General features: G+C 36.8%; 8 protein-coding genes across 13 annotated transcripts; 4 read left to right on the top strand and 4 right to left on the bottom strand.

Annotated features, from left to right (window-relative positions):
* Positions 1 to 1,304: 1,304 nt before the first annotated feature.
* LOC117316087 (ankycorbin-like) lies at positions 1,305 to 18,322 on the top strand. 2 transcript variants are annotated; one of them, XM_033870578.1, is made up of 5 exons: positions 1,305 to 1,432; positions 11,227 to 11,755; positions 12,561 to 12,891; positions 16,782 to 16,880; positions 17,830 to 18,322. In XM_033870578.1, the coding sequence occupies exons 3-5, from the start codon at positions 12,576 to 12,578 to the stop codon at positions 18,207 to 18,209; spliced, it is 795 nt and encodes a 264-aa protein (XP_033726469.1). In that variant the 5' UTR covers positions 1,305 to 1,432; positions 11,227 to 11,755; positions 12,561 to 12,575; the 3' UTR covers positions 18,210 to 18,322. The 2 variants fall into 2 exon arrangements, with proteins under 2 accessions (XP_033726469.1, XP_033726470.1); XM_033870579.1 differs by lacking the exon at positions 1,305 to 1,432 and having other exon boundaries at positions 10,573 to 11,755.
* A 1,242-nt stretch (positions 18,323 to 19,564) lies between these two features.
* LOC117316086 lies at positions 19,565 to 36,266 on the bottom strand. Of its 2 annotated transcripts, none has more exons than XM_033870576.1 (5): positions 36,009 to 36,266; positions 33,196 to 33,350; positions 29,213 to 29,591; positions 22,375 to 22,541; positions 19,565 to 21,889 (listed from the first exon to the last, which is right to left on the bottom strand). In XM_033870576.1, exons 3-5 carry the CDS (start codon positions 29,455 to 29,457, stop codon positions 21,768 to 21,770), a joined length of 534 nt encoding a protein of 177 aa, XP_033726467.1. In that variant the 5' UTR covers positions 29,458 to 29,591; positions 33,196 to 33,350; positions 36,009 to 36,266; the 3' UTR covers positions 19,565 to 21,767. The 2 variants fall into 2 exon arrangements, with proteins under 2 accessions (XP_033726467.1, XP_033726468.1); XM_033870577.1 differs by having other exon boundaries at positions 36,057 to 36,266.
* Positions 36,267 to 44,623: 8,357 nt separating this feature from the next.
* On the bottom strand, positions 44,624 to 66,610 carry LOC117316085 (hydroxymethylglutaryl-CoA lyase, mitochondrial-like). 2 transcript variants are annotated; one of them, XR_004529817.1, is made up of 11 exons: positions 66,506 to 66,610; positions 63,508 to 63,576; positions 60,091 to 60,198; positions 58,990 to 59,085; positions 58,481 to 58,539; positions 53,875 to 53,964; positions 53,612 to 53,675; positions 51,662 to 51,850; positions 50,569 to 50,694; positions 46,637 to 47,536; positions 44,624 to 46,504 (listed from the first exon to the last, which is right to left on the bottom strand). XR_004529817.1 is itself a non-coding variant. In XM_033870575.1 (10 exons), the coding sequence occupies exons 1-10, from the start codon at positions 66,596 to 66,598 to the stop codon at positions 47,432 to 47,434; spliced, it is 999 nt and encodes a 332-aa protein (XP_033726466.1). In that variant the 5' UTR covers positions 66,599 to 66,610; the 3' UTR covers positions 44,624 to 47,431. The 2 variants fall into 2 exon arrangements, 1 of the variants encoding a protein (XP_033726466.1); XM_033870575.1 differs by having other exon boundaries at positions 44,624 to 47,536.
* Positions 66,611 to 66,769: 159 nt separating this feature from the next.
* Positions 66,770 to 76,850, top strand: LOC117316084 (methenyltetrahydrofolate synthase domain-containing protein-like). 2 transcript variants are annotated; one of them, XM_033870572.1, is made up of 7 exons: positions 66,770 to 66,905; positions 69,371 to 69,432; positions 70,832 to 70,935; positions 71,391 to 71,504; positions 71,673 to 71,786; positions 72,182 to 72,272; positions 72,664 to 76,850. In XM_033870572.1, the coding sequence occupies exons 2-7, from the start codon at positions 69,381 to 69,383 to the stop codon at positions 73,764 to 73,766; spliced, it is 1,578 nt and encodes a 525-aa protein (XP_033726463.1). In that variant the 5' UTR covers positions 66,770 to 66,905; positions 69,371 to 69,380; the 3' UTR covers positions 73,767 to 76,850. The 2 variants fall into 2 exon arrangements, with proteins under 2 accessions (XP_033726463.1, XP_033726464.1); XM_033870573.1 differs by lacking the exon at positions 66,770 to 66,905 and adding an exon at positions 67,238 to 67,297.
* A 2,874-nt stretch (positions 76,851 to 79,724) lies between these two features.
* LOC117316083 (33 kDa inner dynein arm light chain, axonemal-like) lies at positions 79,725 to 83,873 on the bottom strand. The gene is made up of 6 exons (XM_033870571.1): positions 83,703 to 83,873; positions 82,779 to 82,921; positions 82,295 to 82,464; positions 81,706 to 81,884; positions 81,083 to 81,247; positions 79,725 to 80,035 (listed from the first exon to the last, which is right to left on the bottom strand). Exons 1-6 carry the CDS (start codon positions 83,781 to 83,783, stop codon positions 80,000 to 80,002), a joined length of 774 nt encoding a protein of 257 aa, XP_033726462.1. The 5' UTR covers positions 83,784 to 83,873; the 3' UTR covers positions 79,725 to 79,999.
* An 8-nt stretch (positions 83,874 to 83,881) lies between these two features.
* On the top strand, positions 83,882 to 104,488 carry LOC117316081 (ER membrane protein complex subunit 2-like). Its single transcript, XM_033870569.1, has 10 exons — positions 83,882 to 83,947; positions 89,853 to 89,966; positions 90,303 to 90,367; positions 90,592 to 90,677; positions 91,075 to 91,132; positions 91,261 to 91,346; positions 96,755 to 96,896; positions 100,201 to 100,302; positions 100,694 to 100,792; positions 101,895 to 104,488. The coding sequence occupies exons 1-10, from the start codon at positions 83,923 to 83,925 to the stop codon at positions 101,985 to 101,987; spliced, it is 870 nt and encodes a 289-aa protein (XP_033726460.1). The 5' UTR covers positions 83,882 to 83,922; the 3' UTR covers positions 101,988 to 104,488.
* A 937-nt stretch (positions 104,489 to 105,425) lies between these two features.
* Positions 105,426 to 130,081, bottom strand: LOC117316080 (tRNA (guanine(10)-N2)-methyltransferase homolog). Of its 2 annotated transcripts, none has more exons than XM_033870568.1 (14): positions 130,012 to 130,081; positions 128,944 to 129,012; positions 128,386 to 128,459; positions 127,322 to 127,403; positions 127,041 to 127,133; positions 126,399 to 126,539; positions 125,341 to 125,401; positions 123,068 to 123,163; positions 122,501 to 122,581; positions 118,319 to 118,486; positions 112,308 to 112,380; positions 107,155 to 107,286; positions 106,539 to 106,659; positions 105,426 to 105,904 (listed from the first exon to the last, which is right to left on the bottom strand). In XM_033870568.1, the coding sequence occupies exons 3-14, from the start codon at positions 128,445 to 128,447 to the stop codon at positions 105,713 to 105,715; spliced, it is 1,302 nt and encodes a 433-aa protein (XP_033726459.1). In that variant the 5' UTR covers positions 128,448 to 128,459; positions 128,944 to 129,012; positions 130,012 to 130,081; the 3' UTR covers positions 105,426 to 105,712. The 2 variants fall into 2 exon arrangements, with proteins under 2 accessions (XP_033726459.1, XP_033726458.1); XM_033870567.1 differs by lacking the exon at positions 130,012 to 130,081 and adding an exon at positions 129,621 to 129,725.
* LOC117316082 (proteasome inhibitor PI31 subunit-like) lies at positions 129,756 to 140,997 on the top strand. The gene is made up of 7 exons (XM_033870570.1): positions 129,756 to 130,069; positions 131,641 to 131,796; positions 132,794 to 132,873; positions 135,509 to 135,724; positions 136,007 to 136,153; positions 139,568 to 139,636; positions 140,426 to 140,997. The coding sequence occupies exons 1-7, from the start codon at positions 129,935 to 129,937 to the stop codon at positions 140,475 to 140,477; spliced, it is 855 nt and encodes a 284-aa protein (XP_033726461.1). The 5' UTR covers positions 129,756 to 129,934; the 3' UTR covers positions 140,478 to 140,997.
* The last annotated feature ends 3,182 nt before the right edge of the window (positions 140,998 to 144,179 follow it).

Below are 144,179 nucleotides of genomic sequence, written 5' to 3'. Positions count from 1 at the left end.
GTGATGCAAGGGACATCATACAGTTGTTTGTCGTTCTAGGACCTGTCGGAGATACTAGGGACATCATACAGCTGTTTGTCGTTCTAGGCATTGTCAGTGATTCAAGGGACATCATACAACTGTTTGTCCTTCTAGGACTCGTCAGTGATTCAAGGGACATCATACAACTGTTTGTCCTTCTAGAACTCGTCAGATATGTTTGGGACATCATACAGCTGTTTGTCCTTCTAGGACTCGTCAGTGATTCAAGGGACATCATACAACTGTTTGTCCTTCTAGGACCTGTCAGTGATATCGATACTAGGGACATCATACAGCTGTTTCGTCCTTCTTGGACACGTCAGTATTAGGGACATCATACAACTGTTTGTTCTTCTAGGACCTGCCAGTGATGCTAGGGACATCATACAGTTGTTCAGTCATTCAGGGACTTGTCAATGATGCTAGGGACATCATACAGCTGTTCAGTGCTTCTACGACTTGTCGGTTATGCTGGGGACATCATACAGCTATTAAGTCCTTCAGGGACTTTTCAGTGATTACAGGAGGTGACTACTTTTGAAACAGATAAATAAATATCACAATCTGGATGGGAAGACCCGCAATTTCAATAAATTCCACAATTTTCAATATTGGATTCCAAAAAAGGCATAATTATACATGTAGTACATGTTAATATATTCTGAACCATGCCGCTATCCAAATGAATTAAAAAGCGGAAAGCAGAGGAAATGGGGGAAACCCCAGAGGGAAACGAGGTCAACAAACATATTGACGGGTATTGCTAATTAAAGCAATGTCCCCTGCCGGCGCCCGCTAGAAATATCAACAATGACCTTGGCCTGGAATGACTGAACCAAAACCCCTAATACTCAAACTTGTCCGATATATTATAGTTCTTTATTATTGTGTGAAGTTGGATCAAAATTCCGAAAGGGATTAATCCGCTAGATTATTCTGGCAAACTTTGACGTTACGTACGTACAAGACGGATGGAGAGGAAACCCCCAGTTTCACCGGTAGGGGACTAATGAAAAAGAACTATACTTCGAAGAGAGCACCATGGTTAAGGATGACTAATCGTAACAAAAAGAAATTGTAAACACTTAGAGATATGATAAATACCGAACAATACCGACATAAACTCCTCAAAATTGTCATCCACGGCCATTTTAGGTATTATAACCATATAACTAGAACACCAGTTTGTGGCCATACACTATATCTCTGACAGGTGACATACGGAGGTAGGACTGTCCTTTATTATGGACAGGTATCGTGTGTGACAGGTGACAGAGGTAAATGGACACCTAACGCCTGTGACAAGCGAATGTACTAAAACACGTGTCCTATACACAACAGTACAGATCGTCCAGAGTGAATGTGCGGGAAACATCAGTAATTATACAGGGACTTTCAATCCATTGTACTGGTAAGTATACTTGACGCTATCTATTTTATAAAAATAGCGAAACAAATTATATCAGGCTTTATTAATCACTCTTGTTGGCCCGGAAGTGCGCGAGGGGTCTTAGTGTTAGGAAACCGGAGTACCCGCAGAAAACCCACGTGGTCGCGCAGGTGACCCAATATCTTTTTACGTCCGATCGGGGAATCGAACCCTGGCCGCCTAGGTGAAAGGCAATTGTGTTACCGCTGTGCTACGCCTACCATCCGACCTGGGCTGTCGTGGTTGTGTCCTTGGGACGACACTCTACCCCCATAGCTTTGGATGGCAGCAACGGGTCACCCATATGTTGTTCAGTTAGGTAGTCACCAACTACTACAAGGGGTCCGCCTCGTAATGACATTGGGCTGTTCACGGGGCGAGCAACCCAGCAAACAAACAAACTGTATGTATTACCAAGTTCATATTCAAAGGTGCCATCCATTTGTGTGTTTTACAGTTGTGCAAAATTTCATTTTTTAACTAAATATTTTAATAAGTAGCAACTGTATCAACCGGGGTAAGATAAAGAAACATTCAATTGGCAGATTTCCATAGGATACCAATGTATGCATGTATTCTGGACAATTTTGACTGATAATCTGTTTTAGATGTGAATGTTCCATGCATATGCATTATACACGCCGTTTCAGTATCAGAAATTACCATATTTACGGACATTTACTGTCTATGGCACTAATAGATTGTATATTATATTTTGGGAATAATTTACAACAAGATATAATTAAAAATGCTGAATTTTTAATCTCCTTACTTTTATATACAAATGTATATACATATATGTACAGAGGTTACACAACGAGTTGTATATTATATGGTATTTCTATCACTCGAGTTAGTTATCTTTTCAAAAGTTGCAAAAAACTTAAAGCTCGTGTTTTGTTTTTTGTTGTTGTTTTTTGTTGTAACTTTTGAAAAATAACTAACCCAAATGAAATGAGTACCATATTCAACAACCACGAGTTTGTGTGAGCTGTTTCTACCACAATAGTAAAGGCTATTCTGAGGATGAATTGACCATTTTTGTGTTAAGCGTGTGTTCTTTACACACTATCGGATGGTGTGTGGAAGGTACATGTAGGGAGGATGTAAGGATATGATCTAAAGTTAAATGCCGCTTATCAATATGCAAAACTAACAACTTCGGAAATATTACAATTATTATTACGAATCATAACAAATAATAAACAACTTTATTATTTTCAAAGCAATAAAGTGATGTATATAGAGAGAGTAAAACTTGTAGATACTTTGTTAATCGATTAAATAGTGTTTCAACACGACAACCATTCAATCGATTACAAAAAATATATTTAAAAATATGGCAAAAACAACTCCGAACTATTTCTTGTGTGTTATCATTTCTGGGATCTCGTGAAGCTGCCTTCAAGTGTTCCAATCAAAACGCATTGAACCACGTGATTCAAAAATAGTTCCGGTCAAACATTCAGAGTTTATTCAACGTGTGGTACCAACGGGTGTAATTATTATTTCATGTATTGGGATGTGAATAATACCCACTTATTGTAGAAGAAAACAAATCACTGTAAATTGTGAAATACCATAATATTTATAACTTAATGTGAGATCTACGATATATACCACCATTTGTATACCCAAACTGTGATATCTACCATATATACCACAATTTGTATATACCACAATTTGTATACCCTTACTGTGAGATCTACCATATATACCACAATTTGTTTACCCTTACTGTGAGATCTACCATATATACCACAATTTGTATACCCTTACTGCGACATCTACCATATATACCACAATTCGTATACCCTTACTATGAGATCTACCATATATACCACAATTTGTATACCCTTACTGTGATATCTACCATATATACCACAATTTGTATACCTTTACTATGAGATCTACCATATATACCACAATTTGTATACCCTAACTGTGAGATCTACCATATATACCACAATTTGTATACCTTTACTGTGAGATCTACCATATATACCACAATTTGTATACCTTACTGTGAAATCTACCATATATACCACAATTTGTATACTTTACTTTGACATCTACCATATATACCACAATTTGTATACCCTTACTGTGAGATCTACCATATATAACACAATTTGTATACCTTTTACTGTGAAATCTACCATATATATCACAATTTGTATACCTTTACCTGTAAGATCTACCATATATACCACAATTTGTATACCCTAACTGTGAGATCTACCATATATACCACAATTTGTATACCCTTACTGTAAGATCTACCATATATACCACAATTTGTATACCTTACTGTGAAATCTACCATATATACCACAATTTGTATACCTTTACTTTGACACCTACCATATATACCACAATTTGTATACCCTTACTGTGAGATCTACCATATATACCACAATTTGTATACCTTTACTGTGAAATCTACCATATATATCACAATTTGTATATCTTTACTTTGACATCTACCATATATACCACAATTTGTATACCCTAACTGTGAGATCTACCATATATACCACAATTTGTATACCTTTATTGTGATATCTACCATATATACCACAATTTGTATACCTTACTCCGAGATCTACCATATATACCACAATGTGTATACCATAACTGTGAGATCTACCATATATACCACAATTTGTATACCCTACTGTGAGATCTACCATATATACCACAATTTGTATACCTTTACTGTGAGATCTACCATATATACCACAATTTGTATACCTTTACTGTGAGATCTACCATATATACCACAATTTGTATACCCTTTACTGTGAGATCTACCATATATACCACAATGTGTATACCATAACTGTGAGATCTACCGTATATACCACAATTTGTATACCCTTACTGTAAGATCTACCATATATACCACAATTTGTATACCTTTACTGTGAGATCTACCATATATACCACAATTTGTATACCTTTACTGTGAGATCTACCATATATACCACAATTTGTATACCTTTACTTTGACATCTACCATATATACCACAATTTGTATACCCTTACTGTGAGATCTACCATGTATACCACAATTTCTATACCTTTACTGTGAGATCTACCATGTATACCACAATTTGTATACCTTTACTGTAAGATCTACCATATATACCACAATTTGTATACCTTTACTGTGAGATCTACCATATATACCACAATTTGTATACCTTTACTTTGACATCTACCATATATACCACAATTTGTATACCCTTACTGTGAGATCTACCATGTATACCACAATTTCTATACCTTTACTGTGAGATCTACCATGTATACCACAATTTCTATACCTTTACTATGAGATCTACCATATATACCACAATTTGTATACCCTAACTGTGAGATCTACAATATATATCACAATTTGTATACCTTTACTGTGAGATCTACCATATATACCACAATTTGTATACCATTACTGTGAGATCTACCATATATACCACAATTTGTATACCTTTACTATGAGATCTACCATATATACCACAATTTGTATACCCATACTGTAAGATCTACCATATATACCACAATTTGTATACCTTTACTATGAGATCTACCATATATACCACAATTTGTATACCCTTACTGTGAGATCTACCGTATATACCACAATTTGTATACCTTTACTGTGAGATCTACCATATATACCACAATTTGTATACGCTTACTGTAAGATCTACCGTATATACCACAATTTGTATACCTTCACTGTGAGATCTACCATATATACCACAATTTGTATACCCATACTGTAAGATCTACCGTATACACCACAATTTGTATACATCTACCATATGTACCACAATTTGTATACCCATACTGTAAGATCTACCATATATACCACAATTTGTATACCCTTACTGTGAAATCTACCGTATATACCACAATTTGTATACCTTTACTGTGAAATCTACCATATATACCACAATTTGTATACCCTTACTGTGAGATCTACCATATATACCACAATTTGTATACCTTTACTGTGAGATCTACCATATATACCACAATTTGTATACCTTTACTGTGAGATCTACCATATATACCACAATTTGTATACCTTTACTGTGAAATCTACCGTATATACCACAATTTGTATACCTTTACTGTGAGATCTGCCATATATACCACAATTTGTATACCCTTACTGTGAGATCTACCATATATACCACAATTTGTATACCCTTACTGTGAGATCTACCATATATACCACAATTTGTATACCCTTACTGTAAGATCTACCATATATATCACAATTTGTATACCCATACTGTAAGATCTACCATATATACCACAATTAGTATACCTTTACTGTAAGATCTACCATATATACCACAATTAGTATACCTTTACTGTAAGATCTACCATATATATCACAATTTGTATACCCTTACTGTGAGATCTACCATATATATCACAATTTGTATACCCTTACTGTGAGATCTACCATATATACCACAATTTGTATACCCTTACTGTGAGATCTACCATATATACAACAATTTGTATACCCTTACTGTGAGATCTACCATATATACAACAATTTGTATACCTTTACTGTGAGATCTACCATATATACCACAATTAGTATACCTTTACTGTGAGATCTACCATATATACCACAATTTGTATACCCTTACTGTGAGATCTACCATATATACCACAATTTGTATACCCTTACTGTGAGATCTACCATATATACAACAATTTGTATACCTTTACTGTGAGATCTACCATATATACCACAATTTGTATACGCTTACTGTAAGATCTACCGTATATACCACAATTTGTATACCTTTACTGTGAGATCTACCATATATACCACAATTTGTATACCCTTACTGTGAGATCTACCATATATACCACAATTTGTATACCCTTACTGTGAAATCTACCGTATATACCACAATTTGTATACCCATACTGTAAGATCTACCATATATACCACAATTAGTATACCTTTACTGTAAGATCTACCATATATACAACAATTTGTATACGCTTACTGTGAGATCTACCATATATACCACAATTTGTATACCCTTACTGTGATATCTGCCATATATACCACAATTTGTATACCCTTACTGTGATATCTACCATATATACCACAATTTGTATACCTTTACTGTGAAATCTACCATATATACCACAATTTGTATACCCTTAATGTGATATCTACCATATATACCACAATTTGTATACCCTTACTGTGAGATCTACCATACATACCACAATTTGTATACGCTTACTGTGAGATCTACCATATATACCACAATTTGTATACACTTATTGTGATCTCTACCATATATACCACAATTTGTATACCCTTACTGTGAGATCTACCATATATACTACAATTTGTATATACCACAATTTGTAAACCATAACTTTGAGATATACCGTATATACCACAATTTGTATACCCTTACTGTGAGATCTACCATATATACCACAATTTGTATACCCTTACTGTGAGATCTACCATATATACCACAATTTGTATACCCTTACTGTGACATCTACCATATATACCACAATTTGTATACACTTATTGTGAGATATACCATATATACCACAATTTGTATACCTTTACTGTGAGATCTACCATATATACCACAATTTGTATACCCTTACTGTGAGATCTACCATATATACCACAATTTGTATACCTTTACTGTGAGATCTACCATATATACCACAATTTGTTTACCCTTACTGTGAGATCTACCATATATACCACAATTTGTATACCCTTACTGTGAGATCTACCATATATACCACAATTTGTATACCCTTACTGTGACATCTACCATATATACCACAATTTGTATACACTTATTGTGAGATATACCATATATACCACAATTTGTATACCTTTACTGTGAGATCTACCATATATACCACAATTTGTATACCCTTACTGTGAGATCTACCATATATACCACAATTTGTATACCTTTACTGTGAGATCTACCATATATACCACAATTTGTTTACCCTTACTGTGAGATCTACCATATATACCACAATTTGTATACCCTTACTGCGAGATCTACCATATATACCACAATTTGTATACCTTTACTGTGAGATCTACCATATATATCACAATTTGTATACCTTTATTGTGAAATCTACCATATATACCACAATTTGTATACCTTTACTGTAAGATCTACCATATATACCACAATTTGTATACCTTTACTGTGAAATCTACCATATATGCCACAATTTGTATACCTTTACTGTGCGATCTACTATATATACCACAATTTGTATACCCTTACTGTGAGATCTACCATATATACCACAATTTGTATACCCTTACTGTGATATCTACCATATATACCACAATTTGTATACCCTTACTGTGAGATCTACCATATATACCACAATTTGTATACCCTTACTGCGAGATCTACCATATATACCACAATTTGTATACCCTTACTGTGAGATCTACCATATATACCACAATTTGTATACCTTTACTGTGAAATCTACCATATATACCACAATTTGTATACCCTTACTGCGAGATCTACCATATATACCACAATTTGTATATCCCTTACTGTGAGATCTACCATATATACCACAATTTGTATACCCTTACTGTGAGATCTACCATATATACCACAATTTGTATACCCTTACTGTGAGATCTACCATATATACCACAATTTGTATACCTTTACTGTGAGATCTACCATATATACCACAATTTGTATACCCTTACTGTGAGATCTACCATATATACCACAATTTGTATACCTTTACTGTGAGATCTACCGTATATACCACAATTTGTATACCCTCACTGTGATATCTACCATATATACCACAATTTGTATACCCTTACTGCGAGATCTACCATATATACCACAATTTGTATACCCTTACTGTGAGATCTACCATATATACCACAATTTGTATACCTTTACTTTGACATCTACCATATATACCACAATTTGTAAACCTTTACTTTGACATCTACCATATATACTTGTCAATAAAGTTATTTTGAACCTAAAAAAAGGTTGGCAAATACACTACAGATGGTATTAAAATGTCTTGGTGGTACATTGTGGTCTTACCTACCCCCGGATAGCCTGGTTTATTTATAGAATTGGTGTATTTAGTGAAATGAGTTACATTTGTCCTGCTATATAATGACAGTATCTATAATGATGTGAACAGTGGGTCATACTTACCTGTAGGACACAAGATCAATCACTAGTGTTTATGCCCTCGGTATGTTTTATATGACATATACTCCTAAGTAGGATATTAATCATTAACATGTTATATGTACATTTATTTATATCTATCATAGGGTTGCCTTATATAAATCATATCACTCGATAAAATATTCTAAAATTGATCAGAAAGTACATCCTTGATCTTCAGGGTCCCATTGTCTGTCGTAGCTATCGTATATATTCTGATAATCATGTGTTTCATGAAATTCCTATTTCTACTCTGTACTACTACTGTGTTCTACTTAGATTTCGCGTGGGATTTATTTTCGCGTTAATACTCGAGTCAATCGCGATTTCAAATCCTTGGAGATTGTTTGTGCAATAATAACACCTTGGGATGGCGACCAAGATATCTCTTACCGATATACGAATCATTCGATAATTAAAAGTCATTTCTAGATCAGTGTTCGAGGTAAATTTGCGAAATAAAGTATTTGCAAGATCTAAGTGATTTACAATTCTGTGGTTATATCCCTGTCGTGAAATTGCTATTTCAATAGTTACACAACTGCTTCCCAAACCCGTAAACGTTCCTCCTTACGAGGAAGGCTTCGGGTTCTATCGCCTGACCGAGTCTATAAAAATGGTATTTGCTACTCCTTCTTGATTATAACGCTCAGTATTTTTACGAAGTAGGACGACTGGTTTGCCCGTTGTCAGTATAATGTGACCGAGTGGGGTGTCCTGCTGGATGTCTTCGGCAGCATGCTTCAGTTGGTTTCCCCAATATAACGATTGCTGTCATAGGTGTTTACTGCTGTCGGGAAAACTTACAGTACAAATGAATTAGGTGACGTATGATGATTGAGACAACGGGGAAGTTTTATGGCATCTTTTTAATCTCATCGATAAATGCACATATTCTCTTTCCTTGTGATGACTTGTTCGATGCTGACAGTATTAATCTGATTACATGTCTCATGGATATCATTTAGGCAAAGTTGTAACGACCTTGGTCATGACTTGACAAGACAGTTGTCGTTGAGACAGGAGAACCTCATACATATGTATTAGCTTCCATATGTAACCTTGTTGTCTATAGAAACCAAAATTATAGAAATGATAGAAAACAAACTACAGCTCACTTAATACCTTTCATGACCCAGAAATTTGGTAGAAGTGTGAGAAAACTTAGAAAATGTATGTATAATATCAACCCACCATGACCGAGATTAAAAGTGCCTGGGATTGTTAATCAACCCTCGGCCATGCTAAGGTGACTGTGGATATAACTATGTTTGTTTTGTTTACGGCGGATTGTGGTGGAGACACATTCCACGTTCATCATCAGTCGGCCAATTGTGCATGGCATTGTCAGCTTAATATCAATATTAGACATATATGTACTGAAATAGATACAAATTAATTCTGCGTTCACGATTCATAAATTGCTTACAATCAGATCAATGTCATATGTCGATTTATTATTATTTTATTGCTACAAACTCGTGTTATGAAATTACAAAGAACTTACCGTGATTAACACACATTCACAGAGAGAAGGGGGGAGGCGGGTGGAAGGAGTTCTGATAGATCCCAGCAGGTAAATAAGAACCCATAGATATTTACTCATCATAACTCTAGGTTAAATCGAATAAAATTAATCATTAGTTTACTACAGGTATAAATACATTCCAAATTTTTGTTAATATCAATACACTTGTTATATGTCCGCACGTTATTAAGAATATAGATAAAAATACAAAATGTAATTAACATTTTTTTAATTTTTAAATGCATTGTAATTGGTAAGGTGCTTTATAAGGATCCATCAGAAGATACGTAAATTAAATCTTTATTGAAAAAATATATATTTAATACTGGACACGTCACATGTCGAATGCTAAATAGTACGAAATATATTTCGTTTCTATAACATCCTTCAGTTATGCTAGAGGTCAAAATAGTGGAAAGCTAGGCTAAATGTTGGGAATTTATAACTACTCTCACGTGATAAGACGATTGACGTCAATTTCTAGCGACGACATTCATAGTTCACCAGACCCCTGTTTGTATTAATTGTAGAAATGTGAAATCAGGGGAAATATGACGTCATCACAGATGCGTTTTAAACTGAAATAACAGAATGTTTCATTTCAATCCACAATGACCTTTAACCTTGATAACGTTAAACGGCATAACCTGAGCTCATCATAGCCATTAGTTTACATGCCTTTCTTTTGACTATTAATTGCAGGATGTCTTGACTATAATTAGCTATGTTTCACAAGTGTTAAAACACATATAAACAAGTGCGTATTTATACATATATTTTTCGCAGTTAACATTATACGCGTTTTTGAAAAAATGAATAAACTATCTTTGAATAATAGCTTTATATCTAATTTACATTATATATGCCCATTTTTGTTAAACATGTATCTTAATGTCAACTAAATCATTTTGTATGCAAATTATTCTATATCTATCTTACTGCCATCACATTTATTATTTCATTTGGTGTTGCAGGAGACAGATGCCGGAGTGGGCAGACGATATACGAGGAAAATTGTATCATTATACAGTAAAACATTTGAGGACTGTCTAACAAATACGTTCTGTGAAACAGGTGTAGCAGCTCAAACAGTAAAATCGTGGATTGTAGTATAAAAACGTGAATGTCATTCATGCTGATGTGTGTGGATATCAGCCATCCTCCATCAAATAAAACTGACAACATTTCCTTATTCGTGATCTGATTGAAAAATATTGACAAAAACTTCATACGGGATTGTCCATTGTTCTGTACGAATGATGTGTGCTTCACACGCGGCTTAAGACATCAATCATATCCAAGTTGGTTACTTGTAAATACACAGTAACACTGGTTTGTTCAGCCAATACTTGGCATCGTTCATTGGAATTTGTATGGACCAATATTTACCTGGAAGTTCCACCAAGGTGTTATTGTTTCCAGCATGTTGTGCGCCTGCTGAGGATATAAAGAAACCAACATTTGCTGGTGAAGAAGTACAATTTAGAGTGTTGTGTTGACAAGGTATTTATCTCTTATTATTACACTTGTAGTTTTAATATCTTCTGTTGTTGGTAAAGATATTTCCACCGGACACCATGCTGCGCATCCTGAATACGACAACATCGTCACGTTATCAAAAAGATTTCCAAAAGGCAAAAATACATGTATATAGTTAAGGATAATTTTCTCATGTTAACTATTGGTTTGGTTTGGTTAACGTCCTATAAACAACCAGGGTCATTTAAGGACGTGCCATGTTTTAGAAGAAGTGGGGGAGTACCCGGAGAAAAACCACAAGGCTAACGTAACGTGATATCGTATGTTAAATAAAGACCACCTAATAAATACACACTTTTGAACATTCTAGTGACTATATTGTTTCTTTAATATCTGTTTCTATGTCCCCATCGTCTTTTGATACTGTAAGCAAAAACATTTTGGCGATGATTCTTTTTTGTGTACTAAAACATTTCTCAACATAACGATTATATTCGTAGTAACTTTGTTCTCTACACCAAATATTGTGAATGCGCAAATTCATCATCGCGCCAATCGGTTAATGTGGAACACAACAATACTTCAAATGCAGCCGATTGTTGTACAGCAATTTAAACAATGAATCATTATATTGTATTTAGATAAGAAAACAGTTTTTGATAATAAATTTACAGACATAAAAATATGAAAAGCAGTATTTAGCTACCCAAGGAGAGCAATGTAGGTCTCGCTGCAACAATTGTTAAGGATCTCCACGTTTCATATTGTCGTCAGAAATCTTTACCGACCTAAATGAATTATTTAACATGTCCTCATTTTCTTCCATTAGAAACTCCAGACAGTGATGGAGAAGTCCAGTAACTCAAGCAACGGATCCTCCTGGAGTCTGACCTCGGTCTCACCTCTGTTACATAGGCAGAAACAAATGTCTGGGTCAACGTCATCCCTTCCTTCCGAGAGTAAGGTCGACATCAACACTAGAGACAAAAAAGGCAGAAACTCATTGTTCTATGCAGCACGAAACGGTGATGTTCAAGTCGCGAAGAAATTTCTGGAATCGGGGGGAGACATCAACAGGGCCGACAACTTTGGTGTGACCCCCCTGCACGAAGCCACGGAGAGGTCACAGATCGATATCATAGATATTCTCATCCAGTTTGGTTTGTATATACCAACTGTCTAGTTATCATATCTTGTACAGTTATTTTATATAGTTATTATCAATTTTGTCTTTTTGCCTCTGAATGAAACGAGATATATAAAAATCTATAGATGAATTGCCATATCCTTTGGTTAGCATTTCCCTGGTATCACTTTCTCTTAGCGGTTTATTTATCAAATATAAATGTATCTTGTCATTTCATCAGACTTGTTTATGATAGATATGTTACCCCGGGGAGCTTACTTGGCCTAGCCAATGCCTAATTCTGTTAAATTTTTGTTTAAAAGATGAATTCTTGGAATCATAAAGGCACATCCTGAACCCATTTTTCTCAGCTGAATTTTTTCAAGTCTCGGATGATTCCGATTTTTATGTCAAGAGTATTTATTAAATGTTAGAGAGTAAGTGGCTGAGGAGACCTGTGGCTTTTTGTTCAGCTCTAGATATCCATCACTTTTCACTGTGTGTTATCTGGTCATGATATGGGAATTATCTATTTATGAAATCTTAACACAATTATCTTGCATTGGTCTTCACTTTTATGATCTGCCAACTTTAACATTTGCCTTGAGGCAGTTCTTTATCAGACGATTGTCACGAGTTTTACTGTCAGCGTTTGTCAAAACTTACTTATGACGTTTTTATAATGGCGCATGTTTTATTGAACTTGACTAGCTGCTAAAAAGACATCAATTGTTCGGTAATTAACGCGTTGTATGGCGAGGATATGGACGAAGGTCGTTATGTCAGACGAATCATATCTACGTTTGTCTAGTTAGCACCACGTACGGCTGACGTTTATAGGCGTACATATATTATCAATATGACACAACTTTCATTTCAGACCTTGTAACATGGTCTTATGCATATATATACATATTAATTAACAGATACTAAAGGAGAAAAATCGTGCCGTGTCGTGTAGTCAATTATTTTTTTCTCGGGTCATTTATAACATCATGAACGACATATCCTATAGTTATCACTGACATGTACAATTTTCTCTCAAGGAATGCTAAAGCAGAGTCTTGTGTTCTACGAGTTTTATAATTATTGAATCATTATGCAAGTATTGGATTTGAAAGTACTTCCTCTTCTATAATTAAAAACAAAATCTACAAATTTGATTTCAATGATTTCCCAAGAGTTCTACAATTCCGACTCCAGCATGACTAGTCTGTAGTATTCTAAGTGACGTTTTATCGACATTTTCGGTTAATCGACGCCAGACCGATATACATGTATAGAAGTCAGTAAAACATCCATAGAAGCTATATGATAGTTTTATTCGTGACACAAAATATTATAACTTTAACTTATCTCATAGTTCAATGTATATTATAGTTGTGGACAATTAAAATACAAAAGAATTACTTTATACTTTTTAGTTGCATGATGTAGTCTTTTTTTGTATTTTGTATACAATGTATCGTTATTCAATTAATATTTTAAAGATGTTAACGCTATGTTTGTTGAGTTACTATTATAATTATTATTGTTTTGTACTATCCTTTAAAGAAAATTACATCCCATACTCTACAAATATTAAAGAAAATGTGATAGCTTGAAATGTAACACCAGATTAGCCTTGATCTCCTAACTGTCGTCTTCAATCTTCAAAGCTATATTTATCACTAATACTTAACAATCAAACCATCACGCACTTTTAATTTTCGGTGATGCAATGCTTTCTCTGTCACATTAAAATGAAACAATCTCATTTTATTGTACCAACCATAATAAAAAAAGTCATTATCTTTTGACTTCTGTTTGAACCAAATAATGAGTTCTTCCTGAATTAAGTTTGGTTATGTTAATACAGCCATTTATCAACTTAATTTGTATAATGAGCTGTGATAAAGATACTTCAGATCGTTAATGAGATTATAAACGTGATTCTACAGCGAACTATAATTTACACTATAAGAACGTGTATAGTTGAGATATACAGGGAAGCCAGTCGACCATGTCGAGTCATTAAAAGCATCAGGTACAGTTATATGAACCTGTAATGTATGGGTATTTTCATCATTCATGTCACAAGTAGAAATATAAGGAAACAATTAAACGGTGATAAATTGCTTTTACAAAATGGCTTTCAGGAGAGATTTATTGAAGATATTCCTTACTTGATATATCAAATCAGGGAGGGAAGACAAGGAACAAGAGATAAGCAAACTAAAAAGTTTTTCAAATATGAAAAAGATTTTATAACATGGATGCATGTGAAACTTCTAAGTGGCCATTATAAACTTTCTTTTGGGTATTGGATACCTTAACGTATACATGTGCTGAACAAGACAATATATACGCCAAACCAACGAGGAATAATTCATCTGCGTTAATGAATTAATGCATTTTTCATTTTTTGCAAAATTTACATTTTCTTTTTACTTTACCCCGACGTAATCCATATATGTCTAATTAAGCTGCATTACTCATTACCAAAATATATTAAAATTCATAAATGCTCATGTCAGTATGAGGTGCACATATCTTAGAAGACGATTTATGGTGCCGGCGTTCCTCCTTAACGTAAGGTAGGCGGTATGATTCATGACTCGTTCTGCACTTTAAATATCATATTGAAATATTGGTATGTAGATTAGAAGAGTTTAGCAAACTTCAAGGATCAGAAAGGTGCAACGCCTTACTTTTGACACATTACCGACTCATCGAGGGAAATATTTAATTAGTTATTTTTTCATTAAAAAGCAAACGTATTCGAACAGGGTAGCAGTAAAGCATGATCTCATTTCCATTCTATTTCCTGGTGAGAAGTAAGACGTATTGTGTGCTCGTTGATATACTTCTATTTTCACCTTGGTTGACATTTTGAGGATGTAACATCACCCAGTTTAACATAGATTTATAAATGGCTTTTACCGTCGTTAAATTAGAAGCAAAAAGTACGGAGATCCAGAAGGAAAATCGAAAAATTAAAACAAAGAGATTGAAGTATAGGTAGAGGATACTTTCACAATATAATGATATATACATGTTATCCTGCATCGAGGTCACTAGAATTTAGACGTGGCGTACATGGTAGCGGCAAACCTCGGGGACTTTAATCTACCAGCAGGGCTTAGCACTCAATTATCTTTATCCAATAGACAAGTAGCAGAAATTTCTTGTCATATTTACAGATTTTATAAAGTTCATGGATGTATTTTTCAAGGTGGCCGAGTGGTTAAGGTGTCTTGACACTTTATCACTAGGCCCTCCACCTCTTGGTTGCGAGTTCGAAACCTACGTGAGGCAGTTGCCAGGTACTGACGTAAGTTGGTGGTTTTTCTCCGGATACTCCGGCTTTCCTCCACCTCCAAAACCTGGCATGTCCTTAAATGACCCTGGCTGTTAATAGGACGTTAACAAAATAAAACCAAACCAAATACAACATATAGACAAACTGAATTAAAAAATAAATCGTAAATAAGTCATATTCATTCTAGTTCTGCCTTCATACACACTTAGTCTGTCTGACATTCTTAATTGCCTAAACTTCCAGGCACTCTTTCCATGTAAGGGGGTGATCGAATATGTTTATTAATCAATTCTGGAAACATTTCAAAACTTGTATAACAACTATCACTCTGTGATCAAATAAAAGGATAAACATTAATATAGATAAGTCTACAAAGATGACATCTTAAACTAGCGATAGCTGTATTAGTTTGGCTTCCATACACACGTTCTATATTCTAACATTACCAGGAATCCTTAGTTAGAATAGGTGTATATATCAGTTTGGAGACACACTGAAGCCTATGTGACAAACTGTCCCTCTGTGAGTGTACTTTATATACGTAGTGCTGTTTTCGATACATTGCCTAAAGCTCTACTATTTACCACAATATGAATGTTAACGTCTGTTGTCACTGTTGACAGATTGTAACCTGAACGTGAAGAACATTCTAGGACAGACGCCATTAATGAGGGCGGTGTTGTATGATGACCTGGACGTAGTAAAAATCCTCAACAAGGCAGGTACGTATGAACCGGATGTGGTACCCAAGGTCATTTTATTTCAGCATATTTTATTGTCTTAAATATTAGAATAAACATCATGCTTTCATCACAATTCCCTCCACAACATAATGTAATTACAACAAATCATATCCCGCAATAATGAGCAATGAAAAATCCTCAACAAGGCAGGTACGTATGAACCGGATGTGGTACCTAAGGTCATTTCAGCATATTTTATTGTCTCAAAAATTGGAATAAACATCATGCTTACATCAAAATTCCCTTCACAACATTATATAATTATTACAAATCATATCCTGTAATACTGAGCAATGGAAAATTGTATACATGTACATATATTTTTTAATTAAGACAGGTAAAAACAATATGTTAAATCTTACAATGCTATAATCTTACTTTGGTATCGAAACAAGAAAATATCAACGCCTTATTTACAATGTATATACAGAAGATTGGGCATATTCAATACCAGAATATCTGAATTACCAAAAGGAACCTCTAAATATCTTAAAAGTAATATTGCTTCATGGCATAAGGGCGACTGTATGACGCTAAGAACAAGAAAATCAACGAAGCCATTGTTACAAGATATAGTTTAACACCCTGGAGAAGTTATCGTTACGCCCTGATATGTCTTGATTTCAACAATGTATGTGATCCATTAGAGAACTTAATCTATACTATTTTATCAATAAATGGTTTACCACCTTGGGGGTGGGATATCGGATTTAGCTAAATAATTATAATTCAAATTTGGTCAGTTCTCGATAAGCAGTGGTCGGATGAGGTAGTGGATATCGATCTTACCTTTCACCTTGGCGACCGGAATAGTGTAATCGGACATGAAATGGTATGAAATCACCATATCCGAGAATCCGTATAATGTATCGTCTAGTTTTATAAAATCTGGAAATTTAAACCTTTTAAACTTACTTTTACTTCCTAGGTGCAGATTTGAATGAAAGAGACTGTACGGGGAAAACCGCACTAATGATTGGCTTACAAGAGAGCCGCGAGGATGTGATTACGTATCTGTTACATTCTGGATGTAACGTCCATCTCCAAGACAAGCTAGGACAAACGGCGCTATATATAACCATGAAGGAAGCCAAGCGAGTATGCAGTGAAATTATCCGTAAGCTATTAAAGGCGGGCTATGATTACAACAGAGATTCCCATTGGCTCAAACCCTCGGAAATAGAAGATTTACAGAAACTTGAAATGGAATCACATCATCACTCTGGCATCCTACACAAGATAGCATCAAAAGTAAAGGGGAAACACCACACTCACCAAAACAAAACGGAGCCGTCGGAAAAAGATTAATTAGAATTGTGGCTTTGCTTCGCCAATGATACATTCTACAAACTTGTCAAATATAACTTGTTAAATAATGTGTAAAAATGTTATATAAATACTCATCGTGATCATAAAACGTGTCGCAATTTTTTGTTATTATTATTAACGCATTACTTTTAGAGAAGCTATATCGCATAAAATGGCACCCAGAGTAAAAAAATAGCAAACAAAAATAGGGTCATAAAAACCAAGACCAAAATTTACCTACCAAATATAGTGACGGGGAATTCATTCGGAACTCTAATAAGTTCTGATTCTCTTTCAATTTATTAGATAAAAAGAGAAGCGAGACGTAATAGTGTCAAGCCAGTAACCGTAACGTTTTTGTATTGTGTAAAGATATAATCCATCTAAATTGTCTAGATATTTGGATTCCCGGTTATTTTTTATGGTAACTGTTATCGCATTTCAGGTGCTTGACCCTTTCTAACATACAGAAGACAAAATACCAATTACCACGCTTATCTTTCCTGGGGTTTTTTGTATGGAACATTTCATCGACAGGGCCTGTAACTGTTCGATAATATCTTATTTTATTTTTAAACAAGAAATATCTTTAAAAAAGATAAACGGCATAGTTTTAATGCTGGTGGTTATAATCTAAAACTGCTGGTGAAATAAATTAACGAACTAATGCGTTTCAGTACGGATAACAAAATTATATCAGTTTGAATCATTTTTGGTGATCATAAGTCTGCATTTGAATCGGGAATATAATTTTATTAATGTGTCATTTGAAAAGATTCATTAACTTTGTTTCGTTTTTGATTGCACATCTGTATTTTGCATTTACCGCTACATTGACCAATCACATACTTCATCTTGACCAGTAACGCCACCTGTCGCGTCATATCTGGGGCAAAAAGCAAATTATACGGCTATGCCGAAAAAAATTAGCTTCAAATTTCTGTATGTTAGACTTCAAGCGATTTGATCTATTTACAGTATACTTATCACACGACAAGAGATGAAAGTGAGAATTATTTTTAAAGCAATAAGATAATTAATATGGCTATATTAAGATTAATTACATTACGAGGGATGATTGATAGTTGTGAGCCTCGTATTGAAGGCGGTACTCAAGGATGTTATTTTTAAGTCCTATTATCTGACTATATAGGGCCGTGTACCCAAGGATTGGTCTCATTTGGTTAGTTTATATCGACAAGGTAGCGTAAACAAAACAAGCGGCTTTTGCAAAATAGACAAAATCGGTGAAAGAGCAGTGATCCAATATTTGCATAAAAAGGGTTTAACACCTAATGATATCAACAATGATATGGTAGCAACACTAGTGAAAGATGCCCCTTCTTATGCTACAGTAAAAAGGTGGGTGGCGGAATTTAAGCGCGACCGATAGAGCGTTGAGGATGATCCCCGTCCTGGAAGGCCTGTTAATGTTGCAACCCCAGAAATGGTCAATAAAGTTCATGGCATTGTTATCACTGAGAGACGAGTCACAGAAAGATAAATAGCCAGTAGAGTTGGTATTTCACAGGAAAGAGTATATTCCATTCTGACCGAGGACCTTGCAATGAGAAAGCTTTCGGCCCGATGGGTACCAGGACTTCTGAAAGTTGATCAGACGCATAGCAGGCGCACATTATCACGTGCTAATCTTAACCTTTTTGAGGAAGATCCTGCCAATTTTCTTCAGAGATTTGTAACTATAGATGAAACATGGGTACATCATTTTACCCCAGAGGCAAAACAACAATTGAAAAAATGGCAGCACCCTGGCTCTCCTCCGCCAAAGAAGGCAAAGACTGTTCCATCAGCTGGGAAGGTTTTCTTTGATGCAGAAAAATGTATATCTCCAAAAGGGACAAACAATCAATGACACATATTATGTTTCACTTCTGAGGCAGTTAAGGGAAAATTTTAAACTTAAGCGCCGTGGAAAGCTCACTAAAGGTGTGTTATTCCATCTGGACAATGCTCCTGTTCACAAGTCTATTAATGCAATGGATGCCATTGACGATTGGGGCTTTAAATTGATTGATCATCCGCCTTATTCACCTGATCTCACTCCATCAGACTTACATCTATTTCAGGCACCCACTTTCAGTCCGATGATGACGTCATTCTTGCAGTGGAACTGACTTTCTGAACAGCCAAGAAAAGGAGTTCTATAAAAGTGGCATATTGAAGCCCTTAACACCGCTGTCAAAAGTGTATAGATACTGAAGGGGGTTATGTTGAAAAATAATACAATATGTTCGGCAAAATTCAAATCCTTCAATATGAGGCTCACAACATATCAATCACTCCTCGTATTATATATATATATATATTATCAACTACTGAATACAAGATTAACCCAGAATATATATTTGTAGCTATAATCGACGCTCCCTATCCATGTAAGTTTGTGTTTCTATGGAAGCTGAGAGAACGGACCGGTCTGTGCTGTCATGGTTGTACCCTTGGGTTTATAGCCTTATTGCTCTGGAGTTCTGCTGTTCACCATTTGATACAAGGAGAACTCGTCTCAAATTGACCCTGGCTGTTCAGTGTGTGACAAACAACTATAAACAAACGCAAAACACGAAACAATCTTTAAAAATCACTTTATTTTCAAAACAACAGCTGTAATTGTGTACAGGATAATAACATTGAAAAGGTAGTTTGTTTATAGTATCAAAATGAAATATTGGTAGATACTTTTTGTGGGTCCAATCATACCAATGAATAAATTGTACGGTGAGTCTTCAAATTCAGGTAGATTCGTTGCATGTATTTTCGGGGTTATTAACAATCTCGAAAATCGGAAATTATACATTTCAAGTGATAGAGTACAGACTTGTATTATCCGTAACCTATCCGCGGAAACACATTAATATCAATTACAAACTATACCACAAGATAAACAGAACAGGACACGATTAAACTAATATCACATAGGGAGTCATCAACAATGTGAAATCTTTGGGGAAAAGTTCAACCGTCACATTCGGACGCATCTTGCTGGAAGTGTTATTACCATAAACCGTAGCTACTTTATTGTAAGCTGTTTCTCAGTCTAGTGAAAACGGCACAGACGATATTAAACATGATACAAAAACCATTGTGTGAACGTTTCTTTGTCTAGTTGGGATTACTTTAAAGACGTGTTTGTTGTTAATCCCGTTATTACTATCCTAGCTCTCATTTTGAGAGCGTGACATTGCCTGTATTAAACCTGTACAATTACCCTTTCAATCGTCTATTATCCCTGTAAGTTTTAAGTCTTCTTGTAAACATATGTTTTGTTCATATTTTGCTGTCCATCAATTAATTTTGAGTAAGAATTGCGGTTAGTTTACACATTCCTTATTTCTTGTTGCTTGCCATGAGTAAGCAGGATTATCGGAAGAGGAATGTAAACATAACCTTTCATAAACAAATGACGTCACCTATTTTAACATTTCTTTTTATTCTACCCGTCTTTATTGAAGTCGATCACCCTTACGGGATATTTTTCTACTTATGCATATTTCCAATTACTCATTCGTCTCGGCGTCCTGGAGCTTTCTTTCCCCGTTGCTAGACCAGGAGTTTAGACATAGCCATGGTGACGATAAGCAAAGTCGACAGCGACAATGGCGTCATAGATCTAGCATCATCACAGCTACACAAGTAACCTCTCCATTTTGCGAAAGCATCACCTGCAACAAATTGTATATGAATATATGTAAAAAATGTATATGAATATGTATCAAATATTATATGTTACGCCATTTTCGGTTAATTACATAACGCCATTTCTCATATTACGTCACAGTCGAGTTCAAAGGGGCAAAGCCAATGATAAACGCCCCGGCATATAATACTCTAGTGACATTCACCTGACAAGAAGTCGATTGTGTTATCAATTTAAAATATCCAACTTTCATTAATCACTTCGCCATCAACCATTCTTTAATTTTCAACGACTATAGAACAAGATTATTACGACGCTCCAGGGAAACAAAAAAGTCTGAACAGGCTTTTCAAAAAAGATATACACAGAGTCAATACATAGATGAACACGAGTGTTTAATTCATTTGTGTTGACCAAAAAAAAAAAACCAAACAAACAAAATCTCAGTCCGCAATGATTAAGTAAAACAATGATTTGGTAACGCAGTTCTATTTATTGGATTGTACTTACTCGAATTTGCCCCACAAACTGCTGAAGTACGAATTTCGGTGTCGATCACGTTACCATGGAAACACCCGAGAAGGTAAGGGAAGTCCTCAGTGGCAATATACCGGTAGTTCCCTCCCACTGTCTTTCCGTGACAATTGTCCAGGTCACTGGTGGTCAGCCATGTAGCGCTTGAAATATAAGAATGAATAATTCACCTTCTTCAGAATTGTATGAAAGCCTCTCTATGTTTTCGTAACATACGTATTATGACAAAATTACAAAAATATGTTGAATGATAAATTATATATTCTAATAATGATATGATGTGAGAATCAATACCGTAGTTCTTCATAATTGAAATTAAAACCGGGAAACTACCCACTGAATACGGCGAATGTCGAGGCTCCACTCTATATATGTAAATGAGCCGTGAAAAACATTCCGTACACGCATGCACAAACTGGTTTGTTTTGAAGAATGGGGACTGGCGATCAATTCCACACGCATCAGAAGCCCAAAATCGATAAGACGGGCGGGTTGCCGCCGCGAAGGCAAAGAGGGAAATTGGATAAAACCACATAATCTACGACTTACAGAGTCCACGTGATAGTGTTAGACAAAAACTAAAGATTGGGTAAAAGTGAGAGCCACAATGAACTGACAGTGAATCTTCTCGGCAACAAACTCATACTTACATCATCCGGAGATGCAGCTGGGCTTGTGTAGGTTCACGGTCTATTTTTAGATGTTTATTGCATAGTACTTAACTTATGAATTGTTAAGGTAACTGAACAGATTTGACGGAAATCAAATTAAGAAAAATCAATAAACGATTATGTATTTTAACTTGATAAATTTTCTTAACTATAAACAAAAACAAAGAGATGCTTTACTTTAGTTTCATACACAGGACGGGTTCTTTAAATGGGCGATGAAAAAAAGTGCTACGATTGTGTAAAGCAACCTTAGTATGAATTGTGTAATGCGTTATATACTGAATTGAATAATAATAATTTATGGACCTGTTTCGTCCATCAATGGTCACCAGTTTTTCCTTGTGACATGCATTTTTTTTTTTATAAAGCATACATGTAAAAACAGAAACAATATATGTTTTGAACTACAACTATAATCAGGTGATAATACCGACGAGTACGTAAAACAGTGATCTTACCACTACGCATACCAACAGTAATGGAAGATAAGCAGATATGAATCAAACCAGGCGTCCAGGAAGGATGTGAACCTCTTGTGTCATCGACAACATCCTATCTAGTTTGTGCTTTGAGAGAGCACTTCAAGTCTAGAATAGTTATATAGCTTACCTGTTTTATTGGCCTTTAGCATTTCAGGAAATTAACATGAACATACACAACACACATTTAACTATAAACTGAGTATACGATTCAGGTAATACTAGCATATCATGGAATATAGAAATATGACAATTCGACGAAAGCTTAGTAGCAGCAATAAGAAATTTTGACAGACTATTATACACATGATGCATACAACAAGCCCTAAGCATCGACGCTGTATGAAAGACTAATTTTGGATCTGAAGCCGCGTCACCTTCCAGACCACAACGTCTTAGGGGGTCTCCATGGACACATAAACTGTGCATTGGTAAAATCAAATTAGGAGAGACTGAACCAAATAATATCTGTAGCGTAGAATTATCCACATAGTACAACCAATGTTGCAATATAGCAAACACTGCTCTTAATTCATGGAGTGGACATGCAAGGGATGATTCAAATCAAAATCTCCCATTTCTACAATGAAGATGTCAGATATTACGATGTACATTCTACATTGTTAGATTGTATGGATAATACCCTGACAATACCATGTGTTGGCCTACATTATTAGATTGTATGGATAATACCCTGACAATACCATGTGTTGGTCTACATTGTTAGATTGTATGGATAATACCCTGACAATACCATGTGTTGGTCTACATTGTTAGATTGTATGGATAATACCCTGACAATACCATGTGTTGACCTACATTGTCAGATTGTATGGATAATACCCTGACAATACCATGTGTTGACCAACATGTGTACATTGTTAGATTGTATGGATAATACCCTGACAATACCATATGTTGACCTACATTGTTAGATTGTATGGATAATACCCTGACAATACCATATGTTGACCTACATTGTTAGATTGTATGGATAATACCCTGACAATACCATATGTTGACCTACATTGTTAGATTGTATGGCCTACATTGTTAGATTGTATGGATAATACCCTGACAATACCATGTGTTGGCCTACATTGTTACATTGTATGGATAATACCCTGACAATACCATGTGTTGGCCTACATTGTTAGATTGTATGGACAATACCCTGACAATACCATGTGTTGGTCTACATTGTTAGATTGTATGGACAATACCCTGACAATACCATGTGTTGGTCTACATTGTTAGATTGTATGGATAATACCCTGACAATACCATGTGTTGGTCTACATTGTTAGATTGTATGGATAATACCCTGACAATACCATGTGTTGGCCCACATTGTTAGATTGTAAGGATAATACCCTGACAATACCATGTGTTGGCACACATGTGTACATTGTTAGATTGTATGGACAATACCCTGACAATACCATGTGTTGGCCTACATTGTTAGATTGTATGGATAATACCCTGACAAAACCATGTGTTGGCCCACATTGTTAGATTGTATGGATAATACCCTGACAATACCATATGTTGACCTACATTGTTAGATTGTATGGATAATACCCTGACAATACCATATGTTGACCTACATTGTTAGATTGTATGGATAATACCCTGACAATACCATATGTTGACCTACATTGTTAGATTGTATGGATAATACCCTGACAATACCATGTTTTGGTCTACATTGTTAGATTGTATGGATAATACCCTGACAATACCATGTTTTGGCCTACATTGTTAGATTGTATGGATAATACCCTGACAATACCATGTTTTGGCCTACATTATTAGATTGTATGGATAATACCCTGACAATACCATGTGTTGACCTACATGTGTACATTGTTAGATTGTATGGATAATACCCTGACAATACCATGTGTTGGCCTACATTGTTAGATTGTATGGATAATACCCTGACAATACCATGTGTTGGCCCACATTGTTAGATTGTATGGATAATACCCTGACAATACCATGTGTTGACCTACATTGTTAGATTGTATGGATAATACCCTGACAATACCATATGTTGACCTACATTGTTAGATTGTATGGATAATACCCTGACAATACCATATGTTGACCTACATTGTTAGATTGTATGGCCTACATTGTTAGATTGTATGGATAATACCCTGACAATACCATGTGTTGGCCTACATTGTTACATTGTATGGATAATACCCTGACAATACCATGTGTTGGCCTACATTGTTAGATTGTATGGACAATACCCTGACAATACCATGTGTTGGTCTACATTGTTAGATTGTATGGACAATACCCTGACAATACCATGTGTTGGTCTACATTGTTAGATTGTATGGATAATACCCTGACAATACCATGTGTTGGTCTACATTGTTAGATTTTATGGATAATACCCTGACAATACCATGTGTTGGCCCACATTGTTAGATTGTAAGGATAATACCCTGACAATACCATGTGTTGGCACGCATGTGTACATTGTTAGATTGTATGGACAATACCCTGACAATACCATGTGTTGGCCTACATTGTTAGATTGTATGGATAATACCCTGACAAAACCATGTGTTGGCCCACATTGTTAGATTGTATGGATAATACCCTGACAATACCATGTGTTGGCCTACATTGTTAGATTGTATGGATAATACCCTGACAATACCATGTGTTGGTCTACATTGTTAGATTGTATGGATAATACCCTGACAATACCATGTGTTGGCCTACATTGTTAGATTGTATGGATAATACCCTGACAATACCATGTGTTGGCCTACATTGTTAGATTGTATGGATAATACCCTGACAATACCATGTGTTGGTCTACATTGTTAAATTGTTAGATTGTATGGATAATACCCTGACAATACCATGTGTTGGCCTACATTGTTAGATTGTATGGATAATACCCGGACAATACCATGTTTTGGCCTACATTGTTAGATTGTATGGATAATACCCTGACAAAACCATGTGTTGGCCCACATTGTTAGATTGTATGGATAATACCCTGACAATACCATATGTTGACCTACATTGTTAGATTGTATGGATAATACCCTGACAATACCATATGTTGACCTACATTGTTAGATTGTATGGATAATACCCTGACAATACCATGTGTTGACCTACATTGTTAGATTGTATGGATAATACCCTGACAATACCATATGTTGACCTACATTGTTAGATTGTATGGATAATACCCTGACAATACCATATGTTGACCTACATTGTTAGATTGTATGGATAATACCCTGACAATACCATATGTTGACCTACATTGTTAGATTGTATGGATAATACCCTGACAATACCATATGTTGACCTACATTGTTAGATTGTATGGCCTACATTGTTAGATTGTATGGATAATACCCTGACAATACCATGTGTTGGCCTACATTGTTACATTGTATGGATAATACCCTGACAATACCATGTGTTGGCCTACATTGTTAGATTGTATGGACAATACCCTGACAATACCATGTGTTGGTCTACATTGTTAGATTGTATGGACAATACCCTGACAATACCATGTGTTGGTCTACATTGTTAGATTGTATGGATAATACCCTGACAATACCATGTGTTGGTCTACATTGTTAGATTGTATGGATAATACCCTGACAATACCATGTGTTGGCCCACATTGTTAGATTGTAAGGATAATACCCTGACAATACCATGTGTTGGCACACATGTGTACATTGTTAGATTGTATGGACAATACCCTGACAATACCATGTGTTGGCCTACATTGTTAGATTGTATGGATAATACCCTGACAAAACCATGTGTTGGCCCACATTGTTAGATTGTATGGATAATACCCTGACAATACCATGTGTTGGCCTACATTGTTAGATTGTATGGATAATACCCTGACAATACCATGTGTTGGCCTACATTGTTAGATTGTATGGATAATACCCTGACAATACCATGTGTTGGCCTACATTGTTAGATTGTATGGATAATACCCTGACAATACCATGTGTTGGTCTACATTGTTAAATTGTTAGATTGTATGGATAATACCCTGACAATACCATGTGTTGGCCTACATTGTTAGATTGTATGGATAATACCCGGACAATACCATGTTTTGGCCTACATTGTTAGATTGTATGGATAATACCCAGACAATACCATGTGTTGGCCTACATTGTTAGATTGTATGGATAATACCCTGACAATACCATGTGTTGGTCTACATTGTTAGATTGTATGGATAATACCCTGACAATACCATGTGTTGACCTACATTGTTAGATTGTATGGATAATACCCAGACAATACCATGTGTTGGCCTACATTGTTAGATTGTATGGATAATACCCTGACAATACCATGTGTTGGTCTACATTGTTAGATTGTATGGATAATACCCTGACAATACCATGTGTTGGCCTACATTGTTAGATTGTATGGCCTACATTATTAGATTGTAAGGATAATACCCTGACAATACCATGTGTTGGCCTACATTGTTAGATTGTATGGATAATACCCTGACAATACCATGTGTTGGCCTACATTGTTAGATTGTATGGATAATACCCTGACAATACCATGTGTTGGCCCACATTGTTAGATTGTAAGGATAATACCCTGACAATACCATGTGTTGACCTACATGTGTACATTGTTAGATTGTATGGATAATACCCTGACAATACCATGTGTTGGCCTACATTGTTAGATTGTATGGACAATACCCTGACAATACCATGTGTTGGCCTACATTGTTAGATTGTATGGATAATACCCTGACAATACCATGTGTTGGCCTACATTGTTAGATTGTATGGCCTACATTATTAGATTGTAAGGATAATACCCTGACAATACCATGTGTTGGCCTACATTGTTAGATTGTATGGATAATACCCTGACAATACCATGTGTTGACCTACATTGTTAGATTGTATGGATAATACCCTGAAAATACCATGTGTTGGCCTACATTGTTAGATTGTATGGATAATACCCTGACAATACCATGTGTTGACCTACATTGTTAGATTGTATGAATAATACCCAGACAATACCATGTTTTGGTCTACATTGTTAGATTGTATGGATAATACCCAGACAATACCATGTGTTGACCTACATGTGTACATTGTTAGATTGTATGGATAATACCCTGACAATACCATGTGTTGACCTACATTGTTAGATTGTATGGATAATACCCTGACAATACCATGTTTTGGTCTACATTGTTAGATTGTATGGATAATACCCAGACAATACCATGTTTTGGTCTACATTGTTACATTGTATGGATAATACCCTGACAATACCATGTGTTGGCCTACATGTGTACATTGTTAGATTGTATGGATAATACCCTGACAATACCATGTGTTGGCTTACATTGTTAGATTGTATGGATAATACCCTGACAATACCATGTGTTGACCTACATTGAATATCGAAATGAAGCGGAAGACGCTTTCACTCCCGAAACATCTGGTCGTATTCTCGTTTTTAAGGTGTCTACCGACATGTGAATCTAGATTTATTTCATAAATTGCCATCGTTTACACTATTCTGATTACAATTATTCCGTTCAAATGTCGTCATTCTTTTGTTGCTGTAGTAGAGAGTTTTGTTTGATAATATACTTACAATCCTGTTGTATTTGGGCCATATATGGGATATCCATCCATAGCAACGCCAATAAGGTAGTCTACCTCGTTTCGCCAAAGACATGACGAGGGCAGTTTGTGATAGTGATAGTCTCCATGTTTGTTTGCATGTCCATCGCAATTGTCAAACGTCTCAGCATACGGACCCTCAACTGCATTTTTGCTGTCTCTGGCAAGAGGGTTATATAACGATACCCCAGTCCTGGTGAGACCTATCTTCCCCATGGGGAGACAACTCTTCGTTACGGATACTATTGGATTAATTGGGATCTTGATTTGGTGGTTCTGTGGCCGTGGTGCATTAAGGGTTCACTGTCTGCCAGTGATGGTCCGGTAAACCATTGGATGTTATGATGTACCTTTAACACAAACAAACATCTAGTAAAGAATCAAAGAACACGGGTAGACAACTAGCGAATCAAGTGGAACCCTCGTCATTTTCTACGAAACTAGACGTAGGCAGACGCAAGTGCAATCGGAACCCCTCGTCATTTTCTTACGTTCGAAGACGGAGGCGAGGTGTTCCGATTGACGCAAGCGCAGTGTTCCGATTGCTAGGGAATGTCTGCTACTGGTACACACAAACAGCGACATCTGGCGGAGAAAAGTAAAACAATGATGACTGGTGTAAAGAAGTGTTTTGTTTTATTACATAATGTAGGATTTATTAGGATAATTAATGGATGCAGGCTGGAAGCCTCTATATCCATATCAACAATATATGTACATAAAATAAATAAATGATTGATTTCCAGTATATCAATTGCTATGTTTCCTCAATATATCCAGAGACCTATATACGTATATAGGTCTCTGATATATCTAAAATGTTAAACTTTAAAATGAATATTTTTCCAGTGTTTATCTAGCATTACTTCAAAGTTGTATACAGTATCTGCATCTATAATATGTTGCGGCAAATTATTCCATACATCTATTATTCTGTTACTGAAGAAATTCTTTTTTAATTCTAGATTACAACGTTTCTTAAAAATTTTCTCAGAGTGACCTCTCGTCCTACTAGAACTGTCCATTTGGAAAAAGTTCTCAGTTACTCTATAATCATAAAGTTTTTTAACTATTTTAAAAACATTGATAATGTCCCCTCTAGTTCTCTGATGTTGTAAAGTTGGAAGATTTAGTCTCTCTAGACGTTCCTCATATGTAAGGTTTTTGAGTCCCGGAATAAGTTTTGATGCCCTTCTTTGAACGTTCTCGATCAGGTCGATATCTGCTACTCGATATGGGTTCCATACACTTGCCGCGTATTCCAGGTGTGGTCTGGCGAGAGCTTTAAATAATAACTTGAACATTGACTCATCAAGATATACAAACGATCTTCGTATTAGTCCAACTATGCTGTTCGCTTTGTTTACAATGTTATGCAGGAGAGTTTTGAAATTCAGGTCCTCATCGATGGTAACCCCAATGTCCTTTTCGTGTGTGATGTTTTCCAGCTGAATCCTCTCTCCTTCCTGTCCATTCATATAGTAATGTCTTTTCTTGGAAGCTTTTATTGATATTACTTTACATTTGTTGGGGTGGAATTTGAGTAACCATTTGTTCGACCAAATTTGGAGTTTATCCAGGTCCTCCTAGAGGATTCTCACATCTTCCTCGTTCCTAATCCGTCTGTATAACTTTGTGTCATCTGCAAATAGCGGCGACGAAGATGTTGGTATTTCAGGAAGATCGTTTATATATACTACAAATAAGATTGGGCCCAGTTCACTGCCTTGCGGGATGCCGCTGATTACGGGGTATGTTTCTGACATCTCACCATTAACAATAACACGCTGACATCTATTACTCAGGAAATCCTCTATCCAATTTACTACTTTTTGGCTTACGCCATATCCTATCAATTTCTTTAAGAGGCGTTTATGCGGGACTTTATCAAATGCCTTCATAAAAGCCATATAAATTACATCTATTTCTCCTCCATTATCTATAATTGCAGTCCAATCTTCTAAAACATTCAGCAACTGAAGTTGGGTTGATCGTCCCGAATTGAATCAATTTTGAATCAATTTTATTGCAGAAAAAAGCAAATGGACTTGACAACATTTAAACAGCTTACTTACGTCCTTTTTCCGTAACAAGGGTGCATACACAAAGTCACGTTACATATTTACACTACTGTTGTAAAGGAGAAGCATTGATAAGGAACACCAACAAAAAAAAGGATGTAAAGTTGTAAAGAGTTTTGTACAATGAAGAACATATACGTGGTTTATCTGGTCTTGACCACAGGGACTTGAGAATTTGTTACAGTCTACATGTATTTGGACCTTCCCTAGTGTGTATAGCACATTTTGAGACGTTTTGGGAGTCTAGATTAAAATTCGGTAAAAATGACACCCCCGGTGTTCATATATGAAGGTCCAAATACATATAGACTGTAACAAATTATCAAGTCCCTGTGGTCTTGGCGTAAGTAGACTGCTTTTCCAACACGCGCATCCTTCTACTTTCTAATGTTCGTCCTGTGCTCAGTATCATATTCAGTATATTTTAGTACAGTAAGAAATGCAACCAAAACCCAACAAACATTGTTAAGATCTTCTAGTGTTGTCATCCGCTTGTCATCAATTAAGGAGACTGATTAACATAAGTATACATGTACTTTTTTCTGAATCCTGTTAATATTCCTGTATATAATGTATGAAATGTAAAGAAATGTAATAAAATATGGTTTAAACTAAAACCAACATATCTGGTGGCCAGATATGATTCCAGCTTATTTCTTATTTCGGTTGTATACTCTAAATCTGAAATATGTAAAGAACGGTCGAGAGAAATAATACTTTCGAGAGTTGATAAATCATTGTATTTACCGAGAAAACAGGTTGATAAATGTTTTATTATACATGTATGATCATGACATACTAGAATAACAGGCTCTATCTTGTTGGTGAAATAGTAGGCGTTCATTGAAGGTTTTCTTTTACAGAGATATCGCTTGAGCTGTCGAATAAAAACAGAAAATAATGCGACTTCAGAAATAAAACCTGAAAATCTAGTCAAGTGTTTTTTTTGTTAAAAACTTAAGTTTTAAACAAAGTCTTTTGACAAGGAACTGCAATAAAACGTATCGGTCATGTTTGGGAAAAGTCTTTTTTCCTGTCATGGTCGTCAGATGAGCACGCGCTGCGCATCCGCGTGAAAGGGATAGCTAAGCGGTCATAGTGATAATTTGTTGTATTACATTAGCTACTGCCAGTTACTGAACCGGGAGTGAAAAACACTTAACATCCGGTAATCTCCCCCACAAACACAGCATTCCATCAAAACAGTGAAGACGATTTTTAGCTGTAAAGGTAAGCTTTGTTTTGTTCTTTTTTCGGAGGTTGCACCCCCGAATCCCGCCTACATAGCGAAGTCAAAATACAATATGATGTTATTCATTATTTGCATATTCATTTAGTTGAGTTTAAAAAAATGTAAAATTGCAAATGGATTTTTAATTTGTTACCGAGTTTGTTTTTATTCTGAGCATTCTCACGTTCTACTTTTAATCATCCAAGTTCTTTCGGAGGTCCATTTATAGTTTTCATATTTTTAAACTCAACTGAATGAATATTTAAAAATAATGAATAACAGGGTTTCAAATGAAGTACATTTTGAGACATGACGCTGTAAAAATCTTTGTCGCAGCTTGAAAAGCGTTTTTTAGCTTTTGAACTTCGTACCTTGAATGATATCCATGTCAAAAAGGATAGTAAAGGACCGATTGATCAGGAAAAGACAAAATACTGATTATTCAAAGAATAAGTCTACATAATTATACAGCATTGTATTTTGGACAACCACGTTTGTACAGGTGCGTATTGTTTTCGTTTTTCGCATTCCTGTATAAGAAGGTTGCGCTAATTCACGTTCTGTATAATATTGTCATCCTTTTAAAAATCTCACATTACAATGACGGGGGGACCAAGGGGAGGTAACCCGGATCGTACATACATGGTCATTCCTGTTGCAATGGACACAGCCGCTGAATGTTCACCGGAAACACCAAACATCTGTACTTCCGCTTCTGTCATTCCAAAAACTTTGTTTTCCGATATCGACCCCATCACCAATAGTGTCAATACTAGGAACAACATTTGGTTCGTCATCTGAGGAGAAAATAACAAATCACTTACTGTCAAAAACTGTCCTCAACATCATTTATACGTTTAAGGGGCATCTAAACAGCAAATCCAGCCAAAACAGTTGATATTTTACAAGGCTATAAATCCCTACTAGGGTGCAATTTAATAGAAGTAACTCATTTGTATCGCATTTATTGCGCAAAACAGCTATGTCGTTTTGTTCACAAGAGTCTAAAGCACAAAACAGGAGCATTGGTTTGACTAGATTTGGCTTTATATGTATTAACACAGATTTTATTTTGACCTTGAAATGCAAATGGCGGTTGTGAATAATATCACACAATTATGGCATATAAGAAGGTATTTCAAACGTCAAAAATGCACTTATTAGATACTATCAAGAACTCTAGACATGGTAGGAAGACCGTTTTTAGGAAAAATTGTTCATCCGTTGAGTTTGAGGTAAAAGCTATATATTTCCAAAAAAGGTCCAAAACTCACCAGTTTGACAATTTGTCTTAAAAAGGTCATTCTTATTATAATCAGATGTCTTAAAAGTATGATATAGGAGCATTTTTAATGGCTGAAATGCCTCCCTTTATGCCATATTTGTTTAATATCATCCACAGCCGCCATTTGCACTTCAAGGTCAAAACAAAATATGTGTTTATACCTACATAAAGTCAAATCCAGTCAAACAAAGGCTCCTACCCTGTGCTATAGACACTTGTGAGTATGACAGCTGGGCTATTTTTCAGTTTTAGTTATTTTTGTGACTTAGAATTATTCCATGCTACAACTTACCACAAAGTAGCTTCATAGAAGAAATTGTTAGCATCTACATCAAATTATTTGTGATTTTAAGACACTACATGTCCAAACAAACATTTTGGTATATAACATGACTATTTTTGTGCAAATTTTAAGATATTTATTCGTGTTTGAAATTCAACATTATTCTGCTATATAGATGACCCTTAAAACAGCGTCAGAAATGATTAATCTTGTTTTTAAAATGTTTAGCTTGAGTGTTAGATTATTTCAGTATTACAATATATATCAGACACAACCAAACACTCAAAATCGATCAAACAAGGGCCGTGAACTACGATCGACTACACACTTCACGTGGGAGGCACGTGACAGGGGGACCACTAGGGTAGTGACAGGGGAACCACAAGGATGGTGACAGGGGGACCACTAGGATGGTGACAGGGGGACCACTAGGGTGGTGGTGGTGACGGGGGGGGGGGGGGGGGGGGGGGACCACTAGGGTGGTGACGGGGGGGACCACTAGGGTGGTGACAGGGGGACCACTAGGGTGGTGACAGGTGATAACTAGGGTGGTGACAGGGGGACCACAAGGGTGGTGACGGGGGACAACTAGGGTGGTGACAGGGGGGACCACTAGGGCAGTGACAGGGGGGACCACTAGGGTGGTGACAGGGGCACCACAAGGGTGGTGACAGGGGCACCACTAGGGTGGTGACAGGGGCACCACAAGGGTAGTGACAGGGGGGACCACTAGGGTGGTGACAGGGGGACCACTAGGGTGGTGACGGGGGACCACTAGGGTGGTGACGGGGGGACCACTAGGGTGGTGACAGGGGGGACCACTAGGGTGGTGACAGGGGGAACCACTAGGGTGGTGACAGGGGGGACCACTAGGGTGGTGACAGGGGGACTAGTAGGGTGGTGACCGGTGACAACTAGGGTGGTGACAGGGGGACCACAAGGGTGGTGACGGGGGACAATTAGGGTGGTGACAGGGGGGACCACTAGGGCAGTGACATGGGGGACCACTAGGGCAGTGACATGGGGGACCACTAGGGCAGTGACATGGGGGACCACTAGGGTGGTGACAGGGGGACCACTAGGGTGGTGACAGGGGGGACCACTAGGGTGGTGACAGGGGCACCACAAGGGTGGTGACAGGGGGACCACTAGGGTGGTGACAGGGGGACCACAAGGGTGGTGACAGGGGGGACCACTAGGGTGATGACAGGGGGACCACTAGGGTGGTGACAGGGGGGACCACTTGAGTGATGACAGCGAGACCACTAGGGTAGTGACAGGGGGGACCACTAGGGTGGTGACAGGGGCACCACAAGGGTGGTGACAGGGGGACCACTAGGGTGGTGACAGGGGGGACCACTTGAGTGATGACAGCGAGACCACTAGGGTAGTGACAGGGGCACCACTAGGGTGGTATATATGATATAAGTAAGTGGTGTTGAGTTCAATGCCGTGCGATATCGTTAATGAGATCCCCTGAAACAAATACCAATAAACTGATAGATTAAATACTAATGAAATTTGACTACATACCCGATGATATAAAACCATGTCATCACAGCCGTGAACAAAAGAATCTGTTTTATAAGGCACTTGAATCCTTTGTAATTCTATAAATTGTATATCTATTCACGTTCAATAATTTGACGTTTTTTGAAGAAAACATTGACACATCGAACCTAATAAGGTTATCAAATATTTGTTATCTGAGAATCATTGTTTAAATTTCACATCGAACATTTTTGTACAGCCATATCCAACTTAGGCACGTTTCTCCTAGTATCTTAAGGGAATCTATTTCGTTCTTATTATCTGTATTTCAAAGGGACTACGTTTTTATCTGTTTATATTTTTCTGATACCTAATGGACTAGCGTGTAAAACTTACATGAGATTGTCGTAGATGGAATCTGTGGGTAGGCACACGAGGTGGTACCTGAGATTGTCGTAGATGGAATCTGTGGGTAGGCACACGAAGTGGTACCTGAGATTGTCGTAGATGGAATCTGTGGGTAGGCACACGAAGTGGTACCTGAGATTGTCGTAGATGGAATCTGTGGGTAGGCACACGAAGTGGTACTGTCCTCTGATACCAGTAATTAAACTCTTACAATACAGCAGGAGATATTTATATATCAATAATCTGTCACAAATTGCTAAAGACCAGGTGACGCATGTAGAATCCTGATGACGCGTTACGTGTGGTAGGTAGGTAAGGTTATTGATTATTTATATATACTAACAGACAATACCGGCATTAAAACGATCCCGTTATTATAACTAAAAACTGAAGACCAGGCAAATTACGAACAAAAATATATATTTGTGTGGCGATACCAATGAAAACGTACAACACTCATTATACCAGGTGTTTAAGAAGGGTCAGAGGCAAAAGTAAGAACAAAACCATGGATTTGTAGGGAGACGCTTGAAACAGAAAGACAATAAGGCCAGACGTTGCGGAAGGCTAAGCGTGATATACTTTATCGACGACAAAGGAAAATAATAATAAAAAAATAAAAAAACAAACAACAACAACAAAGCAATACAAAGCCTAGTCACATTAACCTTCCGAGACGACATGATGTACCTGGATCCTACACCTTCTCCCAGTCTTTATCATATTGCAACAAACGATATTAACGTGATAGTTAGTTAAATTATCAAAACCAAACCATTTGGTAATAATCGAACTGATATAATACCTTTTTCACCTGTTTAATAGTAAATCACTTGAAAAAGGTCGTTTCGAAAAAAAATCGTTTTGGTTTTAATGATAAACAATACCTCGCGGTTTTGATATTTACTATCACGGAACATGATGATGAATATGTTTTATTTAAGAAATAATTAACGATGATTCGTGTATTGTTGCAGGATATACAACGAGGACGAGGATATTTTGCAATTAAATTAATAACGAAGGCCGCAGGCCTGAGTTATTAATTAAAATTGCAAAATATCCGAGTCCGAGTTGTATATCCTGCAACAATACACGAGTCAAAGTTGATTATTTCTATTCTATCATTACTATTGTACTGTTTAGTTCTGAGATCGACCTCTTTCTAATAGAAAAAAAGCAAAGAAACCCCGAGAAAACCTTGTAATTTATTTCTGGAGTATTGCATTATTTGTTGATGAAATATACAGGCAATACAGTACTACGATCAAGAGCATCTATCATATGGCATTGATTTTGAAAAAAAAGGATAACCAAAAATAAAAATAAAAAAATAAAAGAGGGAGGGGGAGGGGGGGGGGGGGGGGGGGGGGGGGGCCTCCGTAGGATTCGAACTCACATCGCGATAAACAATTATTGAAAGACTAACCCATTAGCCCACTCGGCTATAGTAACCTTTTATAAATTGTGTGAATATTAGATATATAAAATTGTAACAGCCGTGACTCACTACCGTGTATTATTGGCACGAGCGTGGGTTATTTGAAAATAATACATGGTTTTAAACCAATCAAAACTGGCGTTACATAGCAAACATGGTAGAATTATGTTTAGATGTGATCAGGTTGATAAGTAATTGATTTTTCTGGTTGCTAAGACTACATGACTACGAGGTACAGTAGTGCCTTGACAACGGTATTCAGTAGTCGCCTGTGGCTTTAGTATTAACCTTCAGTAAGATAAATACCGTGTGTTATCTACACGATAAAAAGACACACAGGATATTAACCTTCAGTAAGATAAATACCGTGTGTTATCTACACGATATAGAGACACACAGGATATTAACCTTCAGTAAGATAAATACCGTGTGTTATCTACACGATATAGAGACACACAGGGTATTACAGTATTAGCTGGATACACTAGAGACAAACCTGAATTAAACTCTTCATAATTAAACTGTTCATGATTAAACTGTTCATATATCAACTGTTCATGATTAAACTGTTCATATTTTAACTGTTCATGATTAAACTGTTCATATTTAAACTGTTCATGATTAAACTGTTCGTATTTAAACTGTTTGTATTTTAACTGTACATGATTAGACTTCATATTTTAACTGTTCATGATTAAACTGTTTATATTTAAGCTGTTCATATTTAAACTGTTCATGATTAAACTGTTCATATTCTAACTGTTCTTGACTAAACTTCATAATTTAAATGTTCATAATTACATGTAAACTGTTCATGATTAAACTGTTCATAATAAAACTGTTCATGTTTAAACTGTTCATGATTAGACTGTTCATATTTTAACTGTTCATGCTTAAACTGTTCATGATAAAACTGTTCATGATTAAACTGTTCATAATTAAACTCTTCATATTTAAACTGTTCATGATTAAACTGTTCATGATTAAATTGCTCAATACAGCTATTTCATCTTTCTAGGACTGTCAGTGATGCTAGAGTTGAGCAGAGGAGACAACCAAAAAATTCGAAATAGGTCGAAAGTAATATCAAATGAGTCTGGGGGAGTAGCTACGCGCCCTGTAATTTATCGTAATGTTCGCTGTTAGGTTTCAAAAAAAGGCGAGACACTGGTCAATACTGATTAAATTGTCATGAACATCTACCCCGTGGCCTTCCTTTCTGCCAATTTTCATCAAAATTTAACGAGAAATGAAGGAGTTGCATTCACAAAGCATAACAGACAGACCAGAAGACATTCCACATCAGGTTGGACAGACATTATCACTATATTTGAAAATTGATATCGCTACCCCTTCCTTGAACTTTGAAGAACTTGTTCCGTTGTGATTATGATATTAAGAATGATGAACAGTTATTTGACAAGGCGTCTTCCGTCATATTGCAAATGCCAATCATAGTTTCAATGGCATATTCCAACGACCGGTTTTTTCCGTATTTGAAATTGAAGCTCACTTTCTGATATGTCTACTTTTTACCATACGGTACATGTATATGTAAAAGTTTTTGAATGATCACGTCAACCTTGGCTTTATACTCGGGGAGATATCAAATCCTCGAGGTAAGCGTCTTGTGGCGTTGTTTCCTGACTTTTGAAGAACTCATGTATATCCATCTTTGCATATTCAGCAGGCAGCTCATACTTTCCCATGTCATTATTTGTTACAAAATCACACCGAGTCTGGCTTGTCCCCTGAATCTGTTCTGTTCCACTAGGAATATTCCCTTCAGGTGCCGCCTTCATGTTTGATATATTACACATCCCCGCTGTCCTGAATACAGACCAAGTTATGTTTTATACAATGTGATTGTGCTGGTAGTAACTGGTAATTAATATATTCTCATCACCATCACTACGGTCCTAAACTACCAGTTATTACCACAATGGTGGTAGTAACTGGTAGTTTAGTTACCATAGTGATGGTGGTGGTAGTAACTGGTAGTTTAGTTACCATAGTGATGGTGGTGGTAATAACTGGTAGTTTAGTTACCATAGTGATGGTTGTGGTAGTGATGGTAATAACTGGTAGTTTAGTTACCATAGTGATGGTGGTGGTAATAACTGGTAGTTTAGTTACCATAGTGATGGTGGTGGTAATAACTGGTAGTTTAGTTACCATAGTGATGGTGGTGGTAGTAACTGGTAGTTTAGTTACCATAGTGATTTTGATGGTTAATAACTGGTAGTTTAGTTACCATAGTGATGGTGGTGGTAATAACTGGTAGTTTAGTTACCATAGTGATGGTGGTGGTAATAACTGGTAGTTTAGTTACCATAGTGATGGTTGTGGTAGTGATGGTAATAACTGGTAGTTTAGTTACCATAGTGATGGTAAATAACTGGTAGTTTAGTTACCATAGTGATGGTGGTGGTAATAACTGGTAGTTTAGTTACCATAGTGATGGTGGTGGTAATAACTGGTAGTTTAGTTACCATAGTGATGGTGGTGGTAGTAACTGGTAGTTTAGTTACCATAGTGATGGTGGTGGTAGTAACTGGTAGTTTAGTTACCATAGTGATGGTGGTGGTAATAACTGGTAGTTTAGTTACCATAGTGATGGTTAATAACTGGTAGTTTAGTTACCATAGTGATGGTGGTGGTAATAACTGGTAGTTTAGTTACCATAGTGATGGTGGTGGTAATAACTGGTAGTTTAGTTACCATAGTGATGGTTAATAACTGGTAGTTTAGTTACCATAGTGATGGTGGTGGTAATAACTGGTAGTTTAGTTACCATAGTGATGGTGGTGGTAATAACTGGTAGTTTAGTTACCATAGTGATGGTTGTGGTAGTGATGGTAATAACTGGTAGTTTAGGATTCGAACTCACATCGCGATAAACAATTATTGAAAGACTAACCCATTAGCCCACTCGGCTATAGTAACCTTTTATAAATTGTGTGAATATTAGATATATAAAATTGTAACAGCCGTGACTCACTACCGTGTATTATTGGCACGAGCGTGGGTTATTTGAAAATAATACATGGTTTTAAACCAATCAAAACTGGCGTTACATAGCAAACATGGTAGAATTATGTTTAGATGTGATCAGGTTGATAAGTAATTGATTTTTCTGGTTGCTAAGACTACATGACTACGAGGTACAGTAGTGCCTTGACAACGGTATTCAGTAGTCGCCTGTGGCTTTAGTATTAACCTTCAGTAAGATAAATACCGTGTGTTATCTACACGATAAAAAGACACACAGGATATTAACCTTCAGTAAGATAAATACCGTGTGTTATCTACACGATATAGAGACACACAGGATATTAACCTTCAGTAAGATAAATACCGTGTGTTATCTACACGATATAGAGACACACAGGGTATTACAGTATTAGCTGGATACACTAGAGACAAACCTGAATTAAACTCTTCATAATTAAACTGTTCATGATTAAACTGTTCATATATCAACTGTTCATGATTAAACTGTTCATATTTTAACTGTTCATGATTAAACTGTTCATATTTAAACTGTTCATGATTAAACTGTTCGTATTTAAACTGTTTGTATTTTAACTGTACATGATTAGACTTCATATTTTAACTGTTCATGATTAAACTGTTTATATTTAAGCTGTTCATATTTAAACTGTTCATGATTAAACTGTTCATATTCTAACTGTTCTTGACTAAACTTCATAATTTAAATGTTCATAATTACATGTAAACTGTTCATGATTAAACTGTTCATAATAAAACTGTTCATGTTTAAACTGTTCATGATTAGACTGTTCATATTTTAACTGTTCATGCTTAAACTGTTCATGATTAAACTGTTCATATTTAAACTGTTCATAATTAAACTCTTCATATTTAAACTGTTCATGATTAAACTGTTCATGATTAAATTGCTCAATACAGCTATTTCATCTTTCTAGGACTGTCAGTGATGCTAGAGTTGAGCAGAGGAGACAACCAAAAAAAATCGAAATAGGTCGAAAGTAATATCAAATGAGTCTGGGGGAGTAGCTGAGCGCCCTGTAATTTATCGTAATGTTCACTGTTAGGTTTCAAAAAAAGACGAGACACTGGTCAATACTGATTAAATTGTCATGAACATCTACCCCGTGGCCTTCCTTTCTGCCAATTTTCATCAAAATTTAACGAGAAATGAAGGAGTTGCATTCACAAAGCATAACAGACAGACCAGAAGACATGATGACAATCCACATCAGGTTGGACAGATATTATCACTATACATGTATTTGAAAATTGATATCGCTACCCCTTCCTTGAACTTTGAAGAACTTGTTCCGTTGTGATTATGATATTAAGAATGATGAACAGTTATTTGACAAGGCGTCTTCCGTCATATTGCAAATGCCAATCATAGTTTCAATGGCATATTCCAACGACCGGTTTTTTCCGTATTTGAAATTGAAGCTCACTTTCTGATATGTCTACTTTTTACCATACGGTACATGTATATGTAAAAGTTTTTGAATGATCACGTCAACCTTGGCTTTATACACGGGGAGATATCAAATCCTCGAGGTAAGCGTCTTGTGGCGTTGTTTCCTGACTTTTGAAGAACTCATGTATATCCATCTTTGCATATTCAGCAGGCAGCTCATACTTTCCCATGTCATTATTTGTTACAAAATCACACCGAGTCTGGCTTGTCCCCTGAATCTGTTCTGTTCCACTAGGAATATTCCCTTCAGGTGCCGCCTTCATGTTTGATATATTACACATCCCCGCTGTCCTGAATACAGACCAAGTTATGTTTTATACAATGTGATTGTGCTGGTAGTAACTGGTAATTAATATATTCTCATCACCATCACTACGGTCCTAAACTACCAGTTATTACCACAATGGTGGTAGTAACTGGTAGTTTAGTTACCATAGTGATGGTGGTGGTAGTAACTGGTAGTTTAGTTACCATAGTGATGGTGGTGGTAATAACTGGTAGTTTAGTTACCATAGTGATGGTTGTGGTAGTGATGGTAATAACTGGTAGTTTAGTTACCATAGTGATGGTGGTGGTAATAACTGGTAGTTTAGTTACCATAGTGATGGTGGTGGTAATAACTGGTAGTTTAGTTACCATAGTGATGGTGGTGGTAGTAACTGGTAGTTTAGTTACCATAGTGATGGTTAATAACTGGTAGTTTAGTTACCATAGTGATGGTGGTGGTAATAACTGGTAGTTTAGTTACCATAGTGATGGTGGTGGTAATAACTGGTAGTTTAGTTACCATAGTGATGGTTGTGGTAGTGATGGTAATAACTGGTAGTTTAGTTACCATAGTGATGGTTAATAACTGGTAGTTTAGTTACCATAGTGATGGTGGTGGTAATAACTGGTAGTTTAGTTACCATAGTGATGGTGGTGGTAATAACTGGTAGTTTAGTTACCATAGTGATGGTGGTGGTAGTAACTGGTAGTTTAGTTACCATAGTGATGGTGGTGGTAGTAACTGGTAGTTTAGTTACCATAGTGATGGTGGTGGTAATAACTGGTAGTTTAGTTACCATAGTGATGGTTAATAACTGGTAGTTTAGTTACCATAGTGATGGTGGTGGTAATAACTGGTAGTTTAGTTACCATAGTGATGGTGGTGGTAATAACTGGTAGTTTAGTTACCATAGTGATGGTGGTGGTAATAACTGGTAGTTTAGTTACCATAGTGATGGTTAATAACTGGTAGTTTAGTTACCATAGTGATGGTGGTGGTAATAACTGGTAGTTTAGTTACCATAGTGATGGTGGTGGTAATAACTGGTAGTTTAGTTACCATAGTGATGGTTGTGGTAGTGATGGTAATAACTGGTAGTTTAGTTACCATAGTGATGGTTAATAACTGGTAGTTTAGTTACCATAGTGATGGTGGTGGTAATAACTGGTAGTTTAGTTACCATAGTGATGGTGGTGGTAATAACTGGTAGTTTAGTTACCATAGTGATGGTGGTGGTAGTAACTGGTAGTTTAGTTACCATAGTGATGGTTAATAACTGGTAGTTTAGTTACCATAGTGATGGTGGTGGTAATAACTGGTAGTTTAGTTACCATAGTGATGGTGGTGGTAATAACTGGTAGTTTAGTTACCATAGTGATGGTGGTGGTAGTAACTGGTAGTTTAGTTACCATAGTGATGGTGGTGGTAATAACTGGTAGTTTAGTTGCCATAGTGGTGGTGGTAATAACTGGTAGATTAGTTACCATAGTGATGGTGGTGGTAATAACTGGTAGTTTAGTTACCATAGTGATGGTGGTGGTAATAACTGGTAGTTTAGTTACCATAGTGATGGTTGTGGTAGTGATGGTAATAACTGGTAGTTTAGTTACCATAGTGATGGTTAATAACTGGTAGTTTAGTTACTATAGTGATGGTGGTGGTAATAACTGGTAGTTTAGTTACCATAGTGATGGTGGTGGTAATAACTGGTAGTTTAGTTACCATAGTGATGGTTGTGGTAGTGATGGTAATAACTGGTAGTTTAGTTACCATAGTGATGGTTAATAACTGGTAGTTTAGTTACTATAGTGATGGTGGTGGTAATAACTGGTAGTTTAGTTACCATAGTGATGGTGGTGGTAATAACTGGTAGTTTAGTTACCATAGTGATGGTGGTGGTGGTAACTGGTAGTTTAGTTACCATAGTAATGGTGGTGGTAATAACTGGTAGATTAGTTACCATAGTAATGGTGGTGGTAATAACTGGTAGTTTAGTTACCATAGTAATGGTGGTGGTAATAACTGGTAGTTTAGTTACCATAGTGATGCTGGTGGTAATAACTGGTAGATTAGTTACCATAGTGATGCTGGTGGTAATAACTGGTAGTTTAGTTACCATAGTGATGGTGGTGGTAGTAACTGGTAGTTTAGTTACCATAGTGATGGTGGTGGTAATAACTGGTAGTTTAGTTACCATAGTGATGGTGGTGGCAATAACTGGTAGTTTAGTTACCATAGTGATGGTGGTGGTAGTAACTGGTATTTTAGTTACCATATTAATAGCAGTGGTAATAACTGGTAGTTCAGTTACCATAGTGATAACAGAAATCATATATTCACATGGTATCAACACAAATAAAACCAAGCATAACTGGGACAATTCCAAATCCACAAAACAGAATACACAACACTTTTACTGTTTTTTTTTATTTTACCCACAAACATATTTGTAAATTTTACAAATACACTTAATATCACTAATCTCATTTTAAACCATATCAGTACAATATAAAGTATATTATAGCTAAACTATGTGTTTAATTTGTATATATTATACACAGTCTAGTCTTATTATCACAATCTACCTCAGATCTATATTTATATTGGCTGTTTTTCTACATAACAATACCTTAACTGTCACCAAAGTTCTGAAATATTTTAGATTATTTGATCATTTCTGGCCCACCCATCAGCCCCTGTGGGCCAGTCAGGGTCTATATGTGCATACTACTGTAAATCACTTGTACTTCGTGAGTACTTAATTTCGCAAAATCTCCTCATTCGACTTATTCGCGAATACATAATTTCGCGAATTCTGACCTCAAAATGACCTTAAATTCACGAATGACGTTAACAGGTCGTCGATATTCCCATGTACCTGTATACCCCTTCGGCTATATTAAAGTGTATTAAACAAAAGAAATATGTTGTTCCATGTATGTTTATATTTGGAGATTGAAGGGAGTTGTTTTCAAGTACGACGTCTTCCGGGTAACCATCCGTGATCCTCGGGACAGTACCTACTGCACTTAAATGAACTAAAACGTTGTCTAGAAGGTAAATCAGTCAGAGTTCAACTACAATATCAGTGTTCAGCATTTTTTTTTGTTTTTGTTTTTTTGTGTGTGTGAAATTTTTGTGTTTTGTGATATAAAATTACACTCTTAATAAAGTATATAATCTATCATTCTATTATTACTTCAACGGTAATATCTGTTCGCCAACTGAAGATTACGGTAGATTCAAAATGGACGTCACTATTCTTGTATTCTTATACAAATATTCGCGAGAGATTTGAATTCGCGTTTGACTCTCCTCGCGAATTAACGCGAAAATAAATCCCTCGTGAAATATAAGTGATTTACAGTATTAAAAAGCCATCTGACAATGATAATAATAACCAATTTTAAGTTAATTCCAATATAATTCAACAAATGACAGTCAAAAATGTGATTTCCCTATATAAACTATAGTAAAGTTTACCCCATCTCCAGGGGTCATGAAATTCACACTTTTCATAAAGCATCTTAAGATCTTTCCATCTATTAGGCGTATTTGATTCTACTTGCGTCTTAAAGATCGTTGCAATTTCAATCAATTTGACCCACTTTGCACTGCCTCTCAGTCCCCTGGGGATTGGGGACCATATAATAATAATACACAACAATTTCGGTTGACCTTTGGTCATGGAAGATTTCTGGAAAGATTTCAGTGAAATTAGTTCAGGGTTTCAGAAAATGTAAATTATTTATTGACAGACCACCTCCGACAGAAGATGGACAAAAGGTGAGTAGAATAGGTCATTTGACACTTCGTCTTAGATGACCTAAAAACAGTACACATATGTGACAAATAATACAAACATAACCTCCTAGGACATAGGTAAATAAATTGTGACAGTACCAAAGGACCAGTCAATGTCCGTCATACCTTATGTTTTAAAATAACACTTATTTTTCTATATACTTAAGATGAAGTTTCTTACCATATTTTATAATGTAACATTTTTCTAAGTCACATTCTACTATGGTGGTTGAAATTTAAAAGTACTCAAGCCATTATCATGATGGTCACAAACTCATGGCTTCGTTAATTGACTCATCAATTACAATGTAGAGTTTACACTAATATACTTCTACTATTCTCCATTTAATTACATTTGTGTGTCTGGACAATAAATGGCAATTTCAGTGACATCCTCAAAATTAAGATTCAAACTTCTTAAAATTTTATAAATTTGATGATATTCCAAGGCATAGACTCATGAGCACACAGTGAATTGTGATGAACTCTGACCCGTTATAACAGTGAAGTGTAATGACCTCTGACCTGTTATAATAGTGAGGTGTGATGACCTCTGACTTGTTATAACAGTGAGGTGTTGTGACCTCTGACCTGTTATAACAGTGAGGTGTAATGACCTCTGACCTGTTATAACAGTTAGGTGTAATGACCTCTGACCTGTTATAATAGTGAGGTGTGATGACCTCTGACTTGTTATAACAGTGAGGTGTAATGACCTCTGACCTGTTATAATAGTTAGGTATGATGATATCTTATCTTTTATAATGGAATGTTGTTTTAAACATTTGAACACTTTGACTCATTTGACCTTAGAAATCGCTTAACAACATAAAAACAGGATGAGCCAGACGCTCTTAAATTTTTTATAAATTTGATGGATGATATTCCAAGGCATAAACTCATGAGCACCAGATGAGCTAATAAAAGTAAAATAGCTAAAATAATACCTCACAATATTAAAACTAGACATTACCTAGACAAGTAGGTAAATAACACTTGTATCTGTCATTCATTTAACTTATCAGACGATTACCTTATTTATCCAGGGCTTAACTCTTGCCAAATATGGTACAATTTTAAAAACTTAAAATAAATTACGTATTTTATCAATAAATACTGTAAATATATCTGTAATACATATGGCATTATTGACATTACAAGACATCATTATTTGTGTTGTAATGTCATCAATGACATTCCCAGACATCATAATATATGATGTGATCATATCATTGACATTACGAGACATCATCATGGATGTAAAGTGACAACATCATTGACAAACTAGAAATCATCACTTATTCTGGACATTATCATCAATGACATTATTTGCGACATTACATTGACATTACTAGACGACATCATTGAGGTAATGAGATGTATTTCTAGGAGATAACAGTTTGGCGATGACATCATAAGCTTGATTTTTTTGCCTGGGCGACCTTTGAATGTGTGGGGCGATCTATTGCCGCAGAAATAAACTGTCCTGCTTCCAGTAGTTTCTGTATGTTGATACCCTGTGGAATATAAATTAATTCAGTCTAATAAACCGCTACATCACCACAACAAAGCTGTCTCAAAGTGGTTCACAAATCATCATGCATGGTTAGTGGGCCTTCAGCAACCAGCCAATGTCTTTTTCATCTCCCAGGGAAGCATACAGCCAGAGCTGCCATTTCACTTACACACAACGTTTCTTGCACTACCCTATCACATACTAATTTACAGCTGAGTCTACTGGAACACAACAGAGTAAAGTATCTTGTTCAAGGATACAACACAGTGCCTCAAAGCACCGACCCTTCGGTCCCGTACTCTTACCACTAGACCACCATGCCTGTGTTGATACTGCTAGAGTTATTACTACTGACAACTACCTGGTAATATTTTTGCTAATCAAGGTTTTCTTGATGATTTATATAAAACAGATATGTCAATTGTTTTGTTAACCAAAACTGCTCTAGAGATAGCAAAATTAAGAAATTTTCGCTATTTATTTTTTTCATGTAACATTTATCATATATATAACACAAAGCCTCTGATGTTGTTGTCTTAATTGATCAAACAAAAAGACAGACGGGAATCTTATATTCTGACAGAAAAAGTGGTTGGCACACACCATATCTATCCTATGGTAAGTCCTGGGCAAAAACACATCACCTCAATCAAATCAGGGGGTGGACAAAGTTAGGACTACTAGCATTGTACTGAACCACAATAGACACTGGTGGGCTTAAACAAATACAAATGTGTCAAAAAACATTAGTGAAATGTTACAATTGAAATGATGTAAAAGATGCTCAATGTTACTTGGACACACCATAGAGGAGGCCATCAGACAGGCCCCTATAGAGTAGGCCATCAGACAGGTCACTATAGAGGAGGCCATCAGACAGGCCCCTATAGAGGGGACCATCAGACAGGCCCCTATAGAGGAGACCATCAGACAGGTCTCTATAGAGGAGGCCATCCGACAGGCCCCTATAGAGGAGGCCATCAGACAGGCCCCTATAGAGGGGACCATCAGACAGGCCCCTATAGAGGAGACCATCAGACAGGCCCCTATAGAGGGGACCATCAGACAGGCCCCTATAGAGGGGACCATCAGACAGGTCCCTATAGAGGGGACCATCAGACAGGTCCCTATAGAGGAGACCATCAGACAGGCCCCTATAGAGGAGGCCATCAGACAGGCCCCTATAGAGGGGACCATCAGACAGGTCCCTATAGAGGGGATCATCAGACAGGCCCCTATAGAGGGGACCATCAGACAGGCCCCTATAGAGGAGACCATCAGACAGGTCCCTATAGAGGAGACCATCAGACAGGCCCCTATAGAGGGGACCATCAGACAGGTCCCTATAGAGGAGACCATCAGACAGGTCCCTATAGAGGAGACCATCAGACAGGCCCCTATAGAGGGGACCATCAGACAGGCCCGTATAGAGGAGACCATCAGACAGGCCCCTATAGATAAGACCATCAGACAGGCCCCTATAGAGGGGACCATCAGACAGGTCCCTATAGAGGAGACCATCAGACAGGCCCCCATAGAGGGGACCATCAGACAGGCCCCTATAGAGGGGACCATCAGACAGGTCCCTATAGAGGAGACCATCAGACAGGTCCCTATAGAGGAGACCATCAGACAGGCCCCTATAGAGGGGACCATCAGACAGGCCCGTATAGAGGAGACCATCAGACAGGCCCCTATAGATAAGACCATCAGACAGGCCCCTATAGAGGGGACCATCAGACAGGTCCCTATAGAGGAGACCATCAGACAGGCCCCCATAGAGGGGACCATCAGACAGGTCCCTATAGAGGAGACCATCAGACAGGTCCCTATAGAGGAGACCATCAGACAGGCCCCTATAGAGGGGACCATCAGACATGTCCCTATAGAGGGGACTACCAGACAGGCCCCTATAGAGGAGACCATCAGACAGGCCCCTATAGAGGAGACCATCAGACAGGCCCCTGTAGAGTGGACCTTCAGACAGGCCCCTATAGAGGGGACCATCAGACAGGCCCCTATAGAGGAGACCATCAGACAGGTCCCTATAGAGGAGACCATCAGACAGGCCCCTATAGAGGAGACCATCAGACAGGCCCCTATAGAGGAGACCATCAGACAGGTCCCTATAGAGGAGACCATCAGACAGGCCCCTATAGAGGGGACCATCAGACAGGTCCCTATAGTGGAGACCATCAGACAGGCCCCTATAGATGAGACCATCAGACAGGCCCCTATAGAGGGGACCATCAGACAGGCCCCTATAGAGGGGACCATCAGACAGGTCCCTAAAGAGGAGACCATCAGACAGGCCCCTATAGAGGGACCATCAGACAGGCCCCTATAGAGGAGACCATCAGATAAGTCCCTATAAAGAGGACCATCAGACAGGCCCCTATAGAGGGGACCATCAGACAGGCCCCTATAGAGGAGACCATCAGACAGGTCCCTATAGAGGGGACCATCAGATAAGTCCCTATAAAGAGGACCATCAGACAGGCCCCTATAGAGGAGACCATCAGACAGGCCCCTATAGAGGAGACCATCAGACAGGCCCCTATAGAGGGGACCATCAGACAGGCCCCTATAGAGGAGACCATCAGACAGGTCCCTATAGAGGAGGCCATCAGACAGGTCCCTATAGAGGGGACCATCAGACAGGTCCCTATAGAGGAGACCATCAGACAGGCCCCTATAGAGGAGACCATCAGACAGGTCCCTATAGAGGAGACCATCAGACAGGTCCCTATAGAGGAGACCATCAGACAGGTCCCTATAGAGGGGACCATCAGACAGGTCCCTATAGAGGAAACCATCCGACAGGCCCCTATAGAGGGGACCATCAGACAGGCCCCTATAGAGGAGACCATCAGGAAGGTCCCTATAGAGGAGACCATCAGACAGGTCCCTATAGAGGAGACCATCAGACAGGTCACTATAGAGGAGACCGGCCCCTAGAGATGAGACCATTGGACACTACACACAAATGACATTAATATTCTTATCTAGTCATCAAAAAGAGCATACACCTACCGTTTTGATATTCAGACCATTCAGCATGTAAACAACATCCTCAGTAGAGACATTACCGCTCGCCCCCTTGGCATACGGACAGCCACCAAGTCCTGCTACAGAACTGTCTACAACTGCAACCCCCATCTGTGTGGAGAAAACTTGACCATAAAATCGTTTAACGTTATCATGTTGATATCATGGTGGAACAGATTCTATCATTTCTTTGTTGTCTTAACAGTGAACTTTACACCTGAATTCTTTTGGTCCTGCACCTGTATCAGAGTTTCTGTTTAGCACCTGAAGGTTCATATATCAGAGTTTGCGTTTAGCACCTGAAGGTTCATGTATCAGAGTTTTTTTTCCGTTTAGCAACTGAAGGTTCATGTATCAGAGATCAGAGTTTTTCTGTTTAGCACTTGAAGGTATATTATTATATTGGGAGTTTTTCCGTTTAACACTTGAAGGTACATTACTATATTGGATTTTTTTCGTTTAGCAACGGAAGGTACATTACTATATTGGAGTTTTTCCGTTTAGCAACGGAAGGTACATGTATCAGAGATTTTCCGTTTAGCAACGGAAGGTTCATGTATCAGAGATTTTCCGTTTAGTACCTAAAAGTTTATGTATGGAGGGAGTTTTCCATTTAGTACCTGAAGTATAAGATTTTTGAAGATCGGCAGCTGTGGGTAAGATTTTTTAGGTGAAGCATCTGAATGTGTTTGTGGTTAAGCATCTTACTGGTAAGATCCTCGATGTGCAGCATATCAGGGAAATATTTCGGAGGTAGAGCTATCAGCATATGAAGGATAAGTTTTTTTGTTCAGCACTCCTGGTACTAACTATTCAGGCTTGAACATCTTACCCTCAGACTGAGATACACCGGGATTATTGTGTATACAGTGTCTACAGTACAGGAAAGTCTGTTTTCTATTTAGATATTAACTGCAAACTTCACTTATATATCCACCATGAAAAAAAATCTGTTTTCTCCCTCATTAGGGAAATTTGAGCATTTCAGAAAATGTGTGTTTTCAGTTAACAGTGGAGAATGACCATAGTGTATCTTGTATGGAAACCATTGTCACTATGATGGTATGTCCTGACCCACCTGTAAAGCAGCAAAGATATTGGCCAAAGCTTGACCGTAAGTATCATGGCAGTGGACAGCAAGTCTATTCACCGGTACACTCTTCATAACCTCAGCTAGCATCTTCTTCATACCTCCAGGCGTGCCAATCCCGATCGTGTCACCAAGGGAAATCTCATAGCAACCCATGTCATACATACTTTTGGATACCTACAACATCCAATCAGAACTGGTGTAACAACCATGTCATATATACTCTTCGATACATCCCGTGTCAAACATACTCTTGGATACATCCCGTGTCAAACATACTCCTGGATACCTACATCAGTCAATCGGAGTATAACAACCCGTGTCAAACATACTCTTGGATACATCCCGTGTCAAACATACTCTTGGATACCTACATCAGTCAATCCGAGTATAACAACCCGTGTCAAACATACTCTTGGATACATCCCGTGTCAAACATACTCTTGGATACCTACAACAGTCAATCCGAGTATAACAACCCGTGTCAAACATACTCTTGGATACCTACATCAGTCAATCCGAGTATAACAACCTGTGTCAAACATACTCTTGGATACATCCCGTGTCAAACATACTCTTGGATACCTACATCAGTCAATCAGAGTATAACAACCTGTGTCAAACATACTCTTGGATACCTACAACAGTCAATCCGAGTATAACAACCTGTGTCAAACATACTCTTGGATACATCCCGTGTCAAACATACTCTTGGATACCTACAACAGCCAATCAGAGTTGTTGTAACAACCATGTCATACATACTCTTGGATACAACCCGTGTCAAACATACTCTTGGATACATCCCGTGTCAAACATACTCCTGGATACCTACATCAGTCAATCGGAGTATAACAACCCGTGTCAAACATACTCTTGGATACCTACAACAGTCAATCCGAGTATAACAACCCGTGTCAAACATACTCTTGGATACCTACATCAGTCAATCCGAGTATAACAACCCGTGTCAAGCATACTCTTGGATACCTACATCAGTCAATCCGAGTATAACATCCCGTGTCAAACATACTCTTGGATACCTACAACAGTCAATCCGAGTATAACAACCTGTGTCAAACATACTCTTGGATACCTACATCAGTCAATCCGAGTATAACAACCCGTGTCAAACATACTCTTGGATACCTACATCAGTCAATCCGAGTATAACAACCTGTGTCAAACATACTCTTGGATACCTACATCAGTCAATCCGAGTATAACAACCTGTGTCAAACATACTCTTGGATACCTACATCAGTCAATCCGAGTATAACAACCTGTGTCAAACATACTCTTGGATACCTACACATCCAATCCAAGTATAACAACCCGTGTCAAACATACTCTTGGATACCTACATCAGTCAATCCGAGTATAACATCCCGTGTCAAACATACTCTTGGATACCTACATCAGTCAATCCGAGTATAACAACCTGTGTCAAACATACTCTTGGATACCTACATCAGTCAATCCGAGTATAACAACCTGTGTCAAACATACTCTTGGATACCTACATCAGTCAATCCGAGTATAACAACCCGTGTCAAACATACTCTTGGATACCTACAACAGCCAATCCGAGTATAACGACCCGTGTCAAACATACTCTTGGATACCTACATCAGTCAATCCGAGTATAACAACCCGTGTCAAACATACTCTTGGATACCTACATCAGTCAATCCGAGTATAACAACCCGTGTCAAACATACTCTTGGATACCTACATCAGTCAATCCGAGTATAACAACCCGTGTCAAACATACTCTTGGATATCTACAACAGCCAATCCGAGTATAACAACCCGTGTCAAACATACTCTTGGACACATACAACATCCAATCAGAATTGGTGTAACATGGTGTGTACATATTTAGTTTAATTCTGTAACCTAACGTTACTTTTAATTATGAGCGTAATGTTGATTTACCTGTGCTACTTTCTCCGGCGATACATCTCCCTCGTACGGACAACCCAGCACACAGGAAACATATCTACAACCAACAAAAGTTAATTCACCCTTAATAACTAATCCACTTAAAGTGATATAAAGAAATATTGAGGACATCAGGAGACGTGTTAAAAGTTTTCTCTTTTGACTTTGATTGGCTGTGATCAGATATTTGATAATTGAAGGTGACCTTTGCTCTGGACAGTTAAACATTAATGAAACACTTGACAAGTAATCCTCACCCTCGCACTGGTATCTTACATTCCTTCGCAGCTTTCATTACTTCTTCAAATCGTTTCAAGCTATCTGCTATGCTACAATTGATATTTTTTCTGTAAAAAAAAAAGAAGAGAAAATTGTTTTTGGCAAATGAATCTTTATGAAGTTGCTTATAAACACATGTATACATAAATAACTATGTAGACGAAGAGACAATTATAATACTCAGATGTTGGTTTCATTGTTATTGGGTTGTAAGTGAAATGTGCACTTCCAACATGGGGTTAATTAGACCATTTACAAGGACAATTTTCAATGTGAAATTTAGTTGGAGAAATAGGGGTTTTCTTTAGACTTACCAGTGGACTTTTTTCACCTCTTATGATGTCTTATGTTAAAAGACTGAAGAATATCTGTTGTAATTAAGTGTGCTCATCCTCTTTCCCACGAAAAAAAACCCTGGGGTTTTCTTATAGAGATAAGTCTGATTAAAATAAGGTTGACTAGAGTAATATTAAGTTTAACTGCTGACAAGAGTTTTCTTCAACATTCTATTTCAAGACATACCAAGCTAGGTTGACCCTTTAATGTAACAATACTCCAGGGCCCATATTCATAAAAAATCTTAAGTTAAATACTTATGTTTGACTTAAGTTATACTTAACTATAAATATTTTACTTAGTTAAATAAAACTTAAGTTAGAACTTAAGTACTATTCATAAACGACTTAAGTATTAACTTAGTGCATACTTAGTTAAGTATGAATATTTAAGTATTTCATGTAGTTGTTATGTTGTTGTTAAGTAGCTGCGTGATGTCTTTCGTAAAACGTGAAATTTGGCACCGGCGTTCCTGGCATTCCAAGACGATCAGAATCCGGAAATGGCAACAGCAAAAAAGACGAGATGACCAAACTTGACAAAGGACGAATGTCTGGCGATGGTGAGGCTAGTACATGTTTACAAGTGAAAGAAAACATGTCATACGTTGACGATTTAAGGACGGAATGTCGGCATCGGCAAATAGGCAAGCGTGGGTTTTCAGGTTGCCGACAGATTGAACAGTTCAGATGCATTAATCAGGAGAAAGCCGGAGGAATGCACGAAAATTAGACTAACCTCGTCGTTCAGGCCAAAAATGCATATAGCGTGTTCATCGTAGAGTCAAAGAGAACAAGTACGTTTTAGTTGATTTCCACTAAACCAAACATCAGTTGAAATGTACATATCAAACCCCTAGTTACATTGTACGATCTGTAAAATCCCGCTCCCCAAACATGCTAGAACTGTCACAACAATCAACTGTTATTTAAAACTTTCGTTTCGTTATCAAAGCAGGGGAGTACTAAATACATGACAGGGCCGGAATGCACATGAACGGGTTCAAGTTAAAGTACAAGTAACCTCAATGTTTTTTTAATATACAGGTAAGAACTCTATAGATATACATTCTTTTAATTAATGAATAAAAGAAACAATAAAAATTTGAGGCAGTATTCCTGGTTTGTGAAAGTCAGCAAGAGAAACAAAAATGAAGTTTTATCTAAATAGAATTTGATTGGTATGTGGGTATGTTCCTTATAAACTACAATTGCTCCGTGTCGCTGTAGTATTGACTTCGTAATGGGCCTTAACGACAGTGAGATTGACTCATCCATCTTCGATTCAAACCTTTACATCTTGTTTTAAATGATTGAATACAACAAAATCTGAAGTTAATGATTTTTTTCTTAAAAACAAGTTGATTTCTGTCGATTTCGTGAAGTCATCTTTCTTCTGAGTTGTTAAGTATTTACTTAAGTATTTTTAAAGGAAGTTAAACATCCTCATGACGTTACTTAACTTTAAGTAAAAACTTAAGTTATACTTAAGCTTAAGTAGTTTTATTAATACAACTTAAGATAAAACCTTGAATTAAGTAAATACTTAAGTTTATTTTAGTACTTAAGTACAAATGTCCTACTTAAGTATTTACTTAAGTGAAATACTTAACTTAAGTTTTTTTATGAATATGGGCCCAGGTCTGCTATAGAAACACTGGCATATGTCAGCTGTCTAGGTTTCAACTATAACCAGGAAAATTGTATTCTTCATAATGGTTTGGCTTAGTTTGTTTAACTTCCTATCTACAGCAAGGGTCATTTAGGACATGCCAGGTTTTGGATGTGGAGGAAAGCTGGAGTACCAGAGAAAAACCACCAGCCTATGGTCAGTACCAGTCCCACGAAGGTTTCGAACTCGCAACCCAGTGGTAGAGGGCTAGTGTTAAAAGTTTTGTGACACCTTAACCACTCGGCTACCACAGCCCCTTATAATGAATACTAATTGAAGTCACCAGATGGATAAAAGATTATTACTCTGGTATCTAAGGAATGTCCACATTCATACATTCACCACATTCAATGACTGTGAACAAAACATTTACATTTTGACATTGCTTCCAACTGGTGTCAAGGTATAAAGTTGATGTGTTTCAAACATTTCCTGTTTTTGACAGCCTAAAGAAGGGATTGTGTAAAGGAATTTTATAGATTGTGGTGTTCTTCATCCTGTAGGGATTGTGTATAGGATATTTATAGATTGTGGTGTTCATCCTGTAGGGATTGTGTATAGGATATTTATAGATTGTGGTGTTCTTCCAGTAGGGATTATGAATGAAGGTCAATGGTTGCCACCCTGTGCCACACTCTACATCCTTTATAAAGGACTGCAGACTCCACATACTTCATCTCTGACCAGTTACTACATAGTAACATCGGTCAGGTGTAATATATAGAGGACAATATGGTTCCCTTCATAATACACACAACACAGACAGCAAAGCCTATTTCCCAGTCACCATACGGTCACCACCCTGGTTTGCATTTTGAGAATACCCTTGTTTGATCTAGATTTGTATGTCGGTTGTCGCTGATGAAGCATAAGTAGCAGAAGGCGCTAACCCTTCCAGAATGCCTGGTCTTATTCTCCTTATAGTTTTTAAAGGGTTGCTATGTAAAACAACATTCTGTTCTTATTTTGAATTTCTTTTATCATTGTTCAGTTAGAATCAAAGCAGGGCTCAAAGTGGATATTTTTACCAGGTGGCCTATTTGGCTACCAAGTCATATAATCTAGGCGCCAATTGGAAAAGTTAGTTGCCGACCAAGTTGTCTTAACTTCAAATATTTTTTTAAATTCTTTAGTACAGTATAAGATCTCTCTGTAATTTTTTCGGTCATGAACATCATTTTAGCATTGACTGCAACCTTTGAAAGATTAACCAAATCCCAAATTTACACAATTTTTTAGTGGCCATACAGGCGCCTTATAGGTTAATAACTGGTCGCCAATGGAGAATTTAAGGCGCCATGGCCACTAAAACAGGCGCCACTTTTAGCCCTGCAAAGTTTCATTTCTCGGTTATCTCTTGATTTCTGGGAGCATGTCTCCACTGCAGTAATTGTTCTCTTTTAGTTCCATTAGTATTTTTTAGTAACATCTGTGTTTAACACTGTAGTGTACTGGAGTTAACACTGTTGTGTACTGGAGTTAACACTGTAGTTCACTGGAGTTAACACTGTAGTTCACTGGAATTAACACTAGTGCGCTGGAGTTAACACTGTAGTGTACTGGAGTTAACACTGTAGTGTACTGGAGTTAACACTGTAGTGTACTGGAGTTAACACTGTAGTGTACTGAAGTTAACACTGTAGTGTACTGGAGTTAACGCTGTAGTGTACTGGAGATAACACTGATGTGTACTGGAGTTAACACTGTAGTGTACTGGAGTTAACACTGTAGTGTACTGGAGTTAACACTGTAGTGTACTGGATTTAACACTGTAGTGTACTGGAGTTAACACTGTAGTGTACTGGAGTTAACACTGTAGTGTACTGGAGTTAACACTGTAGTGTACTGGAGTTAACACTGTAGTTCACTGGAGTTAACACTGTAGTTCACTGGAATTAACACTGTAGTGTGCTGGAGTTAACACTGTAGTGTACTGGAGTTAACACTGTTGTGTACTGGAGTTAACACTGTAGTTCACTGGAATTAACACTGTAGTGTACTGGAGTTAACACTGTAGTGCGCTGGAGTTAACACTGATGTGTACTGGAGTTAACACTGTTGTGTACTGGAGTTAACACTAGTTCACTGGAGTTAACACTGTTGTGTACTGGAGTTAACACTGTAGTGTACTGGAGTTAACACTGTAGTGCGCTGGAGTGCACTACAATGTTTAGTCTAGTGCACTACATTTTCACTGTGTACACTACAAAATACACTAGATACTGTGTTCAGTTTGTTCCTGTATGTCATTGATATACAGCAGTATGATTATAATGAGGTCTCGCTGGTTAGATAATGGTATATTATGTAGATATTCATGTGAACTACACTTTATAATTTAATGAAAAGTAAGAGTGAGAGATGACATTTTGCTGGAGGGATGAATCTTGGGTTCTCAACCATGACATTTCTAAAATGATGCTGGAAAAATCAACATATTTTGTGAGTAATATACACATGTTTTATCATTAACACCTGAACGCAACTAAACCAATACAAATTACAGAATCAAAAAAAAAAAAAAGTCAGGTACAATGTACAAGTTCTGTTGAATATATAATTTTTGGTACCACATACCTACTGAAGCTCTCTGAAGCCGCTCCAAATATTGCTACTTCTGTGGCTTTTGCATCAACCTGAGAAAGCAAATCATTGAACCTAATTTCAAACAGGAGAAAATATTTAAAAAGAGGCCCACAGGGCCTTGAACTCTCACCTTGACATTCTAACGGTCATGGCAAAACATTGAAATTCCTTCTAAAAATTCAACTTTTTCTCATTGTTGGATCTGCCTCTCCAAAGAAATAAAATCTTTCCTATTCATATCAGTATAATTTCTGACTCGTAGTCAACATGAACGATAAGAATTTTAAAAAAAGTTATCAAAAAATTGACAAACCAAGAATTCAAGAAACTGTGATTCTTACCCACAGGATTTTGTCAATCTGAACCAAAGGAGGGTAAAAACAGATTGTGCAGGAAAAATTGTACACAAAATAAATTGGCAAATGACTGGAAAATCAAGGGAGACAATGCTATGAGAACCAGGGGAGATAATTTGGGTACCTCAACCTCATGGTACTTACTGCTCCTTTAAAGCCTTGAAGATTGGGTGTGAGGGCAGCATAGGAAATATTTGGATGTCGTGTGATTCCCTGTAGGACTTCAGTATGGTCTGCCATCTGGAAATAATACCATCCTTATGTTTTATTTTTAATCTGTACAAGTTCAGTGTTGGCATTGTTTGTGTATGAAGACAATTTTATTTATATTTATTTATATTTAGGGGGGGGGGGGGGGGGGGGGGATCTTTGACTCATGTGGTTGGGCTTTATTGCATGACAACAATAACACTTGTAAGCATTTGAGTGGGCTTATTACATCTTTTCCTTATCTGCTCTTGTGCAAAAGTAATTACGTAGTTTGCATGAAAAAATTGTTTTCACACAAATATTTGTGATGAAGGTGGAATAGGGTCTTGTGTGTGTCTTTGGGGTCAAAGATTTTGCTGCAGTATGGAGAAATGTAGCGGAACTGGACTGGACAAATGACATAACCATCAATACCTGCTCACAACAGCAAATAACTATGATGGAAATACCAGGTGTGGGCTTATTGCTGGACAAATATGGTAATAAGCAAAAACAAATTGAGATTGGAAGGTAGTGATAACTAAGCCAAAACCTTTACCTTACCAATCTTGAAGACAAAGACAGTGGTATAACAAGGCTGATATAGAGAGCTTAAGTTTTTATTTTTGTACAGTACCAGAGACTCTCAGACCTTTAATCTGGGAATAACATCAGACAAGAAATGCTGATTATTTACTCCCACTCATGTACATTTTTTTTCAAATAAACTTGACAATAATTTCATGGGAGCTAACCATTTAATTTAAAGAGAGTCCACAGCACAACAAAGATATAGCAGATTGATGCAGGAATCCTGTACACCTTACCTGTGGATACCGGTACACCTTACCTGTGGAATCCTGTACATCTTACCTGTGGAATCCTGTACACCTTACCTGTGGAATCCTGTACATCTTACCTGTGGAATCCTGTACATCTTACATATGGAATCCTTTAACCTTATCTGTGGATACCTGTTCACCTTACCTGTGGAATCCTGTACACCTTACCTGTGGATACCTGTACACTTTACCTGTGGATACCTGTACATCTTACCTGTGGTACCCATTTTGGCGATACAAAACTTGTCACCTCTATGACGGGAAGTCCAGCTTCAGACAACAGGTTTATGAATTTGATTTTTGTTTCTGTTGCCACCATAATCTTGAAATGAAAACAAAGTTAGTTATTTAAATCACAGTACAATAATAATTATATATCTACATTTCTACCACAATACGCCTTGTTATTCCACTCTCAAGCCATTGTATAAATGTGCCGACTGTTGGATAAATATATGTTATATACCACTAGGGGTATATGACCTTCCGGTCTTTTGATTGGTCAAAAATTTTGAACTTTGACCCAAGCTGCAATTGTTATTGACGTCATCAATAATCGAATGCATACGCGAAATTATACTTGGCCACGTTTCCCTTTGATTCAAGCCGATATTATTGTGGTAGTAACAGGTCACACGACTCGTGATTGTTGGATATGGAATTTATTTCAAACTCGTAAGTTATTTCTTTTAAATTGCAAGACACTCGCTAAAGCTCGTGTCTTTTGTACCTTTTAAAAAATAACTTACTGGAACGAAATAAATTCCATATCCAACAATTACAATAACCTCTATGTATTTCATCCTTTTAGGGAGATAATGAAACATAATCAGCTCATTTACATAGGAACACATGTATAGATCCCTGAAAACCCTACAAAATCCATAGTCGTGCTCTAACAAACAGCACTGTAGACTGCTACTCTTACGTCCACTATTACGCCTTGCAGCCTTTCAGCTGACAAGAAAACTGGAAAAAACACAACACATGATACTTTTTTTTCTGAATGGAAAGTGTGTCAACCTATATTTAAGATTCTAGATTTACTTGACTTAGGAGAATAAATATGTCTTAAATGCCATACAGCAAGTAAGCTTAAGGTTCTGTGTTCAATTATACAAACTGTACCTATCAATACATATTTCTTTATTACACAGACACAAATGTGGCACCAAAGTCAGTTTACAAACCTGCACCATTAGCTGAACATATTGGTGGAATCTAGTTACACCAATATCTCTGTACATAAATTGTATACTGTAAAAGTGGAAATATTCGCGGTGTGGAAATTTTCGCTTATTTCGCTATCGGTAAATCTCCGCGAAATTTTCACACGCGAATATATTAACACATAAAAATACTAAATATAAAAGATACAAGTTTGCGCAAAAAATATCTTGACGGCGCGAAAATATCCACACCGCGAACACTTTGGAAGCTGGCTAAGCGAAAATTTCCACACGCGAAAATATCCACTTTTACAGTATATGCAGTTTTAAAGCTCACATGATCAGGTACACACAATAACAATACAACATGTACCAGAGTTGATGGATTGAAATGTGAATGGAGTTTAAAAGGTGTTCATCATTGTAAGTGGTGATATTTCCATGGCATCATATTTTATAAAGAATGTACTCACACATATTTTAAACAAAATAACATTCGATCATGTACCAAAACCACAGATCAAACAAGAATTAGCACCCATACTCACAAAAATCTTCAACACTTCACTCAGCTCAGGGACACTACCACATGACTGGAAACACGCAAATGTAAACCCTATATACAAGAAAGGAGACAAACACAACCCCACTAACTACCGCCCAATCTCACTCACCTGCATCGCATGCAAAATCATGGAACACATCATCACAAGCGCAACAATGAAACATCTAGAGGACAACAACATACTCTACAACCTCCAACACGGCTTTCGCTCCTCAAGATCATGTGAAACACAACTCGCCACATTCATACACGACCTAACACTAAATAACAATACAAACAAACAGACAGACATTGTCATAATGGACTTTGCCAAAGCATTTGACAAAGTCCCACACAAACGCCTCCAGTACAAACTCAAATACTACGGAATTACAGGGAACACACTCACATGGATTACAGACTTTCTGACACACCGCACCCAAACAGTATTACTTGAAGGGAAACAATCGGACAAAGTCCAAGTCACCTCAGGAGTACCTCAAGGAACCTGCTTGGGCCCCATACTTTTCCTCATATACATCAACGACCTACCAGACTACATCAAACACAGCACCCTCAGACTCTTCGCCGACGATAGCATCATCTACAAGACAATCCAGAACATAGACGACGCACACAAATTACAACAAGACATAAACGCAGCAGGACAGTGGGAACAAGACTGGCTCATGAAATTTCACCCAAACAAATGCAACATCATATCCACCTCAAACAAACACACCAAAACAACATATAACTACAAACTACACGACCACACACTGCAACAAGTCGACGCCAGCAAATACTTAGGACTCACATTACAGAAAAACCTCAAATGGGATACACACATCAATAACATCACTGCAAACGCCAACAGATCACTGGGCTTCCTAAAACGCAACCTGAAAATAAACTCACAACATATAAAAGAACATGCATACAAAGCCCTAGTGAGACCCAAACTAGAATACTGCTCTTCCATATGGGACCCGCACAACACAAACCAAATCAATCAAATAGAAAAAATTCAACGCAGAGCAGCACGATGATACGTACAAAACAGATACCACAACACAAGTTCAGTACAAGACATGATGGACAAACTCAACTGGCCCACACTCAAAACACGTAGACTCAAGACCAGACTCATACTTTTATACAAAATCATTCACCATCATGTCGCAATAGACCCACACGGCATCATGCACCCAGCTGACCCTAGGACAAGGCAAACACACCCCTACACATTCAGACACCTATCTGCCACCAATGACACATATAAATATTCCTTTTCCCCACACACAATAACACAATGGAACCTCCTCCCGGTGGCAACAGTACAATGCACTACACTAGAGATCTTCAAGGCACATATACACAATGCAGCCCTTGATGATCTCAAACACACACCATAAACACACCACCAAATGCTTTTATCTTATAGTTTCCACTAAAAAAAATTTAAAAAAAAAACCCTCTCACTGTACCCAAATCCCTGCACCTTTTCTTTTAAGAGCATTGGCAACGCCTCCCATTAGCCGTAATCGTCATTTTTTGACGGAGGCCGAATGACAAAAGAAGAAGAATTTATGGATTTGATGTAGTTAAAAATGTTTGGTGCCATCTTAACATCTTAAGTGGTGATGTTGCCAGTTCTATTTCAAATTATTGTTTTGACTGTGCCTTTGTTGAGATTTCATACAAAATAATATCAAAAACTTCAACTATGAACTTATTTTGCCAAATTCCCTGGCAAATATATCAATTAGATATTTTGACAGACTGACATCTGTTGTTAAAGCTGGAGCCATATAAAACTCATCCAAGAAATATATCATGTTACAACATGATAAACAACACTTTTAGATAAAAGGATATATTCTAATAGGACTTTATCTGATTATAGCAATATACCAACCTTTTCATTCTGTAGTCCATCTCTGGGACCAACCTCTACAACTTTCACAAATGAAGGAAATCCTGCAAACTGCAATATTAATAAAAACTCATGAAATGTGAACAGGTTATAAACTTATGAAGATGGATCTGAACAGTTTGGCAGGATTCAATTAAACCTTATAAATGAGTCCTTTGAGTGATAATCTATAGTATTACTATTATTCCTGAGCCACAGACATGCTCCCCAGCTGAGTGATAGAGACCATATTTAACACTATTAAGCCACACCCACCTGCTCCTATCATTAATGTCTTTACACTTTTTATGAAGGAAATACCCCTCACTTCACTAATGATCAGTGCACATACAAAACGTACACATTTAGTGCAGGTTAGGGAAAACCGCAAACTTGTGTATAATATACAAATTCTTGTATTATATGCCAGTCAAATTACAGATTTTTTACTAAAAATATCTAAAATCGCTTTAACAGAGAATTTTGTAATATATTTTTAACAGTGCATTAATTTACAGGGTAAATAATTTTTTGATGTGGACTAGCTAGGCTGAACACTGGTGGTCAGGTAGCTCAAATTAATGGTTAAAGCGTCAATCAAGAGTTTTGAAGTCTGGTGTTCGAATTCTGGTCAGGTCATTGCATTTTCTTATCTCATTATATTTGTTGCCCAACTAAATGCCCACGAAGGTGGTATAGGGTCTTGTGTGTGTCTTTGGGGTCAAAGATTTTGCTGAATGATCGAGAAATGTAGCTGAACTGGACTAAGCCAAGTTCCCTCTGGCCACGACACCATCTCAGGTGTCAGGGCCAGAGGAAACTTGGGCTGGACTGGACCGAGTGTCGTTGGCCAGTTAACTAAAAGGTTAGAGCATCTGTCTAGAACTCAGAGGTCCCAGGTTCAAGTTCTGGTCTGTTCAATGGATCTTCCCTCTCCCGTTACATTTGTATGTTTCATCACAAAATTAGACAAAAAAAATTATAAAGTTAAGTTTAAATCAAGTGATTTGGGCTATTTTTATTAACAAAGCTTATCCTCAATTAATATTAAAGGGTGTTTTCGGGAAGATTTAGGGTGAATTTTGGTAGTTTTGGGGTGTTTTGTGGTAGATTGTCGTATGACCTACCCAAGTTATTAGTTTTCCCCAACATGGGCCCAGTTGTTCAAAAGGTGATTAGCTTAATCACTTGATTAATGAAAATCTCATTTCTCTTTTCCTCAAAACAGGGTCCTCCTAAAGACTTGAATGGACCTGAATCTGGACCTGAATGGGTTTTAAAGGTGTTTATCGCTAATAAATGTGTTACAATAGAACCATTTTTATTTGGAAAAAAATGCACATTTTATGATGTGTTTTCAAGCTTAATGGGTTGCTGATCATTGAATCGGCAAACCTGGCGGACCTGCATGGGTCCAGTTGTTAAAAAGATGATTAAGCTAATCATATTTTAACATCAATTTTATAACCGTGATACAATCATTTCTGGTAAAACTAACTTGACGAAATTTTATGAAACTTTTAACACTGGTCAGTTTCTTCTTACCTGCCCATTTTAAGGAATACACACACTCAGGTTTTGACATAACGGGGGAAATGAGATTTTCACTAATCAAGTGATTAAGCTTATCTTTTTTTGAACAACTCGGCCCTGAATCGGATCGAGTGGAGTAATTTAGATGTATTATGTGTTTAATGCAAGGAGGTTGATAATAAGAATTTATTTTTTTAATTTGTTAAATACTCGTATTTTTTTCAAATTTCATTTACTTATCTGATATATCTTACTTTGATTACAGTTAAGTCCCAAGACCCATATATAAAGCTCGAAATAACGTTACCAAATAATAATTTTATAAATAAAATCTTCATTTTATATCTAAGTGACATCCTTTTTGCATTAAAATATAACACAACCTTGGCTATAATACGCTTTAACTCCCGTTCAGATCCACTCAGTCCCATTAAGGTCCGCCATATTTGTTAGTTCGATTAGGAACTCATTTATCGAGCTTTAATATACACCATTAATTTTCTTTTTTTCCAGATGAAAATGGTATTTTGATGTGTAATAACACCCATTCTTGCATAAAACACTGAGAAATAACACATTTATAAGCAACAAACACCTTTAAAAACCGATTCAGGCCCATTAATGTCTTTAGGAGGTTCCAATAATTAGGTGTATTATGTGTTTAATGCAAAGAGGTTGATAATAAGAATTTATTTTATTAATTTGTTTAATGCTCACATTTTTTTCAAATTTAATTTACTTATTTGATACATCTTACTTTGATTGCAGTATAAGTCCTAAGACCCATATATAAAGCTCGAAATAATGTTACCAAATAATAATTTTATGAAAAAAATCTTCATTTTATATCTAAGTGACATCCTTTTTGCATTAAAATATAACACAACCTTAGCTATAATACGGCTTAAATCCCGTTCAGATCCACTCAGTCCTAATAAGGTCTGCCGTATTTGTCAGTTCGATTAGGGACTCATTTATCAAGCTTTAATATACACCTTTAATTTTCTTTTTCCCAAATGAAAATGGTATTTTGATATGTAATAACACCCATTCTTGCATAAAACATTGAGAAATAACGCATTTATAAGCAACAAACAACTATAAAAACCGATTCAGGTCCTTTCAGGTCCATTCATGTCTTTAGGAGGTTCCCTCAAAACCAGAGTATTAGCCTGTAGTACTCCCAATGGACAAGTAGGAAGAGACTGAGGAGAGCGATAGTTTTATATTTTTTTAAGTTTTACCAGAAATGATTTGATTACGATTTTAAAATTGTGGTTAAACTTTGACTAGCTAGCCTAATTATCCTTCGAACAACTGCTGCTGGGCCCTGTACTCAACTCAGTATAAGGATTATCAATATCATTATAATTTGATACAAAGTTAGTGTTATTTATACGCATAATGTAACATCGGCAATAACGAGAAAGGATCGTATATGTACAAGGAAGTATTGAGAAATTCTTACAGCAGCATGTGAGCAATTTCTTGAGACCTTCTCGCGTGACAACTTAGCAAATATTTGTGCAAATCGGTGTAAAGTGAAAGTCAATGAAGCCATTTTTACCGGAAGTAAACAATCGCCCGTGCTATATATCGTTATCTTTTTAGGAAAAATTGCAGTTGTCCTAAAATACCATATTGTCAGTCTATATGATTCATATTTTTCCCATGTTATTTTCAATATTTGGTATCATTTTTATCGCCGTTTGTGATAATTAACATCCTATTTCAAGATCTATTTTTCTGCGGTCCTATACTATGGCAGCCTCCATGTGCCACGTTGAAAAATCGTGATAAAACTTTAGACTTTATTCTCTATTCGAAGGTGCAACACAGTCCGAATTATCATCTAGATAGTACAAAAGGTATACAGTGCGTTATATTGTGATGTATGCGAAGGTGAAAGATATGGTTTTGTTATCAATTATTGAAGTGAAACTTGACCGCCCTTTGGACCGGTCGGCTAAAGTGGAAACTTTTCATTATTTAGGAACGGGTTTTATTATTGACAAGAAGCCATTGGTAACGCATTTAGTATTAATTTTTGTTACACACGATATCTATTTTATCTTATTCAGCATAGGAGTGCGCTTGGAGTAGATTTCAAACCCACTTAACCTATCAAATATTCAGAACTCTTTCGACAGGCGGATGTTTTGAAACGACGTTTTCTGCACGTGATCACCATGGAAACGTTCGCTGACTGAGCAGAAGCTGCAACCGAAAGATGAACATTTAGAATATTTTAATTTTGGGGGTTTGTAAGCCACAAACTATATGTTTCAAGGAACAATACACATAATTCACCAAAGTGTGATTATTTTTATTTTCACTTTGATAACTATGATATGGTAAAACTTGCAAGTTGAATGTAAAAATTCTGTGATAGCCTATGCTTAGATCTACTGGTACATGTACGGGCTTCATACTGAAATAGGCCTACTTCAGCTAGCTAAAGGTCTTTGGCTATTTTATGGTTATGAAGTTTCTCACTGTAGTATCCTCTAACAGAGTCGGAGTAGGGCATCCTATACTGTATGCTTTGGCTTGAGTCTAACATTTCACTGTTTTATTTCTGTATTAGTAAGCTATGTATCATATGATATATCTTAACAAGGTCAATACATTGAATTGATCAATCTCGATCTAAATGAAGCTACCAAAATTCATGATTCAAGATACTTGTAATAAGTTTATTTTCCAATCAAGGCATACATGATACAGTTCTCAAACAAATTATTCCTTGGTTACATACTGAAATATATAGATCTTTTCTATAAAACAGGAAAATGTGAAAATGCTCTAGATATTTCATTATGAAGAGACAATCTTCTCTAATAGAAATGCAAGGTGGTATAGAAAAAGCATGATATATAGTAAAAATATTCTCAAGCAAACTCTCCTGTTATCATGTGCAGGGGGCGGTTTTTGTGAAATAAGTTTATTTTGATTCTACCAACAATATAAGCTTTGGAGAGCTTACCTTTTACAATGACACCACTAAAGATGTTGTTCTGTAGTTGAAGAAAACGCTAAGGAGTAAATCCGATGTGCCCTCAGCTGTTGAAACTAAGCCAAAGTTGGTCTGACCCTGCATAAGTGTGACTCCAACCCATGCTTTAGGGGAGAGTGGTTGTGCTAAAGTGCACTAATCACAGTAACAGAAAAGTAGACAAATGTGCCAAATGCTTTCCTGCTACAACAGAAGCTAAGAAGTATAAGATCTGTAATAAAATATGGAACCTGGATGTTGAGTTCCATTTATATATCTATTAGAAATATGAACTACACTGAATGGACGTTGGTTCTTTGGAGATTTCCTCACTTTTATTTATACAGATCGTATCAGTTTAGAAAAATATTTGAGAGCATTTATTTTTTTGTAAATAAATTTGGTATTGATATTGATTCACCATGTACTATATGCTTGAATACTTGAAGTCTTGAATTGCTTTCTCTCTCTCTTTTTTTTTCTTCATTTTTTTACCGCATTACCTTGGTAATGGGCATCACAGAAAAATAGGGTAATAGCTGTATAGGGTATACAGACAAATTTTGCTCCAGTAACAGCATGCATAACTTTATGTAGTTGGGCATTTCCTTATAATTTGTTTCTGAATTCAATGACGCAGGAGAAGAACACAACGAAATGTGTGCCAGTAATTGTCTGCAGGACATAAAAAATGAGTTTTGAGCAATTCTGAATTTTGATATAATTAGTTTAAATTACAAAACAAAACAAAGACCAATCATTTAGAGATTTTCTCTATTTAAATCACTCATCATTTCAAAGTTATACAGTAAGTTACAGCACACATATGCCTGTTAATAGATAAAAGTGATATTGCAGAAAGGACTGAATGGAATATGTCAACCAGGGTTTTTTCTCACTGGTTATGGGAAGGGGCCTATTTGTCTCATTTTGGGAAGATAATTGGTGAATTGGAAAAGAGTTTTTCGGGAGTCAACTGCAAATTTTTGGAATTTGGCTTTAAAATGAAATGATTCCAATTGGGAATGGGGCCCGTTAATTGGCCTCAATAAGCCCCCAGAAAAGCCCTGTCAACAGACTGACAAAGGTCAGCCAATATTGATTTGCTGTGGATGATATGATCAATATTAATCACTGATCATTCACATAAACCATTTACTGAAGTCATGATGCCGTAATATGGGAAATGTATGTCGAGAGTTATGCATGTTTTGTAAGTTAGGTTTGTATATTCTTCTATATCTCGTGCTTAATACAATTGTACCTGTTCCACCCTTTTGTGTAAACTACATGTAGCTGAATTTCATAAAATTATTTCATTTTTGATTTTGTTTTCAGATAAAGAAATATGTCGGAACCAAGATTGCCAGCGGAGTCTGTGAAGGCGATGGGCTCAGAAGGTTAGTCTGTTTTTATTGCTGGTGCCAGTGGTGGTGTGATAGGGAATTCGAAGATGAGCATTGTTTCAATCATAGCAGGTGATGGGACTGGGAACTAACATATTGTTTCTATCATAGCAGGTAATGAGATTGAGAGGTAGGGAGTTGTTTCTATCACAGCAGGTGATGATATTGAGAGGTAGGGAGTTGTTTCTATCACAGCAGGTGATAAGATTGGGAGGAAGGGAGTTGTTTCTATCACAGCAGGTGATGATATTGAGAGGTAGGGAGTTGTTTTTATCACAGCAGGTGATGAGATTGGGAGGAAGGGAGTTGTTTCTATCACAGCAGGTGATGAGATTGGGAGGAAGGGAGTTGTTTCTATCACAGCAGGTGATGAGATTGAGAGGTAGGGAGTTGTTTCTATCATAGCAGGTGATGAGATTGAGAGGTAGGGAGTTGTTTCTATCACAGCAGGTGATGATATTGAGAGGTAGGGAGTTGTTTCTATCACAGCAGGTGATGAGATTGAGAGGTAGGGAGTTGTTTCTATCACAGCAGGTGATGAGATTGGGAGGAAGGGAGTTGTTTCTATCACAGCAGGTGATGAGATTGGGAGGAAGGGAGTTGTTTCTATCATAGCAGGTGATGAGATTGAGAGGTAGGGAGTTGTTTTTATCATAGCAGGTGATGAGATATCTTGGGAGGAAGTGAGTTGTTTCTGCAATAACTGATGGTGAGATACAGAACTACTATTACAAGTTTTTTTCTGTCAGAGCTATTAAGTATTCATAGCTAGTCATGTGACTTGCACAAGATATTCTCATGCATTCCTGTACCACTGCCAATACCTAACTATACACTTGAATATATTTTTTCTGGTATTTGTATATTAATACCAAAGATTTAACAAATATTTCTGGAAAGAAACCCTTTCCTTCTGAAATTTTCCTTAGGAAAAATACAATTATGTTTTGTGAATAAAACATGTTGAGGAACAGAAGAGTTTAAAAGTACTGAAAACATCATGATGAGATCAGGCTTATAGAACAAAGAAACCTCATAAACTGGTGAATGGCAAATTACCTCTGGGATTTCTTGTTTTTAATTATTTTGAAGAATTTCTTGTGAGTTACTATACATTTGTATGTTAATTTTCCATGATATCCTTGAATATTAGAATTTTTTTTTATTATTGGAAAGTGGGATATTGGATTAGCCCGGTTGTTCACAACTCGATCTTTTGTTCCACTTTTTTTACTCCATTTTGTTGATTTGATTAGATTTTCTATTTTCTGATATTTTACAAAGTCTTGCAGCATAGAATGGCAACTCTTGATAGCAGAGCAGGTACTCCGGTTAACTTTGCTAATATTATCTATCTTAAGTGATTATAATACTATCATTACTATGTTTACAGAGATTTCGAAGCAGTCCATACGCAAAGTTGTCTGGGATTACCTGGAACAGAACAACCTTGTTAACTTCCCACGTCCAGTTTACAACAGGATACCAAACTTCAAGGTGCGTTACTCTTTCCCAGGGATACCTCCTGTCCCGCCACAATGATGTCCAGGGCATAGATTCTGTTACCCTTGACCATCCATCTCTCAAATTGTCAAGTTAAGAAGTTTTACTGACTTATTCACTCATGTACTAGATAACAGTGGTAGGATGTCAGTAGTAGTTTTAGGTTTAAACTGTAAAATTGCAAAATTGAATTTATTTGTTGAACTACTTTTGACATATTTTGGGACTTGGGTAAATGTTTAATTGCAAGTTTGGCTAAGTAGTTTTGTAGATTTTACCATTCACTGACAAAATTAATCTAGTGAGAGGAAGCTAATGTTTTGCTTGAAAATTCTTCTTGGATAAGACAATTGTGGTTTGAAATATTTTACCTGTTTTGATTTATTTCCAACTTTTGACATGTTTTGAGCTTTGAAGTTTTCCATTTAGCCCCATTAACTTTGTTACAGGGAGCAGCCAATGCTGCCGAGAAGGTGCCAACAATGGCTGAGTTCAAATCGGCTAGAGTTGTGAAAGTGAACCCGGATAAACCACAGGAGAATGTGCGCTTCCTTACTCTGGAGGTAGGTTTGGATAAGACATAGGTAATCTTCCAGCTGTTTTTTAAAGATAATTTGGGAATTACCATAATTAATTGCTGAAAATATTAAATTAAAGGTACACCTGAATTGGTGACAAATAATTTTATATTACAGAAAATACTCAATAATTGCATCTGTGTTATTTAACAGGCAAATAAGACATTACTGGTGCCAACTCCACGGTTGAGGACAGGCCTCTTCAACAGGATTGTGGTGCCAGAAGGGGCTAATAAGGATATGCTGAGGATCTGTTCTACGACTCAGGTAAATTTCCTTGCTTGCTTGTCTTTAAAATCTGGAACTGATACATATGCTGGCTTTAATGTTCATTCCAAGCATTATACTTCTTCAATTATAGGGTCATCATGTATTTTCCAGACCTTATCTATTCTGAAAACAGCATTGTTTTCTTATTCTTTGCATAGTTATAAAACAAATGACACATATTTCTTTTTTGCCTACACAATTAGTAACATTTCAAAATCATCATGTTTACTGTGAGGGGCCTATCAGGGACTTTCATTTCTAAATAATCCACATGTACAGTTAAGGATTCACCATAATTATAAATAATCCACATGTACAGTTAAGGATTCACCATAAAACATGCATATGTATATATATTTAAGTGATAAAGATGTAATCTTATTGTACTGTAGGGAGTGAGGGAACACAGCGAACCAATAGGTCTGGATGACAAAATAAAGGTTGACCTCATCATCATAGGTTCCGTGGCAGTGTCCAAGGAAGGTCAGTACTTGTCTTAATGCCAACCATTATTAGGTTAACGTGAAAGATTGTTGTAAGAGTGTTTTGTCATCATCACTGAAATGATCATTTTAGCAGTGACGGCCGTCTGGATCTCTTGTTCAAAAAAAGTTTCAAGAAAAAAAATTTTCAGCTGTTTTAAAGTCCACTTAATAGACCCAGAATTGATATTAATGACTCCAATTAATCAGGAAAATTAATAAGCAAGAATAGGCCAACATGTGTATTTCTTTAATACAGCAGAACATTCTTGTGAACACACTCTTAATACTGAGTACTAAGAGTCCATTAGCATTTTGCTGATAAACGTAGCCGAAGATAATAAGTATTACCAACATAGAAATTAGTCTTATTTTGTAACCTGTTTTTTCAGGTTTTCGTATTGGTAAAGGTGAGGGTTTTGGAGACTTGGAGTATGCCATGATGAAAAGCATGGGTGCCATTGATGACAGCACTATTGTGATTTCGACCGTCCATGACTGTCAGGTTCTTGATATCCCCGAGGCCCTGATGACTCCCCATGATGTTCAGGTAAACTACATAGTCACGCCAACTGAGATCATCAAGTGTGACTGCAAACGAGCTCAACCCAAGGGTATTGTCTGGTCTTACCTTACACCAAAGAAAATGCGTCAAGTTGCAATCCTTAAGCGCCTGCGTGCCTTGGAGCGTGAGGCTGGAGTGGATGTAACACTTAAAGACGGAGAGGAGTTTGACGAGACAGCTGATGATGGGGAGGATGAAAAAGAAGGTGAGAATGATCGTTATCGTCGCAGACGCCCACCATTCAACCGGAGACGTCGTGCCCCAGGTGGGCGTGGACGTCGTAGGCCCAACAGTGAGCGAGATGGAGAATCGGCCAACGAGGAGCGTGGTGAGTCGTCGGGTAATGAAGCAACGCATGCTGATGGTGATCAGAGGCGTGAGGACCGTCCTCAGCGCAGGAGACGTCCACGACCTCCACGCAGAAGGAGGAGGGCATCTGATCGTCGTGATGAGGGCGAAGAGAACTCTGAGCAGAACGTAGATGACTATTCACCCAGGGAAGGAGATGGTGATAGGGAGATACCAGACAAGCGAAGAGGCAAGGGAGGTGAACGTCGTGGCCCACGTAGAATGAGAAACAACCCTCGTACCAGGATGCCTACAATTTTTGTTGGAAGCATTCCACGCGCAACTCGTGTCAGTGAACTGAAAACCAAGATCCGTGAAATGGATATCTTCCCGATTCGCGTTATATGGCATGGGGCACGCGGATATGCATTCTTTCAATTCACAAAACAGAGTGAAATGGAAACAGCCTTAGACTCTCTGAAAGAATTTGAAATTAATGGCAAGCAGCTTAGAATTGAAGAATCCAAGCCACCGACAAATCGGTCAAATAATTCATCTGGAGAACGTGGAGAGGTTGGAGACCACGATGTCAATGGTGCCGCAGATGGTATGCAGCAGATGAATATCAGGAGTGATGATTGAGGGGGTACTGGAGATAGGTGGTTGGGACGTGTGTAGCACTTCATGCTGTGCCCAAATAGTGCTAAGGTATATATATACTGTTATTTAAAATCAGTGACCGACGACTCCAGTCTCAGTGGCAGGACATGTAGGCCTGTAGCAAATTATCCTGATGATCGTTCGTGGTTTTAATGAGAGATGACATGAAACTAGACTGAGAAGTAATCATTACCACTAACCCTCTGTAGTGAGTGTCGTTGATCCTGTTATACAGTCATGGAAGGAGGCCATCCAGTTTTGTTTTGTTTGGAATGGAATGAGGTGTATCAACACTACAGACATGATTTTTGTCCACTTAATTTCATGGTGAATGGGAGTTTTCTGATAATCTTGATTCAGAATCGATGATTCTAGACTGATAAATTGACTGAAAAATGCACAAGTCCCTGAGGTCAATCATACAACCCTTGTATGTGATGGGCTCGAGACCTAATCAGTTTTTCACTTTTGATGGTAAAAGCATATTTTTTTAAAATCTGTTGCTGGAGGGCATGTTCATTTAAAAGGTCACAAAGAAGAAAAATGTTCTTAATTTTGATTAAAATCATATTCATTGAAATGTTTGACACAAAAATTTCTTATTTCTCATGTTTTGTCTTTCGCTGGTTAGTGTCTCATCTTTAGATGTTTTAAGTTTTAGAGACAGCTTTTCATTGGTAGCATATTTGGCAAACTGGTTTTGATTGGTGGAACCCTTTGACCTTAGTAACTCAGAGTTGTACGTGTGATTTGTTTGGCTGGAAGACTAGGTAATTGCAATTAGATCGGTTGCATCACTTAACAATAACAGCTGTTTTCATGAGATATTACCAGGTAATTCATGAAATCCCTGATGTATGATGTAGCAGTCGACAACATTGATCAGAGAGTGGTTAATTAGACTTACTGAATGCACAAAATGTAATTTATATCTTAGATAGGCGACTACTGATTTTCGATTTTTTTGAACAAAAATACCTATCAATTGTTCATGGCGGAAGTAAATATGAAATGTATTTGTACTATTGCTATATTGGGGTATCTCATTGCATCGTGCTCCAAATGCAATCCTGATTTGTAATGTATGGCAGGGTAATTTGTGTGAATACAGAATCAGTTCTTTCAGGATCTCTGAGCATGTACCCTCAAGTTTAAAACTCCCAACCATTCAGTAAATACAAGATGATGAAATATTTAGGTATTAGATATTTTGGTTTTTATTGGAGTAATATGTATAGTTGTGTTTTGTTATCGGGCAGATTTACTGTTGTATTGATAAAAATATCTTTAATGCTGTAAAGAGTGAATCTTTTGCCGAAATCAGTAGAAATTTGCCTGAAGCCTAGGTTGTACAAGAATCTGTAAACAAAGCAGCCAAATTGAAAAAAATCACATTATAACGAAACGTTTCGTCTTTAGATTTGTAAAAAATTTGTGCTATTCTGGATTCCAAGTGCCTTTTTTTATCATAAAATTACCGAATTTTTTCTAACAAATTTTAAAGAAATGCATTATTACTGTATGCCTATGTATTATCAGGAGAAAGCTGTACAGATGTTTGAAGGTCAGAAGGGTTTCAACCACCAAAAAATATGTACAAACTACATGTATTCTTTTATTTTTAGTATTAAAGTTTTGGAATGGGTGCTTGAAAAAATGGATTGAAAAGGAATTTCTACCCGACAGCTTATACCCATTACAGTTGTGCTTATTTGTCTGTGTGTATATAGATTATACATAGATGTGTTCAAGGTTGGACATATAATTTAACAAGTTTGTGCAATTTCATGATTTTCATTTTTGCAGTTTTGGTGAGTGCATCAATCTTCAACACATCCATACATGAAGCTGTTTTAAACTTAAGTTTCTTGCATATCGTAATTAACAACTAACAGGTCTGAAATTAGTGAGTAGATTTTTAAGGTTATATGCTACCTTCTCCAACCTATAAGTCATTTCCTTAAGAACTGGTAAAGTATATTTTGATTTCATTGACTTGGACCGATTTATTTGGAGTTAATGGAGGAATCCAGAATCCTAAAGGGGGAAATAAATGACAATATGTTATGATACATTTTCATATCATGAGTTTTCAAGGGAAATAACTCTTGACACAAAAGTACAATATGTATGGTAGCATATAACTTCAATAGCAGTAGTGATCTTGTATCCTTAGCCATTAATCCTTTTATAGTGTAAACAATGCTTCACAGAAATCCTCAAAAGCTATCCTGTTTTTTGAGCTTAGAACAGCAGCATTATCTGCCAAAGACATCAAGTGAACTATGCAATTTTGATCCAAATAAGTGCCAGTTATTTTCTGTATTTAGGGGGAAATAAAGTTCTGTTAACTTCAAAAGATGAAATACATAAAATTGCTGGGTATATTGTGATTCCGTTAATGGGCTAGAAGCCTGTCTGTCACGGTCTATATATAAGTTTATCAGAGTTGGGTTTCTGCTGATCTTTAAGCAAAAATAGCAGTTAAATTTAGTACAGAAGATAGTTACTTTTTGGAATAAATCTATTTAGTGGTAACTTAATACATTTTGATATTAATTAGTAACTTCAAAAGAATAAAATTTGACCAAGACATGATCACACTATGAAATTTGTTCTACTTTCTGTTTATTTTCAATGCTAGCCCACTTGTAAGTTAACTGTTGGGATGTCTTTTCTTTTAATTTTCTCATGGTATTTATGTGAAATTGTAAAATTCTTCCTTCTAGGGAAAAAATCCTTTCCAGAGGTAACTCCTAAAACTCAGCAGAAACCCACTTTTTAAGTATTTTAAGATAATTATAAAAAAAAAAACTAATTCAATATTGATGACTGCCATTTATTATTCCAACCCTGTTTGTAATTAAAGGTCTTGATTTGTGCAGTGTTATATATTCGGTAATTTTAAGAGAAGTTATGTAGAAATTGAATTCTCTTCAAAAAAGTTATGAAATTCTATGAGGTTGTGACTCGAGAAAGCATGACTGCAATATCATAGTTTATAGATATAGTTTTTTATTAATCAATAATGATTTAATAATAAAACGATGCGTTGTCATTATTGAAGTCCTCTTTTGAATACTTTTTTAAGCATGGCCACTTCCTTGACAAAGTTGGAACAGCAGCGACTCCCTGAACATGTTAATTCTGTATGATGAATGTTACAGATTTCAGCAAAGAGAAGAAATTGGAATGGATTTTCCTGTGCAATAATACTACACTCCAAACATTTTAATAATATGTTCAGCAAAAGATGGTTAAGAATCCACAAATTTTGCCCCAAATTCTGCCACAAACTGCTTAATTTTGTCTACATACAAAAACTATGGAAAGTTGTATTTTTCGTGCATAATTTACATTTCAATAGTGGATGTCTATTTCAATATTTTTCACGAGTACATACAGTAGCAGAATTATTCAGAATAAAAATAACTATCATCAAAAAAATACTTATGATTCCCCCACTGGGACCAGAGGGATAGGGGACAGCTATAGTTTTGTGTTATTGTCCATCCTTTCACATTATAACATGGCTCTTTCTCCTACCCTACTTGTCAATGAACATTATACCCGGTACTTGGGACATGAATCGCCTAGATGAAGGATTTGTACTATATCAAAAAAAGGTTGCTCTGACCCACATTTTGACCTACATCAAAAAAATTGTGGCATATACTTCCACATTCGACGGGAATTGTAATTCCAAATTGTCTCATAACATTTTCCTTGGTAAAGATACAAACTTCTTGTAACAGTTAATTTCACACTGAAAAATATCGAGACAAGGTGGGATGTATATGCATCCTACTTTGGATACATTAAGAAAACATGTATATGATATACTTTATTTCACAGGGAGCTCCTTGATTCATTAGTACAGTTTGAAAACAAGAATAGTTACTCAACCATAAATTCACTAAAATATATTCATTATCACAAGTTTACTAAATTCAAGTATTTAGATTAAAACCCATTGACCATTGATTGATGACTAATTAGAAAATCTAGGATCTGATGTTAAAATTCATAATTGATGTTAAATTCTATCTCGAGGCCAGAAAACCTTTGATTTGTGGTAATTCAAGACTGGGTTCGGTCCAAGCCCCTGTTTATAATTCACAACTTTTGTACGTCCTTGTCCTTGGAATGTTCCTACAAAACTACATTGATGGTTGATATTTGATTGATTATAATTCAAACTTATAAATAGCTTATACGCAGCGAACAAAATGTGACTAGAAAGAGTACCTGGAGACTTCGTCTCTGGTGACCTCATGATAAAAAAAAGCCAAATCAGAAAGGATGTGGATTGGAAAAGAATGTGTATAGGGCGGCCTGTTGCTTAATGATCTTTTATGGAGCACATTGTCAACATTACGTAATTATTATGAATATGGTAGCCGATCAGAACAGAAAAATGCCTATTGTCATAAACTGAATTTATCCATCTTTAAATTGGCCCTAAGTATGTAAACAATTCACTTCCAGACCAAATATAGGAATATTTTATGTAAGGTATATATAAAGGGAGGTTAACAAAAGATTACATATATATAGTTATCCTCTGTTCTTTTCGGAAAATACATGATGTATTGAAGAGTATAACCATCACATTTTTTAGCTCACCTGGTCCGAAGGACCAAGGTGAGCTTATGCCATACCGTGGCGTCTGTCGTCCGTCCGTCAACAATTGACTTATTTGACTTCTTCTTCATAACCGCTGATCGGAATTTGAACAAATTTGGTCAGAAGCATCCCTATGGGTAGGGGACTCAAAATTGTACAAATGATGGGGCTGACCCCTGGGGGCCTCTGGGGCAGGGCCAAAAGGGGTCAATTTGGCGCTATTGATATAAACGACTTCTTCTCTGAAACCAAGCAATGGCTATCGCTCATATTTGCCTGGTAGCATCACTATGGGTTGGGGATTCAAAATTGTACAAATGATGGGGCTGACCCCCGAGGGGCCTGAGGGGCGGGGCCAAATGTGGTCAATTGGGCTATATTGATATAAACGACTTCTTCTCTGAAACCGAGCAATGGCTGTCGCTCATATTTGCCTGGTAGCATCATTATGGGGTGGGGATTCAAAATTGTACAAATGATTAGGCTGACTCTCCAGGGGCTTGAGGGGCAGGGCCGAATGTGGTCAGTCCGGCTATATTGATATAAACGACTTCTTCTCTGAAACCGAGCAATGGCTGTCATTCATATTTGCCTGGTAGCATCATTATGGGGTGGGGATTCAAAATTGTACAAATGATGGGGCTGACCCCCCCAGGGGCCTGAGGGGCAGGGCCAAATGTGGTCAATTGGGCTATATTTTATATAAACGACTTCTTCTCTGAAATCAAGCAATGGCTGTCGCTCATATTTGCCTGGTAGCATCATTATGGGGTGGGGATTTAAAATTGTACAAATGATTTTTTTTTGATGGGACAAGCATCATTCTTGTTTCATATCTCATGAAACCAGGTGAGCGATACAGGCCCTCTGGGACTCTTGTTTTGTGATTCACATTGTTATATCCCGCCAAAGCAACAAAAACAACAACATTTATCAGATATTATACATTTAATATTTTGAAACATAAATATTTTCTACAATTCATATTTACAGGTATGGAAAAATTTATATTTGTAACCATGAATTGGATCCATATCAAAATTGAAATTACAAAGCATTGTTTACTTTTGACTGAAATTAATAACAGTATTCTCAGGTTGATATTTCACAATTTAAAGCTATATTTATTTATTTGTTAATAATTTTGTTTTCAAAATCTTCATACCGAATTATCACAATGAGAAAAACCAGATCATCAAGGAATCCACAACTCATGATGAACCATCAAATGAAAAATGTGGATCCTTGACAGCGATCCACAACAACAAAATGGTTCCCTAAAGATTAGAGTTGACAAAACCAATATAAATTTTCCTAAAAATAACATTGTATTGCTAATATCACATTGAAGACACCAGTCATCTTGTGTTCAGCAGTATATGAAAATCGGCCATAGAAATGTGAGGTTTTCCATCGCTAATGTATGATTCATGATGGACGGAGTGGAATATTCATCTCAATTATTTGGACGGACAGATGGATTTGAACGATCCTCTGAAATATGGAAATAATGAACATTTCCTTGGAGTTGTTTCACTCTGCAAAGTTATTTTCATAGAATTATGTTATTGTTCTTCCACTTTCAACATTTACTTCTTTGGAGCAATGATTCCCTCTAGCTGAGTCTGAAATCAAAAATAAAATAGATTTAGGTATTCAATGTGGAATATATGAGTCTGGTCAGATTGACTTAATGATATGTCTTATCTTTGTTACTGTCATACTTCCCAAAGAGTTCCATATAAAATTTCTCTTCCAAAAAGAAATTTGGGTATTGTAAATGATTTGTGATATAATGAAATATACACTTATTCTACAAACTAATGATATTTTCATATAACAAGGAATATAAGTCTAAATGCCAAATTACGCATGAAGCATATTTAATAACAGTTTTAGAGATCCACAAGAGTAGCTATATATTCAGCATACATAAAAATACTTTGACACATTTAGCATGTTATCGGATAATTTTCACAAGATTGTCTAGATCTAAATGTTTGATGATTGAAAATGGTCATTCAAATTGTATAAAAAATATACCATTCCATGTATTGAAAAGAAAGGACATTTGAGTACCCTACTTCTGAGTTTTACTTTTGAATGTTTCAGGACAACTGTTCAGTTTAATAAAGACAACATCTTGGTTATTATGATCAAGTCCTTATCAATTTTTGTAAAACTTTCAATCCAAAACAGTACTATTAATATGGAGTGTAAAAATCTTAGCTTATCAATTGGAAGTGCTGAACAACTTTTACCCGATAAAACATATGCTGAAAAAATATTGACATGGAAACTGCAGCTTGGTCCAACTTAGAGTAACTTTTCCTTTACCAAAGGCAAAATAAATACATGATAGTGCTGCATGTGATTATTACATTTTCTGTCATAATTGTTCAGATTTTTTTTCATCTGTGAATGTGAGACATGCTAAAAACATAAAATGTAAAATAATTGGTACATTTTTTTGTGATTATATTCAAAGTATTTACCACAATCAGAAGTAAGTCTGCCCAATTAAACAGAGATGATTCATGATCAGTTTTAAATTTTAAACATATACTTGATATTCAGACAGGTAACAAAATTCATGATTTCTATATATTGATAAGAAGTAACATGACAATTTTTCAGCTTTTAATTGGTTGATATTCCATCATGTGACTCACCTTGAGTTGCTGATTGGTTCTCTTGAGGAACTGCATCTCCTCTGTATGTTTCTTCTCCTCTACTTGTCTCTGTTCCTGAGCACGCTTTTCAATCTGTTCACATTTGCCCTTCAACTCATTCACATTTCGTTCAAGATCACGCTTTTCATTTTCCAATTCTGTAATCTGTGAATGGATTATGAGAGAATCAAAACACTGAAATGGCTGTTTTAACTAATACATTATACGAATACAATACAGGACATGAAGTTATACTTGATATAAATCATTATTTTTAGTGATAAGAAAAATATTTAAACAATATAATTTGATTACTTCGAGGAGATGGAAGATGCAAGTTAATTTTACAACTAAAAGTAAATGTTTAAAATATTTTCTAGAATATCCCTAAGACATGTATGCCTTAAGAACAGTGCATGCAAATTGCTTTAATGAAAGTGTTTCTATTGATAGCAAGAGTTGGGTTGCAGATGTAAAGATGTTTGTTTTTTACAAGCTACATTGTTGGTTTACCTCTTATGAAAGTTTAATCAGATCACAGACTTGGACACTAAAGACAAACATAGCTATAACCTTTTGACAGACAGCCTATACCCCCTTTGGCAGCTCAGATAAATTCCTACCCTTTTCTCCATGTCAGCCTTTCCTTGTTCTGCTTGGAGAGCTTTTCTCATACCAAAAGCCACACTGCTTTCATACAATGTTTGGTAGGCTGCTATCGTCATCCGGATCTCATCTCGTACACGGAGGAGGAGGAGGCCACGTTCCGCACAGTTGATGGTCACCTGTCGGATCAGCTCATCTGCAAAACAGCAAAAATTAACATACATAAAAGTGTATACTATATATAGACAGAACATTTCCCCAATGTTATGGTCAACTGAAATGAATATACGCATAAGTTACTATCTAATGGTGGAAGGTGTGGGCTTGACAGAATACGATTACACGTATCTAACAAAAACACTGAGTACTGTGCAATAAGAGAAAAAGGATACAAAATGTATGTTTCTCTGAGACACAGCTTTCACTAGACTCTTGAGCATAATTTTCAACCAAGCCCATAATTAAATTCTACACCTGAATTTATGTTAAATTAATTTACTTGATGTGATGAGACCTCCCATCTCTAAGACACATTGTTTAAAATCTGGAGCAACTGAGATTGTTATTTATATTGAGGAAAGGAAACGGTAAGAAGACGAAACCTACCAAAACATTGTGAATATAGCTCTCTCCGTACGGGACAGATACCGGTCTCTCTTGCTTGCCTCTGCTGCAACCGTCTGTCAAGTTCTTCCTGTAGATTGACAACATCTAGACGTGTTGCTGGAGTACTTGACACCTGTTGGACCCACAATTGACCACCCTCTGTCCATTCTCTGTTTAATGAATGATTTACAGATTAAGCATGATACTACACAATTTCATTCCTAAGAGTATGGGGTGCCGTGTTGGTTATCAGCACAGCCTACAAGTTGAATTAACCATATGTTACAATATGTCCAATTGCATTTATTTTTTGATGATAGGGTTAGTCATGTGTTTACATGATGCTTGATAGCTGACAGTTTCAAACAAAAATTCAGCTTAAAAACTAAAGAACAAGCAATTTTGTTTGACTCAATACCTTGTCAATTGCAGACAATAATGATGCACTTGGTGTTATAAATTATATTCAGATAAAACCTTTTACCTTGGTGGTAAGATGGAGTTTAGGATTTCATCTGTTTGTTGTGCAGCTTTAGCATCTACTGATGTTGGCTTCTGTTTGCCAGGTGGGTTTGGGACAGGGCCTGTTGCTGTGGAGGTACCAGGACTCACCTTCAATGCTCTAGCCTGTCAATGATTAAATATATTTATATATTAATGTCTAATAAAAGACTAATATCTTGCTGAAATTCACTCATAGTGTGCTTATGTTGTAAATGGTCAGTAATAATAAAAATACACACTCACTTTATCTGAAGCCAACTGTACATCTGCAGCAGATTTTAATTTTAAATAATGTACATAGTTATCAAGTCTCCTTTTAGATTTTCTCTTTAGCTCATTAGGTAGAGTATCAGGCTGTCAAACAGAGGGTCACGGGTTGGAACCCTGGTGGAGGCATTGAGCTGTTGACTACACGTACTCTAAGCAATACTAGTAATAATACACAGAATAGTTTCTGTGAAGCAGCACAAAGTTGTAGACTAGTCTCAAAGTGTTAAATTGATATTTTATGCCATACCAAAAGAAACCGTATAATTATTTCATAATTACATTTATCAACACACTCTCCTGTGTTACTTTGATTTGTGTAATGGTTGTATGAGAAATGTTGGAAATTCCCATTTCATGTATGTAGCATAGCAACATTGACTAGTCAATTATGTACAGTTAAAAGGAATTGCTGAAAAAATCTCTCTATGTGTATGGTAAAACGCCGTTAATTCTTAGATATAAACCGTAATAAACACTATCGATCACTTCACAAAACAAAATAGCAAACCCGACGTGAAAAACACGATTTGTATAACTTGTCCAACACACTTCATGTAAACAGTGAAACGTGTTTACAATGAATTAATAAATTGAACTGATGAACAGTTTGAAAAAAACATTTGTTGATCCATACCCGTGGTGTCTTCTTGTCTGTGTTCCTACTGACAAGGACTGGGTTGTCATACTTGACTAAAGATGCGTTTGGTGGAATCATTTTGGCTACAAGTTTGTCGCAAATTATTCCTTTGCCCGATCCTCCGTCTTTGCTTGATCTGCTGCTATAGCAACACTACGCTGCGCATGCTCCAACAACTCTCGTTGGACTTATTTCCGGCGAGATTTCACCAGACAAGATGGCGCGACGCATTGGATGGGAAGGTAGGATTTTAAAACAATGTTTTTGTGATTACTTGACATTTATACACTATTCTAAAAGGGATTTAGTCAAAGAGTTTTATTTTTAACCGGTTGCGACCAGCAGTTAATCAGGATCAGAGTATTTAATTATGAAATACATTACACTCTTGTCCCTGGTACACGCGTACTGTACCAGTAACATATACTGACATTAATCTGTGTGACAATGATTCGTCCTCAAATTAAAAGTAAAACACTCTATAGAAAAAAGAGATACACCTAATACCTTTCTTATATTTTTGTCGAAACCCTACATTAGACGACACTATATATGGCTAGTAGGTGTATATTTGTTTGACTTGTCGTTAGAGAATCCACCATTTCGTACCGTTGCAATTTCGATGTCAGGTCGTTTCGGTATACGTACTTTTTCGGAAGTTGTTTCGGGACATTAGGAAGTCGTTTCGGTAGAAGTCCGGGTCGTTTCGGGAGACATGAGCAAGTCGTTTCGGTACTTTCAACCAAAATTAGAATAAACACCTTAATTTTTTTAATGCATAATTAACATAAATTAACCTGTTTTTAAAATGATTTAAGAAATAATTAACTATGATTCGTGTATTGTTGCAGGATATACAACGAGGACGAGGATATTTTGCAATTAAATTAATAACGAAGGCCGCATATATAAAATATATAAAATTGTGACAGCCGTGACTCACGACCGTGTATTATTTGCATGAGCGTGGGTTATTGGAAAATAATACATGGTTTTAAACCAATCAAAACTGGCGTTGCATAGCAAACATGGTAGAATCATAATTAATGTACAATTTGTTGCAAATAAACTGGTTTAGGTTTGGGTTTATGGTTTAAACCTGGTTTTCAAAACGGTTTGTAAACTAAAACTGGTTTGCTCTTGAGAAACAAATGCAAAATTTTAGTTTTCAATATGGTGTCTTTGGAAGAAAAAGCTTCAGAGCAGTATTTGAAACGTTAATACCTCCTGAACGCACAAAAATCCCCCGAATCCCTAATTATGTTGAAGACATACTTCCACAATGCAATGACAGGGAAACGCATGCAGTTCTAGCAGACTTTCTTTCAAACACAAGGGGAAAACTGTCATACCAATGGGAAAACAATTATTAAGGGCGAATTTGTTCTCCTAAAACCAGTTTTAGTTTCGAACCGGTTCTGTAAACTTTCCATTTGTTGAGTAAACCAGTTTCAAACCACATTTAAACTGAAACCGGTTCATTCATTTGTTTCTGATAAACCTAAACTAGTTTATTAAACCATTCAAACCACCACCGGTTGTGGTTTGGAAGGTTTCGTTTCTGAAAACAAGATGGCGAATGTTGTCAACATGCAGAATGTGCTCTTGAAGTGCGCTACGTGCTCCAAACTTGCCAGCTATGGCTTGTAGTGTCATTTGACTGGACAAATAAAATATAAATTATAAATATTAATAATTGTTTTCCCATTGGTATGACAGTGTTCCCTTGTGTTTGTCATTGCATTGAATTGTGGAAGTATGTCTTCAACATAATTTGGGATTCGGGAAATTTTTGTGCGTTCAGGAGGTATTAACGTTTCAAACACTGCTCTGAAGCTTTTTCTCCCAAAGACACCATATTGAAAACTAGAATTTCGCATTTGTTTCTCAAGAGCAAACCAGTTTTAGTTTACAAACCGTTTTGAAAACCAGGTTTAAACCATAAACCCAAACCTAAACCAGTTTATTTGCAACAAATTTGCCCTAATATTTATAATTTATATTTTATTTGTCCAGTCAAATGACACTACAAGCCATAGCTGGAGCACGTAGCGCACTTCAAGAGCACATTCTGCATGTTGACAACATTCGCCATCTTGTTTTCAAATACGAAACCTTCCAAACCACAACCGGTGGTGGTTTGAATGGTTTAATAAACTAGTTTAGGTTTATCAGAAACAAATGAATGAACCGGTTTCAGTTTAAATGTGGTTTGAAACTGGTTTACTCAACAAATGGAAAGTTTACAGAACCGGTTCGAAACTGAAACTGGTTTTAGGAGAACAAATTCGCCCTAGATATGGCTAGTAGGTGTATATTTGTTTGACTTGTCGTTAGAGAATCCACCATTTCGTACCGTTGCAATTTCGATGTCAGGTCGTTTCGGTACTTTTTCGGAAGTTGTTTCGGGACATTAGGAAGTCGTTTCGGTAGAAGTCCGGGTCGTTTCGGGAGACATGAGCAAGTCGTTTCGGTACTTTCAACCAAAATTAGAATAAACACCTTAATTTTTTTAATGCATAATTAACATAAATTAACCTGTTTTTAAAATGATTTAAGAAATAATTAACTATGATTCGTGTATTGTTGCAGGATATACAACGAGGACGAGGATATTTTGCAATTAAATTAATAACGAAGGCCGCAGGCCTGAGTTATTAATCAAAATTGCAAAATACCGAGTCCGAGTTGTTTATCCTGCAACAATACACAATTCAAAGTTGATTATTTCTATTCTACCATGTACTGTTTAGTTTTGAGATCAACCTCTTTCTAATAGAAAAACAGCAAGGAAACCCAGAGAAAACTTTGAAATTTATTTCTTGAGTATTGCATTATTTGCTGATGAAATATGCAGGCAATACAGTACTATTATCAAGAGCATCTATCATATGGCATTGATTTTTAAAATTAAAAAAAAAGAAAAAAAGGAGGGGGCCCCGTTGGATTCGAACTCGCGTTGTGATAAAAAATTATTGAAAGACTAACCCATTAGCCCACTCGGCTAAAGCAACCTTTTATGAAACGGGTGAATGTTAGATATATAAAATTGTAACAGCCGTGACTCACGACCGTGTATTATTTGCACGAGCGTGGGTTATTGGAAAATAATACATGGTTTTAAACCAATCAAAACTGGCGTTGCATAGCAAACATGGTAGAATCATAATTAATATACAGTCTGTATAAACAGTTTTCTTTAAACCAGCACTGATGGTTGTTTACTTTAATGATCGTACCTAAACACGTTATTCTTTGAACTTTACACTAATAGGAGTAACTCTTACTGTATTTGGTTCATAATTTCAAACTTCTATTACAGAAGCATTACAATCAAAATCAAAATTGGTATGTAACAACCCATGCCTAAGAAATAAAGGCTATACAGGGTGGGTGATTTCATTACTTTTTTTTGATTTCGTATTAGGTTTGTTAAATCATTACATATTCAAAATTGAGTCACATATATATACATGTATGTATAGAAATATGTTAAGTTAGAGAAATATATGTGTAAAGGTATAGAAATACGTTAAGTTAGAGAAATATATATGTAACGGTATAGAAATACGTTAAGTTAGAGAAATATATGTTAAGGTATAGATATATACATGTATAGAAATACGTAAAGATAGAGAGATATAGATATAGAAATATAAAGAAAAAATGAAAGGCATTTCCGCAAGGGTTACCACAAATACATTCAGCATTTTCTATCGGGTTAAAACGAAATAAGTCATATATATGAGAGAGCTGTTTTGATATCTTAACTTAGTATGAATTATATTTATTTTCCCTATCACCAAAACCATAATAACTGGGAGGTTTTAATGAATTTATATCTGGCCATGGTGTAATAGCATTTTTGAAAATGCTCAAGCTAGGAGAAGATATAATATTATTATTATTTTAATATAGACGAAGAGTTGAAGGTAAAAATGATGAATTTGTATTAGAAAGCCTATAGTTAGGAATAACAAAATTATTTCTATTTCTCAATGCATAAGGGGTGTTTAGACCAACAGATTGCAATTGGGGCACTAGAATTATAGTAGAATATTTAAAAAATCTAGAGTTAGATTATTTTTCATCTTATACAGTAATTGTAGTTTTAACTCCCCCTCTCCCCTTCTCATGCCATTTTCCTATAATTACAAAAAACAACTGTGTTGTTTTTTTCTGATCAATTAAGTATAATTGAATTCATTCCAAACATTTATAGGTTGTGTTTCGATTTCTGATCCTTCCCGATCCGGCAACGGCACATACACAAACGCGATGGTCGTATGCTGACGTTGGCCCAATGGTAGTGTCAAACGGTCGCATTTCATATTTGTTGTTGATTTATAATATCAAGTTATATTAATTGTCGATATTATTGTTATGGATGGTATATTAGGATTGTTTGATATTAATAAAAAAACAACTTAGCAAGAGTTTTGCTGTTTTTGTGTTGGATCATTTAACGTTATCATGTGGTAGTCTACAGTAAACGTTGTAAGGGACATTAACCCGAGTCGTGGTTAGTAAGCATTATAGCATTATATACCAATAATAGATTGTTGATGCAATTATAGTCACTTAAAAATGCAATGAAAACACAAAAATGATAGAATCTGCATTGTTTCATTAAGTACCGAAACGTCCTACCGAAGTCCCGAAAAATCTCGCGTATGTACTGAAACGACCCCGAGAATTTTCGGGACTCCCGAAACGACTTGTTACCGAAACGACTAGCATTCACAATTTCACACCCATGTTTTCTCATAGCCCAAGTTTCCTCTGGCCCTGACACCATGTCTGGTGAAGGTCCAGATCGCACTACTATATGAAAACGTGGACTTCTCCTACACCGTTTGGTGTCGCTAAGATTTTGGTGCAAATACAATTGACATGCATGACACATACCTTACATATATCTATGAATAAGTGAGATATTTATGTATCCCAAAACACCCATTTAGATCCATATCAATGTTCTATTCCGTCTGCATAGACCCTTGTTTTATGCTGGAACGGGATTGGGCTAAACATCAGTGGCCAGCTATACATAGCTCAAATGTTTTACAGCATCCGCCTAGAGATTGGAAGTCCCGGGTTCGAGTTCTGGTCTGGTGATCATCTGGGCATTTTTCCTCTCCTATTATAATTACATGACAATGATTGAAATATCACAATGTTCCAATAGACACTGGTTAACACGAGAGTTCAATAATAAGAACACCATCAATTCTCTAATCTCCCTTTAACGTTTTATTTTAGGATGAATTCATATTGGAACTCGTACATGCTCTCAAGCTAGAGGAAAAAACCTCAAAAGTCATCTATGTCTTTAAAGAAGACAGGAATGCAGTTGATACTTTATATAGCTGTACATTGGTTAGAAATAATCAGAGATTTTACCATTTGGAATAACAATGATACGCCAATTAGCTTGGTGCAATTGTACGTCATATGTTATAATATTCTTATCCCGTTAAATCTCATTGGAAGTCCCTATTTATGGTAAACTAGCCAGAGTTTCCTAACTCTAGTCTTCATCACCTATTGAAGGAAAATCTGGAGACTTGACACTGATTAACAAGAACAAGGGACCTAAAGTAATCCGAGCTAGATAAACAGGTCTCTCTGGACTGTCACTGGCCCTGTCTGCATGTTATGACAAGTTATATATCATATATCATTTTTAAAATAACACACCCCAATACTCCCTATATCAATTTCACTTATGATTTGTTGCGAAAATCAAAGCTTTCAATTGGCAATTGACTTAGCAGTATCAGAAGTCAAATCACAATTCAGAGACCTCTGTCGCATGAAATCTTGAACCAAAATGTCCATTTACGGAAGTAAAAAATCCTGTATGATCTACAAGTATTGATGAATGTGCATTCAGATTATGTGTTTGACACTTTGTATACACAGAGTATCTTTAATAAACGAGTTCAACACAAACCATGTAAAATAAACTTAAGATATACTTTGATGCTACATATACAATACAGAATACCAAAATGCATTGTAATTGCACAGATAGTAAAAATGATCACAGAAACTATCATGTTATGAAATACTGAAAGTCAAAATTAGCACAAAAATGTAATTTATATTTTTATCATGCATTTTGAGGATATTAATTTATTGTAGAAGCTAGAAACATATTGAGGAGGATTCGAGAGGAACAAGCCCGGGATGGACAAACAGTGGTCCGTGTATGGGAGGAAGTGCTCATGAAGAACAGAAACAAACTGGGTGATGAATGTGAGTTTCGTGTTGTTACAAGTTGAAAGAAAGTCCTGGATTTATACAAGTACCTGTTTGTATGTTTTGTCTTCAATAAAAACTTCTTCCTGTGAACCATAAAGCTTATAGTTTTAACATTTAGTCTGAAACTTACAGAGATAAAGAGTTAATTAATTAGAATAAATTTCCATGGCAGTGACCCAAATATCTAACAAACTTTACAGGGAAGCTATTCATTGTTTCAATCCATTATTTTCAAGACATTTCACTGATTATGAAAAATAAAATTTGATTGATTTAAATTTCATCCTCTAAGAGTCTTGCAATATATCAATAAATATTTTTGTTCTGCAGTATGGGTCGTGTATGAACAAGTGTGTATTGCTGCTCTGGATTGTCAACGCTTTGACCTAGTGGATGTAAGTTATGAATTACAACTTACAATATTATAATGACATCTCAGGTATATCAAGTTTATTCCAGAATTTCTTATCTTTAAAAATTCTAATTCATTTTACAAATTAAAGTTATAATTTAAATTACAAATGACCATAAAAAGACTATGTTTACTCTCTGTCTATCATCAAAACTGAAATGATATGAAGATTCAAGATAAAGTTTTTTATTTTGTTTTTTTATTTAGGCGTGCATCTCGGTGCTAAAGGACAACTTTCCAAAAAGTATACGAGTCGACAGATTACGAGGAATGTTTTTTGAAGCACAGGAAAGGTAGATAAAAAACAGTGGATATAATCAGTTTGGTTCCAATGAATCAATTTAATCGATGATTTAATAGTCATTTTACCTCTGACAACAACTACTTAAGCACAATTTTCTATGGATGTATACATCGATCATGGTTTGATAATAACCATAATACACCTAATAGTTATACAGCAGATTTCAAAGGCAATTCAGATTTGAATCAAATTTTATTGAAAAAAAACAATTTAAAATATTGCTTGCATTGATGTACATGTATAAGGGGACTGCAAATTCAAATGTATTGGTTTGGTTGCCATAGTAACCACTTGTTCAAAGCAGGGAAGGCAATACCAAACACTGTACATAATAATATTGTTTTTGTATCATTGTTTCCTATTAAATATTTTTCTTTTCTTTTCAGGTTCAACAAAGCAGAGGACGTTTACAAGAGTATTATTGACAGAGATGAGACCAATATGGTACGTTTAGTTGTAGAATTGTGTAACACTGCTGCTTAACTGAGATCTGTATTGAATTAGGGATTATAAGCTACTATAAAAATTTTCTTCTATTTTTTTGTGATTTGAATGTTGGTTTGGTTTTTCAGTTTGCCAAAAAGAGACAGGTGTCTGTTTTGAAAGCTCAGAATAAAATTCCTGAAGCCATCGATAAACTCAACAGTTATCTCCGGGAGTGAGTAAACAATTATATTGTACCTATTTGTGTAATCAAGTAGGCTTTGTATAGTAGAGTCTCACACTTCATCGTTAAACTATTACTGCTGTTGAACCCTATCTGTGGACGACAAAAGTACTTCTCTACCTGAACAAGTGTTGATTGTATCGTGACGAGTGTTGATTGTACCGTGACAAGTGTTGATTGTATCGTGACGAGTGTTGATTGTATCGTGACGAGTGTTGATTGTATCGTGACTAGTGTTGATTGTATCGTGACGAGTGTTGGTTGTATCGTGACGAGTTTTGATTGTATCGTGACGAGTGTTGACTGTATCGTGACGAGTGTTGATTGTATCGTGACGAGTGTTGACTGTATCGTGACGAGTGTTGATTGTATCGTGACGAGTGTTGATTGTATCGTGACGAGTGTTGATTGTATCGTGACGAGTGTTGATTGTACTGTGACGAGTGTTGACTGTACTGTGACGAGTGTTGACTGTATCGTGACGAGTGTTGATTGTATCGTGATCAGTGTTGATTGTATCGTGACAAGTGTTGATTGTATCGTGACGAGTGTTGATTGTATGGTGTATAGTAATCTCTGTACATATACACGGTATATAGTAATCTCTGTACATGTCTATACACGGTATATAGTAATCTCTGTACATGTCTATATACACACGGTATATAGTAATCTCTGTACATGTCTATACACACGGTATATAGTAATCTCTGTATATGTCTATATACACGGTATATAGTAATCTCTGTACATGTCTATATACACGGTATATAGTAATCTCTGTACATGTCTATACACACGGTATATAGTAATCTCTGTACATGTCTATATACACGGTATATAGTAATCTCTGTACATGTCTATATACACGGTATATAGTAATCTCTGTATATGTCTATATACACGGTATATAGTAATCTCTGTACATGTCTATACACATGGTATATAGTAATCTCTGTACATGTTATACACGGTATATAGTAATCTCTGTACATGTCTATATACACACGGTATATAGTAATCTCTGTACATGTCTATATTCACAGTATATAGTAATCTCTGTACATGTCTATATACACACGGTATATAGTAATCTCTGTACATGTCTATACACACGGTATATAGTAATCTCTGTACATGTCTATATACACGGTATATAGTAATCTCTGTATATGTCTATACACACGGAATATAGTAATCTCTGTACATGTCTATACACACGGTATATAGTAATCTCTGTACATGTCTATATATACACAGTATATAGTAATCTCTGTACATGTCTATATACACGGTATATAGTAATCTCTGTACATGTCTATACACATGGTATATAGTAATCTCTGTACATGTCTATACACACGGTATATAGTAATCTCTGTACATGTCTTTATACATACGGTATATAGTAATCTCTGTACATGTCTATACACGGTATATAGTAATCTCTGTACATGTCTGTACACGGTATATAGTAATCTCTGTACATGTCTGTACACGGTATATAGTAATCTCTGTACATGTCTATACACACGGTATATAGTAATCTCTGTATATGTCTATATACACGGTATATAGTAATCTCTGTACATGTCTATACACACGGTATATAGTAATCTCTGTACATGTCTATACACGATATATAGTAATCTCTGTATATGTCTATATACACTGTATATAGTAATCTCTGTACATGTCTATACACGATATATAGTAATCTCTGTATATGTCTATATACACTGTATATAGTAATCTCTGTACATGTCTATATACACGGTATATAGTAATCTCTGTATATGTCTATATACACGGTATATAGTTATCTCTGTACATGTCTATATACACAGTATATAGTAATCTCTGTATATGTCTATACACGGTATATAGTAATCTCTGTACATGTCTATATACACGGTATATAGTAATGTACATGTCTATATACACGGTATATAGTAATCTCTGTACATGTCTATACACACGGTATATAGTAATCTCTGTACATGTCTATATACACAGTATATAGTAATCTCTGTACATGTCTATACACATGGTATATAGTAATCTCTGTACATGTCTATACACACGGTATATAGTAATTTCTGTACATGTCTATACACGGTATATAGTAATCTCTGTATATGTCTATACACACGGTATATAGTAATCTCTGTACATGTCTATACACACAGTATATAGTAATCTCTGTACATGTCTATACACACGGTATATAGTAATCTCTGTATATGTCTATATACACGGTATATAGTAATCTCTGTACATGTCTATATACACGGTATATAGTAATCTCTGTACATGTCTATACACACGGTATATAGTAATCTCTGTACATGTCTATATACACGGTATATAGTAATCTCTGTACATGTCTATATACACGGTATATAGTAATCTCTGTACATGTCTATACACGGTATATAGTAATCTCTGTACATGTCTATACACATGGTATATAGTAATCTCTGTACATGTCTATATACACGGTATATAGTAATCTCTGTACATGTCTATACACAGTATATAGTAATCTCTGTACATGTCTATACACAGTATATAGTAATCTCTGTACATGTCTATATACACAAGGTATATAGTAATCTCTGTACATGTCTATATACACACGGTATATAGTAATCTCTGTACATGTCTATACACAGTATATAGTAATCTCTGTACATGTCTATATACACAAGGTATATAGTAATCTCTGTACATGTCTATATACACACGGTATATAGTAATCTCTGTACATGTCTATACACACAGTATATAGTAATCTCTGTACATGTCTATACACACGGTATATAGTAATCTCTGTATATGTCTATATACACGGTATATAGTAATCTCTGTACATGTCTATATACACGGTATATAGTAATCTCTGTACATGTCTATACACACGGTATATAGTAATCTCTGTACATGTCTATATACACGGTATATAGTAATCTCTGTACATGTCTATATACACGGTATATAGTAATCTCTGTACATGTCTATACACGGTATATAGTAATCTCTGTACATGTCTATACACATGGTATATAGTAATCTCTGTACATGTCTATATACACGGTATATAGTAATCTCTGTACATGTCTATACACAGTATATAGTAATCTCTGTACATGTCTATACACAGTATATAGTAATCTCTGTACATGTCTATATACACAAGGTATATAGTAATCTCTGTACATGTCTATATACACACGGTATATAGTAATCTCTGTACATGTCTATACACAGTATATAGTAATCTCTGTACATGTCTATATACACAAGGTATATAGTAATCTCTGTACATGTCTATATACACACGGTATATAGTAATCTCTGTACATGTCTATACACAGTATATAGTAATCTCTGTACATGTCTATATACACAAGGTATATAGTAATCTCTGTACATGTCTATATACACACGGTATATAGTAATCTCTGTACATGTCTATACACACGGTATATAGTAATCTCTGTACATGTCTATACACACGGTATATAGTAATCTCTGTACATGTCTATATACACACGGTATATAGTAATCTCTGTACATGTCTATACACACGGTATATAGTAATCTCTGTACATGTCTATATACACACGGTATATAGTAATCTCTGTACATGTCTATACACACGGTATATAGTAATCTCTGTACATGTCTATACACACGGTATATAGTAATCTCTGTACATGTCTATACACACGGTATATAGTAATCTCTGTACATGTCTATATACATACGGTATATAGTAATCTCTGTACATGTCTATATACACGGTATATAGTAATCTCTGTACATGTCTATATACACGGTATATAGTAATCTCTGTATATGTCTATACACACGGTATATAGTAATCTCTGTACATGTCTATATACACGGTATATAGTAATCTCTGTACATGTCTATACACATGGTATATAGTAATCTCTGTACATGTCTATACACATGGTATATAGTAATCTCTGTATATGTCTATACACATGGTATATAGTAATCTCTGTATATGTCTATACACACGGTATAAAGTAATCTCTGTATATGTCTATACACACGGTATATAGTAATCTCTGTATATGTCTATATACACGGTATATAGTAATCTCTGTATATGTCTATACACACGGTATATAGTAATCTCTGTATATGTCTATATACACGGTATATAGTAATCTCTGTACATGTCTATACACACGGTATATAGTAATCTCTGTACATGTCTATATACACGGTATATAGTAATCTCTGTACATGTCTATACACACTGTATATAGTAATCTCTGTACATGTCTATATACACGGTATATAGTAATCTCTGTACATGTCTATATACACGGTATATAGTAATCTCTGTACATGTCTATATACACGGTATAAAGTAATCTCTGTATATGTCTATACACATGGTATATAGTAATCTCTGTACATGTCTATACACACGGTATATAGTAATCTCTGTACATGTCTATATACACGGTATATAGTAATCTCTGTACATGTCTATACACACGGTATATAGTAATCTCTGTATATGTCTATATACACGGTATATAGTAATCTCTGTATATGTCTATATACACGGTATAAAGTAATCTCTGTACATGTCTCTACACACAGTATATAGTAATCTCTGTACATGTCTATATACACACGGTATATAGTAATCTCTGTACATGTCTGTACACACGGTATATAGTAATCTCTGTATATGTCTATACTCACGGTATATAGTAATCTCTGTACATGTCTATACACGGTATATAGTAATCTCTGTACATGTCTATATACACGGTATATAGTAATCTCTGTACATGTCTATATACACACGGTATATAGTAATCTCTGTATATGTCTATACTCACGGTATATAGTAATCTCTGTATATGTCTATATACACACGGTATATAGTAATCTCTGTATACCGTGTGTATACAGAGATTATATATAGATATATAGATTATATATACCGTGTGTATATAGTAATCTCTGTACATGTCTATACACACAGTATATAGTAATCTCTGTACATGTCTATATACACACGGTATATAGTAATCTCTGAACATGTCTATACACATGGATATACATGTATTGTAATCTCTGTACATCCATGGTGTATTCGTGCAAAGCTTGTGTAAAAGTTATCACACAGACCCGATAATAGACATATTTATTCACACCATAACAACATGTTATCCATTTTCATACCCGATTCTATTTTGTTGATGATCGGTCAAGATTAAAGGTCAAAGGACACACTTGACCAATTTCAATATAAAAAGCTCTTGGACATATTTGATTTATTGATGGGGGGGGTCAGCTAGGGTATATCTATTTGAGCGTATGTTAACTTTACTTTTATTTTACAGATTTATGACAGATTTTGAAGCGTGGACTGAGCTCTGTGATCTATACCTCTCCCAGCAGGATTATCAAAAGGCATCGTTTTGTATAGAGGAGCTGATCATGTCTAACCCACACAATCATCTTTATCACCAAAAATACGCGGAGGTACATACATGTCTAAACTATACACTAACCAGTCCTGTAAATATGTAAACTATACACTAACCAGTCCTGTAAATGTGTTAGAACTATACACTAACCAGTCCTGTAAATATGTTAGAACTATACACTAACCAGTCCTGTAAATATGTTAGAACTATACACTAACCAGTCCTGTAAATGTGTTAGAACTATACACTAACCAGTCCTGTAAATATGTTAGAACTATACACTAACCAGTCCTGTAAATATGTTAGAACTATACACTAACCAGTCCTGTAAATATGTTAGAACTATACACTAACCAGTCCTGTAAATGTGTAAACTATACACTAACCAGTCCTGTAAATGTGTAAACTATACACTAACCAGTCCTGTAAATGTGTTAGAACTATACACTAACCAGTCCTGTAAATGTGTTAGAACTATACACTAACCAGTCCTGTAAATGTGTAAACTATACACTAACCAGTCCTGTAAATATGTTAGAACTATACACTAACCAGTCCTGTAAATGTGTAAACTATACACTAACCAGTCCTGTAAACGTGTAAACTATACACTAACCAGTCCTGTAAATATGTTAGAACTATACACTAACCAGTCCTGTAAATGTGTAAACTATACACTAACCAGTCCTGTAAATGTGTAAACTATACACTAACCAGTCCTGTAAACGTGTAAACTATACACTTACCAGTCCTGTAAATGTGTAAACTATACACTAACCAGTCCTGTAAATGTGTTAGAACTATACACTAACCAGTCCTGTAAATGTGTTAGAACTATACACTAACCAGTCCTGTAAATGTGTAAACTATACACTAACCAGTCCTGTAAATATGTTAGAACTATACACTAACCAGTCCTGTAAATGTGTAAACTATACACTAACCAGTCCTGTAAACGTGTAAACTATACACTAACCAGTCCTGTAAATGTATAAACTATACACTAACCAGTCCTGTAAATGTGTTACAACTATACACTAACCAGTCCTGTAAATGTGTTAGAACTATACACTAACCAGTCCTGTAAATGTGTAAACTATACACTAACCAGTCCTGTAAATGTGTTAGAACTATACACTAACCAGTCCTGTAAATGTATAAACTATACACTAACCAGTCCTGTAAATGTGTAAACTATACACTAGCCAGTCCTGTAAATGTGTTAGAACTATACACTAACCAGTCCTGTAAATGTGTTAGAACTATACACTAACCAGTCCTGTAAATGTGTAAACTATACACTAACCAGTCCTGTAAATGTGTTAGAACTATACACTAACCAGTCCTGTAAATGTGTAAACTATACACTAACCAGTCCTGTAAATGTGTAAACTATACACTAACCAGTCCTGTAAATGTGTTAGAACTATACACTAACCAGTCCTGTAAATGTGTTAGAACTATACACTAGCCAGTCCTGTAAATATGTTAGAACTATACACTAACCAGTCCTGTAAATGTGTTAGAACTATACACTAACCAGTCCTGTAAATGTGTTAGAACTATACACTAACCAGTCCTGTAAATGTGTAAACTATACACAAACCAGTCCTGTAAATGTGTTACAACTATACACTAACCAGTCCTGTAAATGTGTTAGAACTATACACTAACCAGTCCTGTAAATATGTTAGAACTATACACTAACCAGTCCTGTAAATGTGTTAGAACTATACACTAACCAGTCCTGTAAGTGTGTTAGAACTATACACTAACCAGTCCTGTAAATGTGTAAACTATACACTAACCAGTCCTGTGAATGTGTTAGAACTATACACTAACCAGTCCTGTAAATATGTAAACTATACACTTACCAGTCCTGTAAATGTGTTAGAACTATACACTAACCAGTCCTGTAAATGTGTTAGAACTATACACTAACCAGTCCTGTAAATGTGTAACCTATACACTAACCAGTCCTGTAAATGTGTTAAAACTATACACTAACCAGTCCTGTAAATGTGTTAGAACTATACACTAACCAGTCCTGTAAATATGTAAACTATACACTTACCAGTCCTGTAAACGTGTTTAAACTATACACTAACCAGTCCTGTAAATGTGTTAGAACTATACACTAACCAGTCCTGTAAATATGTAAACTATACACTAACCAGTCCTGTAAATATGTAAACTATACACTAACCAGTCCTGTAAATGTGTAAACTATACACTAACCAGTCCTGTAAATGTGTAAACTATACACTAACCAGTCCTGTAATGTGTAAACTATACACTAACCAGTCCTGTAAACGTGTAAACTATACACTAACCAGTCCTGTAAATGTGTAAACTATACACTAACCAGTCCTGTAAATATGTTAGAACTGAACACTAACCAGTCCTGTAAACGTGTAAACTATACACTAACCAGTCCTGTAAATGTGTTAGAACTATACACTAACCAGTCCTGTAAATGTGTTAGAACTATACACTAACCAGTCCTGTAAATGTGTAAACTATACACTAACCAGTCCTGTAAATGTGTAAACTATACACTAACCAGTCCTGTAAATGTGTTAGAACTATACACTAACCAGTCCTGTAAATGTGTTAGAACTATACACTAACCAGTCCTGTAAATATGTAAACTATACACTAACCAGTCCTGTAAATGTGTTAGAACTATACACTAACCAGTCCTGTAAACGTGTTTAAACTATACACTAACCAGTCCTGTAAATGTGTTAGAACTATACACTAACCAGTCCTGTAAATATGTAAACTATACACTAACCAGTCCTGTAAACGTGTTTAAACTATACACTAACCAGTCCTGTAAATGTGTTAGAACTATACACTAACCAGTCCTGTAAATATGTAAACTATACACTAACCAGTCCTGTAAATATGTAAACTATACACTAACCAGTCCTGTAAATGTGTAAACTATACACTAACCAGTCCTGTAAATGTGTTAGAACTATACACTAACCAGTCTTGTAAATGTGTTAGAACTATACACTAACCAGTCCTGTAAATGTGTTAGAACTATACACTAACCAGTCCTGTAAATGTGTTAGAACTATACACTAACCAGTCCTGTAAATGTGTAAACTATACACTAACCAGTCCTGTAAATGTCTAAACTATACACTAACCAGTCCTGTAAATGTGTAAACTATACACTAACCAGTCCTGTAAATGTGTAAACTATACACTAACCAGTCCTGTAAATGTGTAAACTATACACTAACCAGTCCTGTAAATATGTAAACTATACACTAACCAGTCCTGTAAACGTGTTTAAACTATACACTTACCAGTCCGGATTACACAGTGTCCCTTGTTTCTTCCAGATCTGCTACACACAGGGAAACTTTGAACAGGCACGGTCATATTTTGCCCAGGCATTGAAACTCAATCCCAACAATATCCGGGCGCTGTACGGGTGTTTCCTGGTAAGGTCAACCTTTTTTCATTTGTTTTTTATATATCCTTGAGTATTGTGTGTATTTGTTTTGTTTGGCTTTTGTACGGATATGTTAAAGACATACTAAATGATCAGTGTTTAAGGACTTGATTCTCTTGAAATTAAATTCGAATTCCTGTTTGTTTAGATACATTTTGTAAACAGTTATCCATTTTTGTTTTCACTTTTGGGAAATAGGATAAAAAAGAATGAAGAAATGACATCAGTATTACTTTCAAAGATGCCCGTCAAATTTTCTTCAACTCTACCATTACATATCAATTTTAATAATTAATAGATTTTTTTTTGTTGAAAGAAGCTCCATATTCTCTAATTGTAATTATATGTCCGAGTTTGATAAGTGATGTTTTGTATTTCAGTCTTCGTGTAGTTTAGCCTCCACAAGTAAGAGCAAAGAGAAACAAGCCAATGTAAAGTATGCTGCATGGGCGGCACAGCAACTCAAGGAGAAATATGTGGTACGTATGTAGTAGGTGTTACGGGACAAAGTCCTGGGGAAAAGAGAAATATGTGGTACGTATGTAGTAGGTGTTACGGGTCAAAGTCCTGGGGAAAAGAGAAATATGTGGTACGTATGTAGTAGGTGTTACGGGACAAAGTCCTGGGGAAAGGAGAAATATGTGGTACGTATGTAGTAGGTGTTATGGGACAAAGTCCTGGGGAAAGGAGAAATATGTGGTACGTATGTAGTAGGTGTTACGGGACAAAGTCCTGGGGAAAGGAGAAATATGTGGTACGTATGTAGTAGGTGTTACGGGACAAAGTCCTGGGGACCTTGTCTCAGGGGTCAGATTTGTTAAAACATATTAAGGACTTCTGATAATTTACTGAACAAACTAGAATCAAGTTCTTTTAATTAAACGAAAGACAAAGATTCATCAAACAAGTGAATATCAGGTAGTGATGCAGGCCCATTAGGCCTCTTGTAATGAAATGTTGATCTAACCCTCTAAATCATGTGACAATCACTTTGACACATCGGGACTTGTCCAAAAATTTGCCTCAACTCAAACGTCTCATTTTCTGCTACTAATCCCAATCCTGCATTTAAGCAGACTGTTTAGCATTTCTGGTAATCAGTCATTTATAATTTACAACAGAAGGTTGTTACGTAATCTGATTTCAGCTTGATGTTTAATTAGTCCCTATATGTGTAACCCTGGTAAATACATGCCGAAAAATAACGCTCTGCTAAAAAGAACTTCTCTTTAACTCGATCCATTTAGTGCGAGACTAGTAATCCAGAAATCAAAGGTTCCATCGTTAGTGGTGGCATTGAAATAAAATCAATTATTCATGTACTCTGTTATATATTTATTACTTAGCATTTGTTTTCCCGGAATCACTGTGAATAATCATGATCAAAACCTTAATTTTTTGCCATAAAATATAAAAAATATATTTTTTAGTTGGAAAGATAATGAGCAATGGAAATGTTATGATCATTGCTACATATATCAGGGTTTTAAACCAAGGTTTGCTGTCAAGTAACACAATAATAGGTTTAAGGCATACATTCAAAATTTCTTAAGATCAAAAAATTGTTATTTGTTGTTTCAGACAGTGCAGTCAGAAGAAGCCACAAAGCAAACCAAGATCTTGGAAACGATTGATAGACTTCTAGAATCTACAACAGAAAAAGCTTCTAATTGATAAAGATTTCAGACTTTTAGAACAAATATATTCAAGAAACTTTATAGATAGAAAGTGAAAAAAATGAAAATCTCAAATGGATCACATGTAATGGAATACAGTATTTGAATGTAGTGAGGGATTCATGGGAGATTGGAAGGCTATTGTTTTGGTTACTTTGGCGCTGACTAGAAATTTAATGATGGTACACCAGGTAAATCTCATTAGCACGTACCAGTAATTTAAAATCTCTAGTGAATATTTCTTGATGTAGTGCACAGAAAGATCTACACCTGTATTTCTAATCGTCTCATTTACATAATGTCGATTATATTCACCAATGTGCTTCATGATCAATATTTTGAAAAGCAAATATTTATACAAGTAGTTATTTCACTTGAAGTTTCAAATGTCTTACAATTTTTGTTTCCAGTCCTCAAAAAAATTTTGATTTAAACAAAAAAATCATGTACAAAAAAATCATGTAAAAAAAAAATCAAACAAAAATATCTTTAGATAATACTCTAAATTTTGTGGCTCCCATTTTGGCGAAACCATGTTGGATAAGTCACCTGGGGAAGACTGTTGATAGACTCTCCCAGAACATGAGGATTGCCTACCTCTGTTGATTGAACATTAGACTTAGATATATCAGCAAGAATGTACTTTGTATCAACACAACTGACCCTAAAAGAAGATAAGATGAGCATGGTTGTAGCCCTGAGTTGACGAAGCGGCAATCTTTTCCTCAAAAGTTTTCAAATCATGTGAAATCTCACCCAAGACTGAAATAAAAGTTCCGGAGAAATTTTCTATGATAAAACGACACTTGCAAATCCATGTACATGTATATCTAAGTCTGTAATTGAACACCTTGTCCTGTACAAAGCTGCACAATCGTTGATAAAACATTGATTTCCAGTAGCCAGTACGACAATTTATGATCCGAGGACATAGTGGTCGAATGGATGTAAACAAACCGTAAAATGTCCAGAAACAGTGTAGAGATTAGTCTCCTGTAGTGTTATAGAAGATATGTAGTGTCCTAGAACATAAATCTTTATACATTATTCAAGTCATATTTCTTTATTTTATTCCTATGTTAATGTCATTATTTTATTGTGTGCATCCTTTGTTAAAAATAATGTACAAAGCAAGAGTGAGAACTGATACAGGAGAATGATGATTACAGGGAGATGGTATGTGGTATATAATGAGATATCTCCTGACGATTACAGGGAGATGGTGTGTGGTATATAATGAGATATCTCCTGATGATTACAGGGAGATGGTATGTGGTATATAATGAGATATCTCCTGACGATTACAGGGAGATGGTGTGTGGTATATAATGAGATATCTCCTGACGATTACAGGGAGATGGTGTGTGGTATATAATGAGATATCTCCTGACGATTACAGGGAGATGGTGTGTGGTATATAATGAGATATCTCCTGACGATTACAGGGAGATGGTATGTGGTATATAATGAGCTAATCTGTGTGTAAGTAAAACATCATTTCTCGGATCTATAATGATTAATTCCAAAGACCCATTGTTGAAGAATTTGAAGATTCAAAGATGTCCTTAGTGCTTTCCTTAAACAAAATATTTGTATTATTTGAGTTCACATTAGAAAGCCTTGCACGTTTTTTTTGTTTTTTTTTTTCTCCATTTTTCTTTGGTAAAATACTGCATTCCAGAATGTGATATATATAAAATGGTTGGCTTCTAGTTAAGACTTTTGTTGTGTTAGCATTTTCAATACCAGTATATCATTTTTGTCTATTTTGGTGATGGATTTTGTTATTCTAACCTTATGCATGACACTTCAGCTTCAATTCATTATTATTTTAATCACAAATGGAATACATTACCCCCTTTTTTTTCTTAAAAAATGTATTGTCATTTTTTTCTTAACCTAATAAGTTTCAAAAAAAATTCAGGGTAAAATTTCTTTATTTAGTATTATACTGCAGTATGTATAGGAAGGTGATGAGTAATCTACAATGTCTCAATTTTATAAAACTATAATGAAACACAAAACTTTGGCAGGATTGAGTCATGCATATCTGATTAGGAGGTGGGAAGGGTCCACTGAAATGTTTTCCATGTTTTTGATTAGAAAAATAATTATAAACACACCGGGTACTGGAGATTGTGATTAGTTGCAATTGATTCCCATAAGCTTTATGTAACCAAGAAAGTGATTGAATGGTGATAAATAGCTCCTTAAGAAATGGCTCAACCTTCTTGATTGTCTTTATAATTAAATCAACTCACATTGGATGAGTTTCCATTTCTACATCACTTAATTTTGTTTGTAGAACTTTTTTTTTCTGTGCTGGAGGAGGGTAAGAATGTTGTTTGTGTGTGTGTGTGCGTGTATCTATTTATATACATCTTTATGTAACAGTGATTGTGATTGGTTTATCCTTGTGAGGTGTAAAGAATGAATATTTTGATTGGTTTATCCTTGTGAGAACTCTGAAAAGATGCAATAATCAAAAAAACAAAGTAACTCAGTGTTTGTGTTGTCTTTATTATTATATATAATAAATTTGTAGGAATTAGTAGACAGGAATGTCTGTGGGTATTTGAACTTTGACCCCAGTGGTCTTATTTACAAGGATTATCATGGTTATTAGTTCTGTACCAGAGAAACCAGGGGGACTCCTCTCCATCTCTCCATCTGTCTATACAAGGGATGACTGATATGTTGTGAGCCTCATATTGAAGGAGGTACCCGAGGATGTTCTTTTTAAGTCCTAATATTCTCTGACTATATAGAGCCGTGTACCCAAGGACTGGTCTCATTTGGTTAGTTTATATCGACGAGGTAGCACTCGAAAGTAAACAAGATAAGCGCTTTGCAAAATGGACAAAATTGGTTAGGGTTAGGGTGAAAGAGTCTGTCATTGCCATGGCTGCCATTCAGGATTGTGGCTTTAAATTGATTGAGCATCCACCTTATTCACCTGACCTCGCTCCATCAGATTTTCATCTACATGTATTTCCAAAACTGAAAACAGCTCTTTCAGGCACCCTAACCCTAACATGCAGTGGATGACTTTCTGAACAGCCAAGGAAAGGGGTTCTATAAAAGTGGCATTGAGGCCCTTAAACACCGCTGGCAAAAGTGTATAGATACTGATGGAGATTATGTTGAAAAATAATACAATATGTTTGGCAAAATTCAAATCCTTCAATATGAGGCTCACAACCAATCAATCTGCCCTGTATGTAAAGTAACACCAAAGTTTGTCAGCACTGTAGTGGCTTCATTCCTTGATCAAACTTCACTCAATGGTTAAGGGACCATAATTTCTCCGAGAAATTGGAGTTTCAGAGTTTTTTGAGTCAGGGTCGTTGTTACTATTTTTAGCGGGCCTCGTAGGGGACATGTGAGTATTTTGGATTCTATTCTAAAACAGCTTTGCAGTTAAAATAACCACGCATTACACTTTTGCTTGTTTATTATATTAAAATATCACAGTCATATTGTTAAAGTAAAAGATGATGTTAAGAAGCTGACATGCCCTGACAATTATTTCACAGTAGCTCGGCATTATGTAGGAAATCATCCGAATGTTTGAGGATGACCCTTCACTCAATGGGGGGCTATCGATATCATAGACGAGAAACATTCTAATCAGATTGACTGATATTTCAACTGTATCTCTGGATTTTGAAAACCCTAATTTTAATGCGATATCTCAGCAAGACGTTCCATATCAAAATAACATCATCCATTTTCAGCGAGAGAAGTGGTGGCTATTTTGTCAACAAGATTAGCTTCCTCCACACCTTCTCCATTTTCTACTTGATCATTGGCGTCGCCTTCCTTTGAACGTCGTGGATGGAAATACATTTGTCGAAATGACGCCTCCTCGTAGTGATCTACTTCGACTTGAGCATTGTCAGACTCGTGGATTTTCTGGTAACAAAAAAATGTTTATCTTCAGAAAGAACTAAATCTCAATCAAAATACATCAACTTCAATATTGATTTTTACAAAGGAATAGTTTTTGATAAAAAAAATTCAAGTGTATTTCTAGAGATGCATGAATTGCTATGAAGATGAAAACTCATGCTTATATATATAACTAACAAGAGGGAAAATTTGTTACATTTATTGCCCAGTGAACAGCCAGGATCATTTTGAGGCAGGGTCTCTTTGTAGTAACTGGTGGCTACCTCAGAAAATACTTAACAGATACAGAGTATGGAATACTTATGTACCATTGTATTGCACTTCCAAGTTGCTTAACTAAAAATTTTCATATTTTGCCTTTCACAAGAATAAATTTACACAGAATCAAGTTGAAACAATGGAACAGAGAGAGCACTGAAACATAGGAGGTAGCTCTCGGCTGAAAACTGTAACCACTCTTGAGGTTTAATTAAAATAATTAAAAACAACTTGGTTAAATGGACTAAATATGACTAGATGTGTAGAGTATATTTTTTAAGTCATCAATCAGAACTCAAATTGGAGAACCCTACCAAAAACCAATGGCTGCAAGTACTATCTATAAGTATTAAATAAACCTGCAGTTCAGTAATTTTACCTCAAAGGGTTGAACTTTCTCCATGGTGATGAGACGACGAGAGATGCGGCAGTTCAATACCTGTTCACAATTAGCTACACGACACAGACAGGGATGAGTGGGGATGTTCTCCTCCTTATAGCTGCAATTCAATGGCATCAGATGAGTACAAAGGAAAGAACTAGGCTAACTTTTTAAAGACAAGATTTGTTGTTTAATTTAAAGTGTAGTCTATAAGATTGAATCTCGGCTACTGTACACAACCTAAAGCTAGGCAGTGTGAAGCATAACTAATGTGTAGCTCAGGAAAACAATGAAAATTATCATTAACAAATCAGCTCAGGAAAACAATGAAAATTATCATTATCAAACCAGCTCAGGAAAACAAAGAAATGACACCCAGGAAAAATAGGAGATCTCCAGAAAAACAAATGGTGTATGTCAGATGGATAGACAACGCCATACTACAATACTCCAATCCAATATTTGGTGTATAAAAACAAGATGGAAGACACAAAATGTCTTATTTTGAATTTTAAATATAAACTCCTACAAGAGAATAGAACAGAAGATGTAAGATGAAAAAAGTCGGACTTGATTACACATCAGCAAGCAAGTCATTGTTCTTCATACTCACCCCCGTCTATAGACTGGAAACCAGTACACCAGCCGCCCGCCCAGGTGTAGAAACTTGGCAGCAAAGTTCAAAAGATCTTTAAAGATCTGACCAAGATGGTAATCAACCTTTTGAGGAACGTGTCCTATTTTACTAAAAAATACAAAAAGTAAGAAGTATACTGTACGTCAATGCTAATAAATAGACATATAGATCCCCCTTACTCTAAGATGTATTTATACATAACCACTACACTGTTACCCCCTAGTCAGACACCACTACACTGTTACCCCCTAGTCAGTCACCACTACACTGTTACCCCTAGTCAGTCATCACTACACTGTTACCCCCTAGTCAGTCACCACTACACTGTTACCCCCTAGTCAGTCATCACTACACTGTTACCCCCTAGTCAGTCACCACTACACTGTACCCCCTAGTCAGTCACCACTACACTGTTACCCCCTAGTCAGTCACCACTACACTGTTACCCCCTAGTCACCACTACACCACTACACTGTTACCCCCTAGTCAGTCACCACTACACTGTTACCCCCTAGTCAGTCACCACTACACTGTTACCCCCTAGTCAGTCACCACTACACTGTTACCCCCTAGTCAGTCACCATTACACTGTTACCCCCCTAGTCAGACACCACTACACTGTTACCCCCTAGTCAGTCACACTACACTGTTACCCCCTAGTCAGACACCACTACACTGTTACCCCCTAGTCAGTCACCACTACACTGTTACCCCCTAGTCAGTCACCACTACACTGTTACCCCCTAGTCAGTCACCACTACACTGTTACCCCCTAGTCAGTCACCACTACACTGTTACCCCCTAGTCAGTCACCACTACACTGTTCACCCCCTAGTCCAGTCATTCACTACACTGTTACCCCTAGTCAGCCACCACTTACACTGTTCACCCCCTAGGTCAGTCATCCTACACTGTTACCCCCTAGTCAGTCATCCACTACACTGTTACCCCCTTAGTCAGTCATCACTAACACTGTTACCCCCTAGTCAGTCATCCACTACACTGTTGACCCCCTAGTCAGTCACCACTTACCACTGTTACCCCCTAGTCAGTCACCACTACCCACTCACACCCTGTTACCCCCTAGTCAGTCACACTACCACTTGTTACCCCCTAGTCAGTCACCACTACACTGTTACCCCCGTAGTCAGACACCACTACTACTGTTACCCCCCTAGTCAGTCACCACATACAACTGTTACCCCCTAGTCAGTCACTACACTGTTACCCCCTTAGTCCGTCACTCCTACACTTTACCCCCTAGTCAGTACCCTCACTACACTGTTACCCCCTAGTCAGTCACCCTACACTGTTACCCCCTAGTCAGTACACCACTACACTGTTACCCCCTAGTCAGTCACCACTACACTGTTACCCCTAGTCCAGTCACCACTACACTGTACCCCCTAGTCAGTCATCACTACACTGTTACCCCCCTAGTCAGTCATCACTACACTGTACCCCCTAGTCAGTCATCACTACACTGTTACCCCCCTAGTCAGTCACCACTACACTGTTACCCCCTAGTCAGTCATCACTACACTGTTACCCCCTAGTCCGTCATCACTACACTGTTACCCCCTAGTCAGTCACATACACTGTTACCCCCTAGTCAGTCACCACTACACTGTTCACCCCCTAGTCAGTCACTCACTACACCTGTTACCCCCTAGTCAGTCATCCACTACACTGTTACCCCCTAGTCAGTACACCCACTACACTGTTAACCCCTAGTCAGTCATCCACTACACTGTACCCCCTAGTCAGTCATACCTACACTGTTACCCCCTAGTCAGTCACTACAGCTTACCCACTGGTCATTCACTTACCCCCTAGTCAGTCATCACTACACTGTTACCCCCTAGTTCAGTCACCACTACACTGTTACCCCCTAGTCAGACACCACTACACTGTTACCCCCTAGTCAGTCGCTACACTGTTACCCCCTAGTCAGTCATCACTACACTGTTACCCCCTAGTCAGTCACCACTACACTGTTACCCCCTAGTCAGTCACCACTACACTGTTACCCCCTAGTCAGTCACTACACTGTTACCCCCTAGTCAGTCACTACACTGTTACCCCCTAGTCAGTCATCACTACACTGTTACCCCCTAGTCAGTCACCACTACACTGTTACCCCCTAGTCAGTCATCACTACACTGTTACCCCCTAGTCAGTCATCACTACACTGTTACCCCCTAGTCAGTCATCACTACACTGTTACCCCCTAGTCAGTCACCACTACACTGTTACCCCCTAGTCAGTCACCACTACACTGTTACCCCCTAGTCAGTCATCACTACACTGTTACCCCCTAGTCAGTCACTACACTGTTACCCCCTAGTCAGTCACCACTACACTGTTACCCCCTAGTCAGTCATCACTACACTGTTACCCCCTAGTCAGTCACTACACTGTTACCCCCCTAGTCAGTCACTACACTGTCACCCCCCTAGTCAGTCATCACTACACTGTTACCCCCTAGTCAGACACCACTACACTGTTACCCCCTAGTCAGTCACTACACTGTTACCCACTAGTCAGTCACCACAACACTGTCACCCCCTAGTCAGTCACTACACTGTCACCCCTAGTCAGACACCACTACACTGTTACCCCCTAGTCAGTCACTACACTGTCATCCCCTAGTCAGACACCACTACACTGTTACCCCCTAGTCAGTCATCACTACACTCTTACCCCCTAGTCAGTCACCACTACACTGTTACCCCCTAGTCAGTCATCACTACACTGTTACCCCCTAGTCAGTCATCACTACACTGTTACCCCCCTAGTCAGTCACCACTACACTGTTACCCCCTAGTCAGTCACCACTACACTGTTACCCCTAGTCAGTCATCACTACACTGTTACCCCCTAGTCAGTCACCACTACACTGTTACCCCCTAGTCAGTCACTACACTGTTACCCCCTAGTCAGTCACCACTACACTGTTACCCCCTAGTCAATCACCACTACACTGTTACCCCCCTAGTCAGTCACCACTTACACTGTTTACCCCCTAGTCAGTCACTACACTGTTACCCCCTAGTCAGTCATCACTACACTGTACCCCCTAGTCAGTCCACTACACTACCCCTGTTCAACCCCTAACTAGTCAGACACCACTACACTGTTACCCCCTAGTCAATCATCACTACACTGTTACCCCCTAGTCAGACACCACTACACTGTTACCCCCTAGTCAGTCACCACTACACTGTTACCCCCTAGTCAGTCACCCACTACACTGTACCCCCTAGTCAGTCACCACTACACTGTTACCCCTAGTCAGACACCACTACAATGTTACCCCCTAGTCAGTCACCACTACACTGTTACCCCCTAGTCAGTCACCACTACACTGTTACCCCCTAGTCAGTCATCACTACACTGTTACCCCCTAGTCAGTCATCACTACACTGTTAACCCCTAGTCAGTCATCACTACACTGTTACCCCCTAGTCAGTCATCACTACACTGTTACCCCCTAGTCAGTCATCACTACACTGTTACCCCCTAGTCAGTCACCACTACACTGTTATTCCCCTAGTCAGTCATCACTACACTGTTACCCCCTAGTCAGTCACCACTACACTGTTACCCCCTAGTCAGTCATCACTACACTGTTACCCCCTAGTCAGTCACCACTACACTGTTACCCCCTAGTCAGTCACTACACTGTTACCCCCTAGTCAGTCACCACTACACTGTTACCCCCTAGTCAGTCACTACACTGTTACCCCCTAGTCAGACATCACTACACTGTTACCCCCTAGTCAGTCACCACTACACTGTTACCCCCTAGTCAGACACCACTACACTGTTACCCCCTAGTCAGTCACCACTACACTGTTACCCCCTAGTCAGTCACTACTACACTGTTACCCCCTAGTCAGTCACCACTAAACTGTTACCCCCTAGTCAGACACCACTACACTGTTACCCCCTAGTCAGCCACCACTACACTGTTACCCCCTAGTCAGTCATCACTACACTGTTACCCCCTAGTCAGTCACCACTACACTGTTACCCCCTAGTCAGTCACCACTACACTGTTACCCCCTAGTCAGTCACCACTACACTGTTACCCCCTAGTCAGTCACCACTACACTGTTACCCCCTAGTCAGTCACCACTACACTGTTACCCCCTATCCAGCCACTACTAATCTGGTTGTCCCACTATCCAGTCACCACTAATCTGCTTGTACCACTATCTAGTCACCACTAATCTGGTTGTCCCACTATCCAGTCACCACTAATCTGATTGTCCCACTATCCAGTCACCACTAATCTGATTGTCCCACTATCTAGCAATCACTAATCTGGTTGTCCCACTATCTAGTCACCACTAATCTGTTTGTCCCACTATTTAGCCACCACTAATATGGTTTTCCCACTATCAAATCACCACTAATCTGGTTGTCCCACTATCTAGTCACCACTAATCTGATTGTCCCACTATCTAGCCACCACTTATCTGGTTTTCCCACTATCTAGCCACCACTAATCTGGTTGTCCCACTATCAAATTACCACTAATCTGGTTGTCCTACTATCTAACCACCACTAATCTGGTTGTCCCACTATCTAGCCACCACTAATCTGGTTGTCCCACTATCTAGTCACCACTAATCTGGTTGTCCCACTATCAAATCACCACTTATCTGGTTGTCCCACTATCTAACCACCACTAATCTGGTTGTCCCACTATCTAGACACCACTAATCTGGTTGTCCCACTATCTAGCCACCACTAACCTGGTTGTCCCACTATCTAGTCACCACTAATCTGGTTGTCCCACTATCTAGTCACCACTAATCTGATTGTCCCACTATCTAGCTACCACTAATCTAATTGTCCCACTATCTAGCCACCACTAATCTGTTTGTCCCACTATCCTGTCACCACTAATCTGGTTGTCCCACTATCTAGTCACTACTAATCTGGTTTTCCCACTATCTAGTTACCACTAATCTGGTTGTCCCACTATCCATATATGTATATGTCTTTAGCCGCCGCCTCTTGGCCTCTTGGCTTTGGAATTTAGTTTGAAGTTAGTAAGATTGCTTAGCTTATTTTCACTTTCACATAAGTACAAATGTACTTTGGTAAAGTTCACTTACTGGTCGTCTGTCAGTTTAACATCACCAACATCTGTGCCCACCTTCTTTGCTTTTTCTCTAACACCATAAGGAGCTATAGAAAAATTAAAGGATGCCACAGTCAAACAATGGAAATTTGAAGGAGTTTATCTACCAGCTACATCAGGAATGAAGACAATCGCTAAGTTCATACAAAGATTTTTCTATATTGTAAAATTAAATGTATTTATAGTATTCACTTTTTGTTAAAACTGTGGAAAAAATGTCACAGTTTCATTCAACTTCGCTAGCCAAGGATGTTCTAATCAATACCAAACTCCAGGTGAGTATAACTCTTTACACCCTTGACTAGTGTAGTATCTGTACACCCTTGGTTAGTGTAGTATCTGTACACCCTTGGTTAGTGTAGTATCTGTACACCCTTGACTAGTGTAGTATCTGTACACCCTTGACTAGTGTAGTACCTGTACACCCTTGACTAGTGTAGTATCTGTACACCCTTGGTTAGTGTAGTATCTGTACACCCTTGACTAGTGTAGTATCTGTACACCCTTGACTAGTGTAGTATCTGTACACCCTTGGTTAGTGTAGTATCTGTACACCCTTGACTAGTGTAGTATCTGTACACCCTTGACTAGTGTAGTATCTGTACACCCTTGGTTAGTGTAGTATCTGTACACCCTTGACTAGTGTAGTATCTGTACACCCTTGACTAGTGTAGTATCTGTACACCCTTGACTAGTGTAGTACCTGTACACCCTTGGTTAGTGTAGTACCTGTACACCCTTGGTTAGTGTAGTATATGTACACCCTTGGTTAGTGTAGTATCTGTACACCCTTGGTTAGTGTAGTATCTGTACACCCTTGACTAGTGTAGTACCTGTACACCCTTGGTTAGTGTAGTATATGTACACCCTTGGTTAGTGTAGTATCTGTACACCCTTGGTTAGTGTAGTATCTGTACACCCTTGACTAGTGTAGTACCTGTACACCCTTGGTTAGTGTAGTGTCTGTACACCCTTGGTTAGTGTAGTATCTGTACACCCTTGACTAGTGTAGTACCTGTACACCCTTGGTTAGTGTAGTATCTGTACACCCTTGACTAGTGTAGTATCTGTACACCCTTGGTTAGTGTAGTATCTGTACACCCTTGACTAGTGTAGTACCTGTACACCCTTGGTTAGTGTAGTATCTGTACACCCTTGGATAGTGTAGTATCTGTACACCCTTGGTTAGTGTAGTATCTGTACACCCTTGACTAGTGTAGTATCTGTACACCCTTGACTAGTGTAGTATCTGTACACCCTTGACTAGTGTAGTATCTGTACACCCTTGGTTAGTGTAGTATCTGTACACCCTTGACTAGTGTAGTATCTGTACACCCTTGACTAGTGTAGTATCTGTACACCTTGACTAGTGTAGTACCTGTACACCCTTGGTTAGTGTAGTATCTGTACACCCTTGACTAGTGTAGTATCTGTACACCCTTGACTAGTGTAGTATCTGTACGACCTTGACTAGTGTAGTATCTGTACACCCTTGACTAGTGTAGTATCTGTACACCCTTGGCTAGTGTAGTATCTGTACACCCTTGGTTAGTGTAGTATCTGTACACCCTTGACTAGTGTAGTATCTGTACACCCTTGACTAGTGTAGTATCTGTACACCCTTGACTAGTGTAGTATCTGTACACCCTTGACTAGTGTAGTATCTGTACACCCTTGACTAGTGTAGTATCTGTACACCCTTGACTAGTGTAGTATCTGTACACCCTTGGTTAGTGTAGTATCTGTACACCCTTGGTTAGTGTAGTATCTGTACACCCTTGACTAGTGTAGTATCTGTACACCCTTAGTTAGTGTAGTATCTTTACACCCTTGGTTAGTGTAGTATCTGTACACCCTTGACTAGTGTAGTATCTGTACACCCTTGACTAGTGTAGTATCTGTACACCCTTGGGTAGTGTAGTATCTGTACACCCTTGACTAGTGTAGTATCTGTACACCCTTAGTTAGTGTAGTATCTTTACACCCTTGGTTAGTGTAGTATCTGTACACCCTTGACTAGTGTAGTATCTGTACACCCTTGACTAGTGTAGTATCTGTACACCCTTGGTTAGTGTAGTATCTGTACACCCTTGGTTAGTGTAGTATATGTACACCCTTGGTTAGTGTAGTATCTGTACACCCTTGACTAGTGTAGTATCTGTACACCTTTGACTAGTGTAGTATATGTACACCCTTGGTTAGTGTAGTATCTGTACACCCTTGGTTAGTGTAGTATCTGTACACCCTTGGTTAGTGTAGTATCTGTACACCCTTGACTAGTGTAGTATCTGTACACCCTTGGTTAGTGTAGTATCTGTACACCCTTGGTTAGTGTAGTATCTGTACACCCTTGGTTAGTGTATTATATGTACACCCTTGGTTAGTGTAGTATCTGTACACCCTTGACTAGTTTAGTATCTGTACACCCTTGACTAGTGTAGTATCTGTACACCCTTGGTTAGTGTAGTATCTGTGCACCCTTGACTAGTGTAGTATCTGTACACCCTTGACTAGTGTAGTATCTGTACACCCTTGACTAGTGTAGTATCTGTACACCCTTGACTAGTGTAGTATCTGTACACCCTTGGTTAGTGTAGTATCTGTACACCCTTGGTTAGTGTAGTATATGTACACCCTTGGTTAGTGTAGTATCTGTACACCCTTGACTAGTGTAGTATCTGTACACCCTTGACTAGTGTAGTATCTGTACACCCTTGGTTAGTGTAGTATCTGTACACCCTTGGTTAGTGTAGTATCTGTACACCCTTGACTAGTGTAGTATCTGTACACCCTTGGCTAGTGTATTATCTGTACACCCTTGGTTAGTGTAGTGTCTGTACACCCTTGACTAGTGTAGTATCTGTACACCCTTGACTAGTGTAGTATCTGTACACCCTTGACTAGTGTAGTATCTGTACATCCTTGGTTAGTGTAGTATCTGTACACCCTTGACTAGTGTAGTATCTGTACACCCTTGACTAGTGTAGTATCTGTACACCCTTGGTTAGTGTAGTATCTGTACACCCTTGACTAGTGTAGTATCTGTACACCCTTGACTAGTGTAGTATCTGTACACCCTTGACTAGTGTAGTATCTGTACACCCTTGGGTAGTGTAGTATCTGTACACCCTTGGTTAGTGTAGTATCTGTACACCCTTGACTAGTGTAGTATCTGTACACCCTTGACTAGTGTAGTATCTGTACACCCTTGACTAGTGTAGTATCTGTACACCCTTGGTTAGTGTAGTACCTGTACACCCTTGGTTAGTGTAGTATATGTACACCCTTGACTAGTGTAGTATCTGTACACCCTTGACTAGTGTAGTATATGTACACCCTTGACTAGTGTAGTATCTGTACACCCTTGGTTAGTGTAGTACCTGTACACCCTTGGTTAGTGTAGTATATGTACACCCTTGACTAGTGTAGTATCTGTACACCCTTGACTAGTGTAGTATATGTACACCCTTGGTTAGTGTAGTATCTGTACACCCTTGACTAGTGTAGTATCTGTACACCCTTGGTTAGTGTAGTATCTGTACACACTTGGTTAGTGTAGTATCTGTACACCCTTGACTAGTGTAGTATCTGTACACCCTTGACTAGTGTAGTATATGTACACCCTTGACTAGTGTAGTACCTGTACACCCTTGACTAGTGTAGTATCTGTACACCCTTGACTAGTGTAGTATCTGTACACCCTTGACTAGTGTAGTATCTGTACACCCTTGACTAGTGTAGTATCTGTACACCCTTGACTAGTGTAGTATCTGTACACCCTTGACTAGTGTAGTATCTGTACACCCTTGACTAGTGTAGTATCTGTACACCCTTGGGTAGTGTAGTATCTGTACACCCTTGACTAGTTTAGTATCTGTACACCCTTGACTAGTGTAGTATCTGTACACCCTTGACTAGTGTAGTATCTGTACACCCTTGGTTAGTGTAGTATCTGTACACCCTTGGTTAGTGTAGTATCTGTACACCCTTGACTAGTGTAGTATCTGTACACCCTTGGTTAGTGTAGTATCTGTACACCCTTGACTAGTGTAGTATCTGTACACCCTTGACTAGTGTAGTATCTGTACACCCTTGGTTAGTGTAGTATCTGTACACCCTTGGTTAGTGTAGTATCTGTACACCCTTGACTAGTGTAGTATCTGTACACCCTTGGTTAGTGTAGTATCTGTACACCCTTGGTTAGTGTAGTATCTGTACACCCTTGGTTAGTGTAGTATCTGTACACCCTTGACTAGTGTAGTATCTGTACACCCTTGGTTAGTGTAGTATCTGTACACCCTTGACTAGTGTAGTATCTGTACACCCTTGACTAGTGTAGTATCTGTACACCCTTGGTTAGTGTAGTATCTGTACACCCTTGACTAGTGTAGTATCTGTACACCCTTGGTTAGTGTAGTATCTGTACACCCTTGGTTAGTGTAGTATCTGTACACCCTTGACTAGTGTAGTATCTGTACACCCTTGGTTAGTGTAGTATCTGTACACCCTTGACTAGTGTAGTATATGTACACCCTTGGTTAGTGTAGTATCTGTACACCCTTGACTAGTGTAGTATCTGTACACCCTTGGTTAGTGTAGTATCTGTACACCCTTGACTAGTGTAGTATATGTACACCCTTGACTAGTGTAGTATCTGTACATCCTTGACTAGTGTAGTATCTGTACACCCTTGACTAGTGTAGTATCTGTACACCCTTGACTAGTGTAGTATCTGTACATCCTTGACTAGTGTAGTATATGTACACCCTTGGTTAGTGTAGTATCTGTACACCCTTGACTAGTGTAGTATCTGTACACCCTTGGTTAGTGTAGTATCTGTACACCCTTGACTAGTGTAGTATCTGTACACCCTTGACTAGTGTAGTATCTGTACACCCTTGGTTAGTGTAGTATCTGTACACCCTTGACTAGTGTAGTATCTGTACACCCTTGGTTAGTGTAGTATCTGTACACCCTTGACTAGTGTAGTATATGTACACCCTTGGTTAGTGTAGTATCTGTACACCCTTGGTTAGTGTAGTATCTGTACACCCTTGACTAGTGTAGTATCTGTACACCCTTGACTAGTGTAGCATCTGTACACCCTTGGTTAGTGTAGTATCTGTACACCCTTGGTTAGTGTAGTATCTGTACACCCTTGGTTAGTGTAGTATCTGTACGACCTTGGTTAGTGTAGTATCTGTACACCCTTGGTTAGTGTAGTATCTGTACACCCTTGACTAGTGTAGTATCTGTACACCCTTGGTTAGTGTAGTATATGTACACCCTTGGTTAGTGTAGTATCTGTACACCCTTGACTAGTGAAGATGAGTTTCACTTCTCAATATAAAATCTGTATGTCATTTTAGACACAAAACTAAAAACTTTTAAGTTCAAACTCTAAATACCTTAGTGTATGCTACTAGGTAAGTTTTCAGCTCCAAATGGTCAAATGTTAAGGGTGCTACGACATATTACTACACCTGTGATTGATATGTACAGTTAAGAGTACTAGTACGTATGTTAAAATCCAGATCACTAATGTGATAAAATTTTGTCACCTTAAAATTTAATCAATAATGATTTTTGCAAGCCTGTCAATCAAAACATCTTAAACCTATAGCTATTGGACATCAAATCTGCAGTGTGTGATATAAAAATATCCCAAAAATATATCGACAAGAATCACACGTAATTACTGATTTCACTCCTGCTTTGTCAGTACAGTGTATATCATTATTTTATGAAACTCCAAAATTCACTTAAATTTCTGTTTTTTTCCCAAAAAATAATTAAAACAAACTTCTACATTAATGAATTGATAGAATGGAAGTATCCTGCATATCTCAGATTTACATGTATGTTTTAATATTAATGATAGCATCAATCATTGGCTATTGCGTTTACTTACGATGATACATCAAACATTGACTGTTGTGTTTACTTACGATGATACATCAAACATTGACTGTTGTGTTTACTTACGATCAGTAATGATAGCATCAAACATTGGCTGCTGGCGCCACATGTGGTGCTTGGATGCGTCTCCAACAACTGCGTCGAGATAGTAGTCTCCCAGACCATACTGACATAGGTTAGCCTGGATACTCTCGTCCGACTCTCGCTTTTCCTGTTTGGCTCGTGAAGGTTTACCTTAGGGAGGAAAACATCCATCTTCATCATTGACTATTTTACTTTGAGGAAAAAAATCATCTAGATTCCTAAGGAGCGTCCTCATAGTACTCTAAACAAACATTGTTCTGGGCCCAGTTGTTAGAAATGTCATTAGGAAACTCTACCATTCTTCAGTCTCTTCCTATCTTAAGGAATACACAATCTCATGTTTTAAAGTAAAGGAGAATGGAGATTTTAACTAATCAAGCGATTAAGCTAATCACTTATGAACAAGTGGGTCCTGATCACATTTAATTATCAATGTACTTTAATTTAGAAACAAATAAGAGGAGAAACAAGAGATCCCAGAGAGATCACGGCACCCAGCACTGAATTATCTTAATAGGTTCCATGTCAGACTGATCTTCTCTCTATTTTTCCCTTATTCCTTTTTTTCCTCTTAGTAACTGATAACAAACTTTTCAAAATCCAAGATTGCCTCCTGTGGGCCATTTTGTTTTTCTAACCAAAAATGTAAATTGAATTGGCACAACTAGAGACCAAGGGGAACCTACACATGAAGTTTGAGGAATATCCCTCCAGTACTTTTGGAGAAAGAGCGATAACAAGGATTGTTTACGGATGGACGGACTTAGGAACGACAGACGGACGCAGGGTGATTTGAATAGCTCACCAACTGTTGATGGTGGACTAATGAAATGTTACTATGTGACACTGCCTCATTCTCATATACATACAAAGTCGCGTACATTTAAGTCAAGAACAGACAAGACAGAAAACAAGCAAAGATAAAACCATAAAAAAATGTAGGAGGATCTCCACACAAAAAGTTAGTATTGTACACACGGATGGAAAACACCTTACCCTGTTACTGGATATTCTTGTCCAATTTAAAAGGTGTATAAAAAGCAATAACTTCATATCCCTTCCTATACTAGGAGAGGGGAATTAGACCGAGACTGCCATCGCGTTTATCTCTGCCATATCCCTTCCTATACTAGGAGAGAGGAGGGGAATAAGACCGAGACTGCCATCGCATATATCTCTGCCATATCCCTTCCTTGCAAGGAGAGAGGAGGGGAATAAGACCGAGACTGCCATCGCGTGTATCTCTGCCATATCCCTTCCTATACTAGGAGAGGGGAATTAGACCGAGACTGCCATCGCGTGTATCTCTGCCATATCCCTTCCTATACTAGGAGAGGGGAATTAGACCGAGACTGCCATCGCGTTTATCTCTGCCATATCCCTTCCTATACAAGGAGAGAGGAGGGGAATAAGACCGAGACTGCCATCGCGTGTATCTCTGCCATATCCCTTCCTATACTAGGAGAGGGGAATTAGACCGAGACTGCCGTCGCGTGTATCTCTGCCATACCCCTTCCTATACAAGGAGAGGGGAGGAGAATTAGACCGAGACTGCCATCGCGTGTATCTCTGCCATACCCCTTCCTATACAAGTAGAGAGGAGGGGAATTAGACCGAGACTGCCATCACGTGTATCTCTGCCATACCCCTTCCTATACTAGGAGAGGGGAGGGGAATTAGACTGAGACTGCCATCACGTGAATCTCTGCCATACCCCTTCCTATACTAGGAGAGGGGAATTAGACCGAGACTGCCATCGCGTGTATCTCTGCCATACCCCTTCCTATACTAGGAGAGGGGAGGGGAATTAGACCGAGACTTCCATCGCGTGTATCTCTGCCATATCCCTTCCTATACAAGGAGAGGAGAGGGGAATTAGACAGAGACTGCCATTACGTGTATCTCTGCCATACCCCTTCCTATACTAGGAGAGGGGAGGGGAATAAGACCGAGACTGCCATCGCGTATATCTCTGCCATATCCCATCCTATACAAGTAGAGAGGAGGGGAATTAGACCGAGACTGCCATCGCGTGTATCTCTTCCATATCCCTTCCTATACAAGGAGAGGGGAGGGGAATAAGACCGAGACTGCCATCGCGTGTATCTCTGCCATATCCCTTCCTATACTAGGAGAGGGGAGGGGAAATAGACCGAGATTGCGATCGCGTGAATCTCTGCCATATCTCTTCCTATACTAGGAGAGGGGAAGGGAATTAGACCGAGACTGCCATCGCGTGTATCTCTGCCATACCCCTTCCTATACTGGGAGAGAGGAGGGGAATTAGACAGAGACTGCCATCGCGTGTATCTCTGCCATATCCCTTCCTATACTAGGAGAGGGGAGGGGAATTAGACAGAGACTGCCATGGCGTGTATCTCTGCCATACCCCTTCCTATACAAGTAGAGAGGAGGGGAATTAGACAGAGACTGCCATGGCGTGTATCTCTGCCATACCCCTTCCTATACAAGTAGAGAGGGAGGGGAATTAGACAGAGACTGCCATCGCGTGTATCTCTGCCATACCCTTCCTATACAAGTAGAGAGGAGGGGAATTAGACCGAGACTGCCATCGCGTGTATCTCTGCCATACCCTTCCTATACTAGGAGAGGGGAGGGGAATTAGACAGAGACTGCCATGGCGTGTATCTCTGCCATATCCCCTTCCTATACAAGTAGAGAGGAGGGGAATTAGACCGAGACTGCCATCGCGTGTATCTCTGCCATATCCCTTCCTATACAAGGAGAGGGGAGGGGAATTAGACCGAGACTGCCATCGTGTGTATCTCTGCCATATCCCTTCCTATACAAGGAGAGAGGAGGGGAATTAGACCGAGACTGCCATCGCGTGTATCTCTGCCATATCCCTTCCTATACTAGGAGAGGGGAATTAGACCGAGACTGCCGTCGCGTGTATCTCTGCCATACCCCTTCCTATACAAGGAGAGGGGAGGAGAATTAGACCGAGACTGCCATCGCGTGTATCTCTGCCATACCCCTTCCTATACAAGTAGAGAGGAGGGGATTTAGACCGAGACTGCCGTCGCGTGTATCTCTGCCATACCCCTTCCTATACAAGGAGCGGGGAGAAGAATTAGACTGAGACTGCCATCACGTGTATCTCTGCCATACCCCTTCCTATACTAGGAGAGGGGAATTAGACCAAGACTGCCATCGCGTGTATCTCTGCCATACCCCTTCCTATACTAGGAGAGGGGAGGGGAATTAGACCGAGACTTCCATCGCGTGTCTCTCTGCCATATCCCTTCCTATACAAGGAGAGGAGAGGGGAATTAGACCGAGACTGCCATTACGTGTATCTCTGCCATACCCCTTCCTATACTAGGAGAGGGGAGGGGAATAAGACCGAGACTGCCATCGCGTGTATCTCTTCCATACCCCTTCCTATACAAGGAGAGGGGAGGGGAATAAGACCGAGACTGCCATCGCGTGTATCTCTGCCATATCTCTCCTATACAAGGAAGGGGAGGGGAAATAGACCGAGATTGCGATCGCGTGTATCTCTGCCATACCCCTTCCTATACTAGGAGAGGGGAGGGGAATTAGACCGAGACTGCCATCGCGTGTATCTCTGCCATACCCCTTCCTATACTAGGAGAGGGGAGGGGAATTAGACAGAGACTGCCATCGCGTGTATCTCTGCCATACCCCTTCCTATACAAGTAGAGAGGAGGGGAATTAGACCGAGACTGCCATCGCGTGTATCTCTGCCATACCCCTTCCTATACTAGGAGAGGGGAGGGGAATTAGACAGAGACTGCCATCGCGTGTATCTCTGCCAAACCCCTTCCTATACAAGTAGAGAGGAGGGGAATTAGACCGAGACTGCCATCGCGTGTATCTCTGCCATATCCCTTCCTATACAAGGAGAGGGGAGGGGAATTAGACAGAGACTGCCATCGCGTGTATCTCTGCCATATCCCTTCCTATACGAGGAGAGGGGAGGGGAATTAGACCGAGACTGCCATCGCGTGTATCTCTGCCATATCCCTTCCTATACGAGGAGAGGGGAGGGGAATTAGACCGAGACTGCCATCGCGTGTATCTCTGCCTAACTGTTAGGTACTTTATACACGTCATCTTCAGCTGCAATCTGCTTGCCTTGGCTAAGGGAGATAACTCCACCCTTGATGGTTAACCTACCTTTAGCGTGCAGCAGAAGGTAGTTGATATCAGTGCCCATAACATAAGCCCCATGGTGAGCACATGCCACCAGAAGGCTTCCTGAAAAATACAACAAGTGCAATCAATGATTGCGAAGCTCATCCGCAGCAGTAATCACACAATGCACTAATTTTTTTATGTATGTATAAGCATGTCATTTTGAAATTGTACATCACATAACATCACTCCTAGACCTCTAATGAATGTATAAACCAAATAAGAAGGGTGTGAGGTGCATACTTTTGGACTAGCAAGCTTTCCAAAAACGTACCCCAAAAACTTTAAAGTGGGGGTGGGATGCCGACGCGGACACAGACGCCGGGGTACAGCATTAGCTCACGGTTACTCGTAACCGGTGAGCTAAAAATAAATAGCATATTTTGTATATAGCATTTACATCAATATATCTCCTACTTACATATTCTAACTATTGTACTAAGGGTGACCTTCCCTTCCATGTGAAGTTCAATCATGTGTGCTAATTGATGTAAAGATGGATACAATCTGTTGTGACACTCAACTTGACACAGTAAGACGCGTACGTACCTGTTCCTACAAACGGGTCCATGACAAGATCATCTTTTTTCACTTGGGCAATGTTGGCCATGAGAAGTGAGAGACCAGCGTCCATACTGGTGTTAGCTAAACATAAATAAAACATTTCTTTATCATCATCTAAACATCAATAAAACATTTCTTTATCATCATCTAAACATCAATAAAACATTTTGTTATTATAATTTATAAAAAGATCCCTAGATGACTCTAAAGGATTTAAACATATAACTGTCCTATGTATCATCAAAAATAAATCACTTATATAATATTATATGATGTCATAAACAAGTGAAGCCTATTGTCTTCAGAAACACAGAACATCTGCATCAAAACACCTAGTATGTAAAATCAATTTAATACATGGACAATGATGATTTATATCTCGTTATAATGATAGGTAAATATTTCAACTATTCTGATCAATTTAGATTTCACTAAACAGGATATCTCAGTCATTAATGGTACTTTGTTCACACTTATATTGTCTAAACTAGAACACCTACAGGTCAGAAAGGGCCCCGCCATGTGGCCATATATCCTCCATAAACATTAAGAAGCCATTTGCCTGTACTGCCGAGGTCGACGTTTATCATGAACATGCAAGCGCTTTCAATAAGAAAGCACTGCAATTTTAGTATGGAAGTACAGAAAGAAGTTTGGGTTAGAATGGCCAAAGTAAACTCTAAACTCTAGAATTTGCATGGAAGGTGATTTGTTTATTTATATTTAGTAACTGTGACCTGGACAAATTGATGTCTATAAATAATCACAAAGTGGAACCTAGAAACAGGATTTCATCCTGCCATAAGGAATAATAAACAATGTTTGCCAGGTAAACATTCTTGCCGGGAATGTCCTAAATTACTTGATTTTGTATACAGTAAACAATGTATTGTTTTCGTATACAGTAAAGAGTGTATTGTTTTTGTATACAGTAAAGAGTGTATTGTTTCTTTAATACAGTAAAGAGTGTATTATTTTTGTATACAGTAAAGAGTGTATTGTTTTTGTATACAGTAAAGAGTGTATTGATTTTGTATACAGTAAAGAGTGTATTGTTTTTGTATACAGTAAAGAGTGTATTGTTTTTGTATACAGTAAAGAGTGTATTGTTTTTTGGTATACAGTAAAGAGTGTATTGTTTTTGTATACAGTAAAGAGTGTATTGTTTTTGTATACAGTAAAGAGTGTATTGTTTTTGTATACAGTAAAGAGTGTATTGTTTTGGGTATAGAGTAAAGAGTAATGTTTTTGTATACAGTAAAGAGTGTATTATTTTTTGAATACAGTAAATATTATTTTTGTACACAGAAACAAAGTACATGTATTGTTTTTTTATACAGTAAAGAGTGTATTGTTTTTGTACACAGTAAATAATGTATTATTTTGTATACAGTAGAGCATATTGTTTTTGTATACAGTAAAGAGTGTATTGTTTTTGTATACAGTTAACAATGTATTGTTTTGTATACAGTAGAGTGTATTGTTTTTGGTATAGAGTAAAGAGTATTGTTTTTGTATACAGTAAAGAGTGTATTGTTTTTTGAATACAGTAAATATTATTTTTGTACACAGAAACAAAGTATTGTTTTTTTATACAGTAAAGAGTGTATTGTTTTTGTATACAGTAAAGAGTGTATTGTTTTTTATACAGTAAAGAGTGTATTGTTTTTGTATACAGTAAAGAGTGTATTGTTTTTGTATACAGTAAAGAGTGTATTGTTTTTGTATACAGTAAAGAGTATTGTTTTTGCATACAGTAAAGAGTATTGTTTTTGTATACAGTAAAGAGTGTATTGTTTTTGTATACAGTAGAGTGTATTGTTTTTGTATACAGTAAAGAGTGTATTGTTTTGTATACAGTAAAGAGTGTATTGTTTTTTATACAGTAAAGAGTGTATTGTTTTTGTATACAGTAAAGAGTGTATTGTTTTTGCATACAGTAAAGAGTGTATTGTTTTTGCATACAGTAAAGAGTGTGTTGTTTTTGTATACAGTAAAGAGTGTATTGTTTTTGTATACAGTAGAGAGTGTATTGTTTTTGTACACTGGTAACAATGTATTGATTTTGTACACTGTAAACAATGTATTGATTTTGTACACTGTAAACATTGTATTGTTTTTGTACACTGTAAACAATGTATAGTTTTTGTACACAGTTAACAATGTATTGATTTTGTACACAGTAAACAATGTATTGTTTTTGTACACAGTAAACAAACTATTGTTTTTGTACACAGTAAACATTGTAGGACAGATACCTATAAACTTTCTGCTCTGCAAAGTGTATCTTCTAATGGCATCTCTCTGGCCCTCTGAAATCTGAAATAAAACACAAAATGGTTAAAACCTTTATTTTTATACAATCAATATCAAGATTTGATTTGCCACGAAAAATTCTAACAGCAGCATTCCCTAGTATTGATATTATGTATCTACTAGTGTTAGTATATGATACTATCTACTTCCATTAAAACTGAAATGAAGTTAAAAAAAATTGTCTGTGGCTATCTTTTAAATCTTATTTTTTGTGCATATCCTAAATTTCATAAATGCATACACTTGTATTACAAATTTTAAGTAAAATTCATTCAAAGTCGTCATGACATTTTCATTAAACTACCAAATTTGATTTAACTCGGCTGTTACGTGGCTACGTTTACTACATACTATGCCTGATTTTGGTTTGCTTGTTTTTTGTTTAACGTCCTTTTAACAGCCAGGGTCATTTAAGGACATGCCAGGTTTTTGAGGTGGTGGAAAGCCGGAGTACCAGGAGAAAAACCACCGGCCTACAGTCAGTACCTGGCAACTGCCCCACGTAGGTTTCGAACTCGCAACCCAGAGGTGGAGGGCTAGTGATAAAGTGTCGGGACTATGCCTGAATGGTCAGGTCATACATAGTGAACATAGCCATGTACATTATTTGTAACAGCTGATTGTTAGCTATCAAACCTTTTTTTTATTTTGCATATAACAGGAAACATAAATAACAAAAGACATTTGATATTGTCTATAAACTGAACACTTTAAAACAAATTACTACCCCAGTTCTTAATTTGAGATCATGACATCACCTGGACTTAGCTAGATTTACATGGCAGGTGTCCTCGATTGAGCATAGGAACACTTACTCATCTATAACACTTTGACCTATTCTCTTTATACATTTTCAAGGATCTCCATGTGAATCAGCACTATATTCTTTCCCCTTGTTTTATCAATTTTGTTAACTCATCACTTTTCTCTTGAAGAACCCTAAGAAGGTTGAAAAGCCCAGTGGTCATTAAATTTGTTGCTATGGTTTTTTTTATTCTACCTGTCTTCCAAAGTATATGTAAAGAGGATTGTCTGGAGCCTGGCTTCCAAATGGCCCATAATCCTCCAAGAGAAAATATGTCTCATCTGGATTTCTCAAATTTACTTCACCTTGGAAAGCTAATACATCGCGAGGGAAACTCTACAAAAAAAGTTTTAATAAAAGCAAAGGAAGAAAGATTTGATGAACATTAAATTTAGCACATGTGTTTGTATGTTTATTAAAATGATGACTGAAAGGGTAAAGTGGTAATCCTATTAACAGATGTATCACTTAAACAAATATAAATTGAAATGCCCATATAAGGAGAATGTTTCATTATCCCAATGCTCTTTTTAAAGTTTCTTCATTAAAACACTCTCTCATGCAAAAAAGTTCTTATTTGTCAAACATTTTAATGTGAAAAATTCTTTAGTAAAAATATCAGAGACTATGACAGCTATCTTGTATATGAAATAATATATCTTAATTACATATCATATTCTAAACTCTGATGGCTATATCATGTTGATATACTAGAAAGTTATCACATAATAGATTATTATATCAACTTAATTAAATATATCAAAACAAAGGAAGAAATCAATTACACCAGGCACATCAGTATTATAAATATAAATCATAATTAATTTGTCCACTCACCTCAAATCTGTCCAACTTATAAGATTGAATGACCTTCTTGTTGAAAGCATCCAGCTCAAACTTGAAGGATTTTTCTTTAACTAAATGTGGGGCCTGAGAATAAAAGATATAAATATTGACATTTTTTATGATATCATATAAAATGTATATCAATGTTAATGACAGACAATTTTCTATGAAAACAGAAGTCAACTTACTAATTACTATTATTAATTATATACATAGATTTGAAATTGTTCATATAGAACAACTGATCATTTATTGCAATTGTTTATACATACCATGATATCTTTATTTGTTTCTCTCAAACTTTTGTTTAACTCTGAATATGTGCTGCCATGACCCCACAGTTCTATGATGTTCCTGGAAACACAACATTAAAGATGTGTTATTACCATAACAGAAATTGATATAAACAGGAGTGTAATTGATATAAACAGGAGTGTAATTGATATAAACTGAAGTGTAATTGATATTAACAGAAATGTAATTGATATAAGCAGGAGTGTAATTGATATTAACAGGAATGTAATTGATATTAACAGAAATGTGACTGATATAAACATGAGTGTAATTGATATTAACAGGAATGTTTAGGTTTAGGTTTGTTTTGTTTAACGTCCTATTAATAGCTAAGATCATTTAAGGACGGCATCCCGTGCGTGCGACAAGCATGCGTGTGGTGAGTGCGTATGTGTGTTTTGGGAGGCTGTGGTATGTTCATGTTAAGTCTCCTTGTGATAGGCCGGAACTTTTGCCGATTTATAGTGCTACCTCACTGAAGCATACTGCCGAAGACACCCAGCAGCACACAACAGGAATGTAATTGATATAAACAGAAGTGTAATTGATATAAACAGGAATGTAATTGATATAAACAGGAGTGTAATTGATATAAACGGGAATGTAATTGATATTAACAGGAATGTAATTGATATAAACAGGAGTGTAATTGATATTAACAGGAATGTAATTGATATAAACAGGAGTGTAATTGATATAAACAGGAGTGTAATTGATATAAACAGGAATGTAATTGATATAAACAGGAATGTAGTTGTTAGAAACAGAAGTGTAATTGATATAAACAGGAATGTAATTGATATTAACAGGAATGTAATTGATATAAACAGGAGTGTAATTGATATAAACAGGAATGTAATTGATATAAACAGGAGTGTAATTGATATAAACAGGAATGTAGTTGATAGAAAGAGAAGTGTAATTGATATAAACAGGAGTGTAATTGATATAAACAGGAGTGTAGTTGATAGAAACAGAAGTGTAATTGATATAAACGGGAATGTAATTGAAATTCATGTTTTTATGTAACAAATAAACTTACTTTATCAAAACAGACCGACTTCCAACTTTTCTCACATGCTCCTCAGAAAGTGACTTCACCATCAGGTATGGGGTCTGTTTAAAAACAAAAGCTGCATGATTACATAACCAACCAAATCAAATGTCATTTATCTGCTTCCCAGTATACTGCCACATGAGTCTGCTGTCTGATTTTGATTATTTCTGGTCTTTTTTGTTTTAACAGTTTTAGACTTCTTGTCTATATATATGGAATTCAATGTTGTTCCTGCTGTTTTAGCATCAGTATTAATGAACCCTAAATACACTACTGACTGACAAAGAACTGACTAAAAGACTATTTTCTATTGACTGTTTGAATATTATAACTGGCAAACAGACAAATATTGTACCAGAAATTGATTTAATTTGTTCTATTTTATGTAAGAGGCTTAAGTTATTTCCTTTGAAATACATGTAGTAACCACTGTATAAGGTTTGAGACAATACTGCTAGATCAATATATAGACTGTTAACATGTGTTATCTTAAATGTGTAGCAAATTAAAAGTATATACTGTACCCGGTTAACAATACTATACCTTTTCTTCAATGTCATTTTCTTTCCATTGGATATCAACACTAAACAAATCAATTAATGCATTGAATTCCTGTAAAATACAAAGAAAACAATATCAAATCAGTTGAAGCACATATATTTATTTATCTATGTTACTACTCTCAAACAACATACATGTACAATGCAAGCGTAACTATTCCTGACATCATTGCTTATCGATTTTACAACATTGGTGTCAGAAGTGGGATTTCAACCTACTGCATAGAAGAAATATACCAGTACTGTACAAACAGTAACGTGATATATATCTGTGACATGTGGTATATCTGAGTAAATTAAAGTTCTCTCAATCTTCTTAGACAACTGTTGTACAATTCACACTATCATATGATGTAACCATATCACTTTTAATGAAATAGAATTTCCTATATATGCATCTTCACGTGAAGATGGACACAATCATGTGGGTCAGTGATTACATGTTACATCATTCACAGAGAAAAAAACCCTGAATGACGTACACTTCAAAGTAAATACATCATTAGACTATTTGATTGAACTGTTAGTTGAGATATAGGAGATGGTACAACAACTGCCAACTGGCCTAAAGAGTTGACACTCAGAAACTCATATTATTTGTTTTTATTGACCCATCAGACTAAAAACATATGCTAATTAAAAGAGAATATAAAGACGTACCGCAGTCCTGAAATCTGTGTGTTGATTTGCGAATTGGATTAAGTATGTTCGCAAAAAGCATGAACTGTTCATGGGCGCAGCCATGTTGGAAAATGTGTAAGAGCTCTTTCGCGTTCGAGGTAAAATTACTCTAAGATATACTTTGATGTAGTGGGCCCTGTTGTTATTAACCTGTGTGTTTATATAAATAGTGTATCTGAATTAAGAAAAACGATAATTTTAGAATTAAATAACAATGCTAATGGTATAAAAGTGGTGAATATAACCATTCTTAAAGATCTTCCATTTTGTTTAGAGATTATTTTGAGACCATAATGGCGGCGCCCGGGCAGGAATTGTTATATTGCAGTGTTAGAGAGAAGCTGAAATCACCACAAGATGCCATAATTACCACACTTCATTGGAGTCTTGTTTCGAATGGATACAAATGCATTGGAGTTGGCGAAACGGTTGGTTGTCATTACTTCGTTGATTCAATATTAAGCGGAATGCAGATCTAACTCGACTGTGTTTTCTAAATGAAAGTAAAAGTTGGAATGACAACTGAATCAAATCAAGTTTTATTTTTAACCTGGGTAGCCCATGGTAAAATAATATCATTATATCGAGCTATTAAAACTGACTCATAAAAGACAGGCACAATTACAAATAAACAACACAACAGAACTAGTGCTATTTGGCAAAGCTTGGCTCAAAATCAGGGATAATTCAGAGAAATCAGAAACGGTAAGACTTCCATTTGCATCCCCACCTGTTAACTGAAAATGAGTTACATAAGCATTAAGGGAAATATGTTGACCTTGGATTTATGCGTGGTATGTGTATTTTGAGGCATTAATTAGGAAAGTTTCAAACAAATTGAATCCTGACCCCATGCACCTCTACATACATGTATTTTCTACTTCATTTTTGAATTAGGGTGTGTGCAAAAGGAAGTCTTTCCCCAGAAACTGTGTTTCTGTTGTGTTCCTATGTTTTTCTGCATGTGTTTCATTTGTATTTTGGCCCATACTAGCCCGAGTTTCCTCTGGCCCTGACACCATTTCTGGTGTAGGGCCAGAGCGCACTATATGAAAACATGTGGAATTCTCTGACACCGTTTGGTGATGCTAAGATTTTGGTGCAAATACATGTACTATAAAATCGGTTGAGACATAACACCTATCATATATATATGGATAAGTGAAATATTTATTTACCCTAGACCACCCATTTAATATGGCAACCATGCCTTTCCATACTTTTCCTGAAAGTATGTTGTTGGCATCCCGCATCTGATTCATCATTGTTCCAAACCAACATGACTCAAACAAAAGAGTGTTGTTGATTACAATGATGCTAATTCATTTTGTGACACAAAACTACACCAGTAGTTCTATCGGCAGCTTCACTAGCCAAGTGTATTCAAAACGATAAAAAAGGAGAGTATATCATATTGAACACAGTTGGCTAGCAAAACTTTTTCAATCAGCAACTTTCATTTATTTATATGTTTTGTGTTGTACATATTTTTCACAAATTCTGAAAGATTTCATTTATCAATTATGTTAATTTCTAAACCGTTGTTTTGATTTTGCATTTTGCATTTAATAGAATATGGTATCAATCAAATAAATACAGAAAGTCTAAATGGGAACCAAGAAAGTTAGGAAACTGGTGCTTGATGATTGAATTTTGTTCTGAACTGTTTGCAACTTGTATGAACTAACAAAGAAAATGAGATCCAACGTCCGGTGTAGGTAGTTCTATACGTCCGGTAGTCTCCCTGGGATGGATTCCAAATATACTACCTGGTAGTTGCTAGGCAGATGTACTATATAAGTCCTATATTTTGAATTGTTCCACTGTTCTGAGGACGGCATACCTAGTATGCCGAAACATGTAAACCATTATAAACCAGTTGAAGATCTTCCTGCGGATGTTATCTGGTCATCTTTACTTATTGTATGAACTAAGTACACAGCATTTATCTGATCTTTGATTTAGATCCAAAATCTATTTAAAGATAATTCAATTTTAGGCATCAGAAAGTGACAGTCAGACTGAGTTACTGCCCACTGGCTGGAATGAGAGTCAGGACCTGTATACGTTGAGGTACAGACAGGAGGGTCAGCCGTCCACCGTGTACATGCTTAAGGTCATCAGGATTGACAATGATCTGCTGGTCAATTTCATGGTAAGTTGTGACAATTGTCAAGTCTCCAATAACTAGAAGGAACTTGTATTTTGCCTGTCCGCTAATTTGGTTGGCTATTCAAATCGCCGAGTCTGGTCAGTGGTCCGCCTGTCATCCGTCCGTCATCCGTCCGTCTGTAAGCAATCCTTGTTTTTTTCGCCATTTCTTAATAAATACTGGTCCGACTGGGGACTATCTTGGATTTTAATAATTGAAGTTTGTTATCCGTATTTCTGGAAAATGATGGAGGGATATTCCTCAACATCATGTGGTTGTTCCCTTTGGTCCCTTTTTGTGCCAATTGAATTTAGAGTTTTGATATGAAAAAGAAAATGGCCAATAGGAGGCCATTTTGGAATTTGAAAATTAAAGTTTGTTATTGATATATCTTGAAAAGTACTGAAGGAATGTTTCTCAAACTTCACATGTAGGTTCCATGTGTTCATGATATCAGATTAGTAAAAGGGAAAAAAGAAAAAAAGGAAAAAAGAGAGAAGATCAGTCTGACATGGAATATATAAAGATCATTTATGGTGGCGCAAAGATCCCTCTGGGATCTCTTGTTGAAATCCCCATAGGGGAAATAGTACATTTTGTTTAAAGAGCTACTTCAGATTAATCAACACATAATGATATTAAAACTATCAACATGAATTTATGTTTTCTTCTGGACTCATTGGATTTTGATCAAATTACCGCAGTATGGTCAATAAAAATGTTTTACAGATGATTTCTAATTTTTGGGTCTATAATTCTGTTTCCCTTCTAAATAGGGAGAGCTTGGTAAGTGTGGCTTTAGAGCTTACCACAGCAGATCTCCCCCTCTGACTTCTGTGGCACTGTCTGGTAATCTTTTCTATGTTACCTTGATATTTCCTGTATATTTTTGTGATGATATAATTATGCAACCCACATAGTCATATTCGTCCTCAGCTACTACCAGATATCAAATATAAAATGAATGAAAAGTTACTGAAATTATGTTTTAATGTTTCAGAATGTTGGAAATGAGACTGTCGTGAACTTGAACATCAGAACAAGAGATTTTACTACGGGTAATTTGACCTCATTTGACAGGTAAGATTAAAGATAAGGTTTTTCCTATCCTGATGGGTTGGCACCAGCAAAACAAATGTCTTATTTTTGTGGTGCCTTTGAAAAAGGAGACATATAGGTATTACTTTTCGGCGGCGTCGGCATTGTCCGGAAAATGGTTTTCGTGCGATAACTTTAGTAGTTTAGAACGGATTAATTCGAAACTTCATGGGAAGGTTCATTACCATGATAGCTCGGACAAGTTCGATAACCAAAATTATTCGCACCTTTTTAAAAGAGTTATAGCCCTTTAATTTTTTGCGAAAATGGTTTCCACTCAATAACTTGAATAATTATTACAGGATTAATTTGAAACTTCATGGGAAGGTTCGTTACCATAATACTGTGGACAAGTTCGTTAACCAAATTTATTTGCACCATTTTAAAAGAGTTATGGCCCTTTAATTTTTTTGCGAAAATGGTTTCCACTCAATAACTTGAATAATTATTACTGGATTAATTTGAAACTTCATGGGAAGGTTTATTACCATGATAGCTCGGACAAGTTCGATAACCAAAATTATTCGCACCTTTTTAAAAGAGTTATAGCCCTTTAATTTTTTGCGAAAATGGTTTCCACTCAATAACTTGAATAATTATTACAGGATTAATTTGAAACTTCATGGGAAGGTTCGTTACCATAATACTGTGGACAAGTTCGTTAACCAAATTTATTTGCACCATTTTAAAAGAGTTATGGCCCTTTAATTTTTTTGCGAAAATGGTTTCCACTCAATAACTTGAATAATTATTACTGGATTAATTTGAAACTGCATGGGAAGGTTCGTTACCATAATACTGTGGACAAGTTCGTTAACCAAATTTATTCGGACCTTTTTAAAAGAGTTATAGCCCTTTAATTTTTTTTGCGAAAATAGAATGTTCGTTACCATAATACTGTGGACAAGTTTGTTATTGTTTTTTTTTATTCAAGTCCTAATTTTAAAGAGTTATGACCCTTTAATTATTCGCATACACAGGCGACACCTCCACTTCCGTGGAATTCTTGTGTTATTATTTAATTGATATGAAAAACAACCTAGTATACATAGTACATGTATATAGTATATGTAGATGATACATATTTACAAACAAAAAATAACTGATATTTCATGGTCTCTTGGAGACATTCTTGTAACTCTAGTAAATTTGATTTAATTTACAAAATGCATGCATGGTCATATCAGTAATAAAAATGTACAATGTATGATACTTTACACCTTGGGGGCTTTTCAGCTGCACACTATCAATATGAGAGGTATACAGCTTCAATTTGGGAGGTACACAACACATGTTGTTGTATTCAGCCCCCATGTTAATACAGTTATACCTACATAATATAAAGGTGCCTATAAGCTATAGGTATCATATAGATCCAGGACTTTCCAACAAGTTGAATCCTCTCATGGGATTGGTACTACATGGGCTAACGGGGCTTATGGTCCAATCCAGGATTCAGGAAACATCCTCTCATGGGATCTATATACAGAACAATAGATATCAGGCGGACCCAGGAATTTCATGACCCGATATCCTCTCATGGGATCCAGGTATATGAGGTACTCAGTATATCTGGATCCAGTATTGTCAGAAATATCCTCTCATGGGGTACGTATTGATAATGGAAAATCTCATCCAGCCGTTGGGACCAGGAGTGACCATTTCACTTCTGGTGGGATAATATTGGCAGTAATCCTGGGACAAGGAGTGACAGTTCGCTCCTGGTGGGATAACGTCAGTAATCCGTGAGATTTCCATAGTTATATATATGTAGTGTGATATAGCCCCCAAGGCCAAACTTTGTATGTGTATAGATGATCATGTCTGTATATGTTTTCTTGTTTTTATTTCTTTTATAATGTATAGATATGTAATTTGTTTTATGATAATACATTTTACACAATGTTGTGTAGGCCACATACATACAGTTAATAAATAGCATTTATTAAACTGTAGCATATTGTTTGGTTGTTTATAAAACTTTATTTATCTAAAATAACATATTCTTGTCACAGTTACATTTAATCAGTAAAAGGGATTTTGCTTTAATTAATTTCCACACATAAATCATTGTGTTGACTGTTTGTAAACAAAAGTCCTACCATAATAATCAAATACATAAAACTCTGCACAAGTTGTTCATACAAACTCTTATATGATAAAGAACTTTGAAATAGACATCAACTAGTATCAAATATCTCATCCGAAAAAAAGACATCAACTGGTCTCAAAAATCTCATCCGAAAAAAAACCCTGTAACTTTAAGTCGAGTTTTGTAATTTTTAGCTCCCCTGCCTGACGGTGTCTTGGTAACATCAGAGCAGACATCCAGAGAAGTTGGATGTCCTGCTTAAGCGCTACCAGATAGAAAAATGTCCAGCTTTCCTGTCCAAGTCTTATCAAGTTGCATCGACTTGGATCTCAAAATGGACAAACAAATTTGAAGAAAAAAAATGATAAAAAGTTTTGTAATCCTCCTGTAGGATACAAGGATTAATATATTGTTAAATAATGAATATTCACCCATTTTGTTGTTTGTTTGTTATTTTTTTTTTACAATTATACAATGTATCTCTGGCGAATATTTATCAGCTGTGCACTCATTTTAATATTTCAGTGCATTCCAAAACTTGAATGAGCTTTGTTCACAATTTAAGAGGGAGATACTTGATGCAGTGCTGAAGGGAGACAACAAAAATGTGTCAACCAGTCAAGTATCTAGGTCATCACAAGAAAGAAGATCACAGGAAAGGTCAAGGTCATACGAGGAAGAGTATGACCCACTGCGAATACCGTCCCGTCGCCCTCACATGCCGCAGAGGCCACCAGACTGGTGAGTGATTGGTCAATATCTTGGCATTAAAGATTAATTGGAGCTACCGAACAGGATATTTCCAAGCTAAAATCTTGTTTTTAAAAAAAAATCTTGTTTGTACTTGATGAATGAATTGGAGAAATATTTACTATATAGAATGTTGTGCTCTTTCATCTTGGCCAAAAAGTCTAAAATAAGTTGATATAACTTGTATATGTAAACAGTTGTAAAATAAAAGTTTATAAGGGACATGACTTTGAAACTCAGAGTGGTGATGAAATGATCGATTTCCTGTTAAAGGTCTGACCCTGGTGATCCCTTCTCTATTGGGAGGGCTGACCTTGACCCTTTGGGAAGAGGAGGCGGAATGCGATTTGACCCATTTCGAGGAAACCGCCCTGGAATGAGACCAGACCCAAATGCTGGATTGCCTCATCCTCTGCCTCCGTATGTTTACTTCAAAATAGAGTCTTTCTTATGATTGATTTATTAGCTCACCTGGACCGAAGGTCCGGTGAGCTTATGCCATGGCGCAGCGTCCGTCGTCCGTCCGTCCGTCGTCCTCTCCGTCCGTCCGTCCGTCCGTCCGTCAACATTTGCTTCAAATCGCTACTAGTCATAAAGTTCTTATTGGATTTTGACCAAATTTGGCCAGAAACATCCTTAGCATAATGGGAACAGATTTTGCATAACTGGTGACTCTGACCCCTGAGGGGTCAAAGGGGCGGGGCCCAATAGGGGAAATAGAGGTAATTCCTTTAAATCGCTACTAGTCATAAAGTTATGAATGGATTTCAACCCAATTTGGTCAGAAACATCCTTGGGGGAAGGGGAACAGATTTTGCATAAATGGTGATTCTGACCCCTGAGGGGCCAAAGGGGCTGGGCCAAATATGGGAAATAGAGGTAAATCCTCTAAATCTCTACTAGTCATAAAGTTATGAATGGATTTGAACCCAATTTGGTCGGAAACATCCTTGGGGGAAGAGGAAGAGATTTTGCATAAATGGTGGCTCTGACCCCCAAGGGGCCAAAGGGGCGGGGTCCAATAGGGGAAATAGAGGTAATTCCTTTAAATCACTACTAGTCATAAAGTTATGAATGGATTTGAACCCAATTTGGTCAGAAACATCCTTGGGGGAAGGGGAACAGATTTTGCATAAATGGTGGCTCTGACCCCCGAGGGGCCAAAGGGGCGGGGCCCAATAGGGGTAATAGAGGTAATTCCTCTAAATCTCTACTAGTCATAAAGTTATGAATGGATTTGAACCCAATTTGGTCAGAAACATCCATGGGGAAGGGGAAAAGATTTTGCATAAATGGTGGCTCTGACCCCCGAGGGGCCAAAGGGGCGGGGCCCAATAGGGGAAATTAAGGTAATTCCTTTAAATCGCTACTTGTCATAAAGTTATGAATGGATTTCAACCCAATTTGGTCAGAAACATCCTTCGGGGAAGGGGAGGAGATTTTGCATAAATGGTGGCTCTGACCCCCGAGGAGCCAAAGGGGCGGGGCCCAATAGGGGTAATAGAGGTAATTCCTTTAAATCACTACTAGTCATAAAGTTATGAATAGATTTGAACCCAATTTGGTCAGAAACATCCTTGGGGGAAGGGGAAAAGATTTTGCATAAATGGTTGCTCTGACCCCAAAGGGACCAAAGGGGCGGGGCCCAATAGGGGAAATTAAGGTAATTCCTTTAAATCTCTACTTGTCATAAAGTTATGAATGGATTTGAACCCAATTTGGTCAGAGATATCTTTGGGGGAAGGGGAACAGATTTTGCATAAATGGTGGCTCTGACCCCAAAGGGGCTAAAGGGGCGGGGCCAAATATGGGAAATAGAGGTAATTCCTCTAAATCGCTACTAGTCATAAAGTTATGAATGGATTTGAACCCAACTTGGTCAGAAACATCCTTGGGGGAAGGGGAAAAGATTTTGCATAAATGGTGGCTCTGACAGCCGAGGGGCAAAAGGGGCGGGGCCCAATAGGGGAAATAAAGGTAATTCCTTTAAATCACTACTAGTCATAAAGTTATGAATGGATTTGAACCAAATTTTGTCAGAAATATCCTTGGGGGAAGGGGAACAGATTTTGCATAAATGGTGATTCTGACCCCTGAGGGGCCAAAGGGGCAGGGCCAAATATGGGAAATAGAGGTAATTCCTCTAAATCTCTACTAGTCATAAAGTTATGAATGGATTTCAACCCAATTTGGTCAGAAACATCCTTGGGGAAAGGGGAACAGATTTTGCATAAATGGTGATTCTGACCCCCGAGGGGCCAAAGGGGCAGGGCTAAATATGGGAAATAGAGGTAATTCCTCTAAATCTCTACTAGTCATAAAATTGTGAAGGGATTTGAACCCAATTTGGTCAGAAACATCCTTGGGGAAAGGGGAACAGATTTTGCATAAATGGTGGCTCTGACCCTAAAGGGGCCAAAAGGGAGGGGCCCAGTGCGGGAAATAGAGGTAATTCCTTTGAATCGCTACTAGTCATCAAGTTATGAATGGATTTGAACCCAATTTGGTCAGAAACAGGGGAACAGATTTTGCATAAATGGTGACTCTGACCCCCAAAGGGACCAAAGGGGCAGGGCCCAATAGGGGAAATTAAGGTAATTCCTTTAAATCGCTACTTGTCATAAAGTTATGAATGGATTTGAACCCAATTTGGTCAGAGATATCTTTGGGGGAACGGGAACAGATTTTGCATAAATGGTGGCTCTGACCCCAAAGGGGCGGGGCCAAATATGGGAAATAGAGGTAATTCCTCTAAATCGCTACTAGTCATAAAGTTATGAATGGATTTGAACCCAACTTGGTCAGAAACATCCTTGGGGGAAGGGGAAAAGATTTTGCATAAATGGTGACTCTGACCCCCGAGGGGCCAAAGGGGCGGGGCCCAATAGGGGTAATAGAGGTAATTCCTTTAAATCACTACTAGTCATAAAGTTATGAATGGATTTGAACCCAATTTGGACAGAAACATCCTTGGGGAAAGGGGAACAGATTTTGCATAAATGGTGATTCTGACCTCCGAGGGGCCAAAGGGGCAGGGCTAAATATGGGAAATAGAGGTAATTCCTCTAAATCTCTACTAGTCATAAAATTGTGAAGGGATTTGAACCCAATTTGGTCAGAAACATCCTTGGGGGAAGGGGAGCAGATTTTGCATAAATGGTGGCTCTGACCCTAAAGGGGCCAAAAGGGAGGGGCCCAGTGCGGGAAATAGAGGTAATTCCTTTGAATCGCTACTAGTCATCAAGTTATGAATGGATTTGAACCCAATTTGGTCAGAAACAGGGGAACAGATTTTGCATAAATGGTGGCTCTGACCCCCAAATGGCCAAAGGGGTGGGCCCAATAGGTGAAATAGAGGTAATTCCTTTAAATCGCTACTAGTCATAAAGTGATGAATGCATGTTCTATAAACAATTCTTGAGGTCTTTCAGACCTTAGAGAGTCTGGACTTCATTAATCTTTAAAGCAGTTCGGATTCCCACACTATAACCATATATAGCATTGTTAGAGTTTTACAAATAAAACAATTTGAATATGAACATTATTTCAACATTTGGTCTAATCCAACCAGGTGAGCGATACAGGCCCCATGGGCCTCTTGTTATTAATCAGTTATGAACAGAAGGGAAAAAATATCTTAAAAATCATTCACCAAAATGGAAAAAAATTGGTGGATATGCTTAACCTAGCTTTTCAGTGTTGCTATAAATCTAAACAAATCTTTAAAGTTGGTGTTTAGTCAAACCATGATCGTTTAGTCATAGTCAGAGGTAAAATGACTAATTTTCAATTAAATTGATTAATTATAACAACACTACCTGTTAATGTTTCCAGGGGAGCCGTACCACCAGGGGCCAGGTTTGACCCTTTTGGTCCTCCAGGAGGTCCCGGACAAAGGCCAGGGTAAGTGTAGATGGAGGACATTTTCGTTTCAAAAATCATCCATTATCTCTGCAGTTCCTTGAACAAGTGTATGATATTGATGATCTTAAAGGAATTGTCACATGATCCAGAACTGCCACTCGGTAAAATACTGTGATTTTTGGTCATTTCAGACCAGATCGTGATAATGAGCTGCCACCTGATGGAATATCAATATGGCTCATTATTCATTATTAAATTTTTTACCAGTGAAATATTGAAAAGTATTAATTCTATAAAAGTGATATTTTTCACCAGTAAGAAATATCACTTTTTCTGATATTTTTCACTGGACTAAGTGCATGTGAAAAATATCTCTTTTTCTGATTTGACCAATCAGAACACTGCTTACAAACAACAATGGGGAAAATTAAGATTTAAATATAGCTCTCTGTCATGTTATATGACATCATTATGCAAGATAGAATACATAACGTCACGATTTGGCGTACTTTGTGAGCTGTTGACAGGGGACCGCAATGAATTCTGGGAGAGATTGAGCTGCCTCGGTACATTTTGCTATCAAATGTAATAATCAGCATATCTAACAGTATATTCAGTAATACCAAATATATTTCACTCGTATGCTAATATTTTGATATTTTTTACTCGTGCTACGCTCTCATGAACAATATCAAAATATTAGCCACGTTCATGAAATATTTGGTATTACTGAAGACACTGTTAGATATCCTATATTTGTTTCAGACCAGATTGGGATGATCTTCCATTTGATAAAATATAAATATATCTGCTTATTTATAATTTCAGACCAGATCCGGACCATGAGCTGCCCCCTGGGTATGGTGATATGTTTATGTAACAAGTACTTCCTACACAACCATTCAAACTATCTTATTCTACTTGGTATCTATAAAAGACTCCCAAACAATGTTATATCAAAAAGGTCATTAAAAAATATCTAGAGACTTCCTGAAGACTTCTAATCTTATGGAGACTGTGAAATGGATGTCATTAAAAAGGATTTCTTGAAGATGTCATGGAGACTATTAAAAATACCTGAAGACTTCTAATTTTATGAAGACTGTGAAATGGATGCTATTAAATGGTTTCTATTGGGTGTTATGGAGGACATCAAAACTAAAAACTTCCTGGATGATGGAAAATTTCTGGAGACTTTGTAATGGAGGTCATTAAAAGATTTCTAGATTAAAAGCTACCTGGATAATGGACAATTTGTGGAGACTTTGTAACGGAGGTCATTAAAACACTTCTTTTGAATGCTATGGAGGCTATTACATGAAGAGTATGAACAAAGCATTTCTAGAGTTTTACAGACTTGGAAATGGGTGTCAATAAAGATGCTACATTGCTGACAGATATATACTGCTTGTCACATAATGACACCAGCGTTATAATTCAAGTCTCTGTTCATACGTATTATTATACCACACACTGTTCATACGTACTATCATACCAAACACTGTTCATACGTACTATCATATACCAAACACTGTTTGTAGTATAACACTAATCCTAGTGATACATAGTTACTGTATTATATTTTACAATACATTGGTATGATGCACATCAATACATTCACACAGCCGGCACACTAAATATAGTACTTATAGAAATATAACTACTGGTAATTAATACCAAAGTTATAGAAATATAACTACTGGTAATTATCACCAACGTTATAGAAATATAACTACTGGTAATTATCACCAACGTTATAGAAATATAACTACTGGTAATTATCACCAACGTTATAGAAATATAACTACTGGTAATTATCACCAACGTTATAGAAATATAACTACCAGTAATTAATACCAATGTTATAGAAATATAACTACCAGTAATTAATACCAACGTTATAGAAATATAACTACCAGTAATTAATACCAACGTTATAGAAATATAACTACCAGTAATTATCACCAACGTTATAGAAATATAACTACCAGTAATTAATACCAACGTTATAGAAATATAACTACTGGTAATCATCACCAACGTTATAGAAATATAACTACTGGTAATCATCACCAACGTTATAGAAATATAACTACTGGTAATTATCACCAACGTTATAGAAATATAACTACTGGTAATCATCACCAACGTTATAGAAATATAACTACTGGTAATCATCACCAACGTTATAGAAATATAACTACTGGTAATCATCACCAACGTTATAGAAATATAACTACTGGTAATCATCACCAACGTTATAGAAATATAACTACTGGTAATTATCACCAACGTTATAGAAATATAACTACCAGTAATTAATACCAACGTTATAGAAATATAACTACCAGTAATTATCACCAACGTTATAGAAATATAACTACCAGTAATTATCACCAACGTTATAGAGATATAACTACCAGTAATTATCACCAACGTTATAGAAATATAACTACCAGTAATTATCACCAACGTTATAGAAATATAACTACTGGTAATTATCACCAACGTTATAGAAATATAACTACCAGTAATTATCACCAACGTTATAGAAATATAACTACCAGTAATTATCACCAACGTTATAGAGATATAACTACCAGTAATTATCACCAACGTTATAGAAATATAACTACTGGTAATTATCACCAACGTTATAGAAATATAACTACCAGTAATTAATACCAACGTTATAGAAATATAACTACCAGTAATTATCACCAACGTTATAGAAATATAACTACTGGTAATCATCACCAATGTTATAGAAATATAACTACTGGTAATTATCACCAACGTTATAGAAATATAACTACCAGTAATTAATACCAACGTTATAGAAATATAACTACTGGTAATTATCACCAACGTTATAGAAATATAACTACTGGTAATTATCACCAACGTTATAGAAATATAACTACTGGTAATTATCACCAACGTTATAGAAATATAACTACTGGTAATTATCACCAACGTTATAGAAATATAACTACTGGTAATTATCACCTACGTTATAGAAATATAACTACTGGTAATTATCACCAACGTTATAGAAATATAACTACCAGTAATTAATACCAACGTTATAGAAATATAACTACCAGTAATTAATACCAACGTTATAGAAATATAACTACCAGTAATTATCACCAACGTTATAGAGATATAACTACCAGTAATTATCACCAACGTTATAGAAATATAACTACCAGTAATTATCACCAACGTTATAGAAATATAACTACCAGTAATTAATACCAACGTTATAGAAATATAACTACTGGTAATTATCACCAACGTTATAGAAATATAACTACTGGTAATTATCACCAACATTATAGAAATATAACTACCAGTAATTAAAAAAAGAAAAACAATAATGATAGTGTCCTTAAAATGATCACTCACGACCAAATCTACAAAACAAAGAGACGAGAGTACAATAGAACGTCTCCGGGATACTATAACAGTAAAACTGAGACAGAGAACAATAGAATGTCTCCGGGATGCTGTAACAGTAAAACTTATGACAAACAGACTTGATACAAATTCTTGCTTTTGAGAAGTAAGTTATGTTCCCAAATTTCACTCAACTTTATATATTTTCAGATCCTATAAAGGACTCGATCTATAAAAACTAGCCACTGGTCCTGTGGAATTCATTTTAAACAAATTTCAAAATTTTTAAAAGTCAAAAAGAGAATCTAAAAAAAAAACCTATTTTATGTTTGGTATTGTGTATATAGAGGTTACACAATGAGTGGTTGTTGGATATGGAATTTATTTCACATGAGTAAGTTATTTTTTAAAAGTTACAAAAGACACAAGCTTTAGCGAGTGTCTTTTGCAACTTTTAAAAAATAACTTGGCTCATGTCTTTTGTAACTTTTTAAAAATAACTTACTCGTGTAAAATAAATTCCATATCCAACAATCACGAGTCGGGTGACCTGTTTCTACCACAATAATATCGGCTTGAATCAAATGGAAATGTGGCCAAGTATAATTTCGCGTATGCAAATAAAAGTCTACCGGTGACGTCCGGAACCCGGTGATGTGACATCATTCGAATATTGATGACGTCAATAACAATTGCAGCTTGGGTCAAAGTTAGAATTCTTGAATCAAAAGACCGGAAGGTCATATACCACTTCTAGTATATAACATATATTTATCCAACAGTCTGCACATTTATACAATGGCTTGAGAGTGGAATAACACAGCGTATTGTGGTAGAAAAATATATAACAACCTATTCTTGTTTCCAATCAGTCTCAATTACCAAGGTACTCTTTGTCAGAGATGTAGCACATTTTAAATAGTTAAAATCTGTAAAAGTTATATTTTAATGGTGTAAGACTTTGAAGCAGAAAGGATGTATTTTTCTGATGTTGAATATTAAGTAGGATTTAATGCATTGTATCAGTTAGTGAAGTTCAAAGTGCTTAAAAATATATACCTGGTTAGACATGATTTTGTTCAATTCTTGTTTTATTGTTACTATGAACATGATTTTATTTTATACACAGTAAATGTTTCTGTGTTATGTTAACAAAATGTTTGTTCTATTTATTGCTAAA

Source organism: Pecten maximus, chromosome 18 (genome assembly GCF_902652985.1).
Source record: "Pecten maximus chromosome 18, xPecMax1.1, whole genome shotgun sequence".
NCBI lineage: Eukaryota > Metazoa > Mollusca > Bivalvia > Pectinida > Pectinidae > Pecten > Pecten maximus.
Note: the sequence above shows the minus strand (reverse complement) of the source record. Positions and strands in the feature narration are given on the sequence as shown.

Excerpts from the sequence above, each read along its gene's own strand:
- LOC117316087 (XM_033870578.1), top strand. The coding sequence starts at position 12,576 with ATGGAGAAGTCCAGTAACTCAAGCAACGGATCCTCCTGGAGTCTGACC. Across the intron at positions 12,892-16,781 it reads AGATATTCTCATCCAGTTTG|ATTGTAACCTGAACGTGAAG; the intron begins GTTTGTATATAC and ends CACTGTTGACAG. Across the intron at positions 16,881-17,829 it reads AAAAATCCTCAACAAGGCAG|GTGCAGATTTGAATGAAAGA; the intron begins GTACGTATGAAC and ends TTTACTTCCTAG.
- LOC117316086 (XM_033870576.1), bottom strand. The coding sequence starts at position 29,457 with ATGGGGAAGATAGGTCTCACCAGGACTGGGGTATCGTTATATAACCCT. Across the intron at positions 22,542-29,212 it reads GGCCCAAATACAACAGGATT|CGCTACATGGCTGACCACCA; the intron begins GTAAGTATATTA and ends TTATATTTCAAG. Across the intron at positions 21,890-22,374 it reads AGTTTGTGGGGCAAATTCGA|GTGATGCTTTCGCAAAATGG; the intron begins GTAAGTACAATC and ends AATTTGTTGCAG.
- LOC117316085 (XM_033870575.1), bottom strand. The coding sequence starts at position 66,598 with ATGGCTTCATTGACTTTCACTTTACACCGATTTGCACAAATATTTGCT. Across the intron at positions 59,086-60,090 it reads CGCCAAAATGGGTACCACAG|ATGGCAGACCATACTGAAGT; the intron begins GTAAGATGTACA and ends TATTATTTCCAG. Across the intron at positions 53,676-53,874 it reads TGTAAGATACCAGTGCGAGG|ATATGTTTCCTGTGTGCTGG; the intron begins GTGAGGATTACT and ends TGTTGGTTGTAG.
- LOC117316084 (XM_033870572.1), top strand. The coding sequence starts at position 69,381 with ATGTCGGAACCAAGATTGCCAGCGGAGTCTGTGAAGGCGATGGGCTCA. Across the intron at positions 70,936-71,390 it reads ACAGGATACCAAACTTCAAG|GGAGCAGCCAATGCTGCCGA; the intron begins GTGCGTTACTCT and ends ACTTTGTTACAG. Across the intron at positions 71,505-71,672 it reads TGCGCTTCCTTACTCTGGAG|GCAAATAAGACATTACTGGT; the intron begins GTAGGTTTGGAT and ends GTTATTTAACAG.
- LOC117316083 (XM_033870571.1), bottom strand. The coding sequence starts at position 83,783 with ATGATTCCACCAAACGCATCTTTAGTCAAGTATGACAACCCAGTCCTT. Across the intron at positions 82,922-83,702 it reads CAGACAAGAAGACACCACGG|GCTAGAGCATTGAAGGTGAG; the intron begins GTATGGATCAAC and ends AATCATTGACAG. Across the intron at positions 81,885-82,294 it reads GCTATATTCACAATGTTTTG|ATGAGCTGATCCGACAGGTG; the intron begins GTAGGTTTCGTC and ends GCTGTTTTGCAG.
- LOC117316081 (XM_033870569.1), top strand. The coding sequence starts at position 83,923 with ATGGCGCGACGCATTGGATGGGAAG. Across the intron at positions 89,967-90,302 it reads AAACAAACTGGGTGATGAAT|TATGGGTCGTGTATGAACAA; the intron begins GTGAGTTTCGTG and ends TTTGTTCTGCAG. Across the intron at positions 100,793-101,894 it reads AACTCAAGGAGAAATATGTG|ACAGTGCAGTCAGAAGAAGC; the intron begins GTACGTATGTAG and ends TTGTTGTTTCAG.
- LOC117316080 (XM_033870567.1), bottom strand. The coding sequence starts at position 129,704 with ATGGCTGCGCCCATGAACAGTTCATGCTTTTTGCGAACATACTTAATC. Across the intron at positions 128,460-128,943 it reads AAAATGACATTGAAGAAAAG|ACCCCATACCTGATGGTGAA; the intron begins GTATAGTATTGT and ends GTTTTTAAACAG. Across the intron at positions 126,540-127,040 it reads ATAAGTTGGACAGATTTGAG|AGTTTCCCTCGCGATGTATT; the intron begins GTGAGTGGACAA and ends CTTTTTTTGTAG.
- LOC117316082 (XM_033870570.1), top strand. The coding sequence starts at position 129,935 with ATGGCGGCGCCCGGGCAGGAATTGTTATATTGCAGTGTTAGAGAGAAG. Across the intron at positions 130,070-131,640 it reads GCATTGGAGTTGGCGAAACG|GCATCAGAAAGTGACAGTCA; the intron begins GTTGGTTGTCAT and ends ATTCAATTTTAG. Across the intron at positions 135,725-136,006 it reads CCGCAGAGGCCACCAGACTG|GTCTGACCCTGGTGATCCCT; the intron begins GTGAGTGATTGG and ends TTCCTGTTAAAG.